General features: G+C 35.1%; 4 protein-coding genes, 2 long non-coding RNA genes and 4 pseudogenes across 9 annotated transcripts; 4 read left to right on the top strand and 6 right to left on the bottom strand.

Annotated features, from left to right (window-relative positions):
• Positions 1-8,606: 8,606 nt before the first annotated feature.
• LOC139813879 (uncharacterized) lies at positions 8,607-34,421 on the bottom strand. 3 transcript variants are annotated; one of them, XM_071779700.1, is made up of 5 exons: positions 32,842-34,407; positions 17,251-17,411; positions 16,614-16,924; positions 8,843-9,666; positions 8,607-8,744 (listed from the first exon to the last, which is right to left on the bottom strand). In XM_071779700.1, exons 3-4 carry the CDS (start codon positions 16,762-16,764, stop codon positions 9,434-9,436), a joined length of 384 nt encoding a protein of 127 aa, XP_071635801.1. In that variant the 5' UTR covers positions 16,765-16,924; positions 17,251-17,411; positions 32,842-34,407; the 3' UTR covers positions 8,607-8,744; positions 8,843-9,433. The 3 variants fall into 3 exon arrangements, 2 of the variants coding, with proteins under 2 accessions (XP_071635801.1, XP_071635810.1); XM_071779709.1 differs by lacking the exons at positions 17,251-17,411; positions 32,842-34,407 and having other exon boundaries at positions 16,614-17,030; XR_011732292.1 differs by lacking the exons at positions 8,607-8,744; positions 8,843-9,666; positions 16,614-16,924; positions 17,251-17,411 and adding an exon at positions 28,510-32,686 and having other exon boundaries at positions 32,842-34,421.
• On the bottom strand, positions 22,291-25,735 carry LOC139813462 (cytochrome P450 9e2-like). The gene is made up of 3 exons (XM_071778992.1): positions 25,370-25,735; positions 25,041-25,325; positions 22,291-22,401 (listed from the first exon to the last, which is right to left on the bottom strand). Exons 1-3 carry the CDS (start codon positions 25,733-25,735, stop codon positions 22,291-22,293), a joined length of 762 nt encoding a protein of 253 aa, XP_071635093.1.
• LOC139813386 (rab proteins geranylgeranyltransferase component A 1-like) lies at positions 25,776-28,376 on the bottom strand (annotated as a pseudogene).
• Positions 34,422-45,948: 11,527 nt separating the features above from the next.
• LOC139810106 (uncharacterized) lies at positions 45,949-50,210 on the top strand. The gene is made up of 3 exons (XR_011731239.1): positions 45,949-48,825; positions 49,874-49,977; positions 50,075-50,210. It is a non-coding gene; the product is annotated as an uncharacterized lncRNA (long non-coding RNA).
• A 2,332-nt stretch (positions 50,211-52,542) lies between these two features.
• LOC139813866 (uncharacterized) lies at positions 52,543-80,712 on the top strand. Of its 2 annotated transcripts, none has more exons than XR_011732283.1 (4): positions 52,543-52,734; positions 53,531-53,685; positions 53,969-54,142; positions 80,220-80,712. It is a non-coding gene; the product is annotated as an uncharacterized lncRNA (long non-coding RNA). The 2 variants fall into 2 exon arrangements; XR_011732282.1 differs by lacking the exon at positions 80,220-80,712 and adding an exon at positions 67,634-68,605.
• On the bottom strand, positions 54,225-56,040 carry LOC139814297 (thyrotropin-releasing hormone receptor-like; annotated as a pseudogene).
• Positions 56,421-66,235, top strand: LOC139814290 (fatty acyl-CoA reductase wat-like; annotated as a pseudogene).
• An 8,630-nt stretch (positions 80,713-89,342) lies between the features above and the next one.
• On the top strand, positions 89,343-91,012 carry LOC139813320 (GTPase-activating protein and VPS9 domain-containing protein 1-like). The gene is made up of 4 exons (XM_071778816.1): positions 89,343-89,442; positions 89,489-89,651; positions 89,752-89,963; positions 90,044-91,012. Exons 1-4 carry the CDS (start codon positions 89,343-89,345, stop codon positions 90,403-90,405), a joined length of 837 nt encoding a protein of 278 aa, XP_071634917.1. The 3' UTR covers positions 90,406-91,012.
• A 3,043-nt stretch (positions 91,013-94,055) lies between these two features.
• Positions 94,056-102,464, bottom strand: LOC139813852 (DNA-directed RNA polymerase II subunit RPB1-like; annotated as a pseudogene).
• A 1,376-nt stretch (positions 102,465-103,840) lies between these two features.
• On the bottom strand, positions 103,841-106,206 carry LOC139813265 (uncharacterized). The gene is made up of 2 exons (XM_071778688.1): positions 105,972-106,206; positions 103,841-105,891 (listed from the first exon to the last, which is right to left on the bottom strand). Exons 1-2 carry the CDS (start codon positions 106,204-106,206, stop codon positions 103,841-103,843), a joined length of 2,286 nt encoding a protein of 761 aa, XP_071634789.1.
• Between the last annotated feature and the right edge of the window lie 21,406 nt (positions 106,207-127,612).

Below are 127,612 nucleotides of genomic sequence, written 5' to 3'. Positions count from 1 at the left end.
TAATAAGCAGCGACCGCCGACTAAAACCTTCTGAAGGTCACTCAGGAGGGTGACCTTGACAACATATGTCAAGGTCAAAATAATCCGAGCTGTGTTAATTATTGTAAACAATTACCATAATTATTTTTAATATTTCAAACAATAGAAACAAAAACATAAAAGTTCTCACAACATTATATATATCTTTCAAGAGACACTATCGTGTGTATATTATATTTACACGAGTATGAGAATTTAGTATGTCCGGTATGTCCTATATATATTATAATAAGATTTTCTTGTCCGGTTGCTATTTCTGACGTAAGAATGCGCTAGCGATCAAGCCTCGCAGATAGGTATATATTGAGAGAGTGAGTGAGCGAGAAAGAATAAAAGAGCGAGCGAGATAGTGAACGAGGGAGCGGTAAGTTAATAGAGCGAGCGAGATTGCGTGCATTTTGTTTCTTTCCCGCGCGTTTGGCCACGTCGACGACGTCGTTGTATATCTCGCGGCTTTGACAGCTGGTGACAGTTTGTTTTAGTGGCATATATGTATTGCTCGTTGGCACAAGGAGCAAGTTGGCATTGCGTTTCGTTTATGTATTTATGGCGAGAGAAACAATGAAAAAGTTATCACAAAATATCTCTTTTGTATTTCATATTGGTACTTTTCCCAAAGTTTTATTTAACTCAAATAACAAGTACTACAATAAAAAAAAAAGAGAAAACTGATTCAAAAGAGGTGGCAAGTAAATTTTCGAGCGTTTTAAAATATCGTATATTAATTTTCTTATCGTTTTCTTATTAATTATTTTTATTTCTTATTAATTAAGTTTCTTATCGTATACATTAATATTCTTCAATTAGAGAAGTAAATCAAAGTGACGTATTATTAGTTAAAAGAAAAGTTTCTGTTACTATACGTTATGTTATTTTGAGTAACAACAGTAATTTTTGTAATAAAATGACTGAAATCAAACGTATGTAAGGATGAGATATGTTGGGTCATATTAAGGCACGCTTAGCTCGACTTGCTATTGCTGCGCGCGTGAGACGTGTATGAACATGTGATTTGCTACCTACAATGCTGATAGAAACATATATATTTATATTTAATAATTTTATATTGAAGAAAACTATATCTATCATATAGTTGACAATTGTTTTTCTGCAATAATATTTTGCTATTTAATCATCACAAAATAACTGTAAAAGATACAATCTTTATCAAAAAGTATATCTGCTATCTGTTTTGTATTTCTATTACGTTTTCATTAATTTAAAATGGACTTTGTCGTATAGCCAACTTACCCTACTATCGAGACAAGCTGGCTACAATGCATGTTCGTATTTCACTTATTACAAAGAAACTATATAGTATATAAAGAATTGTTCCTGGCATGAAAGTGTAGGGAAAGATTCTTTCTATCATATTAGTACTGTTTAATTATAATAATTAGTTGTTTAAAAAATAAAATGCCAAAATTGTGAAAATTGTGCCAACGAGCCCCTACATACAAGTGTTTTGTAAATTTTGTAAATGTGAACAATTATCCTTTTGTGTTTCGCAATTCGTGAATTGAGTGTACATGTTGTGTACAGGAAATATAAGGGTTAGTAAAAATGAGATTAATATAGTAAAAATTAATATAGTATAGTAATAAAGTAGGTTATACCAGTAAACATCAATTAATAGTGACATTAAAAAAAGAATATAATTTATTGGTAGAAAATTATCGTTGCAATTAGTAAATTGTAAATATAAAATAATATAATAAAACTTATATATGTAAGAAAAAATAATAATTCTAACTTATATAAAATAAACGAAATATAGGCTCTCCTGAATAAATCAAATAAAGGGAAGTGAGAGAGGCAATCGGAGCCACGCGCAGTAATTAATGCGCAATCAAATAATAGTCAATAATAAAATATATTAATTAATACAAATTTGGACGTTTTGACACTTTTTTTGTGTCATCTTCAGCGTATAAATAAAAATAATACGTAAAAATTTCAACGATAAAATTTAGTCAATTGCGATAAAATGAGTCAGTCAGTAGAACGGCGCAGTCAAATAAATAAAATAACGGATGTTCGGTAGTCCATCAGGATATGCCGATATGCACATGCTCACAATCGATCGTATCTTCGAAGTTTAACTCCCAGGTTGGAAGACCAGGTAGAAAGGAAAGATTCGATTGTCCTTTCTAAACCGTGAAAACGGAGTCGCAATGTGTTAAAAAACGCAATGTGTCAGTATTAAAATTACAATTACAATCTCTTACTTACGGAGTATTACAGAACGGTAAGTTGCAGTGTTAAAATGTGCCTACTGTCACCTGACATTTCGTGAGTGAGTGAGCGTTGGTAGAAGTCGGAAGGTTAACATAATAAAAGCGGTGTATACAGACGGCATCATTAATGCCTTCCACCTGAAGGCATTAAGTACGGTACGATATAACGAGATAAGTACACGCGCCAAGTACATGCACGCGCAGCGTGAGACACTACCGTGTCTCTTGATATAATATGTAAGATTAATGTTGCGCCGCGTTTGAGTAGACTGTAAAGTATGATTGGTCGCTTGAGATACTGGTATGCGCGGTAGCGCTCTGCGCATGAAGAAGCGCCCGGATTGGCGGAGAGCGAGGAAGACGAGTCAGTCGTTGCACAGACGTCGGACCGAGTAGACGTCTTGCTGCATCTTGCTGTGGAATAAATTACCCTTTCCATATTTAACTGAAATTATTGTTTCTCACCTATCTACATCCATTCCTGACATCTCCCTGTGTAACTCGCGGTCAGTGCCGTTAAAATCGGTGCATCAACAAAACGAATAATATTACAGTTCAGGAGTGGGATATTCATCGTGTGCCGCCATTATCGTGGAACGATTCGGCCTGCTACCGATTTCCCTTTTTCCTTCTGTCCTCATTCCTTTGCTCGGACGAGTAATAAGTACAACGTGCAAGGCTGTAGTCGATATTCGGGTACAGTATTTCCGGCCAGTTATCCCGTGGAAAATATCGGGTCAACGACCGTTATCGTAATCGCGATATTCAAGTGAGAGACATTATCCCGTCGTAACGACGTTAAGGGACATTAAAATTGATATTGTGGATCGGCGACCAGAAATATTGGTCCGCCACGCTACAAATAGACATATTTTCGCGAGTGAGAAATTGTTACGTCTCGAACATTCTCGAACGGTTTCCCCGCCATTTTGGGTGCAGCGTTCTACCGCCATCTTAGTGCGACCGAACGTTCTCAAACAGTCTCCCGCCATTTAGTACGTCTCGAATATTCTCGAGTGGTCTCCCGCCATTTTGTGGTGCTGGGTTGCCGCCATTCTGAGTGTGCTCAAGCATTATCGGATGGTATTGGTGTGTTCAAACATTATCGGACAGTATTGGTGTATTCAGATATTTGTCTTTCGTCACAGAAGATTAATTGTCGGTATTCAAGAAAATTATGGAGCGACAACGACTGCAAGATATGGCCATTGGTGAGCTTCAGGAAGAAGCCCGGAAATATGGGCTAAATCCTCCGAGTGATACATCGCGTTGTATAGACATGATCATGTCTCATTTGGAGAGACAAGCCACGTCTGATCTTTTAGATCAAAAAAGAGAAACGTGTGCAGCCGCTAAAAGTAAGGCGATGCAGTCAACAGTCGCAGCGACGACGCCGACAGGATCATCCGATCTATCTCAAATCTGTGCCTGGATGGCAGAACAAATGCGTATCCAGCAACAGGATAAGCAAGAACAAATGCGTATCCAGCAGGAGGATAAGCAAGAACAAAGGCGTATCCAGCAAGAGAAAATGCGACTTCCAGGAGCAAATGCGTATCCAGCAAGAATTTCAACGAGAACAAGCTCGAAACCAACAGGAACAGCAGCGTCAAAATCAGGCTATGATGCAGCAGATGATCGAGTTAATGAATTTGTCTCGCGAGGACTCTCAAAATAGAATGCGTAATATGTCAAATGAAGACAATGTTGTGCGTGCGGATTCCGGTGTTTTAATTACACGTCGCCAGCCGATCTCCTCGGTGGCAACCGCGCACGCAGTTAAAATGTTGTCCGCCCAAATTCCAGAGTTTGCTGGAATCGACGAAGACAATGTCGAAATTTGGATTCAAACTGGAGAACGTATTGCTCAGATCCATGCCGTCGCGGAAGATGTGTTACTTTTGGCAGCTTCTGGAAGATTAATTAAAAATGCGAAGAGATGGTTTGATCTTAACGTAATAACGACCTTAATTGAATCGTGGCAGATATTTAAGGAAGCCATAATACGCCGTTTTAAACGTGAGATTTTGTTTCATGTTGCGATGCAAAAAGTGGAGGCAAGAAAATGGAATTACTAAAAGGAACAATTTCAAGACTATGCAATGGACAAGTTGGTGCTAATAAAAAATTTAAATTTACCGGAAAAAGATGCCATACATCTATTGATTAGTGGTATCGGGAGCCGGTCATTGAAGGAAACAGCGGCTGCAATTAATAGTAAATCCATTGATGAATTCCTTGAAGAGATGCATCGAATAACGTCGGTGTCAGCCGAGCCTTCTCGCAAGATTTTTCATCAAGATAGCAAACAAGAAAAAACGAAGAATAACAGTGGCTCAGTGTCCAAGGACAATTCAGTGGTGAAATCGGACAAAGATGTGTTTTGTGTTTACTATCGGGCGAAAGGACATGTCCGCGCCGACTGTTTTAAATTAAAGAAGAAGGAGCAGTCGCCTACTGCGACGACTACTAAGTGGTCCAGTGGTGTCTGCTGTAGATGAGGACACTCAGGCCATGGAGATTGCAGCGGTTAATGAAGATTCCGGTAGGAAATTAGAAAATTCCGATTCGCGTATTATTGTAACGTCGATAAATAAAATTACATGTAAAATGATTGCATTGGTGGACACCGGAAGTCCTGTATCTTTTATTAAATCTTCGGTTCTCGCAAGATTTACAGATATTAGTATAAAAAAAGATAAAAAGGTAAAACAATATAAAGCGGTGAATAATATTGGTATTAACGTATTAGGATCTGCCCAAACAGTGATTTCTCTAGAGTTGTTACCGAATTTAAATGCATCAATTTCTTTTTTGGTATTGCATGATGACTCATTTTCTTCGGATTTAATTATTGGTTTAGATTTTCTTAAAGAAAATAATATTTCAATTTTATATAACCCATCTGGTGTTGAATTAAATAATCGAGTTCAATTGTTTAAAGAGATAGCTTCTACAGAAGTTGTTGAAGATGAATCTGAAGACGTGCTGTCATTATTACAAGATATTGATATTGATTTTGATGAATCGTATAAACAAGAATTAATTTCGATGATGCAAGAGGTTGAGTGTTCGGATATACCATTGATTGATGATAATTATTCAATAAAAGTTTCCCTTAAAGATGATTCCGTTTTTGCATATGCACCCAGACGATTTGCTTGGTCTGAAAGAGAGCAACTTAGAAAAATCACTGATGATTTATTGCGTCGTGGTATTATTAAGCGTAGTAATTCCCCGTATTGCGCGCGCGTAGTATTAGTGCGTAAAAAAGACGGATCTTTGCGAATGTGTATTGATTTGCGTCCGCTCAATCAAAGAGTAAATAAGCAATGTTTTCCTTTTCCGGTAATAGAGGGTTGCATAGCGCGTATTGGTAATAGAAAGGTATTTACGACATTAGATTTAAAAGACGCCTTTCACCAAATTAAAGTTCATCCTGAGCATACGAAATACTTTGCTTTTGCGACTCCGGATGGTCAATTTGAGCAATTGTATATGCCGTTCGGGTGGTGTGAATCAGCGGCAGAGTTTCAAAAACGTTTATCGCAAATATTAGAAAGATTAATTAAGCTGAATATGCTTATCGTATATATGGATGATGTAATTATTCCTTCCGATACACCAGAAGAAAATATTAGTGTCCTGAAAGAAGTTCTTATAATTTTTAAGAGTTATGGTTTTAAATTAAATTTAAAAAAATGTAATTTCTTAAAGATATCGGTCGAATATTTAGGATATGTTATATCCCCAAAAGGAATAACTATTAGTTTCCGACATACGGAGGCGGTTAGGAATTTTCCTGAACCTAAAAAAGTTGTTGAAATGCAAAGGTTTTTGGGTTTAACCAATTACTTTAGAAAATTTGTAAAGGATTACGCTGTTAAGGCTAAGCCATTACAAAAGCTTTTGTACAAGAACGTAGAGTTTAAATTCGATAAAGAATGTCGTAATGCTTTCGAGTTATTGAAACAGGATTTAACGTCGTACCCTGTTTTACAAATATATAATCCGAAGGCGGAAACGCAACTTCATACGGATGCGAGTGCCATTGCAATAGCAGCCATTTTATTGCAGAAGCAAGATAATAGTCAATGGGCTCCGGTAGCCTATTTCAGTCAGTCGACTAACAAGGCTGAAGCTAATTATCATAGCTTTGAGTTAGAGATGTTGGCAATGGTAAAGGCAGTGGAACGATGGCATATATATTTGTATGGGATCGAATTTGTTATAATAACTGATTGCAATGCACTAGTGTTCGCAATGAAAAAAGCGAATATTAACCCAAGAATTGCTCGATGGTCTCTCCGTTTACAAGAATACAATTTTGGAATTTTACATCGAGAAGGTAAACGGATGGCTCATGTGGATGCATTAAGTAGGGCTATTGCATATATAGAACCAATGCCTCTTGAAAGAGAGCTAGAATATAAGCAGTTGCGTGATATTAGATTAAAGGATATTGCGGAAAAATTAGAGTTTGAGGATAATGAAAAATTTACGTTGATAGATGGACTTGTCTTTCGTAAAGGAAAGGATAAACCTAGATTCGTAATTCCGGAAGTTATGATAAATAACGTTATTAGGATATATCATGATGATATGGCGCATTGTGGCGTCGAGAAAACCCTCCAGGGTATATACGTAAATTTATTGGTATCCTTCTTTACGAAAGAAAGTAGTGGATTATATAGATAACTGTTTGACTTGTTTGATGACAAATGCGTCTGTTAATACTCGCGAAGGCGAATTACAAATAGTAGATAACCCTGAATCCCCGTGTCAAATTTGGCATACGGACCATTTTGGCCCGATCTCAGAGTCAGTCGAGGGATTCAAACATATTTTGTTAATAATAGATGCGTTTACGCGATTTACTTGGTTGTTTCCCGTCAAGTCTACCAGTTCAAGAGAAACTATCAAACATCTGGAATGGTTGTTTAACACATTTGGAAATCCAAATATTTTAGTATCGGATAGAGGTACAGCATTCACTTCGAATGAATTTTCAGAATTTATGCAAGTTCGTAATATCAAACATCGTCAAGTTGCTGTTGCTGCTCCATGGGCAAATGGTATAGTAGAAAGAGTTAATAGATTTTTAAAAGCGTCTCTTAAAAGAATTGTTGAGGAACAACAATTATGGTGTTCCGCGATTGGGTCTATCCAATATGTGATAAACAATACATTTCATTCCTCAGTGAAGGCTTCTCCTTCAAAATTACTTTTTGGTTATGAGCAACGTAGTCACTCGGATAATGAGTTGGTTAGAATTTTAAATCAGTTGGCTGAGGTTGAATTAAAAGTATCAGATGAACGAGATATCGCTTGTAAGTTGGCTGTAGAAGTAACTGATAAAATAAAGAATTATAATAAGGCTTATTATGATAAACAACATAAAAAACCAACTCAATATAAAGAGGGAGATTACGTTATGATAAGAGATACTGTGGTAAAACCTGGTAAAGATAAGAAATTAATACCGTGTTATAAGGGTCCGTATATGGTTACAAAGGCCTTAAATAATAATAGATATGTGATTCAGGATATTCCAGGTTTCAATGTGACCTCCAGGCCTTATAACTCTATACTTTCCCCGGATAGATTAAAATATTGGATAAAACATCCAGAGTCATAATTTTCTTAGAATAAAGATTTAAAAAGCGTTGTTTCATGCGATAATTCTAAGTTTAAAATAGTTTAAGTTTTGCGTGCAGTTAAATTTAAGATTACAGTATTGTAAAAGTGAAAAGTCTGAATAATTAATAATAAAAATAATATTGTGATTTATGTTAAAGAATAAGTAAGAGTTTATTCGAATATTTTAAGTTGTATTGAAAGTTGTATTATTAGAGTATATATTTTGTTTTTGAGATAAAATTTCCGTTAAAACATTCGGGACGAATGTATGCGCAGAATGGCCGAACTGTAAGATTAATGTTGCGCCGCGTTTGAGTAGACTGTAAGGTATGATTGGTCGCTTGAGATACTGGTTTGCGCGGTAGCGCTCTGCGCATGAAGAAGCGCCCGGATTGGCGGAGAGCGAGGAAGACGAGTCAGTCGTTGCACAGACGTCGGACCGAGTAGACGTCTTGCTGCATCTTGCTGTGGAATAAATTACCCTTTCCATATTTAACTGAAATTATTGTCTCTCACCTATCTACATCCATTCCTGACATCTCCCCGTGTAACTCGCGGTCAGTGCCGTTAAAATCGGTGCATCAACAAAACGAATAATATTACAAATATATAATAATTCGTCATTAGTATACATGCAGTGATACGTCGTCAATATTGCCGTCATTAATAACTACCGGTTTTCTGCGCAATCCAATCATTGAATTTGGATACTTTGGTGTACACGGATGGCGCGCCTGCAGTACCACATGGAATAATACCCCAGGACACTATTCCAGTGAGCACCGGCTTTTGTCCAATGTAGGAGATTAGAGGGCCACCGGAATCACCCTAAAAGTGTATTAAAGATTTTAATCGATTAAATTGCCACGTTAATACGCGATGCTACTGCTACGGTGATTTACTTTTATTGAACGTCTGGAACTTACACCTGCATGCTGCGATTCCATCGTACAATGGCCCAGTGCAGACATTGGTTTCATGAACGGGAGAATGTCCAATCAAATCAAGCGCATGACGGATTTGTGACAAACTTTGCGATCGATGTACTCTTTCTGAATATGCTTAAGGGGATGCTGGAGCCGTAGCCGAACTCGATCGGCGTCGGTAAAGAAGACCGGCGAACTATATCTGTCCTTGTATAGACAAAAATATAGACAAGGATAGCACGCTACATTGCACGCACACATACGCACGATGCACATCGACATTATACTTTTATATTACGCTTCCAAATCTTGATTTGGAGGGTTTATCGATGTTTTTCTTGTTGTGCAATTCGGGGGAACTTGTTTTCGCGTTCGTACCAATAGTATATCTCTTATATGAAATATATCTTGTGACGAGCTGACAGCTTGCCGCAACTCGAGACGCCATATTGGGATAAGAGTAGGATAAGGAAATCTGTACTTCCGTAATTTTTTCTCGTTTTCTATATAAAATCGGAGTTTCTCCAAATCATTAATGTATGTACTGCAATTCTGGAGAAGGATTTTCAATTCTGTCAAATTAATACGACGCTACGTGCCGACAAAAAATGCCGGTAAAACAGACGGCTCCAGCATCCCCTTAAGTTGTGGCAATTTCGGCATTAAATAGGTATTCGGATAGAAGATGGAGCCCCATCCAGCAAGCCATGTTTCTCCCGATGGTTTGCTTTCTGGTGGTGCCAACTCGATGGCTTGTACTCGCTTCGTCAACTTCAATGGGGACGCTAGTTTAAGCAGACCAATGTCATAATGGGCCAACATCACTGAAAATTGGAAAATATATACTTCGATACAAATATAAAATTATATATTTATTAATTACAAACCTTTAAAAAAATAATTGCGTTTAAACTAATATACTAAAAGAATTGTATTAGTAGAAAAATAATAATAATCCACAGAGTTAAGGGGATCCTGCAGTGACTGGCGAACTTCCTCGAGGTCGATAATGTCAACCTTTCTAATTTTGTTTTCCTTATATCTGTCTTTGTCTAACGAAATGACATCTGTCCTTTTTTCGATTGCTCGCCATCTTACGCAAGATCCGGCAACTACTGTTGCTGCTTTTCTTGTCATCCTGCATCTGTATTTGCATTACTAAAATAATTATTAGATGGATCTTTTTTTATACGCATTGAATCTTACTTCTACTTACACGATATTATTCCTACATGTTTTCCCAAGAGTGGATGATAAACATTATGTATGTATAAACTGTAGAATTTTTGTTTTAAGCAAATATTGTCGTCAGGTGACAGCTGTGTATGTGCCCCAATAAGTAATATTTTTAATTTTTTAGTGCTTTTGATATAAAATCGCGTTTTCCACCCTAGATTTTTGTGCGGACTTTAATTCTAGACCAAAAACTTGCAATTCTGTAAAGCCAATTAAAAGATCCATTGATTAACGATAATGTCGGTAAATCATACGGCTGCAGGATCCTCTTAAGGGGATCCTGCAATGACTGGCGAACTTCCTCGATGTCGATAATGTCAACCTTTCTAATTTTGTTTTCCCTATATCTGTCTTTGTCTAACGAAATGACATTGTCCTTTTTTCGACTGCTCGCCATCTTACGCAAGATCCGGCAACTACTGTTGCTGCTCTTCTTGTCATCCTGCATCCGTATTTGCATCACTAAAATAATTATTAGATGGATCTTTTTTTGTACGCATTGAATCTTACTTCTACTTACACGATATTATTCCTACATGTTTTCCCAAGGGTGGATGATAAACATTATGTACGTATAAACTGTAGAATTTTTGTTTTAAGCAAATATTGTCGTCAGGTGACAGCTGTGTATGTGCCCCAATAAGTAATATTTTTAATTTTTTGGTGCTTTTGATATAAAATCGCGTTTTCCACCCTAGATTTTTGTGCGGACTTTAATTCTAGACCAAAAACTTGCAATTCTGTAAAGCCAATTAAAAGATCCATTGATTAACGATAATGTCGGTAAATCATACGGCTGCAGTATCCCCTTAACGGAAATATTTTGTGTATATAAAACATAACAGATCCCTATATAGATTTATTTCGTGCATCATCGCTTATCTGTTATAAAGTTTTTCTAATTGTAAATATTAAGGTGATAACCGTAATACCATTATAGTGCGTCAATATTAGTAATCTCGATTATTGTACCCGAGAAAAAATGATTAGATATAAAAAATGGCCCGATATAATTGTATATAATTATATATAACCACATATAATTATATTACCATATATGGTTATATATAATTGTATGTGGTTATATCTAATTATATCTAATGTTGATTTTATATATAATCATATGTGATTATATCTAACATAATAAATATTTTATATATATTAAAAAAGAATTCTCTGTTAACTTCGATTAAGGAATAAAGCATTGATAAATTAAATGTATATTTTTTTCAAAAACCAGAATCAAAAGTGAAATGATTTACATATAACTTGGCGCTGCTTGGCGTGAGATACTGCCGTGTCTCTTGATACCATTCTTATACCACTGTTTGTCAAATTTTAAATACGAGAAATAAATCCTATCGGATGCCATCTATCGGATAATCCGAATTTAAGTTTATATATGGTTATATATAATCATATATAATTTACATGGATAAATGCTTAATCTATATATATAAAAGAAGATGTCCGGACTCACTGACTCACTCATCAACGCCCAGCCCAAATCCCTGAACCGAATTTTTACCAAAAGTATATGAAATAGGGGTAGAATTTTCCGGGGAGTGCCACTATGTGTATAGTTTTTTGTTACCTATTTTCTGGAAACCGTTTTTTCTAATTTTTCTAATTTTTCGGGAAATAATTGACCGAATCTCAAAGAATTATAGATCAAACAGAGGTAGAATTTTTCGGGGAGTACTATAAAGTGTATAATTTTTCGTTACCGATCTTTTTGGAAGCCGGTACCGAAATTTTTTTAATTTTTCGGGAATTTATTGACCGAATCTTAAAGAAGTAGTGGTAGAATTTTACGGGGAGTGCCATGATGTGTACAGTTTTTGTTACCGATTTTTTTGAAACCCGGTTTTTTTAATTTTTCCAATTTTTAGGGAAATAATTAATTGAATCTCAAAAAATTATACATGAAGAAGGAGTATAATTTCCCGGGGAGTGCTATAAAGTGCACTATTTTTTGTTACCGATCTTTTTGGAAACCGGTTCGGAATAACCAAATCTCAAAGAATTGTACATAAAGTTGGGGTTGAATTTCCCGGGGAGTGCTATAAAGTATATAATTTTTTGTTATCAATCTTTTAAAAACCGGTTTTTTTAATTTTTCTAATTTTTCGGGAAATAATTGATTGAATCTTAAAGAATTATACATGAAGTAGGGGTAGAATTTCCCGGGGAGTGCTATAAAATGTACTATTTTTTGTTACCGATCTTTTTAAAAATCGGTTCCGAATGACCAAATCTCAAAGAATTGTACATAAAGTAGGGGTTGAATTTTTCGGGGAATGCTATAAAATATATAATTTTTCGTTACCGATCTTTTTGGAAAGGGTAATCTTATATATAAAACAAGAGAGAGAGACTATTTGCGTGTCTTAATACACATGTTCTCCGGGGCGAAGCCCGGCGGGGCATGCTAGTTCTTATACAGGGTGTTCTAAAAAAGGGGGGCCAAAATTTAGGGAGATATTCATCACACCTAAAGGATGAAAAAATGTTATATGAACATGGGTGCGGAAACCCATTTTATTTCTGCCTGGCTTCTTTTCTGAGTATGCGACGTTACGGCTAAATGAGGTAGTGACTTTATTTTCCAGGCAACTCAAGGTCACTTTAAAAACAAATGTAAATAAACCTACTGATTAAACGATTGTCGTCCACAATGATTAATCTTAAATTGTTTCTTGTGTAAGTAATACAGTCAACAGTATTTTCAACACAACTCCTGAATAAAGCGTTTCCGCACCCATGTTCATATAACATTTTTTCATTCTTTAGGTGTGAATATCTCTAAATTTTGGCCCCCTTTTTTTAGAACACCCTGTATATATACTTTATATATAAATTAGATGAACTTATATATAATCATGTCAAAATGTATGTGAAATTTTATATATATATATATATATATATATATATATTCAATAAGATTCGTTTCTCGTATTTAAAACTAGCATGCCCCGCGGGCTTCGCCCCGGAGAACATGTGTATTAAGACACGCAAATAGTCTCTCTCTCTCTCTCTCTCTCTCTCTCTCTCTCTCTCTCTCTCTCTCTCTCTCTCTCTCTCTCTCCTCTCTCCTCTCCCTCCCCTCCCTCTCTCTCTCCCCCCTCCCCCCTCTCTCTCTCTCTCTCCCTCTCTCTCTCTCTCTCTCTCTCTCTCTCTTTCTCTCTCTCTCTCTCCCGCTCTGGAAAATTTTGTAACCAATTTCCAAAAAGATACCGGTTCCCAAAAAGATCGGTAACGAAAAATTATACATTCTATAACACTCCCCGGAAAATTCTACTTCTACTTCATATACAATACTTTCAAAACCAGTCGAATAGTTCAAGAGTGTATAAAGGACATACATACATACATACATACATTCATTTATATATATATAGATTTGACGGACAGTGGTATAAAAACGGTATCAAGAGACACGGCACTGTCTCATGTCAAGCAGTGCCAAGTTGTAATATATGCATGGAATAAATTATTTCACTTTTGATTCTATAGCTTTTGAAAAAATATACATCTTAATTTATCAATGCTTTATTATCGAAGTTAACAGTTCTTTTCCAATATATATTCATTATATATGGTCATATATGATTATATATGATTATATATAATTATATATGATCATATAGAGACAAAATTCATATATAATTGCATTATATATAATCATATATGTATATTTATATATAATTATATATAATTTTTTTTCCGGGTACGCACACATGACCTGCAGTATTATTTTATAATACTGAATTATATAATATTATGTAACGAATTTTTGAATTTAATATTTATAATATATATAAAAACGAGTCAAATAAATTTTTAAATTTAGGATTAAATATCTGCAGCATATATGATGAGTTGCGGATCTATATCTATACAGATATAGTGCTATATCTGGTTGTACATAGAACATGATTAGGCATATTAATATATCTGGCTATATATGACTTCATATATAGTTGTACTAGCTGCCCCGGCGAACTTCGTACCGCCTAACAGTAATGTAGTGATAAGACACGCAAATAGTCCCTCTCTCTCCCCCTCTCTTTCTCTCCCTTTCTTTACCCTCTCCCCCTCTCTTCCTCTCTCCCCCTCTCCTCCCCCCCTCTCTCTCTCTATCCCTTTCTCCCTCTCCCCCTCTCTTTCTCCCCCCTCTCTCTCTCCCCCTCTCTCTCCCCCTTCCTCTCTCCCTCTCTCCTCTCTCCCTCTCTCTCTCTCCCCCTATTTCTTTCCCTCTCTCCCTCCCTCTATGTATTTTTTCTATGTATTTGGATATTTTTTAGATTAATTTTTTTTTTTACGTGAATTTTTCCGATATTTTATTAGTTATTTTGCTATTCCGGAAAATTCTACTCCTATTTCATATACTTGTGGTAAAAATTCGGCCCAACCGTTCTTGAATTATAAGTGTTCTAACTAACCCGACTTTGTTTTATATATTAAGATATAATGCTATATCTAGTTATATGTAGGGTGCACTACTCATATATCATTATATCTGGCTTCACATACATTTATATACGATTAGATATAGTGCTATATCTGGTTGTAAATAGCGCCAAATTAGTCACATTAATATATCTGGCTATATATGACTGCATATATAGTTGTATATAATGCTATATCTAGTTATATGTAGGGCGCACCACTCATATATCATTTTATCTGGCTTCACATACATTTATACACAATTAGATATAGTGCTATATCTGGTTGTACATAGGACAAGATTAGTCACATTAATATATCCGGCTATATATGACTGCATGTATATAGTTGTAGGGGAGAGTTGGCAATTACCCTAAGAACCGAAGCGTATATCTAAGCTCAGAAATGCTTCAAAAAAACAAACTGTGCAGTTTTAGATAGGTCATTTATTTGACTATCCATATATCATAGCAATAATCTTGAAAGTTAAACACAAACTGAAATATTAATAATTTTTTAAAAAGTGAGAAAACGCGGTATTATATATATATATATCAAACTAGTCTGATAATATCGTGACCAGGTCTGATAAAATTGTGCCTAGTTTAATAAAATTGTACCTATAAAAATTACTCTAGCTTCAGCCAGTGACATAAAGTAGAACACAATAACAAAATATTTTTTTTTATATTTATGCATTAATATCGTCTAGTAGGTACCTATACATATAAAAATAAGTGAATGCGTTAACAAATAACGATCATTATAAATTCAAATCAAAACTTAAGCAACGATCTTTTCTGTAAGCACCTTACATTGTAAACTAAACAGTCTTGGTAACTCTTAACACACAGTTATCGTTATACCTATGAGTATTATACCTTGGACGCGAAATTATCAAACTCAATCATTTCACTTTATAACATTAAAATATATAGAAAAGAAACGCGTGTTTCTAAAATCACTTTGCAACCTAATTTTATAGTGTTTTAGCCTATCAAATCCGTCAAATTTATTTCTTTAATGAAAATATTATGTTACTCACCTCTTATCGAAACTACTAGCAAAATTGCAACGAGCAAGTAGAGGAAGCTTCCAGAGCGCACTGTGTTTACATGGACGGCCGGAACGCATTGACGGCGCATGCGGGTGGGGTATTTCGTGTTACTCTATGATATTAACATCATTGTAGGCGCGTAATACAAATGGTTATTGAGATAAACAATGGCGCGGAATTGTCAACCGCGCGGTAATTGCCAACTCTCCCCTATATAATACTATATCTAGTTATATGTCGGGTGCAGTACTCACATATCATCATATCTGGCTTCACATACATTTATATACGATTAGATATAGTGCTATATCTGGTTGTATATAGCGCCAGATTAGTCACATTAATATATCTGGCTATATATGACTGCATATATAGTTGTATATAATACTATATCTAGTTATATGTAGAGTGCACTACTCACATATCATTATATCTGGCTTCACATAAAATTATATACATTTATATACAAGTAGATATGGTGCTATATCTGGTTGTATGTGGGACCACTGATTGCACATGTGGCCATGTATAATTAGATATAACCCCATATAAAAAATAAAAACATATATAATTATATATAATTATATATATATACCAGATATAATTATATATGATTATATGTAATTATTTTTTCCCGGGTATATTTATTCTATAAATATAGAGCTGCTAATTATTGATGCAACATTATATTCTAGATTACTAATATACACAATTACAAGTCAATTATAAATACAACCATTAATTACATATTAAACGGATATTAATCCAAATAAAAACTACACTAAAAAAATACTTAGATCCATGAAAATATTTTTTTACATAGTACCAATGGCTTTATTTACTTAATATAATCATAACATAATTTTACTTAAATTAAATAAAAATATCTAATTCTAAATAAATATGTGATTATATTAAGTAAATAAAACCATTGGTACTATGTGAAAAAATATTTTCTTGGATCTAAGTATTTTTTTCAGTGTAATTAAATTGTTCGTGCTTATTGCTTTTCAACGTTTTACTTACCCCTTATAGCTTTCATGTACATAAGCTTGCGAAACTTGGACCGTTTGTTCGTCGGGCTCATTACGTAGAAGATCATGCTTTCCAGCCTTGACGCGAAGATAATTTGAAGAAGGAACTGCTTGAACGCAGTGCTCTGCAGTTTATGATCCATTGTTCGTTCAAAATGGATCCGGCGCAGAAGTGCTTGGAGAATGCTTGAAGGGAAACTATGAACGGGTAAGCACCTTCCGGTGCCGGTTGACCTCCTATTATCTGAGGTGAAAAAGGCGGTAAGATCGGCGCCGGCATCTGGAGACCGACTCGGGGCCTCTCTGAAATTTTAATTAATAATATTTTTAAAAATATATTCGCGCCAGAAGAAGTAGTTGATCGTAACACATCAAAGATATCTCTATGAAATATGTGATTAGAAAAATTTATAATAATATAATAAAAACTAAGTTTAGCTCTTTCTCTTATTTAATGAACTATGAAAGGGTACGATAATTTTATTATTATTTGTAGTATAATAAATTTGAGACTTTTTAATAAGAGCAGTTTCGTATAATGTATTGTTTTAGTGATTATTTTTTAAATGTAACCAAATGGGTTTATACAAATTATATGTGTTGTATAAATCAAAAGAAAATTTACTTACCGGCGACCGCCATTGTTAGAAGAGCGACAGATACGATTGCTTTGCGAAACATGTCACTGATTAATGTCAAACCAACGAATTGACTGCATTTTATACTCGTTTCATGGAATGCATCCATATGATATCCGAACGATGCCGCTGCACTGATAATTCATTGTAATCTACGAAATACGTTCATAATACGTTTACGATAAGAAAGATTTACTTTAGACGCAGTCTTATGACTTAATTGTATTGTTTGACTCAATATCAATATTGAGTCAAATAGTACGTCGTAGCAGCTAATTTTGACGAACATGCTACTAGTCTAACATATTATGTATCGTCCATATAACAAAATCTGTACAAATTCTGCGATAAGAAATGTGGCTTCTATAAAATTAGATACTATGATATAAAATGTACAAATGTATAAGTTTACAGTTTCGTGAAGAAAAAAATATATTATTTAACCACATTTTATATTTAAAGTTTAATTAATTTATTTACTTGCCTTAATCAATCTTTTTTTTTAAAGCGTTCATTAATAAGTCAAACAAAAATATCCGCTAAAACAATAGTGTTAAAAATGCGTGTAAAAATTAATAAAGCATATTTTGATTATTCTGCTAATGGTTGTAACTTTGAAATAAAATAAATTTAGCAAGAAACAACAAATAAAGCAATAAGAAAAAATATTAATTAGAAATTAATATTTCTTCTTTATTTGTTATTTGTTTAAGGCTCCGGGGTAGTCACCGCGGCCATATTGGATTCTTACTATCGAGGCGAGGAAAACACCCAATTTTGTTGTGCATGCCATTTTCAAATAAAAAGACATTTCAATAAAACATCACTATAGATTGTTTCAGAACACTTCCGAAATTGGCCGAAAACTACCCTTTTCCCTCGACAATAAACAAACAGCCATAAAACGAAGCCTAAACATACGGGAAAAACAGCCGTTTAACGACTATCGAAAGGAGGTGAAAACGTTCCTTCCGCATGCAAATCTTACTTTTCGGCCAATTTTACGACTTTCACGAATACGTTAAACGTTAGAGCACAAGCACAAAGCGATTAATAAAGAAATAGCATGCACAACAAAATAGGTTATCAACATGTCACAAAGGACAGAATTCTCCATTGGAGAGAGTTCTGATTTCTGCCGCGACGGTATGTCGCCACCGTCAACGCAGAGTTCTCGGCTCAGGGACCAGGAGCCTTAAATTACATGTTAATCAAATAGAAGTTATTACTTAAATAATAACAATAAGATATTTTTTTAGCTACACTTAATTAAGCTACAATTCAAGTATGCTGAATTATCCAGTAGATAAACTTCTTGTATTACCGTGTATCTGATTATGATCAATCATTTTCTCTCAATAAAAATATAAAAAGCACGCGGAAAAACAGTAATCCGGATTATGATAAAGCGAGTGGATTTATTTATTTTATTTATTTATTTATCAAAATCGTCTGACAAACTGAATTTACAAAAGGTGTTCGAATTGGCGACCTCCACATTCAATGCAGCATTGCATCGTCAAACAGAACTTTGGAGCACTCTCAAATATCCCAGGTATTTCACTTCATTCTTAACTTTTAATCTTAATAAAAGCAAAATAAAGCCAGTGGAAGAGTAGCAAATTGCAATTATTTTATTATAATGCCAGATACCTAACTCCGACAGTCAAACATGGTGGTGGCAATATTATAGTGTGGAGCATTTTCTCTGCTTGGTCCGTTAGTTCAAATTAATGAAAAAATGGACTCACTTAATGTATCGAGAGATATACTGCAAAATAATTTGCTTAATTTTGCTGCAGAAAAAAAGCTTATAAATTGGATTTTTCAACATGACAATGACCCAAAACGTTGTTCCAGGTTTGTAAAAAATTTGCTGCTCAGCAAAAATATTCAAGTTATGAAGTGGCCTGCGCAATCACCGGACTTTGACCCCATTGAAAACTTACGGAAAAAACTAAAACGTCATGCAGGGCAGCAACATTCCTACAAGACTGATTTATATAAGTCACTAAAGAGAGAATGGACTTTATTACTGTACTTGATAAAACATAGAGTCTATGTCTCGTCGGTGTGCGGCAGTGATTTCTTTGAAAGGAATGCCGACAAAGTATTGAAATAAACTTTATTTTTAATGTGTAAAATTTCGTTAATATAAAATTTAGTTGTAATTTTTCAATTATAAAAGAAACCGTCCGGAAACTTTTGACCACTGTGTTTACTAAAAACCTGTTGTTTATATTTTTATTTAATAAAAAATGATATTGTTGTATTATTAATTTGTCATTAATTGTCTTTATCACTTGTATATCTCATGTATGACTGTTGAAGTAATTGTCCTTAAAATAATTAATGCATTTAGATTTCTGTGACTGTCCGGAAACTTTTGGCCACTACTGTATATATATAATGCACTGTATATTTATAAATGTTAACATTGTTTTTCTGCATTAACGATAAGAAAAATATCTTTGATATCAAGAAATAATTATAAACCTGACTTATCAGCGTAAAATACCTAAGGTAAAATAAAAGAAGAGAACTATTAGTCACTTATTTTTCTTATTATACATTTTAATATTTCGATGAACCACGCATGAGTTGATTATATTAAAAATCCAGCGGTCGATGAGTCAGGCTACTATGACTCAGCGAATTAATACACCCTGCTGTACATCTCATTTACCAATACAATAGAGCCTAGTCAGATATACAAATCAGCTGACTTACACAAGCGTTACATCTCTGTGCAGGTCCTAACCAGGCTTCCTTGATAGGGCCTAGACAGAAATGGGGAAAAACTGTCTACAGCCTTTACAGGCCCCCTTTTAAAGTTCTACCAGGGATGTAGAGAGTATACTAGTGCGGACGTAATAACACTACTAGTGCGAATTCCAACAATGCGCGAAATTACTATTGAGTAGTGTGCACTAATAGTTACGAATAGTTGTCATTTCAATAGTTACTACAAGTTTTTTTCCGTGAGGGAAGGTACAGCAACTCCAATGCGCAATAGTTTATAAAATGTTAATGTTTATAATTTTTTTTCAATATCAATGATAAATAAATCATGCATATGTAAAGAAGTTGCATTTATAAAATGCGGTTGCTGCAAATTACTAATGTGCTTTAAACGTTTCTATAATAGAGAGATACCAGCCAAAAACAAAATTAAAAGTTCCGACACCAAAGATTAATTGTCATCTAACATATTTTTGTTAATTGTGATGTACTTCTTTGTTATAATGTCATTATAATGTCATTATTCTATTTTTCTGATTTATAATACATAATTGTAATACATAAATAAACTTTGCTTTGCAGAATTTTAAAACAATTACGCACACGTAAACATTAATATTTTATAATTTATTGTATTGGACAGAGTTAGGGTACCTTTTATATATTATATAGTGAATCAGATGTACTATAACATATTAAAAATTTAGCAAAATTCAAGGGGTCAAGGGTTGTTATAACACGATTTGGTTGCATTGAATGTGAAAGATACAATAAATGTTCGTCAGATCAGCTCTGCAACAAGTGCTGCTGATGCTATTCAATTAAAATTAATTTGTAGTAATTAAAAATGCACTTCGCGTTTAGTGACTATTATGGTGGATTAAGTGCAATTGTGAGATCAGTTTATTTGTGTCCATTGTCATTAAAGTCTCGGAGTTTATTTTGTAAAATCTTACAAAGTAAAAAAGAATTATCTTGTATTTTGATTAATAAGTATTTTGTAATATAATTTTTTTTAAATTATAATCGTATTTGGAGCATTATTTTATTACTCTTTTTAATTCTTAGAATTCGTAACTGTTCAAGAAAAAAATTAGAGATAATGTTTTAAAAAGAATATTTACTCGGAAAAAGTGCGAAAAAGTATCAGAGATCAATAAATCGAAATTTAGAGTGTATTATCAGTTTGCAGTTAATTTTTCAGAGCCATTGTGCCTTAAGAAATTAATTCATAATACGTATTTATATATTAAAAAAAAATTTTTTTACAAAACTATTATCAATTTTTTCAATGTACAAGTTTTTACACCTTCTTTCAGTTTTCCATCTAAAAATATTAATTAAATATTTTATTTATGTAAAAAACTAATTACAATTGCCAAATAGAAAATAAAACATTACAACTACAAAGAAATTTGTACAGCAGCATTGTACAATAAAACAACTGAGTATTTTATATTGCGTAATACCAAACTTTTAAATACAAAATAAAATATAGCAATAATAAATTGCCTGTTAATTAGATTATTAATAATATGAAAAAATACATAAATTGAAAGTAATTTTTTTAGATCTTAATGTTCATTTCTTACAGATTAAAAGTGGCCTAACTTAAATTTATTTTGAATAATATAAATGTTACAAGATCTTCGAGATAAAAAAATATTTATTATGTTGCAACAAAAATAATTTATTGATAAAAATTACTAACAATATTATTCAAATTCAGTAATGCAGAGTTTGAATCAATTACAGTTAATCATAAAAAGGCGTAAATTTATATTTGTGCGTATACCAAAACCAATTGCTTACCTACATATTACAAATTTTATAATTTCAATTTAAAATTTACATGTTTTGTTTATAACACTAATTGTTGTAATCTACGATGTACTGATTAATACAAAAAAAAGTAAAAAAAAAGGACAATTTTGACTTATATAATTTACCATCAATCTTTACTGTAACGTTTTAGCTTGTCATAAATGCGTAAAACATGAAACTCTATCTAAAAACGTTGCACTATGGAAATTAAATTAGAAATAGAGTGACACGGCTTAATAACTACCAAGATTCAAATTAAAATCATACTATTATATATAATACTGTGTATGTACATACACAGGTCGTCATAAGTGCCTTCCCATATGACAGCCGTGTCCGAGTCTAACAATAGATAATTAAGCTGCTATTAGCTATTTGTGTGTACAATATTTACATTTAAGAGAGATTCACGTGTTTCTCTCCAACCTTATAATCAAACGATTTCGAATACTTTACTTGGCGTAGTCAGAACGTCACATTTAGTAAGACATTCTCCGTGACATAATGCGGATATAATGGCAGCTCAACAACGTACAATTGATAACATTTGGAAGGTTTGTAGTAGAGTAAAAGATTCTAAAATAAAATGTCACGAATGTGGTAAAACTTATTCGATCAAAAGATCAAAAGATCAAAAAGTACTATTTGGAAGTACACTTATTCCATAAACATGGTATATTTACCACGCAAGGCGCAACCTTTATTTGGGGAGATGAATCCAGCTCGCCATGGCGATATTTCACATAAAATCACAAGTATATTGCAAATTGCATACTTTGTGAATCAGAGGTTCCTGTATATTCTACGGACTTTTTACGGGTGCATGTGGGACAAGATCTACTAAGGATGGATAACATACGAAAATACGTAACAAATACACCAGACTATCGCAATACTTTACCACAGAAAATTATAAAACAAACTGCAGACGTCGCAATTGGTCTGTTAAAATACATCGTGCAACAGCTCATGCCATAGATATTCATCTGAATAAGTGTCGTAATATAAGCGAACACTTAGAATCTGATGGAGGAACTGGAAATTATAACGTAGATGCAACGATACAACAACTGTAGCAGAAGAAAATCATGCATCTACAAGTTTCCAGAATGATAATAGACATGGGCAAAGTTCTGAAAATCAAGAAGATCAGAAGAGGTAAATGTCAAATAGTATAAGTATCTTTTCTGAGTAATTAATATATTTTATTATGTAAAACAAACGCTAAAAAATTGAATGTTTAACATTTAAAAATATAAAGATTATATAAATTTGAATCTAATATTTAACGTATAGATATTATTATTTATAAATTATTATAATTACTTGAGTTAAATAAAATTATTTAAATAACTTTACACCAATTTATGTTAATTCAGATATGTTGTTATTTATATGTATATTATTGCGGGGATCTTAGATCAAAATTTTTTTCAATACATATTTAGTATGGAGCGCGTACACTTGGCGGGCTTTCTTTTTTTTTTTAAATAGGTAAGTTTTGTATAGATTTGTATTACAAGACATTTTTATATATTTAACAATGTACCAAAATATCTGCAATCTTAATTATATAAACAATATAAACTTAAAAACTTAATGGTAATCACAGAGAGGAATAAAAGGAGAAACCCTAATCTATTAAGAATCCAAAGATCAATATTATTCTTGATATAACATTTTTCTGTTCCGGTAATAAACGTTGCTTGTTGTTACGAATCACTAGTACCTACATAATCTGCGTTTTTCGACTAATGTAACTGATGTAGGGTATGGTGGGGCAGGTAGAAACGGATTTTTTGTTTGGGCTCATATTTCTTGAACTAAGAAAGGTAAATTAAAGATCGGGGTATCTATAGATAGAGAGACCCTTTGTGTACATAAAAATAATTTTTAATTTTGCTTCCTCATAGAGAAAGCTTTGTTTTCGTTAAAAAAATTTTTTTTTGTTTTTTTGAATGTGTTCAGAATGTTCTAAAACGTCGAAAAATTGCAATTTAAAAAAATGTCTGTATGTATGTATGTGTGTACGTGTGTGTGTATGTGTGTGTGTGTGTATGTGCCAAATTTACCGAAATTTCTATAACTCCAGAACTAATCAACCAAATCTTAACGAATTATATATGATATAGAGGTAAAAAAAACTGAAGAATATAATAGAATTAATAAAAATTGCTAATAATCAAGGGGTTCTTTTTTAATAAAATTTTGAATTTTTTTAGAAATGTTTGTTTATGCTTTAACTTCCGCAAATTTGGAGATATCGATCTATTTCTAATTTTATTATATTTTTCAGTCTTTTCTACCCCTATTTTATATATAATGTTTTAAGATTTATTTGATTAGACCCAGTTTTATACGCGATCAAAGGTCCATAACTTTGATTGCATATCAACCAAATTTAAAAGAATTATATATGAAATAGGGGTAGAAAAGACCGAAGTAAAAATTGTTTTTTGAGTTTTTGATGCCAATGTGTTGCTTATGTTTTAGAAATGTCCGTGGTTGCTCTAACTTCCGCAAATTTGGAGATATCGATCTATTTCTAATTTTATTATATTTTTCAGTCTTTTCTACCCTTATTTCATATATAATTCTTCAAGATTTGATTGATTAGATTCAGCTTTATACGCGATCAAAGGTCCCTAATTTTCTCTATTTCTATTTTATATATAATTCTTTAAAGCCGGTATTCATAGTCGGGTCTTATATTCAAGATCGTCTTAAGTATAGTCTTAAGGCGTCATCAGCCAATCAGAGGGCTGTATTAGCATCTTAAGACATCACTTCCTCTATGAGGAAGCCAAAAGTGCAAATTTCTAATTTGCACCATTTTTTATTTTATCGTCTTGACTGCGCTTCCCTGTTTATAATATAGCTGGATACCTTCACAACTTTGGTGACTTTTGAAAGATAGAAGATGTAGTTTCAAAATGGCGAATACAAATTATTTTTATTTATTTAATGTATCTTTTATCCCATTGTTTGATATAGATTATAGCTAAGTTCACAAAAAATCACACAGTGAATAAAAAAAATTAATTATCTACCGGAAATTTAACTCGGAACTGAATCAAAAAATTAATCAGTAAAACTAATTTCTATCGATTTTCATACTACTTACTGTTTATCAGCAAGGCAGTTTTGATTTTTTCCGTGTAGAATGAAAAAATCACGAAAGAAAAGAAATGTTGGAACACGTGGTGAGCACATACTATTGCATACTGTTGCATACTGTTTCTGTGCAGGTCCACTGTCCTTTTTTGTGGTTTGCGCTGATTCGTATTGTTTTCCGTAGTCTTCAGAGTGAACTTTTGTAAAAAATGAACTATCAGAATCTTAGTCTCCATGAGAACAAATCGATTGCCGATACATTTTCTAGGTCCGTAACCAAATGGTAGGTAAGTGTACGGTAAAATTTTGTCTTTATTCTCCTCGCTGAACCTTTCCGGATTGAACTTATCCGGATTCGGAAAGTTAACTCCGGATCGTGATGTAAACTATGAATGGGAAACATCAATACATCGTTGGGTTCGACGATCACATTTTTGCAGCCTGGTCGCGACGGAGGTAGTTCATATCTCTTAGCACAAAGTCTATCGGTGAGAATCGTTGGTGGATACATTCTAAGAGTCTCGGAGATCACCATATCCATGTAAGACATCTTCGACAGCGACTCGTAAGAAATCTCACCGTTTCCTTCGGCAAGATGCTGTTGTACTTCCTTACGCAAACGATCTTGTACACCTTGATTAACTGTCAGCTCGTGAACAGCGAAACACATCAGCGTCGAAGATGTGTCGAAACCAGCGAAGAAAAACATAGCGGCTTGCGAAACTATGTCATCCAAAGTCATTTTATGTACACCGGCACCTTCTTTGTCCCGAGCCTGCATTAATAAATGAATCATGTCCGGTCTGAAATTCAAGGCTATGAGGGAAATTCAAGGCTATGAGAGAAACATTCCTTTTTTATTTTAATATTTATATCAAATCTTAGGCCGGCCGGTATTCATAGTCGATTCTTATATTTAAGACCATCTTAAGTACAATCTTAAGATGTCATAAATCAATTACAGAGCCGTATTAGCATCTTAAGATACAAGTATCTCTGCTAGTATTGTTATACGATGTATACGGTGTTTGTACGGTGATTACGAACGCTACGCCTACCTAAAATGGATTTCAGAATGCATCTGTATTTTCTTTATTCTCGCCGTTTCATTGCACAGAAAAAAATTATTAAATAAAAAAAATACATATATAATATGTGAATCGCAGTATAAGATATCAAAATTGTCTTCAGAAAATAGCGGTACATTTTTCTTCGTTATGCCTGACCTCTTAGACGTCTCAAACACGAATTTGCGTATGGGTTTACGGTTCTTTATGTTACGTTTCGTTACGATTATGGGCTGTCATTGTAGACGATAGGAGGCGATTTCTTACGGTTACGGTCTTACGGTTAGGGTTAGGTTTACGGATCTCCATTGGATCTGCGCCTTTATCCGCTTTTCGACAATAGAGACGCAAAAGCATTATATGATAATTGTTCATTCTTCCTCTTTTTCGGCTTTCTCGACGTCTTGCTTCTCCTCACCCTCCGCGATATCACCACCCTCGAATTTCGGGTGGTGCTTCGTCACCTTCCAGAACAATTTCCTCTGGATCAGGCGCGCGTGGCAAAAAGTCTTCATCAGGATACATAGACTTGAAAATGTTTTTAGTCTGAAAGTAAAGAAACAAAAATTTTAAAGGATTATCTAATGCAATTTAATACTAGTTATTTAATTTAAAGTACCATTTATTATATCAAAGCAATAACTTTGAAAAAACCGACACCGTTTTGCAGCAAGTATATCCATATAAAAATAATGCAAACTATAAGGTATTTGAGAAATTATATTTTACAATTAGTTACATTTTATAGAATTACTACATTATATTATTATCTGATATTATCAATACATACCTGATTTACAGCAAAATCAAAATCAAGCTCAAGATCCGGTCCGGAACATAGATGTATGTTACTCGGCGCAGAATCGCTTAGTTTAATGTCGCTCGCGGGTAAATTCAGATACAAAGACCATAATACTTGGGGTACCGGATACTCAGTTTCTTCCTTCTCTTGTCGGTCATCCTAATATAATTATTTAATTTAAAATATCACGTTTACTTTCACATTGATACAATTTTAATGCCTTCGGTATTTTACCTGGTAAAATATAATTCTAAATTATTGATAATTTTTATCAAGATATTTTACCTGAAGATGTCGTTTATCAGGAAAGACTGTTTGAGTATGAGAATCAGAAGAACTACGTACAGCATTAGATTGAAACGGTTCCGCTCTCAGGAACTTATTCACGACATATGCTAGATCCTTCTTTGCGTTTTTAGTACGTTTGCATGTCATATGAATTATAACTAAAGAAAAAAAAAGAAAGTGTACAATGCAAACCGATTTTTAAGTTAGAACATTCCCATTAATGTTATACATACACAATCCTTGAGGGCAGGCATTAGTAGATGGTCCCAATTCGATTAGAGTAACGGCTTCTTGATCTTGTTCTTCCGGCGGATAGTACAAAAGAGTTAGACTTTCTTCTTCACCTTGCATAATTGACCTGCAGAAGCGAAAAATATGTCTCCAATAAAATATATTGCGCGTACACGTAATGTATTATCTTATCAACTCTAAAAACTAAAGAAAATACCTGTCAGTAATAAAAATTCCGCGCGAAATTTGATTTTCTCCCTCAGAGGCTACAATTTCTGGTGGCAAGTGTCCCTGCCCTACGACTAAATGCTCCAAAGCCAATCTCTGTCTCCCACTGATAATGGCCTTGCATTTATCCTCGTTAACCACTACGCCGTCTAATTGTCTCTTTAAGCAATAAATTCCACCAAAGACTGCACACAGTCTAAAAGTATGGAAAATGTTATTTTTATGTGACTGTAAAACAGAATGAAAGTTTCAGAAACACACACGTTTTTAGAAACACACACCTGCAGAAACATTGAGGCAGTTCTCCGCTTCCGTACATAGGCCATAGAAGAAGGGTATATTTCCATAACGTCCAAGACTATTGAGAAAATGCTTCGTACGATTAACGTCGTCTCTACATGATGTTTTGTCCGTTGCCATTGCAATAGCTTGCATATAAAATAATGCTGTACTATAGGCGTAAGACGTTTCGTATTAAGATATTCTAAGAACGTTTTATCACGGAAACCTAGAGACGTAAACGTTCTTAGAACGTAAACGTACTTATTGTACTACTATGGTTGCAGTTAGTGGTAGCAGTATTATTGACCCAAAACTTCCAAGCTCCCCAAGCTTGACGACCAATTTCAAATTTAATGTCTCCTTCAAAAGATAGCCCAGTTTCTCCGCACGAGCCCCACTCGTGCGGGGGGTGCAGTTTGGAATATAAAAATTCCTGCTGTGATCAGGTGGACTCGAACCCGGTTCCTCGGGATTAAAAGAGTCTGGCACTTTACCACAAGACCACACTGCCACACATAAGCAGGAAAGAATACAAACATTTATAACATATTGTTATAAATGTAAATATGAATGGCGGACATAAGCCCCATATATGCTCGCCATTGCACCGCGGTGTCGACGTCATCATTCCTCGACACCAATACTTCAACGAATGCACCGCGTTTTAAGCAGTAAGCATCCAGCCACACCGAATTATTGTTATTTTAGAGCAACAAAAGCGTACACACACACACACACACACACACACACACACACCCACACACGGACATTTCTGTTACAGAATCCAACAACAGGACCATCCACATCATCCAATTTTCCGAGGGGAAGAAGGTTTCCCTCGGTTTAACTTTTTATTTAACCATATTAGGGATATTTCTATTCCTGATGTGTATTGGAACATGTTATTTTAAACGACATAAGATATCAAAATTGTCTTCAGAAAATAGCGGTACATTTTTCTTCGTTATGCCTGACCTCTTAGACTTGTGACTTTGCCAATACCACGAAAGATATCAGCGATGAGAAAGAGAAATATATACCGTACAGCGACCGACCAGAAACGTACTTTGTACCAATCGTCTTTCTTTTGATCCAGCTAATCGGCCTCACTGGAAATAGCATACTTACTCTTATAATCTGTCGACACAAAAGTATGAGAGAGGACTATAGATGAGGAGGTATGTAATACGTACATCCTCTCGCTGGCGTTAGGAGATTTACTGGTACGTACTCACGCATGGGCACGACATAGCCATTCCGTCCCAATTCAAGCGCTAAATCAAGAGGATGAAGATAATCCAGTTATACTTTACTTAATTCGAGATGTTGGACGACAACCTGATACTTTATTTGTGCATTTCAAGTTGTATAATAATATTGATTCTTATTTTTTTTATCTTGTAGTTATTGTACTACTATGGTTGCAGCTAGTGGTAGCAGTATTATTGACCCAAAACTCCCAAGCTCCCCAAGCTTGACGACCAATTTCAAATTTAATGTCTCCTCCGAAAGATAGCCCAGTTTCTCCGCACGAGCCCCACTCGTACGGGGGGTGCAGTTTGGAATATAAAAATTTCTGTGATCAGGTGGACTCGAACCCGGTTCCTCGGGATTAAAAAAGTCTGGCACTTTACCACAAGACCACACTGCCACACATAAGCAGGAAAAAATACAAACATTTATAACATATTGTTATAAATGTAAATATGAATGGCGGACATAAGCCCCACATATGCCCGCCATTGCACCGCGGTGTCGACGTCATCATTTCTCGACACCAATACTTCAACGAATGTACCGCGTTTTAAGCAGTAAGCATCCAGCCACACCGAATTAGCTATGCTGTTGTATAAAATACGTTACATTTTAGGAGTAACGTATGGATACCTTAGATTTAAGGAATGCGGGTCATCAGTCCACAATTCCCGAGTGTCTTGGAGTTGGAGTGATTGCCTCCTTTAGGCCTAGACACCGGTCCTGCTGATTTTGGTCCGCCCCGGGTATTTTATTTCCCCGGTACCCTCTATTTCTAGCGAGCTTTCCCCTATCCGCCACCTGGGGAGGCGCCCGATGGAGGATCAGCAACCTCACACGGGAGTATGACAATTATGACGTCAGATACTTATCTAAAGATCAACTTTTATGGACGGTTAGTAACTGTCGAAATTCAAAACACAGATAGGTGATCAGATTGGTTTGTTTGAAAAAATCTAAGAAAAATTAGATTGCCTACTAAATAAACGAGATCCCGAAAAGATGTAAAACTTAATTACGGCCCACAGAAGCACGTACCACGAAATTTCCTTTGGAAAAAAAATTCTGAAAGTACGTTTCTTATAAAGTAATCTTTGCGTAAGAGAAAGGGGGGTAAGATGATAGTTTATCGATTTTTCCTAATTTCTGTGATGATTTAAAAATAATGACCTATTTTTTTTTTAGATTCACTAAAGCCTTTTGTATCAACTGTAAAAATTTAAAAACTGTTAAATAAATAATAATTTTTAAAAATTTACATTTTTTAAGAACGTGTCGTTTTTGTCATCTTGCCCCATATGCGAGTAAGATGACTTTAGTAGTAAGCAAGATAACGAAAAGTCAAATATTAAATTAAAAATAACAATAATTTCTCTTCGCCAGTAAATATTAAAAACGATCCAAAATTATTTAACGACACAACTGGCCAAAATTAATTCTTTATTAAATCACAATAACGTTCCGACCCTAATCGGATTCTTATATATCAAGTGAGATATTTTTACACAGCCTCAACAAGTACAAAACCATCATAAGTCGCTAGACGTTGATTCCTGGCACCATCGTGCGTACATAAGATAATTTTGTGCGTTAAATGATAAAATGTAAAAGTGTAAATGTGTATAATAAAACGTAATAATCGGAACCTCTTGTTTGCTATATCCGAAACGTGTCATGGTCAAAGTCACACTAATTACTCATTAGTGCATGTGACTTTGACCATGACACGTTTCGGATATAGCTCACTCGTTACTTTATACATATTGTTATTTGATAGATAATACCGTGTAAAAATACGTGCTTTTGCTTGCCGGTATAAAATGTATATATCGTTTACTCACTGAGGATTTACAAGTAATAAAACTAGATAAAAAGTAAACAGGGAAAAGGTAAGATAATATGTATGGTTAAATAAAAATTGCTGTTGTAAAACAGCCTGCAGCTATTATGAAAAATATCGAATAATTTACCATTCGTAATTTCAAGCTGTACTTGTAAACTATATGAAGGTAAGATCGTATTATAAAACATATATTGCAGTTTTATTGTTTTAAGAATTCTTTTGTCTTGCAATATTAAGTGTAAATTCAATTATGCTAGGCAGTTATTGGTAATTTAAATAAATATTACGTATAGAGTACGTAAAGGCTCAGGAATTGTGAATAACTTTTGTTAGGGAGAGTTTTTTGCTTTTTTTTATCTGTTTGTTGTAATAATCAAGAAAGCTATAATAAAGTAGCCATCAACCAAAACTAATGACTTAATACACAAAGTATTTTAATATTAATAAAAAGTGGCGGCATCACTCTTTATAGGTAAAATATAAAATCGATTTTTTTTTCGCAGAAATTTCGATGGATGTTTCGCAACTTTCTCACAGATCCAATATTCGATATCTGAGTGACATATATATGTATATTAAGCCTCCAATTAAAATTCCATTAAAAACATCGATGAAGTATCTACTTTTTAAAATAATTTTTTATTATCAGCTTTATTATTAGCGCATCAACGTTTATCTTTTAATCAAATTAGTAAAATTTTAAATTAATAAAATTTTCAAACTTTGGAAAATTCCATCCATACTAATAAATGACATTCCACAATGACAAAATTTATAGATATTCTATAAAGTATAAACAAAATATGTGCACAAACATAAAATTGATAGAACCAACAGTTTTTTTCCCAAAAAGATGTATAAAAATTATTTTTTAGCATTCCAAACCAAGTGCTCTCCATTAAACATGGTTCGAAGCCGACAAAAAAATACGTGTTTTCTACGCTTCGCTACTCTACAACATATCAAAATCGATAAGGGACAGTTCTAAATATTCTATTGTTAGAAACTTTACATTATTTTATTATTTGATATCGGTTATATTTAAATCATTTATTTTCTTGATTTGGCTTAATAAATTAATATAACATACTGATAAATGTCATTTATCATTAGTGCTGTTAAGGGAGTGCTCTTAAGCACATTTACAATAAAAACTGAATAAACATTCCTCACTGCTCTCTGTATAACATTGGATGGCGTATGGTATGTGCAGCCATTTTTATTGATACAATAAAATATGCACTGCCTTTCACTGCATGACAGTAAGCACAAACTGATTTGTATATTGTTTGAATACTTCCAATGCGTAGACACAACTCGAAACAGCATAAGTACATCAACAGTAGAACGCCGGATATTAGCATATTTTACTGTATCAAACAAAGATGGCTTCATTTGGCATAAAAATTCCTTTGAATACGCCATCCAGTGTCCAGTGTTATATGGAGGGGTAAAAACCACAGTGGTGTAAGTCAAATTTTTTAAAATATTTTACTTACACCACTGTGGTTTTTACCCCTTTATATAGAGATCAGTAACATTTCTTTATCGATGCTGAAAGAACGAGAAAACTTCAGAACATTTCCATTAGCTTCGCGTAAAAGAAATAATAGGTATCGTCGGTCAAGAACTCGACATTATTTGCACACAAAGATACGGATCCGCTTTATTTCTTACTTGCGTCTTTGCATTCGTCGAAAAATGTGGATGACCTCAATGCATTTTGACGGTCAATTAGGTGCGCGGAAAAGCCTTGCAAAGACCGGGAAAAAGAAGCAATAGTGAAAGAGCAGCGATTAAATATAACTGATATTAAATAATAACATAACGAAAAAGTCAGTACTAAGTATCCTTGAAATTATCACCAAATCTTTAATATTTAATTTTGACGCGTGCGAATTGCTTACCTCAAACAAACGTTGCTACTGAAAGTTCTTGGCGAGACTACCCAAGAGTACTGTAGTTGAGTGAACCTTTAAATTATGAAACTCCGATACGGTATCGGCTAGAAAAACCGTTTGCCTTGAGTAAACTTTCCATTTCTCTTTTCCGTGCTTTGAATTGTATTTTATCCGCCTGAAAGAAGACATTAAAAATGTAAAAAAAAGAGCCGAGCATATCTTTTATTTCAATAGTATTTCTACTATTATATTTCAATAATATTTCTACTAATTAATAGTATTTCTTCTAAAATCTGTTAATATTTCTTTTGTTAAATTTCTAAAAAAATTAAATAATTAAAATTGTATTTCTATGCAAAACATACATATAGAAAAAGCGCAAGAAAGAAGACTATTTTACATAAGTATATGTATATATGTGATGTTATAAAAAAAGAGTGAAATTAAAATGTTATTCACGAATATAGAAAACGGGCTAACTAAGAACCCGTTAGCCCGTTTTCTATATTCGTAGATTTTCATTGGAACCTGTACTTAAAATTTTAAAATGTTATTTTAAGAACAATATATTTATGACAACGACAAATAATATGTCGTAAAATGTATGTAAAAAATGAATTACTTCGACAACAAGCAGCATTACCTATGTTTAAGATAAATTTCAAAACACACCTATATGAATGCGATATATTTCCCATACATAATAAAAATTTTGAAATTTCAGAAAAGAAAAAATAAATAGGGGTGAAAGGAGAGGAGAAAAAGAAGAAAAGGAGATAGAACATGTAGTGAGTGAAGAAGAGGAAGGGAAAGGAAGGAAAGAAGAAGGAATCAGAAGTGTGGCGAGTGTGGCATGTAGGTATGACAGGGAAAAGTAAACCAGAAGGAGGAAGTGAAACAGGGGAAGTGAGAGGAAGAGAAAGGAATTCGAAAGAGGAGAGGCAGAGGAGGAAAAGAGAGGAAGGAAGAAAAGAAAAAACGGTAGTAATGAAGAAGAAAGTAAAGAAGAAAAAGGCTCTAAAAAGGAGGCAAGAAGAGGGTCGGAAAAGAAGTCGAAAAGATGAAGAAGGGGGTAGAGAAGATGAAAGGCGAGAAGGAGGAGAAAGGAAAGGGGAAGGAACGAGGAAGGGAAAATGAGAAGGAGATGGAAAGACAGGAGAGAGAGAGCTGTGGAAGAGGATAGAAGAAAGAGCAGAGGAAGAAAGGAGAAAGAGAAAGTGGAAAGGGAAAAGGAAGAGGAATATAATATGGAAGGAGATCGTTGCAGAGAAACCAAATGAGAGGAGGAAGATAATGAAGATGATAATAAAGAGGGAGCTGAAGAGAAGGGTAAAAATGAGGGGGAAGTAGAAAAGATAGAAAAAGGAAAAAAAGGTGCTACTGTTAAAGCTGAAAAAGGAGAGGAATAAAGAGAAGCTGATAGAAGAGAGACTTATCTGTAGTATCTCTTGAATTCGCTGAAGTTCTTTATCTCGTTTCCGCAGCATCGCCGGGAACTCCACCTTTCTTCGTGTCTGGTCCTCACGTAACTGATGCCAGACCGGCGGCGTCTCCGACCGAGGGTCGATGGCTCACGCTATCCCGGATTTCCGGACGAGCCCCTCAAAATGTTGCGTCTATTGATCGTGGACTGCGCAATGTGTCTAAATGTGTCTCTGCGCATGCTGGATATCCCCTTTCCGAATAGAAACTCCTGGAAATCCAGCTACCATCTCATTCTACCATTCTCATCTCACCTTTTTATCTCATTCTACCATCCCCCACATAGTGGAGGCCTCGATTTATATACATTTGAGAGTATTGACGTCCCTTTCAATGGCCGAGACCATTTTCAATAGAATATCAATAAATGTAAATGCTTGACCAATAAAAAATCAGTAAAAAATCTGTCGTGATCAGATTCCTATTAAAAGGTTTATAATAACATAACAATGGCTGCGTTCAGCCGATACTCCGATAGCCTAGCAATCGTGAGCAGTCGCTCGTTTCTTCTCCTTTTAATCCATTGGGTCAAAGGAGAGGAAACGAGCGAAAACGAGCGACTGCTCACGATTGCTAGGCTAGCGGAGTATCGGCTGAACGCAGCCAATGCCGCCAGATATTAACTTATAAAATGGAATAAGAGTTATGTGAAAAACGCCCAAAAGCGATGTTTCTTGTAATTAACGCCCAATTTGCAATAATTGCAATGGTTTTTGTTTCTTTTTCTTATATATATATGTATATATCTAGGCATATAGGCGGAGAGCTGACGACACTTTTGGCCAAGTGATTTTATAAATCACAATTTTCCGTTATAACCTGCGTGGACGACTCTCCTTCGATAATCCGAACACCTGGCTGGCCGTACTTAGGGGGTTTAGAAGTACGCAGGTGAGAAAAAAAACGGATTTTTAAGTCATAGTATAAGTCTTAATTTTTATCGGATATTGATAATTAATCACTCAGGAACATGCAAATAAATTGCCAGTTCGATTGCTCGGGGGGAATTAGTCGCCAGGCTTAATTAAAAATAATTGAAAATAATTATTTTCAAGTCATACTATAAAAGCTGGGTTTTTTTTTACTAACAAGTATAGTGCTAACACATACCACCCAAAAAAAGCCAAGTGAAAATTTTGGTGGCAACATCTCTAAAAAAATTATTGAAAATGCACAAAGCCGGCGGAGGGGTCTGACGGTTATATCCGGCTATTAAGATATTAACCACTATAACTTTAATTTCGCTATTCTCTTATTATTACTCTTATTATTTCTCTTATTATTATTTAACTTCGCTATTTATTTGATACTACAATACTAATTTTTCTTTAACTGTAAATAGTTAAGTATTACGACAACTAATTATTTCTAAACACTTTTAAATTAAGACGCAGATCGTCAAATACGTGCAGGGTATTCGCTCCGACCTAAAATTCTGGATGGTATATTTTCCATGAAGCTAAAAGTCCCATTTTGCTCAGGTAGCATTTTGACGGAGGCAATGTTACGCGATATTAGAATACTGAAATATCGTGTTATTAAATATAAATTAAAATGCAACGCAAGCCTCTTTATGAAAAAAATTAAATGTATATGTAAAATTAAATAACTGTAAATGTGTTAAAGACTAGAAGTCGGGTCGATCGATGCGTAATTGGTCTCGAAGCAAAAATTAACGTATTTTTCCCATTAACTAACTTTTACCCATGAATACATTTTGATACGGTAAGCTATTGCCCGTGGATGACTCTTACTATTTTCCTTTACTGCAGATGACTTTATGTCGCCGTCAACCACGCTAACGCAAAGTTAAGAATGTAGCCGGCCACCACTATTTTCACAAAAAACGCAACGCTGCGCCAGCAAAGCCATTTTTTTATTTTTACATACTATTTATTATTTATCAATTTTTTCATAAATTGATACGATAATGATAGTTAAAATACACGTTTTTAAAAACTCATGGACGCTAAAAACAATTGAGGCCATCATCAGACCCTTCCGCCGCGCTCTGGCTTTGTGCATTTTCAATAATTTTTTTAGAAATGTTGCCACCAAAATTTTCACTTGGCTTTTTTTTGGGTGGTATGTGTTAGCACTATACTTGTTAGTAAAAAAAACCCAGCTTTTATAGTATGACTTGAAAATAATTATTTTTAATTATTTTTAATTAAGCCTGGCGACTAATTCCCCCCGAACAATTTATTTGCATGTTCCTGAGTGATCAATTATCAATATCCGATAAAAATTAAGACTTATACTATGACTTGAAAATTCGTTTTTTTTCTCACCTACGTACTTCTAAACCCCCCAAGTACGGCCAGCCAGGTGTTCGGATTATCGAAGAAAAGTCATTCACGCAGGTTATAACGGAAAATCGTGATTTATAAAATCACTTGGCCAAAAGTGTCGTCAGCTCTTGGACTATATATCTGCGCGACTCTAACTCATTATGTGTTCTATAACTTTTAAAATACTTCGAATTAGGCTCTGAAACTTTGGGTATATATTCTTGAATTGTTTAACTATCGATTAAGCAAAAAAATTTGAAAATTTTGACTTTATAAACCAGGTTCCCCCCTTAACATTCGCCGTTAAATCTTTGACACTTTCACGAGTCTCATTATATTATTAAATTTATTAAATAACATTTATATTTAATAATTTTCAACTGCTTTGCATAATTATGTGTTGTGAATGTCTACAATTGTAAAATAATAGTAAACAATCGCGGATGTGTGTGAGTGCGTATGTCGCGTTTAGCAAACAATAAGTTTGATTCATGCGAATCTACATAACAATGAATAATTAAGATTTCTTTAGTTTTTTCTAGCACCAATGAACTACTTGTCGGATGGATAGAGAATATGTTTGGGCCACTAGGCCTTATGGTGCCTTTGCTACTTGGAATCACAAGATTTTATCGTTATACTCCCAATTTCGGAACAGATATAGTGCTCGTCGACTTTGCTGTTTGTTTGTAGGAGGAAGAGAAAGGTGAAAAGAGAAGGAAGAACGGACTGAAAGCAGAATCAGGGAACAGAGAGCAGAGAGACGAGACAAGAAGGGTGACGAGGTAATGCAGGAGCGGGGTAGAGAGACAGAGAGGTAACAGGAGGAAAGAAAGGGTGTGAAGGGCGAAGGAAGAGAAAGAAAAAAAGAAATGGGAACTTTAAGAGGAAAGCGGGGATATGGAGTGGGTGGAGGAGTTGGCGAGGGGAATAGCGAAGGTAGGGGAGGAGCTGGAGAAGATTAGGAAGCTTATTGAAGGCAGAGAGGGAAGAGCGGGTACGAGCAAGAGGATAGAGGTGAGACAGGCGAGCGAGGAGGGTAAAAGAGGAAGGAATGGGAGAAAAAGTAGGCTAGGAAGGAGGGGAAGGGAAGAATGTAGAGAAGGAGCTGGGAAATGATAGGGGTCGAGGAAGGGAAGGAGGGAACAAGAATATAAAAGGCCGCTACGGCCAGGTCGCGAGGAGGAGGTTGTGTAAGAGGTTTGGGTACGTTCAAAAAAAAGAAATGCTATCTAGATTGGATAATCCAAATTTAAAGTTTATATATGATTATATATAATTATATATAATCTTTTTTTATATTTGTAACACATCAAATTTAATAAATTCTATTATTTAAACAATAAAATATATGTGTACGTATACATATAAAAATAAAATTACATTATTTTATACTAGAAAAATGGTATTTTTACGCAAATTTATTATTTATTATTTTAATCAAACATTAAAAAAAATTATATAATTATATCTAATTTGGCGCAATTATATATAAGTTTGTATATAATTTAATGTATCTCAACTCGAAAAAAATTTTAATATAACTTTGCATAATTTGATATGGAGTTATAAATATTTTGATATAATTACATATAATTATTTACTCGAAAAAGACTTTTAATATAACTTTACATAATTTGATATGAAGTTATAAATATTTTGATATAATTACATATAATTATTTACTCAAAAAAGAGTTTTAATATACTATTGATGTATAATTCGATGTGATTTAATTCATATCTTGATATAATTACATGTAATTATTTACTCAGAAAAGAATTGTAATATAATGTTGCATAATTTGATATGGAGTTATAAATATTTTGATAAAATTGCATATAAATGAATACATAAATAGATCTTATTATATATGATTATATATAATATGATATAATTAGATAAAATTGTATATAAACATTTTTTCCCGGGCGGTTAAAACTACTCATTGTCAGATATGAACGTTTTTTTTTAATGTAGGTAATTAAAAACACTACAATGTTTATGAGTTAAAAATTGACGCTTTAATTAATTATTATTAAATATAATTATTAAATAAAAATTTATTAAATAAACAATTAGCGTCAATTTTTAACCCATAAGCATTGTAGTGTTTTTAATTACCTACATTAAAAAAAAAACGTTTAAATCCGAGTAGTTTTAACCGGTTCCTAGATAAAAACCTAATTTGCCTCCACTACATTAAGAGGACCGGTTCACCGGTTACAATCGTAGCCAAAAGTTTCGCGCGCGTTCGGCTGTCTTTCCGTACAGCGCGACTTTCTCTCCACTCTACAATTTTTAGCGTAGACTGTACAGTGTTGCCACTTCTCCATGCTGACACACTTCTAAATACTGTCAAAATACCATCAAAATACCGTTAGAACTTCGTGAAGAATTTCGGATTACAATTACACATAAAGTGTACCGCTACGTATCCCCATTTTGTAATATGTCATTCCTAATATAATCATGCATCATATATTAGTTTTTTAGCAAAATACATAATCAATTTCTGAGCTGTGTGAAGTTGACCTCCCTACTACTTAAAATCCAATAATAACTATTACCATTCGTTTGGTGGTCTTTTGGTGGTGTTTGGTAGTCCATTCCCGATGATTGGTAGTCAAAACTGTAATTAATAATACGAAAAAAGACATATGCGCGTGAAGTTAGCCCCCCCTCTTGTAAAACTCGGCTTTCCAGATTGCGTATATTATTATAACTATAAGCATTTGTTTAGTGGTCGCGTGCTGACGTTTGGTAGTCTATTTCCGCTGGTTGTTAGTCAAAGTGTCAAAACTGTAATCAATAATACAAAAAAAAAAACATACGCGTGTGAAATTAATCCGGTTGGACTAATTTAGGATTTGATAGATTTTATAAAAATATCGATTTAATTATAATAATTGCAAATATGCATATGCAAAGAACGTAAAATATTTTACAATAAACCTATTTTTATAAAAATATAAAAATTTAGAATATAATTGTATGTGATCACATTATTATCAGCTATATACATTGATAACAAATTTATATTAGTTGTACCTGAATTTTTTAAATGTTGTTAGCACGCACAAAACAAGGTGTAATCTGTTAAATTTTTGTCTATGTTATTTATTTTTTATTTATTTTATATTTTTGTAACTAAATATTGTTTAATTATATTAAGCAATAATAGTGTGAAATATTCATGAAGTACGATTTAAGTGGTACGCATTCGGCAACTCTTCCTTACTTGTTTATGTTAATAACGAGGTTGTGAAAGTGCTAATAATAAACTTGTCTAAAGAAGCCTTGACTTCTTATGTCTCAGTGGAATTTTTCACGGAAACAGGAATGGTCGCATACCCTATAAAAGAACAAGTTTTCTCCTACAGTCTTCAGTCTTCGAAATGAAGTGAAGTGAAAGACATTCGATCTAGGAAATCAAAACTGTGAGTATTAACCTGAGTAATATATATATATATATATATATATATATATATATATATATATATATATATATATATAATATATATATATATTTTTTTGAAGATATATATTTTATTTGCTTGCCCGCGCATCGCGCGGATGTACTCTCCGCTGACCTACCATTTTTGGCTCACTTTCATTTTTTGGCTTTTACAATGTTTTTTTAATGCTTTTCTCTAATCTATTCTCAGTAATACCGCTCTATTTTGCTTTTCTTCTTAAATAGAATATCTTCTCTCAAATCCTCTTTGTATTTTTCCTACAATTGAATAATAGAAATAATATCACAAATTAAATTGATCGTCAAATTCTAAACGCAATTGATGTTAATAAGTATTCTTTCCCCTTTTTCCCTTGCTTCGACCCTTTTTCCAAAACCCTTTACGGGCTAATTTATTAGACCGTAGACGATGTTTTTTCCTCGAATAGTAATATTTACGGCGAAGAGAGTTGGGATTCAAACTTCACACGAGATAACATCTGATAAGAAATAACGCGCGTAAGTCTCGGTCTACAATAGGTGTTTTGCCAATTGTTGTGCCCCTTTTTTGTGGGACACGGGATTCTTTGATTCCCAGGGGAGAAACAGAACTATGTATACGACTCGTTAAATAAAAGATAGACTTTAATAATTGCTTCTGTTTGACAATCGTTATTTACGTGAAATGAATTATTGCTGAGTTGCTCGATCGGATGTAGGCCGCTCACGCAACTCATCGTTTTGCTAACTCGGTTTTCGCATTCACGATCGCGTTTCTTAATATTGTAATTTAATACATTCTTTTAATAATATATCTTTAAACAATACAATAATAATCTTTAAATACATCTCTTTAAATAATACTTAAATATTTTTTAATAATTAATTGGGGCCGCAACACAATTATTATTTAATTTTGTTAAATATTTTGAAATATCTGTATACATTGCGCACTGTGACGAAAACCACATTAAAGGTCAATACGTTTGTTTTTTATTACTAATTTATAATACATATCTTAAGTACTAAAATCCAATTTTGTTAGCTAGCCCTGTCCTCTCAATTTGTTTATAATAATGCAAACGTGATCATATTTACTTTTACATATTTACTTATAAATTTCTGTTTAATGTTCTTCATCAATATATGCACCTTCTTTGTCTCGATTACTGCTTTATAAATTTTTGGTATTTATCGAACTAATTTCGTTAATGTTTGTGCTAATATTTTATTCCACTTCATGTTTTACTTGTATTTTTTCACATGTTTTCTTTGTCTGTAATGCATAAATTTTAATAAATAAAATAATAGTATAATATATAATATAATATAATCGACTCAAACATAATTAGTGATAGTTTGACAAATATTGTCTCAATAATTTAAATTAAAAACATAAATAATTAGATCCAACATACAATAAAAATAGCGTCATTATTCTAATAAAATGTTATCTGTGTGCTAACTACAATATGACAATTACTCAAGTTTAAAAATCAAGAAAAAAGTATCTATCCTTCTCAAACAATTACAGGCGCTGAGCGTATATATAGGACAAGCTTCCTTTTATAACAGTCAGTCTTCGAAACAACGTCGAGTCAAACGGACATTCGATCTAGAAAATTAGAAAATTGAGTGGTATTTATTTCTTAATCTCTATAACTTCACATATAAACATTGAATAAAACATGGAAATTAGAAAACACAGAACACCGATACAAAGCTTTTACGCCGGACAGTCAATATTTATTACAGGTATTTATTATAGAAGTGCAAATGTATGCAATAAAGTAAAATAATATTTTTAATGTATTTAAGGCTATTAATGTCTCACAATATTCTTAAAATGCCTTTGAAGCTAGTATTTCGCTATTATTTGTTCTTCATCAGAACAACTAAAAAATATCCTAGGATTAAGTCCACAAAATTTAAATTATATTTATTTTGAATATTCCTTGAATTTTCAAACAACATTTTGTGCTATCTCGTATATATACAGGGTGCGATGCGGCATATTAATGTTTAAACCAATGTTCGTGAGCAGGTATTATAAAGCGGATAAAACTGATTCGCGAAAAGTCCTTTACGTTTTGTAAGTTTCTTAATAATTAATGAAAAATTAATTAATAAAATACGCGAATCAAAATGCGTCCGTGCTATTCGGAGGACCGCCACGCAACGCACCGAGGCCATTCTATAACTTGGAAGGAGTTCGTCGATCTGTCGTTTAAATATTGCTGGCTACACCCGATGGACAATGTGCTCTGATATCCGACACGGTGGTGCGAACTCTTGGCCGACCGAGAAGCTTCCGCGCGTACGAATTTTCCTTGCGGCGTGTTATTGAGAAATAAATTTTAAACTAAACGCAATTACGCGATATATATCCACCGTGTCGTGAGAACGGTGATTACTCGCGAGGGTTTTTACCATACCGAAAACCGACTAGTTTGACTAAGAAACGAGCGATAGTAATGATCGAGCGCGTGCCGATGTAACTTGGCTCCTTTTATTTATTAGAAATTGACGTGCAAAGTATATCGATGTACGATGATGCTAACAGAACAATCGTGACAATGCGCGTTTATTTTTATTCTAGCGTAATGGAACACGCAATGACGATTACATCGCTATATCGGAATTCGAAAAACGGCCAATTTTCGTGACGATCGCGACGGTTCACACGAGGGGCAACAAGGAATAACATCGGTAATGTAATAATAATTATTGTAATATATGCAAAGTGGTGGAGCGTACTTATATATTCGCGGGGAGACAGTTCTATCATGGAATTCTTGTCTGATCGAATCAGTAACCGGCACTCTTTCGGGAATCAAGTATCTGTAACCGGCGTTGTTTTACTCGGCGACGGTTATCAACATCGTATATATATATATATAATATTATACGATAATATATATATATAATATATATACAATATTATTGTTGTGAACCGAATATATATATATATTCGGTTCACAACGATAATATTGTACAAGCAATAGATTTTGTAAAATAACCAGTTAAAGGCATTATATATAAGTTCATAAATACAGAAGTTATATTATTTACGTACATATTGTTAAATTAAAACTTTGTATCTGCATTATATTAATTGAAACTTTATATATGTACCAAAAAAAATATTATAAATCCTAACTCTTGCATTCTTTTAACGATAAAACTTATTTAGAAATGAGTTGTCGTATCCTTAGCGCGCTGTTTGAATTGATTCTCAGATATACCAACCTATATAAATAGCGATGTCTAATGGCATTATATTGCCTTGAAGATGATTGCCTTGATAGATATACACATAAAGCGAATAAGAGTGTATAAATATAGCGTATCTGAATAATTTATTGGTAATAGCTTTGCTCGTAAAAAAGAGGTTTTGCGTCATGGCGATTGTATCTATAATAATTACCTGAATTGAATAAAAACATCCCACGCGATTGCAATTAAAGCGTTTTCGGTGAGATCAACGGGAATAAAATTTGCAGCGATATAAAGATTGCATACGACTAGCGGTTCATTAGCGATAGATGTTCAGACTTTACTGGATACACCAAACCTTTAAAACTCTATTTATCTTTGCTATTGTTTGAATTATCTGGATTATATGTATACAAGTATTTACATAATTTTTACACATTTTTTTACACATATTATTTTTCTTCTATTAAATATTCATTTTAAGAAGATATACCACCCTTCTTAGAGCGTGGCATATCTTATCAAGTTTACGATCTTAAATGATCTTCAAACGGGTTTAATCGTCGCTAACATTAAAAAGTTAATAATAAACAGAATAAAATAAATAGACAAATGTCGAACGTGTAATATAATCTTAATTTTACTAAACATAAATTTTATTACATGTATCTATATCTATTGCAAAATAAATACGTAGGTAGTTGAAAGACTTTTCTTAAATAAACATGATAAGATTATTGTACAATTCATATAATATACACTCTACCGCTCATTGATTTCAATACATCCCCAGATTCGTTGATTTCTCTGTAAAGGATGAACATGATACGTGTGTTTCGCACAGAAATGAATGCACTTGCTGTTATAAACACTTTACTTGAATGCATCGTATTTTTATATATTACTATATAGCTTTTTAGTATAGACCCCTACCTAAACCCTCTTATTTTTTTGATCGTAGACGTTTTTTTGCACTTTAAGTTATATTTTTAACATACATACGTACACATACATTAATTTTTATATATATAGATATATTTATATAAATCCTTGAAAACTGTGGTTCTCGAAAAAACCGGGCTCTAACAATCGGATAATCTAACTTCTAACTTCTAACAATAGTATACGTGACGTAAACTATAGATTTTCAGTACCGAAAGTGAATATGGGAACACTATACGGTGAAGCTATACGGTGAAGAGAGTCGGGATTCAAGCTTCACACGAGATAACATCTGACAGGAAGTAACGCGCGTAATACATCGAAATAATCAATTAGCATTGCGGAAAACAGGCAACAATGAATTCGATTATCGACTTAACGCGGTCTTTTTAAGAGTGGAGCTGTACCAAAAAAAATATATAAATCCTAACTCTTGCATTCTTCTAACGATAAAACTTACATATATATATATGCTTTTTCTACATATTTTTACATTTGCTCATTTATAATGTAGAACATATTTTCTACGATTTAGAAATGTCAGACTCGAAAGTCGCACATTCATATTGGCATGTTAAAACATTGCTCAAGACATTACAGCCTTGAAATAAGATCCGATTATAAAGACGGGTTTATGAAATATCTTAGACATGATCAGCGTAGGTATCGTTTACTCGACCTAACTGGCCACATTTATTTAAAACACGCTACGTTTCGACTGTAGATTTCGGTCCCGGATTCCTTTTCAAGCGTATGGATACAAATTATTAGGGGTATTCAAATAAGTTAAAGTTTAACGGTTTGACAGGTTATGTCGGGTTAAAGTCGAGTAAAAAGTTAATTAATTAACTTTAGGCGCGCTACTCTTTAAGGTTATGCAAAATACATAAGTGACTCATTAACCTATCACATTAATCTTTGGGTTCCCTTACAGAAAAGAAGTACTAAAAGTACACAGTAATAAATTACTGTAAATACTGGCAGTAATATTTTGGCGAGTAGTTTAGAAATACTGGGCAGTACTGGATTACTGGTAGTAATTTATTACACAGAACTACTGGTGCTTAGTATTGAATTACTTACCCAAAAATTTCCAATTTTTGATATTCACCCGGCATAAAAAAAATTATTTTTTTTGGAAATTTTATTATTATTTTATAATTAAATTTGTTTCTTAAGATGCAGTCTATAATTATAAATATTTTCTCGTACTTTAAAAAACACTTACCTTGGTGGGATTCAAACTCGGGACCTCTGGATCGTGAGCCAACTACCTTACGTGGTAGACTACTTCTTAATTTGATGTAAGTGTTATATATAGTCTACATATATCATAACCAGCGCAAATATATAATTTTTCAAAAATTATCTTAAGAAACAAATTTAGTTTAAAAAGAGTAATAAAATTTTGAATTGGATACATGATACAATATTTCTTAATGTCGGGTGAATGTCAGAAACCAGTGCCGACTCATTATGAAATTTTGTGTTCGTAAATATATTTATAAAAAAAAGTATATTTATAAAGTTAAAACATTCTTATCAAATCCTTACAAGGGCCTTGTTTATCCTTTAACCTTTGACCATAGTTGCAAAACATATAGTTGATGGATCAGCTTGATTAATTATATTTAATTACTTATTTTGTATATTAGGTCCCTTTACTCTAGATATAAAACATATGCATTTATTATTTTATAATTATACTAAAATACTCTACAGGTAGGTTGTGAAATTTTTAAGGTTTAATTAGAACAATGAGAATTTTACATATATAAATTCAGTACTTTAGGTGTTTGCCGCCCCAGTAGTTGAATCTCATCTATACCAGTACTTAAGTACTAGACCAAGTAATGAATTACTAGGAAAACTACTTACTCATTCTATCAGTACTTCACGTCTAAGCTCAACTACTAGATTCTCCAATACTTCAGTACTTTTTTACTATATAAGCAAATACTGAAGCAAATACTATCAGTACTTTGAATCCCGGAAGAAACACTAATACTACTAGATATTACTCATTTGCCAGTAGTTGAACTACTGAAGTACAGAAATAAAATACTGATCGCCAGTAAAAAATTACTAGACTCAGTAATAAATTACTGACCAGCCAGTAATACTTTTCTGTAAAGGTTAAAAGTTTAAAAATTAACTTTTTACTCGACTTTAACAGGACATAACCTGTCAAACCGTTAAACTTTAACTTATTTGAATACCCCTATTGATTAGTTAAGCATAATGCCCAAACTACGCTGTTTATTAAGAAATTCGACGACACCATAAATTTACAAAAAGACACAGAGAATCTCAACGCTCTTTACGAACGTATTATAAAAGAAACATAATTCCCCACTTTCTACTCTGTCCTCCCTTTTTCTGCCTTAATCACCACAAGCGATCGTGTTTTGTCTTTCTTTGTGTTCGCTCACATTATCAGTCGAATACTGCCACGGCTCTGACAAGTTCTTTGACAGCCTACTGAACGACTAATTGAATATGTCGTCTATATTTTAATTCTTTGGATCTCAACGCACAAATTATGTAAGCGCTTGAATTTTATATATTTATGGATTTATACTCGCGTTGCACTTTGTAACTCTTGATGTTTAGTTTTTAGTTTTTAGATGTGGCGTTGTTTGGGCATTATGCTTAACTAATCAATCATTTGTATCTATACCCTTGAAAATGACCGAAATCTACGGTCGAAACGTATGTTTTAAATAAATGTGGCCAGTTGGGTCGAGTAAACGATACCTAGGGCTGATTTTTTCATTGTTCACTGGCGATATTTAAATTCTCATTTGGCTCTATCTTAGACAGAATCTGAATAATTAGAAATAAGTTGTCGTATCCTGTTTGAATTGATTCTCAGCTATACCAACCTATAAATAATGATGTCTATAATGACATTATTATTGCCTTGAAGATGTTTGCGTATTTACGATGATTATTATTCACGACGATAGGATCGCGCCGTACACATTACCGCTAATTAAACAAAAACATTTTACAATAACAATATACGCCGCTAATTCTACGTTTTTATGTATAAATTTTATATGTGCAATCGTTTCTTTCCGTAAGAAACATATAATAGAAAAATCATAATTACTATAAGACATATATTTGTATAAGACAAAAGTCAGATTTTTCAGATTTTATTCGTTCTGATATTATCAAACAAAAATGATCCGTGAAAGCGGTTTATAGCCTAATTGTTTATAAATCAGGAATGAAAACAAATGCAAAGTTGTATGATAAAAACGACAATATTCTCTCAAAGAACATTTAACAATTTATTTAACATTACTAAATTTATCATTACAAGACTAATTATAAAAAGACTTAATGGTGCTTAAATAATAATCGAATGATAAATTTGGTAAATCTAAGTAATAATATTTTAGGAAAGAAAGGGAGAGAGAGAAAGAGAGACAGAATTTATTTTTATAATATTATTTTAATATAGAAATATAAGTCCTCATACACACATATACATGCAATTATAATTTTTCGTAAACTGTAATTTTCGTAAACTGAAATATTTAAAGCAATAATATTCTGGAGATCATTTATTCAACTAGAATTAAATATTACAAAATAAAAATATCGAGGAATTTATCATTGCATTGATCTCACCGGAAACGCCGCGTGGGATGTTTTTATTCAATCAGCTAATTATTATATATACCTACAGTCGCCATGACGCAAAACCTCTTTTTTACGAGCAAAGCTATTATAAATAAATTATTCAGATATCCTATATTAATACACACTTATCCGCGCTCAACGTGTGCATCTGATAACGATGAAAATAATTATTTTTAAATTATAGTTGCAATTATTATATGGGAACACAGCTATACAGTGAAGAGAGTCGGGATTCAAGCTTCACACGAGATAACATCTCATAAGAAGTAACGCGCGTAATACATCGAAATAATCAATTAGCATCGCGGAAAACAGGCAACAATGAATTCGATTATCGACTTAAGGCGGTCTTTTTAAGAGTGGAGGTGGAAGAAAAGAAAAAGTGGAAAACATTACATATAATCCGGGAGTCAGGGCTATTAAAAAATGAGAATATTGAAGTTCACGGCGCAAAGCTGGAATTTTTTTTAATCGATTCTTATGATATCCCGTAACAAGCGTGTAAAGTCTCTAGAATCAACTCGGCCCGCTTCGCCTTTTTTTATTGCAAAATATATTAAAAAACGCGTTTCTGTATAGTTTTCTTTAAATAACTCCTTCTGTGTTGGTCAAACGACAAAACTTGAAGAGAGGAAAATTGTTCGGAAGGAAATTTCCTATAAGAATAAGCCTTAAAAAAATTTAAAAAATTTTTTTAATTGCAAAATTGCAAAAAATACGCGAAAAAAGGGCCATTTTTACAGGTTCTCGAAAACTGGGTTAAAAATTATCATATTTAAGCGGACATTCACTCAATGATACCTTTCAGTATGCTGAACAAGTGTGCACAAGGCTCGCCTCCAATTTTTATATGGCTGCCTATTAACAAATTATTTATGCAAATCGGACGCTTGGCTCTCACGTCTGAACGGGTGAACTTATTTTGATGCACTTTATCGGAAATGAAAGGTAACGATGTCTACTTTATGAATTTAAAATAAAAAATTTTTTTTTTCTAAAATTTGACTATTATTTTAAACAATTTAAATTTCGCATATTAAATATCGGCGTTATTTATTGGCGTACAGTAATGCAAATAGCACCATTGGTTTGCGCTTAAAAAATTATGAATTTCAAAAAAAAAAACGTCCCGATACGACCAATAGAAGCCGAGATAATTGACTTTTACATAATTAATGATTACAACTAAATTATTTCATATTTTTACTTGAAATTTGGTGTGAAGGTACTAGAGTGAGTGCTTTAACGGCGGAATTTTTTTCGCTGCAATTCGACTGCCAGGTTCGGCGAAAAAAAATGTCGAATACAACGGTTTTAGAGCGAGAGCGCCGGAGCGGACGCAGCGGCGGGTCGACTACGTGGCGCGCAGGCGCGCGAGCCGCCGCTGCGTCCGCCAAGCTCGCTTAATTAACAATTACTTTTCTCTGCAACAAAAGCACGTATCCAAACGATTTTTTTTTTAAATCTGCTTGAAATTTTCCGAATTTTATGATTATCACATTATAAATGTCATATTCTCAGTATTAACGGAGATAAACAAGATATATTAGGAAAAATACGTATTAATTAATAACAAATTATTTTTGTGATATTTTATACTGTATTGTATATTGTATATTGTCAATACAAAGAGAAAATAGGTTTTCTACACACTTATTTTACTTTATTTTACGTGAATTTTTCCGAGTCTTTTTTTGCTTAAAATAATTTAATTTGTTTTTCTAGTTGCAAATAAAACAGAATAACGCATGGTGAACTTCTTGAATCTTTGAAAGATTCAAACGACTTTTCTTTAATATATAATAGTTTATCACTATTAGTTACGAAAGTATATCCTTTTTTTAATGAAATAATCATAAAGATCAGGAAAATTCACGAAAATGAAATAAAATAAGTGTATAGACAACCTATTTTCTATCTGTATTGACCATGGTGTAAAGAAAGTAAGGTGTGCTATTACGCAGGTTTTTGAACAACCAATCAAATTTTGTTCCAGCGGCCGCCATTTTGTAGTGGCAAATTAAATTGACATATCACACTCATTTTTATACAATTTGCATAAAATTAATAAAAGGATAAAATAAAGGAAGAAAATAAAATGTACGTTCAATATGCATATATTATATAAAATTGTAATAAAAAAATTAAACATTTACATAAAGAAAATAATAATAAATTTAAAAAAATTTTTTTTCAGATGAACAAGTAACGAACGGAACATTTTATTACGAACGTATATATATTAAATATACATATACAATATGAATGGTCAAGTATAATAAAATAAATGAAACAATGAAAAACCAATAAACACAGTTATTTACTAATAATATAAAACGTGAATAAATATTAATATTTTTTGTGTTTGTCACTTTTTTCATTTTTTTCTGAGTGTCCTGCTCCCAGAACAGATTGCATCCATAAAGCCTCTTTGTATGCATTTGCATGAAAATGAAGCGAACAGATACGAGCTACACATATATGTACAAAATATTTATTATTTTTATTTATTTATTTATTATAGTATTAACAAATACATCAAAATAGAAAGTGTTTTTGTTTAACATACCATTTTTTACATTAATATTTTCATTTCCGCAGATAACTTTCCATTGCTCACTCATTACTGGATCTGCAGGAAATCTAAAAAATCTGAGATATTCAGATCCCTTTTTCCCCGTATAACTTCGGCAACTTTTTACTGCACATGAAGGCATGTTAATATACTTTTTACTCGCGTAATTGCCGGGTACTGCAGCACAGACGTCTAAAATTAAGGTTAAGTGTCTTTCAACGTAAACATACGAATTTAAAAATGGAGGCGGTTGGTACAATGCGCAGAACGATACGAAAACGCGTCCTCGGTATGAGCACACCTTACTTTCTTTACACCATGGTATTGACAATATATAATATACAATACAGTATAAAATATCACAAAAATAATTTGTTAATAATTAATACGTATTTTTCCTAATATATCTTGTTTATCTCCGTTAATACTGAGAATATGACATTTATAATGTGATAATCATAAAATTCGGAAAATTTCAAGCAGATTTAAAAAAAAAATCGTTTGGATACGTGCTTTTGTTGCAGAGAAAAGTAATTGTTAATTAAGCGAGCTTGGCGGACGCAGCGGCGGCTCGCGCGCCTGCGCGCCACGTAGTCGACCCGCCGCTGCGTCCGCTCCGGCGCTCTCGCTCTAAAACCGTTGTATTCGACATTTTTTTTCGCCGAACCTGGCAGTCGAATTGCAGCGAAAAAAATTCCGCCGTTAAAGCACTCACTCTAGTACCTTCACACCAAATTTCAAGTAAAAATATGAAATAATTTAGTTGTAATCATTAATTATGTAAAAGTCAATTATCTCGGCTTCTATTGGTCGTATCGGGACGTTTTTTTTTTTTGAAATTCATAATTTTTTAAGCGCAAACCAATGGTGCTATTTGCATTACTGTACGCCAATAAATAACGCCGATATTTAATATGCGAAATTTAAATTGTTTAAAATAATAGTCAAATTTTAGAAAAAAAAATTTTTTATTTTAAATTCATAAAGTAGACATCGTTACCTTTCATTTCCGATAAAGTGCATCAAAATAAGTTCACCCGTTCAGACGTGAGAGCCAAGCGTCCGATTTGCATAAATAATTTGTTAATAGGCAGCCATATAAAAATTGGAGGCGAGCCTTGTGCACACTTGTTCAGCATACTGAAAGGTATCATTGAGTGAATGTCCGCTTAAATATGATAATTTTTAACCCAGTTTTCGAGAACCTGTAAAAATGGCCCTTTTTTCGCGTATTTTTTGCAATTTTGCAATTAAAAAAATTTTTTAAATTTTTTTAAGGCTTATTCTTATAGGAAATTTCCTTCCGAACAATTTTCCTCTCTTCAAGTTTTGTCGTTTGACCAACACAGAAGGAGTTATTTAAAGAAAACTATACAGAAACGCGTTTTTTAATATATTTTGCAATAAAAAAAGGCGAAGCGGGCCGAGTTGATTCTAGAGACTTTACACGCTTGTTACGGGATATCATAAGAATCGATTAAAAAAAATTCCAGCTTTGCGCCGTGAACTTCAATATCTAATCCCCTGACTCCCGGATTAATAAGCAAAAAAACTTCTTAATCGCAATAAATCACTTACATATAGTATTCTTAAAAACGGAAACAACATGTTATCTTATTGTCAATCGCTGAATATTTTCATAATTAAAGGCCTTGAAACTGAATTGAAAAAAATTGTAATCAGACGCGTGAAGATTAAAGTCCATTGCTACATAAATAAATGAAGCGATTCCATTAATGTAAATCTTGATCCACTTTATATGTTTTACTTGTATTTTTTCACATGTTTTCTTTGTCTGTAATGCATAAATTTTAATAAATAAAATAATAGTATAATGTATAATATAATATAATCAACTCAAAAATAATTAGAGATAATTTGACAAATATTGTCTCAATAATTTAAATTAAAAATATGAATAATTACAACCAACATGCAATAAAAATAGCGTCAATTATTCTAATAAAATGTTATCTGTGTGCTAACTACAATATTACAATTACTCGATCAAGTTTCTAAATCAAGAAAAAAATATCTATCCTTCTCACACAATTACAGGCGCTAAGCGTATATATAAGACAAGCTTCCTTTTATAACAGTCAGTCTTCGAAGCAACGTCGAGTCAAACGGACATACGATTTAGAAAATTAGGAAATTGAGTGGTATTTATTTCTTAATCTCTATAATAACTTCACATATAAACATTGAATAAAACATGGAAATTGGAAAACACAGAACACCGATACATAGCTTTTACGCCGGACAGTCAATATTTATTACAGGTATTTATTATAGAAGTGCAATGTATGCAATAAAGTAAAATAATATTTTCAAGGTAATATGCTATTAATGTCTCACAATATTCTTAAAATGCCTTTGAAGCTAGTATTTCGCTATTATTTGTTCTTCATCAGAACAACCAAAAAATATCCTTATAGGATTAAGATGTCCACAAAATTTAAATTATATTTATTTTGAATATTCCTTGAATTTTCAAACAACATTTTGTGCTATCGCGTACATATACAAGGTGCCATGCGGCATATTAATGCGGACCATTGTTCGTGAGCAGGTAGAGCGGATAAAACTGATTCGCGAAAAGTCGTTTACGTTTTGTAAGTTTCTTAATAATTAATGAAAAATTAATTAATAAAATACGCGAATCAGGATGCGTCCGTGCTATTCGATGAGAAGCTGCAGCCCAACGTTCACGTAGTTAAACGCGTGGCGAGACATTGGGAGGAACGTTAAGTAAATAACAATGGCTGTACATGAGCGACATTCGTGCACAGCCATTGTTATTTATAAAGCGCTTCTTCTAATATTTCGCTACACATACACAACGTGACACCCTGTACATACACGTACATAATGTATTTCACTTTGTTATATTGTCTTATATCTATGGATATATTGTCTTATATCCATATAGATGTATGATCTATACTATGTGACGTATAACACGCCGTACTCATATAACACGGATTCATCTAACTCGCAACGCATCCCCCGTGTTATACGGGGTTCTATTGTATTTGATTTTACATATTTCTATTTATATCATATCTCTTGTTTCAGATTTATACGCTTGCACGTGAAACCGTCGTGTTATTGCTCGAGGGAAATCCCGATATTGGTACACTTTTGGATTGGGTGGTGGATCGATATTACACTGGCGCACTGCAAGTGGCCGATGGTTGTTTTTTCGCATTGGCAACAATTTTTAGCGCCAGGTACGCACGAATCAAAAGTAAATATAATAAATATTTTATACAAAAACGTTTGAAGTAGTGAAGTATCGCGTAAAAGGGTCACGGTGCGATCTCGCTCCGCGTGTACTTAGCGCGAGACACTACCGTGTCTCTTGATATTAGAAGAAAATACGATATATACATAGCGAGTAAAGACTGCGAGACAAATATTTCTCGACAGAGTCGCGGATATAATTCGCAGATAGAATAACAAAACTAATAAACAGTATGACAATCGTGAGTTTATGATTTTTTTTTTCTTTAGGGAGTATCCTTGCGACCATTACACGAGTGTCATCAACGTAAAACATTAATGAATACAGGATGTCCTCGCGCTCCAGTTCACGATGCAGCGCTTCAACTTTTTCAACTACTCTGGAACTTTTTCAACGCTTCTTCGGAAATGTAGGTCCGCTTCCAGCTACAGAACTCGAAGCTGGTAAGCTTATAATCCATGTTTTCATATATGTGCACTGTAATACTATATGTCGGTACATTACACATAATTCTCTGATTGTCTTCTAACATGCATTTACTCAGTTGTTTGAAACTGATGTTTTATTGTATCATAATTTTTTATTCACTGGTAGCTTTTGCGTCTCCTGAGAGTTTTTCTGTTGCGCATTGTCGGCAAAGTGCGGCCGTTTTGTTGAGCTGTATCTGCGCGTGAATTCTGAAACTGTAAAAAAACGCAAGATTTTATTAAATTGAACAAACTTGATCATATATATATTTTTTTACTTATTAATTTAATTTGGGATAGAAAATCAAACAAATTTCTCAATCAATACAATATCTGCGCATATATATATTTTCCCATTATGTTATCTTATTATAATTGGATAATAAGTGCTTACCACACTGTTTTCCATGACTCGCCATCTGCATGAGAGTTCCACTTCTTCTAATACTTGAACGCTTTGTACACATGTGAACCATCTCTCTGCGAAAATTCTGTCCGCTCGCGCAGTAAAGAATGAAATTTATTCCGAAACTCGTGTCGAATAATAATTGGCACATTTGTTGCGCCAAAATAAGCCATATATTACCGATTATATATTATATTACCGATTATATATTACCGATTTGCTGTTATCCTGAGTTTAGATATATGTATAGTAATTATTAACATTAGACATTAACGTAAAATTTTTTTAGCAGTACATTAAAATTTATCTAGATATAAGTAGTAACATCATGAGTCAATAAAGTATTAACAATGGGGAATAATATATATTGTGGTATATAGCTGTTTAATCATGCAAAACATCTGATTTTGCAAAAGTACTGTACATACGTGAGAGTGTATTAAATTAGATTCGATTAAACATCGAAAATTATAAAAAAATGTATGAAATTCAGAAAAAGTTTAATTAATGATATTACTTTATTATTCAAAATTCGCTTTTTAGAGCAAAAGTATACGTATACGTAGAGGAAAGCGACCATCCTGAGAATGAATGCAGGCATATTGAGGCAGAAGAACGCAGTCGAAACGAGCAGAAGCATTTTCGTGACTTTAGTCTGCGGCATTCTGTCCCGTGTAGTATGAGCCTTCTTGTTGGACATATTGGATTCTATAGTCAAAGTTCTTCGGACGTGGTCGAGCTTGTAGATGTTGCGCGCTATCAGAGTATTGAAGATCACTATCATGGTCAGAGGCACGGCAAATGTCATGACAATATCAAAAGTGTTGTAAGCGATTGCCCAGGACTCCCAGTCCTTGTCCAAGCCACAGGTCGAGTTTTCATCGATTTTGGAGAACCAAATCACTGGGCTGCTCAGCAGAATCGCTAATGCCGTTAGTCCCATCACTGTCATCTTCGCTCGGGCTACTGTACACAAAATTTGGCGATAAAGCGGCCACCTGACTGCCATGTATCGATCAATGGTGAAGGCTACTACGAGCCACACGCTGAGGAAGCTATATAGAGAGTGGCAAGATAGACGAAGAACTGGCAGAAGCCGTGCCGATTGAATAGATTCACGTGCACCATTTTTAGCCAGGTCACGAAAACTGCTACCAGGAAGCCGCTATCAGGAACCGCTTATTGCTAGCGCTCCCAAGTAAATGCTGGATGAGAAATAACGTAGTTTCGTGCCGAAGAATACGCACATGGACAGACAATTGCCCAGCAGGCCCAGGAGTACGAGAATCGGCGTATAATACTGTTGGATTGCTGTAAGAAATGGTCGGCTTCCTGATAGGGTCTGTATACCGTTGTAATATTGCTACTATTCTCAGTCATCATCTTCACGTGTTGATCTCAAGCTGCCATCAATGAGAAGAAAAGCAAAAAGCAGTATAACCGCGCCGAGCATAACAGCTTGCGTCATGCATGATAATCTGAAAGAGCATTAGTGTCTCATACAGAAGAAGATAGAAAGACAGAGAAGAGAGAGAGAGAGAGAGAGAGAGAGAGAGAGAGAGAGAGAGAGAAAGATTATAAATATCTCGCGTTTTCTCTGGATCATCCACATGGGGACTGAATTGTAGAAACTAAAGCAATATCAGAGATGGTTGTTTGATGTTCGGAAAGCTAAACAGTTATTTAACGTTAAAAATCAGAAATTATTCAACGTTAAAAATTAGAATTTTTCCAGCGAATTAAATATTCATATTTGAAAAACTGTTACGAAGTTGCCCCGGTATTTCGACGATATATCTGCTGATACGTTCGAAAAAAGACAAATGTCCCAAAAGCCGACTGGACGAGATGTTTGAGAAACCTGTGAGGATCTCGAAAACAATATCGAAACATGATGTATATTTGTAAATGATCGTTATTCAAATCTGTAATCCATAGCTTTTTGACCGAATAAAAGAAGAGGTACCCAATTTCCAAAAAAGAAATTGTACCGATCATAGGCGATCTCGATAAAGAAGACTTCGGATTGTCAAAAAGTGACGGAAACAGACTGATAAATCAGGTGATTAATTCAGATTATTTATATTATTATATCGTCTATCCTACTTATATTTTAATATACAATAAAAATGTATTGGATACCTAAAAAAGCATTACATTTTACATTTATCTAATTATAATTTATCGATGCAATTAAAAATAAATTATGTACCTTATTCTACTTAAAGCATATATATATTTATTATAGGTATCCATAATTTTTCATATACCAGGAAAAGTACGGTTCAAAATGGATCAACATTTCTACGATAATAAACGTTAATGCCATCGCCACCATATCTTAAAACTTGCAAAACGCATGCCAAATTTAAAAGTAATTCCTTTATAGTTTATCTAATATGTGTTCCAGTAATAATAATTGTCAAAAAATTATTTATATTTTGCAATTTTTTTACTAATTTTAAGAAAGAAACATAAATTACGCTTAACATTTACTTTGCAGTCACTTATTCATACGTCAACAATTTATGCAAACTGCTATGTGGAACATATGGAAGAGCGATTCTACTCGTATCCCATTCATCACAAAGATCTTATCATGTTCACACGTAACTTAACGAAAAATATAATTGAGGAAAAAATGTCTAGGTAATTCTTTGAAGCTCAATGTAATAAAGTAATTAAATATATTAATAAAGAATAATAATTTATCGTTTGGCTAGAATCATTTCACGATGGCCGAATATATATACGTTTACGAAAGCGATTGCGGAAGGACTTCTCAGAGACGAAATGGAGGATTTGCCAGTAGGAATATTACGACCTGCAATAGGTAATAGAATAATATAAAAAACTAGCATGCAGTTTTTTTGCTAAAGAATTTATTAAATAACATTTATATGTAATTATTTTTAACTGCTTTGCATAATTATGTGCTATGAAATTCTATAATTGTAAAATAATAATAATAAACCGTCGCGGATATGTGTGTGTGTGTGTGTGTGTGTGTGTGTGTGTGTGTGTGTGTATGTCGCGTTTAGCTTACAATAAGTTTGATTCTTGCGAATCATCTACATAACGAGGAATAATTAAGATTTTTTTCTTAAGTTTTATCTACCGCCCATAAACCATGCACTTGTCGGATGGATGGACAATATGTATTATATGGTCATGGGCGTCATGATTTCTTCGCTACTTGGTATCACAAGATTTCATCGTTATAATCCCGATTTTAAGGCAAATATAGTACCCGTCGACTTCACAATAAATGCTTTAATCACTAGTGCAATAAATTCAGGTATGATCAGGTATTTTTGACTAACATCTAAGTAGCTAATTTACATAAAATTTTATTTCTACTATTTTGAACATTGTCATCAGATAACGGCATAATAATGCTTCAACCACGTAAATTGTTTAGATTATTTTTTAGACATGGTTTTTAATGACTTATTATACATATTTATATTATTTCTTAATGCTTGTAACAAACTAACATATGAAAGATATAACAATTAAATATGAAAGTTAACAGATCAAAAAAGTAGAAGAATTAGAATTCAATTGTTTTTATTCTTTACCTATATAGAATATCGCAAGTATTCTTTTATTTATCTATATGTATCTGATAGGCCAACTACTTTTTACATAATTATAAATATTAATTACAATTAAATAAAACTATTTTAAAATACTGTAATTTGTGGGGGAAAGGGGCATATTTTTGAAAAGCATGGAACACACTCGGACAAATATGTGGTATTTAACCCGTAGTGGTCACACTGGGTATACTGGTGGTATACTATTTTGAAAGTAAAACGCAGGAAGTTTTTTTACTCTATCTCAAAAAATTTTGATGAATATTTTTGTGAAAAAAGTCAAATTTCTCGCAAAAAAATTTTTTTTCTCGCGTTTTTTCAACATAAAGAAATTTTAAAAAGGAAAAAAAAAATTATTGGATTATAAAGAGGAAGTCTAGTTCAAGGTTTGAGTCGATACATCAAAAAGAATGCAAATGGCAACTGTTGTGAGGTCCATTGGACTCAGTGTGACCACTACGGGTTAAATACGTTAATTACTTACAATTAGGTATTACCGTAATCACATACATATATGAACATTAGTATATGATTATAAATGACTTTGATGTATAAAAAGGTATAATGTATAACATAATTATGTTTAAATGGATTTACCTTATTGCAGGAGAAACAAGGATACATTAATTCATAATTTCGTGTCACCAGTCGACGGCTTACTACGAATAAATACGTTTATACACTACTGAGAGAAATAAAATGTACCCCTTGTATGATGCTATATATTTTTCCTTTATGGTTTACGTCCAACATAAAATACTATATAAAATTTGCGTTTGGCTGGGTCATTTATCCCGGCTGTACTTATAGACGCTGTAAACATCTATATAAATCGTAGCTCAAGGTATCACGTAAATTAAAGTGTTGTTTCTATTACTTGATATATACAAATAAAATTTTATCTATAATATGAAAAATTATAATAGTTTTATATGTATTTTAGAATATGGAAGTTATGTAAGAAGATCGACATATTTTCCGACGCGATCCAACTTTTCACCAACATCAATGAATGGACTTATTCCACTGACAATGTTCAAGCGATGTGGAGTCATCTCACAATCAGTGTTGTGCCCGTAGCCGTGAATTGTCGGGATGCAGGCGCCCAAAGGATTAGGATCCACGCACTTAATATATAGATATTATCGCTATTGCTATAATTATGAGTACAGTTCTCATAATCTCGTAAAACTTGAAAGTATCGGGTATGTAGTGTATTTATGTATATCTATATCGCTTTTATCTAAATCGCTGTCGATTTCTGTCAGTTGTTTGCTTAATTCCATAAGTCCTGAGGAATTTTGTATAATTTTCCGGAATTTTGACATTTTGACAATGTCCAGTTGTTGGTTCGTCTGTTGTGTATGTTTGAACGTTACACTGTTGGAAAATTTTTGTGTAAAATAATCAACACATACGTGTGTATATTTAACATATGCTTTCTATGTTAATTGAACTTCACCAATTTAAAATGTAAAATTATTATTATAATTTAAAAAATATGTTAAAGTAACACATTTTTAAACGTATTTATTAAATGTGTTAAAATTTACAGAAAAAGAGTGTTGATTTTGCTTTATAACTTTATAACAGAAGTAAGAATAAAAATTTACAGAAGAAAAATGTTGATTTTATCTTACAATCTTAACTTTAACATAAAAATTATGTTAATTGTACACATAATTAACCTCAAATTACGATCAGAGTAACATTTTCTTTTTGTTAAAATATTTTAACATAGTATCGATGTTACCATTTAACACATCCATATTATGTTAAACTGACACAAAAATTTCAGTGGACCGTTTTGGACATGTGATTTATGTTATATTTAACACAAATTTTTTAACAGTGTACGTACGTTATAATTGGGCAGGTGTATTTGTATGTACGTCGTTCTTTCGCGTGTGTTTGTTTTTCCCGTCTCTTAAGCGTTATTTGACCTGTCCGTTCGATTTCTATCTTCTGCATCGGTTCGTTTCTACACGTTATTTCTATGGCTTGTTTCGTTTGAGTGGAATATAGCCATGAGTTCGGATTACTTAATGCTATCCATATCGTTGTGTTGACGTGATGCTTCGAATACTGCAATGATTTAAATGTGTATCTGTAGCTACATACGCTTGTACTTCGCATAACGCATTATTATATACGTGGTGAACGGGGTGGTTTCGCTCGCACACATATGAATTGTCATCAATACATTTATTTAATTCGTTTTCCGCAATTGTACAATATGTTTGGCTATCGATATCTATCGCTATAATTTGTTAATTTACTTCTACAAATACAAATATATTATCTTCGGTTTTATGTATAGGTAAAGATATCGCTTTTATTATTTCGTACGTTGAGTATAACGTGATCAGTGGGGATTGTATAATAGTGTATATATTTGTGCCGTCACAGTAGGCGCTAATTTTCGCCATTTTTCTATCGTTCCCCAGTTTTCTGGTGCTATTTGAAACGGAAAGTGTGTTCCCTGAGATATCTGCGAAGCTATTTCCCGTAAATTATTTATTATATTCTCAATGGAAACTAACCTTATGTTTAGTATTTCATTTTCGCATAGTTAAATGTTCGTTAATGTCTGTCATATCACTTGTTAAATCATTCACAATAATTGCATTTAGTATTAGAAAGTGTTCGTCAAGTTCTTCTTGATGTTCATACCCGGCTTTTTCGCGTAACCAGGTTTCTCTCATCCTTTCTGTAATATTTAAAAAAGGTTGGATCGCGTCGGAAAATATGTCGATCTTCTTACATAACACTTCCATATTCTAAAATACATATAAAACTATTATAATTTTTCATATTATAGATGAAATTTTATTTGTATATATCAAGTAATAGAAACAACACTTTAATTTACGTGATACCTTGGGCTACGATTTATATAGATGTTTACAGCATCTATAAGTAAAAGCCGGAAGGAAATGACCCAGCCAAACGCAAATTCCATATAGTATTTTATTTTGGACGTAAATCATAAAGGGAAAATATTTTGCATCATACAAGGGATATATCTTATTTCTCTCGAGTAGTGTATAAACGTATTTATTCATAATAGGTTATCGACTGGTGACACGAAATTATAAATTAATGTACCCTTGTCCTTCTCCGGGTATCTCCACCTTGACGAAGGCGTTTCTGCCGGGTGAGGAGGCTTGTGTGGCACAATGAACCGGAGAGCTATGTCGGTAGTAGCCTAGCTACTGGTAAGGACTCCCTTGCCGAACAGGTCGACGGGGAGTGCCCAGACTAAGAGAGATACCCTGGTCCTCCAGGTTGGGGGTTGTAGCGATGGATTAGCTCTCCATCATACATAAAACGTAAGTCTTGCTAAAAAATCCTAATCAATGGCCTCGGAAAAGGACAGATGGTAACCAAAAACGACATAAGCTTATGATAAACGGATTATGAATATCGGGACTTGGAATGTGCAGGGAATATCTAACAAACTTACGGAGGTCATTCACGAAATAAAGAAACTTGACATGGATATCGTCGCACTTTCGGAAACGAAGAAGAAAGAGAGCGGTAATACAGCTATAGATGACTACATGTTTATATGGTCGGGGATCCCCAAATCGGAACGGGCCAAAGCGGGCGTTGCACTATTAGTTAAGAAGAAATGGGTGAAATATATCAAAAATATTCAATACGTGAACGAACAATGTCTAGTTGTTAAAATTGAACTCTATGGAAGAGTCACCAGCATACTGGCAGTATACGAACCGACGGAAGACAGCCCGGAGCAAGTAAAAACAGAATTCTATGAGAGATTGACATCGCTAATCCAGAATATTCCCAATAAGCAACAAATCGTTGTGGCAGAGGAGACATGAACGTTAGAGTTGGTAGTCGAGTTGGCAATGGGGTGGTGGGTAGGTATGGTGAAGTGGTGGTTAACTCCAATGGAAGAAAATTGATAGAGTTTTGTAAACAGCACGACCTACAAATAACCAACTTTTACTTTAATCACAAAAGATTCATAGATTTACGTGGGAAAAAGCGTCGTTAGAGCAGAAGTCAATTATCGATCACATAAGACAGGACTCTTAGTTCAGGATTAACGACACTAGAGTTAAAAGGGGACCTAATTGTGGCTCAGACCATTACCTTGTGGTTAGTAAGTGCTTTTTCCCCATTGTTAGTCAGAAAGATAAGAGCAGATGAAGATGACGGTGCGATGGGGAAAATCGAATTACCGAAATATAAGACGTATCTACTCCAACAGGACAGCATCAGAAGAATGTATGATGAGCGAAGGCTGAACGGGTACTTACAGACCAACCACGGGAGCGCACAGGACGAGGAAATGGATATAGAAAATGAACACAAGCACATTCTGGAAGCGTTTTACCAAGCTGCGCGGGAAGTGCTGGGAGCTGTGGAACAACAAAGGAAACCCAGTCAAGGATGGTGGTCCGAAGAAATGGCTGATGCAGTAAAGAAAAAGGAGAGGGCATATAACAGTTGGCTAAGTCACACAACAGCAGAGAGTAGGCGCAACTATAACAGAAGCAAGGCAGCGTTAAAAAACAAAATAAAAAAAGCAAAGAACAACTTCTGGAAGAATAAGTGTAAAGAAATCGACTGTATGATAGATGGAACCCAGTCCACAGAGGTCTGGCGATTTCTAAGGAACTTAAAAACAAATACCAAAAACAAATTAAACCTAATAATAACACTAAACGAACAAGCAAATTATTATGAGAAGCTTCTAACAGAAACTAGACCACAGTTCACCAGTGGAGTAGTCAAAACTGAGGCGACAAATAGAGTAAGTAAATCTATAGGTGTTTTGCCCCAGCAAGTACGCAGAGCCATTCACTCTATGAAAAACGGGAAAGCACCGGGTCCGGGAGGTAGATAGCTGAGTTGATCAAGTACGGAGGAACTTTTCTAGTAGAAAGAATCACGAATTTGTTTAACGGCTGTATTGCAAATAAAAGAATTCCAGAACAATAGAAGACATCGTTTATAACCTTACTGTACAAAAAAGGGGACAGGAAAGACATGTCGAATTATAGAAGCCTGAGCGTGAACAGCACACTTAGTAGGTTTTTTGGCAAAGTAATTAAGGCACTGCTGGAGAACCAAGTAGGAAGCATCGTGAGCGAAGAACAGAGTGGTTTTACTGCGGGGCGGTCGTGTGTAGATAATCTGTTTGTGGTACAGCAACTGTTGGAAAAAAGAATAGCCAGAGATCTAGAAACGCATATAACCTTTATAGATCTGGAGAAGGCATACGACTCAGTGCCTAGAAATAGGTTATGGCAAGTGTTGTACGATGTCGGAATAAATTCCAACATAAACCAAGTGCTACAGGAGATGTATGCAAATAACAAAGCTTACATTAAAGAAGGGACAAGGCTCTCCAGATCACTAATACCCACTAAAGGATTACAACAGGGATGTAGCTTATCGCCCACATTGTTTAATATCTATCTTGAAGCAGTCCTAAAGAAATGGAAGGCAAACTGCTGCGGGATGGACATTCCTGTAGGTTCGACTACACTTTTCACGCTGAGCTTTGCGGACGACCAGGCGGTCTTTCTCACAGGATAGCTATGATATGGAATTCATGCTCAAAAGGCTATATCAACACTACGAGCAATGGGGATTATGTGTGAACACCAAGAAAACCGAGTATATGGTGGTTAACTCTGTGGCGAGATTCTCTATCTACATTACGGAGGCTCATGAGGTCGGTCAAGTTGATGCTTTCAAGTACCTGGGCACGATGATAACTAAGGATGAAGGGATTGGCGCAACAAACATCAAAAGTCGTATTGAGCAGAGCAGGAAAGTGTTGGGATGCTTGAATTCGATCTGGTGGGATAAGAATATTTCTGCCCGGGCTAAAAAACATATAGGAAGGTCAATGGTGGAGGCGGTCTTGTGTTATGGGTGTGAGGTATAATGGTCCCTAAATGCAGATACCATGAGGCGCATAAATGCGGTGGAGATGGACTATCTCAGACGTGGTGCGGGTGTGTCAAGGCTTAACAGGGTAAAGAACGAAAAGGTCCGGAAGAGGATGGGGGCGGAGGAGACCATAATGGAAAGAATTGAAAAACGACAACTGTATTGGTTCGGACACCGTATGCGTATGTCGGAGAACCGCTGGCCCCAAAGGCTATACAAAAGGACACCTCCCGGGACTAGAAAGCGTGGAAGACCTCGAAGATCATGGAATGAGGGAATGGGCGATGCTATAAGAGCCCGAAGATTATCGGAAGAGAATACTCAGGATAGGAGAAGATGGCGATTAGGAACGGGAAAACGGCCACAGGCTGTATAAGACCCCGTTATATATATATATATATCCTTGTTTCTCCTGCAAGATAAATCCATTTAAACATAATTATGTTATACATTATACCTTCTTATACATCAGAGTCATTTATAATCATATACTAATGTTCATATGTGTATATGATTACGGTAATACCTAATTGTAAGTAATTAACGTATTTAAATACCACATATTTGTCCGAGTGTGTTCCATGCTTTTCAAAAATATGCCCCTTTCCCCCACAAATTACAGTATTTTGAAATAGTTTCCATTTTTCGCACTAGTTAAATGTTCTATAATGTCTGTCATATCACTTGTTAAATCATTCACAATTGCATTCAGTATTAGAAAGTGTTTGTCGAGTTCTTCTCGATGTCTATATCCGGTTTTTTCGCGTAACTAGGTTTCTCTCATCCTTTCTGTAATATTTAGAAATCAATCTTTATTTTCTTGTAGAACCTTTTCCATATCATCCACGTGCGCAATAGTTGCATTTAATATCTTTATTTGATTTTTCACAGCGTGTTGTAATGTTTGCTGGTTTCCTTGCATCATCTTTAATTGTTTCTTTATGATTACTTCATCATTAGCAGCCATTGTTCCAAATAATGTTTTAGCTATCATTCTTAAACCATTGATTAATCCTCTTCGTGTTTTTCTTGGGTTTTGGTACGTGATTTTCAATCGTCTTAATACCATTGTTACTTGCTCATTATCTTTTTCTATTATTTGAAGCAAAGTTTGGCAAGTTTGCCTCATGTCTTTTTCTAACGGTTTATCATAGCACAGCGCTTCGGTTTGTGCCATGTAATTTTGCTTCCTCATAGAGGAAGCTTTGTCTTCGTAAAAAAAAAAATTTTTTTTGTTTTTCTGAATGTGTTCAGAATGTTCTAAAATGTCGAAAAATTGCAATTTTAAAAAATGTCTGTATGTATGTATGTGTGTGTGTATGTGTGTGTGTGTGTATGTGTGTGTGTATGTGCCAAATTTACCAAAATTTCTATAAGTCCAGAACTAATCAACCAAATCTTAACGAATTATATATGAAATAGGGGTAGAAAAAACTAAAAAATATAATAGAATTAATAAAAATTGCTAATAATCAAGGGGTTCTTTTTTAATAAAATTTTGATTTTTTCAGAAATGTTTGTTTATGCTTTAATTTCCGCAAATTTGGAGATATCGATCTATTTCTAATTTTATTATATTTTTCAGTTTTTTCTACCTCTATTTCATATATAATTCTTTAAGATTTGGTTGATTAGACTCAGCTTTATACGCGATCAAAGGTCCCTAATTTTTAGAAAAATGTCTGTAATAGCTTTAACTTCTGTAAATTTTAAGATATCGGTCTATTTTTAATTTTGTTATATTCTTCAGTCTTCTTTATTTCTATTTTATATAATTCTTTAAAGCCGGTATTCATAGTCGGGTCTTATATTCAAGATCGTCTTAAGTATAGTCTTGAGGCGTCATCAGCCAATCAGAGGGCTGTATTAGCATCTTATGACGTCACTTCCTCTATGAGGAAGCCAAGTGAAAATTTCTAATTTGCACCATTTTTATCTTTTCGGTCATAAAAGATTTGAGAATTTTCACAGTAACATCCAAAAATGCCGGGGCATTGAATAGTTTAATTTTGTGGTATCTCATAGGGTAGCAGCTTTGCCACATGTGGACTATATTCATTAATACATAAGGTCGGGCTTGAAAAATTTGTTGTATGGTTGGACTGGTCACGTCTATTAATAATATGCAACCGTACATTGATGCTGCGGGATAATACTTCATTGCTACTTCTATCGCTATCATACAAATCTAAAAGATCGCCCATGAAGAAATAAATAATTAATGATTGATAATTGGAAATACTTCATCGCGACGACAATTGCCCATAAATTGTTCGAACATTATAATATTTCAATATTTTACCTTAAATATATCCGACACTTGGTGTCTTCTCGGATCATGCAAAGTGATGCGCATAATAAATATCAACCTTTCTTGACTATCTGGCTTCCGCAGGGGCAAACATATTCTAAAAATGAACAAAATATTTCAGAAATCTTCGAAAAAATCGAAATTTATTTTATAGTTGTTGGTATCGGTGGTCCATAGCTATGATGTCTAGTTTGATTACCATTTTCCATGCTGACTCGACCTGGTTCATTACTTCGACTTTTTCGAAGTATATACCCGGCTCGTGTGTGAATTTTTTCACTTCAAACAATTCACGGATATCAGGTTTGGTCTTCGTACAGGTGCTCCATGCCGTTAGCATCCTGTAATAAAAAGCATTTCTTAGTATTTTATTTTGGCTTCTTTTGTGTTGCTATAATTCATATTTTTCGATGAATGCAACTAAGCTCTCAGCGATTTCTTTTCGCTGTCTCGTACTTTTCTACCTGGCGGCTTTGTCCACTACAGTTCTTTTCAGTCCGTCACTAAGTGCGGTTTATTTCAGATTTTGGTTTCGAAATCCGTTTTTGTGGTTTATTTCGGATTTTTGTTTTGAAATCCGTTTACGTGTGTGGTGTGCCATCTTCTATGGCTCCAAACGTCGGGCTAGATCTAAGTGAGTGGCAAGATCCGCAATCCCGTTTGTTGTTAGTCACCGAGGCGTTAGAGCTGGTCGGGAGCAGGCTCCTCTGAATCCTCTGGCCCGGGGGGTGGTCAGCGAGAGGACGCTCCGTTTCGCGCTACTGCTCGATGACGAGGTGTGAATCAGTTGGCGCAACTTCTATGGGATTTTCAACAGAAAATTCTTGCGCGAGTCCGCGCGGGTCGCGGTCGCGGTCGCGGTCGTAGTCGCTATAATTTCCGTCGTTCTTCAGTATAAGGTAAAAAAAATGTTTTTCTATTTCCTCCTATGTTTCTCTACTTTTCTTTCCTTTTGTGGTTTAATTTTCGCACATATCGACTACCATGTACGGCTTCACCTCCGTGATGTATATCGATTCTTCAATCTCTCGTCGGTCGGCATTACTGTAGGCCGTGCTGACGTGAATGACGCTAATAAGGTTTACACAATTCCAATATACGATCGGTGCTCATCGTGTTCAGATTAACGGCTATCTTCAGCGACTCGTTAAAGCGCACGGTGGCCGCGCTATGGAACACGATATTAACTCTCTGTATCAACATATATCTGTCTTTAGGCGGGAGCCCTAGCTCCGGCAGGCCTACGTCACCTTTCACAGGGAAGATTTTGTTCAAGGTGCCCGGAAACTCCGATCGTATCCTGTCGAAAACGGGATTGTTCAGTAGTTCTTGAAAACGTTGCTCGACGGACTGGTCCTTTTTTGGACGGATCAAACAATAGATTTACCTTACCTTGTTTAGCTTCTTTCATTGGTAGGGTAACGAGATCTAACCCTGTATGCGATCGCTGCGTATCTTCAAGTGTGAAACTTGGTATTCGATTGCTAGTCGTCGCTGTTTTGCTTTGTCTTTTTCATCGCTGTTTTGCGTGAAGTTTTCTTTTTTGGATCCATGGCTATATGATTGCCTTTTTGTGGTCCTCGTTATTGCTTGGCTTGATTTATCTGTTCTTTGCCAGGTCGCTTATGTAATAACCAGCATTCCTCGCGTACGTGTCCTGCCTTTTTGCAATGTTTACAATATTTTTCAATTGCATTTACGCGGGAGTATTTGTCTGGTTTTGGTAACGAAAATCGGTTCGCGTATCGACTTGTTCTGCAATCGCGACCGTAATGTCCGTTCTTTCCGCATTTCTGGCACTGTACCATTGGTTTATTATCTTGTGCCTGTCGGGAATGCGTGTAATTATTTTTTGGATGCGGGAAATTTCAATTTAATTGTCTCATCTTATATTAATATCTTTCTTTTCTACTTTGATCACGTATTGATTATTAAACGTGTTCTTATTCCCAAAAGATGGTCGGGCTACGACAATCCACTGGATATCTATTAAATATTATGCTCTGTATGGGCAAATGTTGCAAATAATTGAAGAATCTTTCTTTAATACTAATTCTGATTTCCGAACAGACACCAGGAAAGAGTTCTACAAAGAACTACCACGCTGTAACAAAACAATTGCTGAAAAGCAAAAAATATGTCTATATGGTAATTAGACCGTCGTGAGACAGGTTAGTTTTACCCTACTGATGACCAGTCATTGCGATAGTAATCCTGCTCAGTACGAGAGGAACCGCAGGTTCGGACATTTGGTTCACGCACTCGGTCGAGCGGCCGGCGGTGCGAAGCTACCATCCGTGGGATTATGCCTGAACGCCTCTAAGGCCATATCCTCTCTAGTCAAAGGTGGCAATAATATCTCTAGGAGTCTCGTGAGTCGAAAGGCTCAAAACAATGTGACACACTTACTAGGCGGCCGGTCCCCTCGCGGGCCGGTCGTCGCACGAGCCCGGTTTGCCGTACGGCGCCTCTGCCCGTCGTCGGGATCTCACCGCTTACGACGGCACGGCATCTAACGGTCGAACATGAGTTTCGCGAGTTCGATGTCGAGACTCGGAATCGTCTGTAGACAACTTACGTAATGGATTATTAATCCATTATAGGCCGCGAGCCCTTGAGCCGTGCGAGAGTGTCTAAGATGTACGCTGGTATATTGTGCTGAAGTGTCACGCACAATGTGTTTATCTTGGCGGAGCTATGGCAACGAACGTCTGGATACCAGAGCATATTGTCCATCGGGTGTAGCCGGCAATATTTAAAGATCGACAGATCGATGAACTGCTTCCAAGTTATAGGATTTTGTAAGCCGGTGCAACAGTTGTAGATTGGAATGGTGTCAGTGCGTTGTGTGGCGGTCCTTCATGCCGCGCAAATCATTAGGTTGATCACAATGTCGACGGGCACCAGATCTGCCACTTTGTCCTCGTGCATGGCATAGTATAGTTCTGCAATGGCTCCATTTTTCTTCGATTGATTTCTAATTTTGTGAGCCTTTATTATTATATTGCTTCCTCATAGAGAAAGCTTTGTTTTCGTGAAAAATTAGATTTACCTTACCTTGTTATCTTCTTTCATTGGTAAGGTAACGAGATCTAACCCTATATGCGATCGCTGCGTATCGTTCAAGTGTGAAACTTGGTATTCGATCGCTAGTCGTCGCTGTTTTGTTTTGTCTTCTTCATCGCTATTTTGCGTGAAGTTAGAATTTTTCTTTTTTGGATCCATGGCATGATTGCCTTTTTGTGGTCCTCTGTATTGCTTGGCTTGATTTATCCGTCCTTTGCCAGGTTGCTTATGTAATAACCAGCATTCCTTGCGTACGTGTCCTGCCTTTTTGCAATGTTTACAATATTTTTCAATTGTATTTACGCGGGAGTATCTGTCTGATTTTGGTAACAAAAATCGGTTCGCGTATCGACTTGTTCTGCAATCGCGACCGTAATGTTTGTTCTTTCCGCATTTCTGGCACTGTACCATTGGTTTATTATCTCGTGCCTGTGGGGAATGCGTGTAATTATTTTTCTGCGTTTGCCCCTGCAATTGTTTCTTGCAGTGTAGCGTAATGTTGGGATTGTACGAGTATTTTGATATCTTCTCGTAGCCCTAATTGAAAGTTTTGCAATGCTTGTTGCTGTATGATTTCTAGTGATCCGTTTTTCTTCGGGAGCATGGTTTCTTCCTTCTATCATTGATTCGTGCAATTCCATGGCTAACTTATCTGTTCTGAGTCCGAATGATCGCGCGCTCTCCCCTTGTTTTTGTTTCAACGTGTGAAATTCTAACTGGAGATGCACTTTTTCTACTCAGATAAGAAATTTCTAGAATTAAAGAAATTCTTTCTTTAATTGCTGGAAATCCTAAATTTCTCGCGTTTGGAAGTCTGTCATAGCCCTTTCTTTAAGTTTCGTGCATAAAATCGATTCGCTAATAATGTTCCTTCTTCTGAAGAGGTTAATTTTTTATCGCGTATGATAGTGCGCTTGAATTTTTGGAGTTTGTTTGAATTTTCGTTAAATTCTGGGATCATGTCTCGAGCTTCTTTTAATCTTAAGTATCCTATCGCATGTTCGGCTTGGTTGCGGATATCATTTGAAGTGCGCCCGTACTCAATATTGTGTCTATTGTACCCGTAATCGTGTCGGTTTATTGTATATTAGAATATAAGTAAAATAGATGATATAATAATATAAATAATCTGCATTAATCACCTGATTTCGTCTGTTCGATTCAGTCTGTTTTCGTCACTTTCTGACAATCCGAAGTCTTCTTTATCGAGATCGCCTATGATCGGTACGATTTCTTTTTTGGAAATTGAGTACCTCTTCTTTTATTCGGTCAAAAAGCTATGGATTACAGATTTGAATAACGATCATTTACAAATATACATCATGTTTCGATATTGTTTTCGAGATACTCACAGGTTTCCCAAACATCTCGTCCAGTCGGCTTTTGGGACATTTGTCTTTTTTTGAACGTATCAGCAGATATATCGTCGAAATATCGGGGCAACTTCGTAACAGTTTTTCAGTCAAAATTTTTCCAACAAAACCAGTCCCTCCTATAAGACAATATAACAAAGTAAAATACATTATGTACGTGTATGTATATACATATACAGGGTGTCACGTTGCTATACGTGTAGCGAAATATTAGGAAAAGCGCTTTACAAATAACAATGGCTGTGCACGAATGTCGCTCATGTACAGCCATTGTTATTTACTTAGCGTTCCTCCCAATGTCTCGCCACGCGTCTAACTACGTGAATGTTGGGTTGCAGCTTCTCATCGAATAGCACGGACGCATCCTGATTCGCGTATTTTATTAATTAATTTTTTATTAATTATTAAGAAACTTACAAAACGTAAAAAACTTTTTGCGAATCAGTTTTATCCGCTCTACCTGCTCATGAACATTGGTCCGCATTAATATGCCGCATGGCACCCTGTATATGTACGAGATAGCACAAAATATTGTTTGAAAATTCAAGAAATATTCAAAATAAATATAATTTAAATTTTGTGGGGCTAGCAAACAGAGCTACATTTTAGTGCTTAAGAGATATGTATTATAAATTAGTAATAAAAACAAACGTTTTGACCTTTAATATAGTCATCATCAGTGCCCAATGTACAATTATTTTAAATTATTTAACCAAAAAACGCAAAATTTAAATTGATTAATTGCAACAAAAAAAGAATTTAGGCAAAATGTTTTGCCAATTGTTGTGCCCCTTTTTTGTGGGACACGGAATTTTTTGATTCCAGGGAAGAAACGGAACTATGTATACGACTCGTTAAATAAAAGATAGACTTTAATAATTGCTTCTGTTTGATCGTTATTTATGTGAAATGAATTATTGCTGAGTTGCTCGATCGAATGTGGGCCGCTCGCGCAACTCATCGTTTTGCTGACTCGGCTCGCATTCACGATCGCGTTTCTTATTATCTTGATTTAATACATTTTTTTAATAATATATCTTTAAATAATACAATAATAATCTTTAAATACATCTCTTTAAATAATACTTAAATATTTCTTAATCATTAATTGGGGCCGCAACACAATTATTATTTAATTTTGTTAAATAATTCGAAATATCTGTAAATTGCGCACTGTGACGGAAACCACATTAAAGGTCAATACGTTTGTTTTTTATTACTAATTTATAATACACATCTTAAGTACTAAAATCCAGTTTTGTTTGCTAGCCCTGTCCGTTCAATTTGTTTATAATAATGCAAACGTGCTAATATTTACTTTTACATATTTACCAACCTTTGACTGCGTGCCGACTAAATTTGTCAGACTTGAAACACACACAGCCGCTCCGGTTAAATATTATATCCGAATAACTCCATCGCGCCTTGTAATAAAGGGTGCCATTTCGTAGGATTTACTATGAATCTTTCTATATAATTTCCACATTCTAAAAGACATATGAATTTATTATAATCTTTTGTTTTAAGCACCCATTTATATTTCTGCAGTACCTCGGACAATGATTCATGCAAATGCTTATTATGTCCACTGGTAAAGCCGGAAGCAAGTGACTGAGCCAAGTGCAAATTCTATATAGTATTTTTCGTTGTAATATTATTACAAAGGGCCACCATTGAGCTTTGGGCAAAGGATATGTCTTTTTTATGTCGGCGATTTTATAGAACCATTCACCTATAGTCGGTGCGTCAGCCGACGGTACAAAATTATAAATTAGTCTTTGCCTCTCCTACAAGATAAAGCTATTTAAGGATATTTAAGCCGTGATGTTTCTTATGTAATGTAATGTTATGTAATGTTTCTTCATGCATTAAAATGATAAATAATTATGCGCTGATGTACACAATGTGTAATTATGTCAATATTTTTATTTTAATATTCACTCTGATACTATGTATTTTAAAGTCAGCCCTATATATTGTGCTATATTGAAATAGGTTTGTTGTATATCTAATACAGCAAATAATTGCGACTATAATTTAAAAATAATTATTTTTATTGTTATCAGATCCACACGTGCACGGATAAGTGTGTATTAATATAGGGTATCTGAATAATTCATTAGTAATAACTTTGCTCGTAAAAAAGAGGTTTTGCGTCATGGCGATTGTATCTATAATAATTACCTGAATTGAATAAAAACATCCCACGCGCTTGCAATTAAAGCGTTTCCGGTAAGATCAACGGGAACAAAATTTGTAGGGATATAAGGATTGCATAGCATAAATCTTATTGAAAACCACTCGATATAGACACAGTTATCCCTATTTCCCCTAAAAAGTTGTTATTCCATCCGACGAGCGGTTCATTAGCGGTAGATGTAACTAAAAAATATGTTTATTATTTCTTTTTACTAATCCGCAGAAATTTGCGCACAAATATAACTATTATCACGATTTTTTGTTACTATCACAAAATATTATTTCTACGAATTATTCTTACATTAATTTATTTAATGTAAGCGTAATGATAGTTACACTTATGTAATAGAAATATATCCTTTGAAGTTCGTAATGTCTATTAGAAATACGTATATTATGATAATATACATCTTATTCAGATTTAATCTTGATACTTAACATTTTATGGAAGACAGCGTTTAAAATACTAAAAATAATATTGTTGTGATAATAATGAAAAAAAAAGTTTACATTGCATTTATTAATTTCATCGATGCTGTAATCTAAAGCGAATATAATTGTATAAGCATAAGCGATTAAAGGTAATAAACTCTCGAATAAAAAGAAAACTGTTACATTAAAGTCTTATATCCATATCTAATATTATAAATTATAAATGGTATAATTAATTTACTTGTGGCAGGCTGAAATATTCCAATTGGTCCGCTTTTATCTCTGAGAAGCCCTTCCGCAATCGCTTTTGTGAATGTATACGTATTCGGCCATTGTAAGGTAAATCTGCCAAAATGATTATTTAACTTTCTACATTGATGTATTTAATTAATTTATTATATCGAGGACGAAAGAAATACACACTTGGCTGTCTTTTCTTCCATTATGTTTTCGGATAAGATATGTGTAATAAGATCTTTGTAATTAATAGGATATGTGTAAACATGTTCTTCGATATGTTTCATGCAGAAATTCGCATATATGGTTGATACATAGATAAATGACTGCAAGATAAATGTCAATGAATAAAGATTGCGGAATAAAATGTCGATTAAATTTATTCCATCAACCTTGCGATGGATATTTGTGTGAAAATTAATAACATTTGAATTATTTTTTACTATTTGCAAGTTTACTCTTAAAAGGAAGAATTACTTTTAAGTTTGGCATAAGTTTGGCGATGCACAAAATGGTATCGGTAGCGTAAATATTTGTTTGTATTTGAGATTTGATTTTCTCCTGAAAGCGTACATTAGCTGCAAGGTGAAAAATTATGGATACCTAAAATAAATATTCCGTTTCACTATAACATTTGAAATATTTAGAAAGAGAATAATAAAGAGAAAGCTTATTTAATGTGGCTGCTTTAATGGTTGTAATTAAATTTACATAAAATATAAAATATGTAGCCTTTGAGTATATGTGTACGTATATACGTATACGTGTATATGGTGTGTGTGTGTACAAGATAAATTTTTATGCATTGAGATATATAATATAGGCGAGAAAGTATAACAAGAATAATTAGAATTATTTACCTTATATATTATATATAATGTTTTTATCATTTTCCGACAACCCTGTCCTCAAAATCGAGATTGCCTACGATTGTCACGACTTTTTTACGGAAATTAGGTATTTCCTTTTTCATACGATCATAAAGCTACAGATTATATATTTATATGTATAGCAAATTGTTTTACGAATGCATCATGGTTATTCGATATCGCTTTCTTTGCTCTCATCAAACTCTCAAACATTTCGTCCAGTTGACTTTCGGGACTCTTGTTTTTTTTTCGACCGTATTAATAAGTACATCGTGGAAATGTCAGGGCAATTTCGTAATAGTTTCTTGATTAAGATCTATCCGAGAAATCCGATACTTCCTAACAAAATAAAGCTGTATGCATTCTACTTTGCGTAAAAAGATATCTTGAAAATTATATTTCTACAATATGTATTAAAGAATTATTATTAATTAAAAAATTAATGTTTAGTAAGTTTATGAACAATAACTTAAAAAATAATCTGCTATTAAATTACGCATGACTTACAAATATTATATTTTTATATACACTTTCTGCCCCCTACAAAGTATATGCATATTTTTAAAAAAGGTAATTTTGTACGGATATCGCGCCTTTTTGTAGTATTACGCATTTTATAAACAGTATGTACAGGGTAAAGCTATTTGGAGGTATAATACTACTACTTTGTTTTTTTCGAGGTAACAACATAACAGGGTAACAACATAATACATATACACTACTATGCGTGTACTTGGCGCCTTCTTTTACCTTTTTTTGAAAAGGTAATTTTGTACGGATATCACGCCTTTTTGTAGTGTTATGCATCTTAATCTTATAAACAATATATCTTATAATCTTATAAACAGTATATACAAGGTATGAAGCTAAAAGTGTACGGGCTATTATTTCTAAAGAAACCAACAATTTAATATTTTGCTTAGTTTTTAAAAATAATAATCTGTAACCCTTTTAGTTGTACACCTTGTATATATTTTTTAATTTTAACATAAAACATAATCGCAATATAGCATGATTAATGTTAATAAGTCGTTAACTGTAAAATTTTTTATTTATTTTTATTCGCGTGTCTTACTGAATGTTGTTCGCAACTGTATATGTTCAGGTATCGATATTTTTGATAATTACAGATGGACACCTGCAACACGTGTCTGAAATTTACCTGATTTGTTTATTCTTTTGTTCCCTTCAACTAATCGCAAATTAATTCTATTTGATAAAAGCAATTCTGTTAAATTTCTCATACATAACGCATCGTTTATAATTTTCTATTAATTATAAATATTAAATAGTACGATATATATATATATATATATTCGTACTCACATCCTTGAAAATTATTTCGGGAATTCGAACGAATGTCACAACTAGATAAAATTATCTTTCATATTTTAACAGTTGAATAAGAACATATTTGAGTTGGCGATAAATGATTCTCTGAAACCGCACGTGTGTGTAAATAATTCAGTAAAAAATATATAATCTTTATTTCAAAATACATTTGCACACTACGTACTAAAAATATATAATATGACAACGTAGTTTTTGCTATTCAATTGATTGAATTTTAGAAAAGAAAAAGATTTAAAAGTAAATAATTATGTCAGTCAATAAAGAAACATAGACGCAAATTGAATCATATATATTTAATTGCTTGCTCATTAAATATAAAGTGCAAACACAGAGAAATTGTATATTTTTTTATACTTAAATGCAATAGAAAGAAATAATTAAACAAGTATCCTTGCATAGGAATATTATGCATAATTTTTACAAAACATATTTGAGATTCGCGCAATTGAGATATATAATAAAATTAATAACGATTCTATAAATCTTAGGTATATGTTAATAATACGACATGATCTTTTTAATCATGAAACTTACAAACTAACGGAAAAAGATTTGTATCCTAAATGCCAATAATTTTTCTAATGTAACAATAATACTGAAAATATATGGATAGAAATATATATAATAAATAATAACATAATTAATGATATACAAGAGCTTTTGTCGCGCATATCGATTTTCAATAATGGATATTATAACAAATACGTTTTACGTTCATTCGAAAACAAATTATGTGTACACATAATAAAAATTGTATGAATTAAAATTATGTGTATACACATAATAAAAATGCGGAATTATTTTTGTCAGACATAATTTTAATTCATCCAATTTTTATTATGTCAAGACATAATTTTAATTCGTCCAATTTTTATTATGTCTAGACATAATTTTAATTCAGTGAATTTTTATTATGTCATAATTATTTATTTTTATTATGACATAATTTTAATTCTGCCGCTAGGGAATTTTTAAGTCGATTCTTATGAATCAAGTTTGAATTCGATGTCTAGGTGTCCCAGGTTGCCGATGACGAGGTCCACATAGTGCGTTCCATAGTTTTCGGTATCCAGGTGTATTAATACCTTGAATTCGATGTCCACGTGTTCCAGGTTGCCGATGACGGGTTCCAGATAGTGCGCTCTATAGTTTTCGGTGTCCAGGTGTAATAATACGTTGAATTCGATGTCTAGGTGTCCCACGCTGCCGATGACGAGATCCACATAGTGCGCTCTGTAGTTTTCGGTGTCTACGTGTATTAATACCTCAAATTCGATATCTACGTGTCCTACATTCAGATTTAAAGTTATTAATACACCTAGACACCAAAAACTACGAAGCGCACTATGTGGATCTCGTCATCGGCAACCTGAAACACGTAGACATCGAATTCAAGGTATTATTACATCTAGACACCAAAAACTACGGAGCGCGCTATCTGGACCTTGTCATCAGCAACCTGGGACACCTAGACATCAATTTCAAAATATTAATACACGTAGACACCGAAAACTATGGAGCGCACTATGTGGACCTCGTCATCGGCAACCTGGGACACCTAGACATCGAATTCAAGGTATTAATACACGTAGACACCGAAAACTACGGAGCTCACTATCTATAGACATTGTCATCGGCAACCTGGGACACCTAGACTTTGCATTCAACGTATTATTACACCTGGACACCGAAAACTATGAAGCGCACTATGTGGACCTCGTCATCGCCAACCTGGGACACCTAGACATCGAATTCAACGTACGATTACACCTGGACACCAAAAACTATGAAGCGCACTATCTGGATCCCGTCATCGGCAACCTGGGACACGTGGACATCGAGTTCAAGGTATTAATACACGTAGACACCGAAAACTACGGAGCGCACTATGTGGACCTCGTCATCGGCAACCTGGGACACGTAGACATCGAATTCAACGTATTATTACACCTGGACACCAAAAACTATGAAGCGCACTATCTGGATCCCGTCATCGGCAACCTGGGACACGTGGACATCGAGTTCAAGGTATTAATACACGTAGACACCGAAAACTACGGAGCGCACTATGTGGACCTCGTCATCGGCAATCTGGGACACGTAGACATCGAATTCAACGTATTATTACACCTGGACACCGAAAACTATGAAGCGCACTATCTGGATCTCGTCATCGGCAACCTGGGATACCTAGACATCGAATTCAAGCTTGATTCATAAGAATCGACTTAAAAATTCCCTAGCGGCACTTTCTGCCAAGCGTAGAGAACCTTCTTTTCCGGCAGCGGTGGTAATACGATGTAAGGATACGAAATCTCTCCAGATAAACATGAAGCAATTGACAGAGGCTACGGTCAACGTGACGCTACAAATGCTTTGGAGCGTTCTTCTTCTCTTTCTTTCTTCATTGAAAGAAAAGAGAAGAGGAATGCTTCGAAGCATTTGTAGCGTCACGTTGACCGTAGCCTCAATATATATTATATAAGTATATACCTAATTTACCTAAATAGAAATCTTCCTCCTGACCGATAAGTCTATCGACCTAATTTCGAAATACGCGCGCGATATCGAAACGGGTGATACCTGCGCAGCCAGCGTCGAAAAAGTGAAAGTGACGTTTCTCTGATAATCATAATAATATTGAGATGAGAGACGGTTGACGTAGAAGTATTCGTATTCGTATTCGTATCTTAAAAATAAATTTTCACATTTGGACTTTGCGTCGCAATATCTCCGCTCGTAGGGCACGTAGCGGAATATATTATAAGAGAAACCCCCCCCCCCCTAATTGGACCCCAAGCTATCGATCAAGCCTACTTAGAACTTGATCCGTTCACTCGTTATCGAGATCTCAACATTTCGAGTACTCGCAACCCGTCGCGTCGCGTAAAAGAGTCACGGTCGGTCTCGCTCCGCGTGTACTTGGCGCGAGACACTACCGTGTCTCTTGATTATTACAATGAATTGTAGTAATAGTTTAATATTCAAATTATTCTTTTATAAACCATAAATCATTATGATAATAAACAATTAATAATGATAATAAATGATAATGATAATTAATTCATTGGACCAATTTTAATGAATTTTTTATTACTATAATGAATGTTTTTATTACATTCATGTACATTTTTGGTTCAGTGTAGATGCCAAAGATTCTGTGATGTCCTAGTTGCAAAATGATCCCTGGCGGAAGCAAGAGAAAGGGTCCGACAGTGGGAAAAGAAAGAGCGTTCTTGCAAAAAAACTATTTATCGACTGGGCCGGATTTGCTCGCTCCGAAAGCGATTATTGACGTCACTTCAGCAAATCGAGCAATAACATTAGTCGATTTGCCGAAGTGACGTCATTAATCGCTTTTGGAGGGAGCAAATCTGGCCCAGTCGATTACGCTATTAAGAAAACAAAACGATAAATTTTTTCCAGTGCATGTTACCTGTATAACATATAATATTTTTTGCCGGTTGTGATATAGAGTTATGATATAAGTTGACTATTAGTGATCAAACTAATTGTGATTTTTTTTTTATAAGCTTTAGTCGTAGTAATTAATAGACTATATAACAGATTATCTTACCTATAATACCTGGAGGGGGGGGGAACAGTTTGATCCCATTTATATATATAAGTACCTGACGTCTGTATGTATGTATGTATGTCTGACCGCGAACTACTCATTCGTTAGTGGACCGAATTTTTACCAAAAGTATATAGTAGGGGAGCTAGCTCCATTTTTTCGTGATTATTTCGGTACTTATGAAACTTTTTGTGGTGATTCAGAATGTTATTAAATGATCAAAGCTCTGGGGACTGACAAAAAAGTGGGGGTGGTATAACCATCCACTTGTGCAAAAAAAAATTTTTTTTCAAGTCATTTCGGTATGTCAGTCATTTTGCACCATAATTCTTTGATATATTCTATGACTATTTGCAAATTGACTGACAAAAAAGTGGGTCGCTTGTGGGTGTAGGGCCGCCCAAAAATGTCATTTTTTTAAAAGTTATTTTGGTATGTCAGTCATTTTGCACCATAATTCTTTGATATATTCTATGACTATTAGCATAATTGACTGACAAAAAAGTGGGTCTCAAAACTCTCATAAAATGTAAATTCCACAGTTTGCGATGACTTATGAATCTTTTCCTTCTACCATTGATGGTCATCAGGACTCATTTTAATTCTTATTGTCTTTTCATTATTATACTCAAATAAATAATTAAAAGTACATGATTTTTATCATATGATTTAATCATATGATTTTTAAATGTTACAGAATCGAGTGACGACCTTTCTGAGGATGAAGATGACCTAAATGATTGTGATGAAGAAGAAAAAAGAGATTCCTAGTTTTATTATTTATTTTTTATGATGATGATTCAATGCTATTTTTCATTACTTTTTTGTTTCAATTATATAATAAATAACCATAAAAAAAGATATTGGCTTCAGTTTACGATGTACTTTTAATTATTTATTTGAGTAATGAAAAGACAATAAGAATTAAAATGAGTTCTGATGACCATCAATGGTAGAAGGAAAAGATTCACAAGTCGCAAACTGTGGAATTTACAATATTTTATGAGGGTTTTGAGACCCACTTTTTTGTCAGTCAATTATGCTAATAGTCATAGAATATATCAAAGAATTATGGTGCAAAATGACTGACATACCGAAATGACTTGAAAAAAATGACATTTTTGGGCGGCCCTACACCCACAAGCGACCCACTTTTTTGTCAGTCAATTTGCAAATAGTCATAGAATATATCAAAGAATTATAGTTCAAAATGACTGACATACCGAAATGACTTGAAAAAAAAAAATTTTTTTTGCACAAGTGGGTGGCTATTCCACCCAAAGCCCTCCACTTTTTTGTCAGTCCCCGGAGCTTTAATCATTAAATAACATTCTGAATCACCACAAAAAGCTTCATAAGTACCGAAATAATCACGAAAAAATTGAGCTAGCTCCCCTACATATGAAGCAGTAGAGGTAGAATTTCCTGGAAAGTGCCATAAAGTGTATAATTTTTTGTTACCGATTTTTTAGAAGCCGGTACTGATATTTTTTCAATTTTTCGGGAATTAATAATTGACCGAATCTTAAAGAATTGTATATGAAGTAGGGATAAAATTTCCCGGGGATTGTCATAAAGCGTATAATTTTTCGTTACCGATTTCTGTTTAAAAAAATGTTTTATTATTATAAGTACCTGACGTCTGTATATGTATGTCTGTCTGTCTGACCGCGAACTACTCATTCGTTAATGGACCGAATTTCAAAGAATTATATATGGAGTAGGGGTAGAATTTCCCGGGGAGTGCTATAAAGTATATAATTTTTCGTTATCGATCTTTTTGGATTTTTCCGGAAATAATTGACCGAATCTTAAAGAATTGCATATGAAGTAAGAGTAGAATTTTCCGGGAAGTGCGGGGAGAGAGAAAAAGAAGAAGCAAATATTTTTCATTGCCGCGAATAAAAGCATCCACCCGTTGAGTGATTTGGGGATGGTGTAATTTAATCTAGCGTGGAATATTCAAAACCATTTTTTATTACCGATTTTTTGGAAGCGAGTTACAAAATTTTTTAAAATTTTCAGGAAATAATTGACCGAATCTCAAAGAATTGTATATGAAGTAGTGGTAGAATTTCCTGGGGATTGCCATAAAGTGTATAATTTTTTGTTACCGATATTTTTGGAAACCAGTTACGAAATTTTTCCAATTTCTCGGGAAATAACAAGTAGTTCACGGTCAGACAGACAGACATACAGACGTCAGGTAGTTATATATATAGATAGGGGTAGAAAAAACTAAAGAATGTAATAGAATTAGAAAAATTGCTAATAATAAATGGGTTTCCAATTTCTCTTTAAAAAAAAATGTACGTAATTGCTCCAATTTCCGCAAACTTTCTTTGATATTAAATATTGAATATAATTTTTTATTCAGCTCTTACCCAATTCTTTACCAGTCTTGCCAGTGACTATATAATTTTTTTTGCTCATAAAATGTCACGTTGTAAGCACCTACTATAGTATATTGTGCACCAAGGAGAGAAAGCAGCGTTTTTCAGACGAGTGTGAAGTTTGCCACCCGAGCCAAAGGCGAGAGCGGCAAATCACACGAGTCTGAAAAAGCTTTCGATCCAAGGTGCACACGATATTTTTCACAACACTGAAAAATTATTAATTATATGTATTGCATTAAACATATATAACGGATTGCGGATATTATTTGTTTACAAAAGAACGTTAAAGAGGACCCGAACGAAAGGTCGAAACGTTTGTTGTAATGTATGCGAATAGTAAATAAATATTTTTAATTTAAAAAAAAGATCCTTAAATAATATAACAACACCAACTGGCCAGACTTACATGTTCTATATTAATAATTAAATTATATTATTTTTACAGTTCAAAAGTTATTTTTGCATTGCAAGAACAACAGCTTACAAAATAATAGAATGAATATTCCGGATTCTATCCATTTGATCAGAGTCACGGTAGTGAACCTACCACCGCAGAATTGGATATTTTATCATTTTTGTAGTAAGTTGATATTTATTTGTATTGAACTACTACTCATAATTTCTGTGTTAATAGTAATTGAACACTCCATAGGTTTGCTGAGAATAAAGTCTGCCTTAGAGATGTGTCGTAAAGATTTGGAGTATGTCATGCAATAACTTTTAGGCAGAACAATCGAGTGCTTAATTTTTTAATTGATATAACGCTAAAGATCATAAAATTTGGAAACAACAAAGTTTCTGCAAAGATTATTAATATTGTAATATGTATATATATAATTCTCTCTCCCTCTCCCTCTCCCTCTCCCACCCCCTCCCCCTCCTCCTTTCCCTCCCCCTCCCCTCCCCCTATAATAGTCGATAATTGGTACTGCAATGTCTATTGCAATCAACTAAAGATTAACTACAGTTTACATTTTTTTAAAGTTAATCACAGATAATAATTCATCACAGATGTCGATAGAGAAAAAAAACTAGTGTAGAAATGTATTCGGTTTGGTGAACTTACGTATCAGGTTTAACTTTTCCCGATGTCGCTCTTTTGCGGCTTCCCTTTTTTCAAAGTTATCATACAAATCAAATACAGAGGCACAATGCGCCATAAAACTGCACTGAGGGCCACTTCGACCAACGCCGATTAACTTCAATCGATGATTAACTCAATCACCAGTGTCGCCAACAACAAGATATTTGTCGCTGTGTATGTCGTGTTCTTAACCAATCTTTTCAAATATTATACTACTTCTCTTTAATTTGAATAAAGGTGTTTCGATTTTTATTTAAAATATCTACGAAAACGTGTTTATGTAACATATGGATAGAATTATTAATTTTTTATTATTTGATGAATACGATTAGTTTTATGTTGTAATTCAACATAAATTTTTTCTAATATCATGTTAAAGTTTTCCTTTGATATTGCAAATCTTCTTTTAAAATGACAAAAATTTCTAAATAATTTATTGTTACGTCCAACCCCGGGATTAGGATGTGAAAATCTGGGAAGCAAGGAAAAGGCTAGCCAGAGGGGTCGGGGGAAGGGAGGACGCAGCTAGATACTTACAAATGTCGCTCGCAGGTACGCGCTCGGAGACGCGTGGCGCGAGCCGAACGCACTTTTATGACTCAGAAAGGGTCAACGTCTGTAAAGTCGTTAGGACGCCTTTCGTGAGCGGTGCGATCGTCGGTCCTTTTTCGAGTCAGAGAATTTAATCCCTTTAACTCAGGATCGGACCTTGTGCAATTTCGAGAGGTGGATGGTAGTGGGTCTTAAGTTATAAATGAATGCAAATTGAAATTAATATTTAACATAAGATAAACATTTATTACAATAATATAAGCTAGGTGAACAATAAATGAGAATTAGGCAAAATAAAATTGAATACATTTATAAGTGTGAGTGTCGGATGTATGTGTAACGTGTGTGTGTATTTCTCGCGGGTGTTACATAGGTGCGGAGGTGATCGGGCAAGATCTTTAAGAAAAAACTTATTTGACAATGAACATCTTACCCGCTATTATTATAATCGGAATCAGTAGTGAGATTACATGAATTTAGTGAAGTGTTGTGTATGTGTGTAAATTAATTTAAATCGGGCTTAAAATTAAAGTATATGTAAATTATGAAGTTAAAACATATGAAAATTAAAAAAAAAATTAAAATTTATTCTAAGATTACGATCTCTGGGTCGGCCAGTTTCTCGAGATCGAGGGTCGAGGCGGTCGAAGAGGTTGGGGACGGACTTCGGGAAGAGGAGGGAGAATCGGGAGGTTCTAGGAAGCGGGCTGGATCGGGGTTGACGGGGACCACGCGAGGAGGGACCACGCGAAACGGAGCCACGCGGCAAATAGGGCGATGTTCGACAATTGGGCGAAAAGGCAGGACGACTGGGCGATAGGGCAGGATGTTAGCGGGACGATTCTGGTTAGAACAACCGGGTTCTTCTGTAAACGCTGGTAGGGGCGGTGGGATGGCGAGTCGCGAAGGACCGGCGTTGAGCTGCTCCCGGGGGAGTTCGACCTCCCGTCGCGTCCGCTTGTTCTGGCGATTTCTTTGTCGCCTGATCGTACGGAGATTCGGTCCTTGAGGGGCTAGGACTTTCGGGTCCACTAAAATTATTTACTTATTTAGTCGATCTCTCTCGGACCCGGTCGGAAGCGAACAAAAGGAAATCGTCGAGCTTAAAAAAGGGGGGGAAGAGGTCAGTGGACAGGCTGGGTCCACGACAACGACGAGACGCCGGGAGCCAAGTCAGGCCTACCACAACGCCAACGACCGCTGGGAACTCGATGCCTACACTAACCGACCCACGAGCATAAGCTCAGGGAGGTCAGTGGACCAGCTGAGTCCACGACAGCGACGAGACGCCGGGAGGTAAGTCAGGCCCACGACAACGCCAACGACCGCTGGGAACCTGATGCCCACACTGACCGACCCCCAAATATATAATAAGCTTCCGGGGGTCCGACAATCGATAGACGGTTTAAGAAGGGGGGCAATAACGCGGAAAAAGAAGGATCAAGAAAATTACGGGACTTACTACTTGATGACTTGAATTCGAACTAGTGGGCCTTCTCTCAGAATGGACGTTGGACTCGTCGGTGGGTGAGTCGGAGGCGACTGGTGGTCCGTCGGATCTGCTGCACTGACTCTAACGTGAGACTCGAACGAATGAGGTTTAGATTATAACCGAGCAATGCAGGGTTGAACTGAGAAAATTTCTCTGAGGCCTAGTCCTGCGACGTCGCGATTTAAATAGGAAGGTTCGAAGGATGGAAGGGGTGGATTTCGTGTGGGATGTGTCTGGTTTTCGTTTAAAGGATTTCTGGTTGGCGGGATGTTTCTAATTATTATTTAAGGGAATTCTTATTGGGCGAGATGTTTCTTGCCCAAGAGGTAGATTTGAGTTTACGCCTATCCTAGAAAGCTAGAGACGGTTATCGATTTTTCCGGTTTTCCATTGGTGAGCCCCCTCTTAAGGCCCCACTGTCTTATTGGGAGTGTAACCCATCGGTTCTTTTCAGTGACGGATTTGTTTTTCGGCTATCGCCGATTTCTCTTTTATTAGGGTTTCTTACTTATCTCGCGACCCTGTTTCTACGTTGACAGACGATCCATACTTCTCAATTTTAAGTGCAGTTTTATTGCAAACAGAAACTTCCGCCACGTGCTCTTAAGATTTCTAAAAGCACGTATTAGGTTTCGTTTCTGTTTGTCGGAACATCGCACGGCCAGTTTTGAGTGAGTCGCGCGATATAATACAGATCCCCATCATCCCTTGTCTGAAGTTAACCCTCCTTTCTGCGCGTCGTGTCGCCGGATTTATAGTTATGGGCCAGACGAGGTTGACGAGAATCTGGTCACCATATCCCCCGTCTGTTAGTAATTTATCATCTGAGAGGTTGCTTTTAGTTGCCCATGCAAATGGGTAGTTTGATCATAAAAAGGAATGCGAGGAGATCTAACCTCATCCCGATCGATAACCGTTCGTACTCGGCTTGTTTATTCTAATCTTAGGGCTATCTTAGGCGCATAAGAATTCCCGCGAAAAAGGGATATCGTGGAGCCCGCAGGACGTAACATTATACGTGGCCTGATTATACGTGGTTTTCGTCGATTCCTTCTTATTGGAAGATCATAACCCTTGTATTCATCAAATAATAAAAAATTAATAATTCTATCCATGTTACATAAACACGTTTTCGTAGATATTTTAAAATAAAATCGAAACACCTTTATTCAAATTAAAGAGAAGTAGTATAATGTTTGAAAAGATTGGTTAAGAACGACATACACAACGACAAATATCTTGTTGTTGGCGACACTGCTGATTGAGTTAATCGTCGATTAAAGTTAATCGGCGTTGGTCGAAGTGGCCCTGAAATGGCACTATGGACGTGTTTAGTTGGGAGTGCAAAAAACTTACGCTTTCGGTGCACTCCGGCAGTGTCGCCTGAACTCGACGAGTTCCAGTGCGCACTCACAAGAGAACCTCGCGAAGTGGAAAATTCTGATTTTAATGAAACTTTCCACACATGTAAGGGGAGTAAAAAGATAAATTTAGATATTTTTTGTAGCGGCCCAAAAACGGTTTTAAGGGGTAAAACCACTGCTCATATGTAGAGCGGCTTTTTGCTTTTCTCGATATATTTCGAAAAGTATTCGAGACATAAAAAAATGTTTCAAATAAAAGTTTTATGGTAAAAACATTTCTATTTAACCACATTAATAAAATTTTGAAAAAAAAAATTTTTTAAACAAAAATTATTTTTAAAAAATATTATATTAATGTTGTTGAATAGAGGAGATTTTACCATAAAACTTTTATTTAAAACATTTTTTGATATCTCGAATACTTTTCGAAATATATCGAGAAAAGCAAAAAGCCGCTCTACATATGAGGGGTGGTTTCACCCCTTAAAACCGTTTTTGGGCCGCTACAAAAAATATCTAAATTTATTTTTTTACTCCCCCTACATGTGTAGAAAGTTTCATTAAAATCAGAATTTTCCACTTAGCGAGGTTCCCTTGTCAGTGAAAAACGCTATTAGTGAATCGCGCGGGAAAACGCTTCATCGCTAAATAGCGTGAATTTCTCATTAAGGTTGTATGACCCCTTAGAAGAAAAAATGCCAAATTCTTCAAACTTTGTCAGGTGATGAGTATTATAATAATAAAGCATTGTGCCAAGTTTAAACAAGTTTGCGAGGCCCGTTCAAAAGTTATAACAATTTGAATTTAACATGGGCTTTTATGGGAATTCATCAAGTTTCACTGTTTTTTCAACTTCATTTAAGAAATTAATATTGAAGAAAATATGGCATCCTTTTAAAACTTTGCAGAAATATTAATAAACATCTTACAAACAAATTAGAACCAAAAAAATTATGACTTCGAGGATATTTTCTAAAATATTGAATAAAAACCAAACAGAGAACAGTCTCGCTTAGTCTCACTGAACTCGTAAGTACAGAGATCCGGCAACAGCGCACTATGACGTCACATTAGAACCTCTCTCTCCGTCACTCTCCGTAAAGGATAACAAATACTACAGAGGTCCGTTACTTTTTACAATAGAGCCTCCTGTGTATCGAAAGTGTGCTCTGAGCACGTGTAATATACAGACGCATCGTTTGAGGTTAGTTTTCGCTTGCGCTACGAAAATGCCGAAAGTAAAACGTTACATGTGGAAAGGAAAAGTTATCACTGAAAAAGTGTACAATCAACGGTTAGCACAGACAAATACTGGGAAACGTAATTTGAAGACACGAGTCGAAAACCACACCAGATGATTGTAACAATTCCATGGCACATGTAACGTTTTACTTTTGGCATTTTCGTAGCGCAAGCGAAAACTAACCTCAAACGTTGCGTCTGTATATTACACGTGCTCAGAGCACACACTTCGCGTTCACGCAGCTGATATCGAGTGAGATCAATGCTACCAACTTACAGAAAATGCGACGTTGTCGCGATCAAAATACTTTTTTATGAGAGTTATTGTATTTAATTTATTAATAAATGACGTAAATAAATAACGTAATATAATTTCATTAGTATTTTTAAACAGTAATTACTATGTTTTGTTACTTTTTAAAGATTTTCACACTTTCAGATTTTCGTTTGTGTCAGTTGCAAGTCAGGTACAGTCTTTCTAAAAATCATTAAAAGTGAAAGTTTGCATACGAGAAAATATACATAAAAATGTCTCTATAGCTCTTAAAAACACAGGCAACCATTATTTTAATAAAATATTAATATAAATATTACTTTCCAGTAAAGAATATCGTCTTAAATATGTTAATTAGCTTTATGTTACGTTTCTTAAACTTTTGGCAGAGATCTTACGGGTCATACAACCTTAATTGCGTCGCAAATATCTCCGGCGCTCGTATAGATTCGTATGTATTTGACCGGAAATGAATGTCCGGGAAAGAATCTACCATATGAAATCGTTTGTATTTCGTATGAAGACTTTTGAAGTGCAATTGAAAAGGTTTGTGAGTCATTCGTTTAATTGTAATTAATTAATTATTTTTACACCATGCATTTAGCCGAAATAGATAAATTAATAAAAGTTTTTATACGGAATTATTTGTATTTTGTATGAAGAGTTATGAAGTGTGATTAAAAAGGTTTGCGAGTCACTCAGATAATTTTAATTAAATATTTATAAACTCGGTAATTAGCCGAAATATAGATTTTTAGTTATTCATGTTAAAAGAAGAAGGCGCTAGTGTTCCCGAAGGTCCGTCTGCAATCAGAATTAATATGAACGTTTTAAAAATTATTTTATACTGAAATAAATAAATATACAGGCTAATAAGACTGTAGCTATAAGCGATAGTTACTAATTAAGTTTGTCACTCATATTTCCATCTTGCAGAGGACCTCCGTAACTAGATCAAAGATGTACACCAGCTGTGCAGGGTGAAGAGGTTATCTCAAACGTTCTTAATTGGGCCACAGCCCAATTAAGAGCGACTTAAATGTCATTACCGCTAAGTACTTCTTGCCATTTGAGTCAGCATGTCAGAGCTAGTCACTACGGATTGTGGTGACACAGCACTGGACTGCCTGCAGAAGTTAATCGCATATAGTCATCTCACTAGCAATGTGCCTGATTCAACGAAGCCTAACAAGCTGCTGATTGTGCGCATTGTCGAGACAATTTGCAGTTGCTTCACCGGTCCACAGACCGATGAGAGTGTGCAACTGCAGATTATTAAAGCTCTGCTGACTGTAATGACAAGCCAGCATGTGGAGGTATACGAGGGTACTGTTAATAATTCGTACTGTTTACAACATTTACTTGGTGTCGCGCAACCTGATAAATCAAACAACAGCCTATGCGACTCTCACGCAGATGATCAACGTGATCTTTGCGCGAATGGAGACTCAGGCGGAGGAAGAGAACGTGAGGCTTGATGGGGAACATCAGCAGGAGGGTTCTGTCATAGCAAACGGCAAAACTGAAGCTGAGCTAAGTCTTAGTTAGCTAAGTCTAACTAGCTCATCTTCATGAAATTTTACGTTGCGTGAGTCTATTTAATGACGATGGATGTAGAAAGCTCTTCAAATCACTTCGAGAGGATTATCAAAAGCGATCTCCTTATATCGTATATTTAATCAGATGTCGTCAGGGATTGCTGTCGACATTAGCTCACTTAGATAGGTACTGTTTATATATAAATATCATCTTTGTATGTAATGTATAAGTAAATGTAAGATGCTTAAATGTAAGATGTTAACCGTTTAATAATAATATTTTTCAGATTATGCGTGCGAGTTAAGTGCGATCGGGATGCTATCAATAATCATCTTGTATCCGTTTGTGTGAGGGTATTTTTGGAAAAAAAGAAGGCTTTCCTCCTGCGTTTCTGCAAAGAGTTTAAAAAGCTTACGCTAGCTGACGAGAAACAGGATCTCGTGGATAATTTTCTAGGGAAGGTTCATGTGGAAATGGACAACGATCCGATTTGGCAATGTACATGAATATAATTATTTATCTCGCAATTGATTTTAGCGGAGTGCTCAGAGACGTCTGAACTTACTTCTTACTTTCAGCGGCAAGCGCCAACCAGTTAGATTTGGCGAGAATCGTGGTGGAAAGAACCGTCATGGCACGGATATACCACAATGCGCTCTATCTAAATGAAGATGGAGATGTATATAGGGACCAGCTTTTTCACGGTCACATCAATAAGTTGGCAAAGGTCGTAACTCCAAATCACAGGGACCTACGCATTTCAAAAGTTTATCATTACGAATGCCCCTGGTCATGGGCCCAGGCTGAATTGGCTGTGATATCGGCGTATAAGACTCCTAGGGATAAGTTGCAGTGTGTATTTCGTTGCGCGACTACCATCATGACTACCATCTCTTCTCCATGGCGTCGGAAAGAGGCATACCTGCTGCCGACGATCTGACTCCCGTGCTGGTCTATGTCAATCAAGGTATGCGATTGAAAAGAGAATTGTGATTTTATCAAAAAAAGTGATTGTTAACGTGTGCTTAATTTCAGACTAATCCGCCGTCGTTGTATCGACTGTTCAATATGTAGACAGCTTTTACGGGAATCGATTGGAGGGAGAGGAACAATATTGGTGGACGCAGTTCTGCGCCGCGATCGAGTTAAGACAATGGATTAACAGTTTCTCAAGAGTATCACGATAAATAAGATTAGATTCGATGCTGGTGATAATGTAGAAATGTATCATAATCATAATTTGACGATTTCATAAAGAAGAAGACCAATATCTTGTGTAAAGCTAGCTGAACAGTTTTATGCTGCCAGTATCAATTAAAATTCTTAAATAGCCTTTTAAATAGTCTAACTGTTAGTTCTTTCGCACGTTATTATGTAACATTAGCAAAGACTGAATCAAATTATACGTAAAGTGTGGCTTTATCTTTATTTGTAACTCTATTGTATAATTTCACAGGACATCGAAAAAAAAAGAAACGTTTAGATATTCTATAATTTATGTACAATACAGAACTTATAGAGAATTGATAACCATTTAGCAGGATAAACTGTGTTGGCGTACTTTTTCTACATGCGCACCTTCCTCAAGAGCCGAGACTCAAACCAGATCCGTGAAAAATATCGCCAATTTCGTAGAGCTTTTGTACAGTTTTACTTTAGGAATATCGCGAGAGAGAAAGACTTCGGAGATTTTTATCTGAATCGATCGACATAAAGAGAGAGCTTAGTAAAGAAGCTATTAGCTTTCGAGAATTTGAACGCATAATACTTTGTTATAATACTATGAGCGAATTAGTTTACGTCACTCTGTCAAGTTTTAATATCGATATCGGTAGTTTAATAATAATACATTTAAAAGCGCTCAATTTAAAAGTAGGGCAATCCTAATAAACGACTGTAAAAAAAATTCAAGGTGGAACGCAATAGACAATCCGGTTGCTCTGACATGCTAACTTAAATGGCAAAAAGTACTTCTCAGCGGTAATGACATTTGAGTCTCTTTTAATTGGGTTGTGGCAGGGCGTTTGAGATAACCTGCTCTTCACCCTGCACAGCTGGTACATCTTTACAAACTTAATTAGCAACTATCGCTTATAGTTACAGGCTTATTAGCCTGTATATTTATTTATTTTAGTATAAAATAATTTTTAAAACGTTTTAATTCTGATTGCAGACGGACCTTCGGGAACACTAACGCCTTTTTCTTTTAACATGAATAACTAAAAATCTATATTTCGGCTAATTACCAAGTTTATAAATATTTAATTAAAATTATCTGGGTGACTCACAAACCTTTTTAATCACACTTCATAACTCTTCATACAAAATACAAACAATTCCGTATAAAAACTTTTATTAATTTATCTATTTCGGCTAAATGCATGGTGTAAAAATAATTAATTAATTACAATTAAACGAATGACTCACAAACCTTTTCAATTGCACTTCAAAAGTCTTCATACGAAATACAAACGATTTCATATGGTAGATTCTTTCCCGGACATTCATTTCCGGTCAAATACATACAAATCTCGTACAGTCTAAGAGCTGGCTACATAAAAATGCAAGGTATAAGGTACATGAAATATTTATAGCTAGAGAGGTTCCATTAGCACTCCCGAACACTGAGTGACCAGTCTGCCTGCGCGCTTAGGAAGATTAAGGCGGGGGTGGACGGTCAAAAATGACAAATTTTACAAGGAAAAAAATGATAAAACTCAGGGATAAAAATTATAGGAATGTTAAGTATTTGTTGCTACAAAACGCGGAAAAATTATTGACAGACGATTTCGTGGAAGAGAAAGGGCCGGCAGACTGCAACAAAGCGGCGTTAACTTTTGTGAAAAAAAAATGATAAGGTACATGATTAAAAATTATTGATAATAATTACTAAACTGTTAACGAAGCTATGTGCTAAATGGCAGACGAAAAAACTGAAGACAACATCGAGGCAGATTGTAATGAAGAGCGCGGTTTCGATCGCGCTTAATGAGGTAGTTTCGTACGATGCGTTACTACGATGTTATTTTGTTTATATATATATATATATATATATATATATATATATATATATATATATATATATATATATATATCATGTCGACAATAAGATAACAATTTCTATATTATATATATAATAAGTGCTAAAAGATATGTTTAACATTAGAATAACTTTTTTATTAACAAAAAAATACTATTAAAAATTGTAGAGTTATTCTATTTCGCTGTTTGCATTGGATTCATCGTACTGCATATCTTCTTCGCTTTCGCAATCGATATCATTCTCAGATTCGATTTCGTTGATATCTGCTGAAAAACGACATTAGATGAGGCAATCGATTCGTTATTAGCTACATAAAATAAACAATAAATTAGTTTTATTATTTATCAACAATGTATTGAAAAAGTCATATAAAGAATTTATGTACTTACTAGGATCAAACTCCGGTATTTTATTTCCAACAATTTAGATTTAATATAATAAATAAATATTAATTATTTTATTTTTAACAATAAAAGAATGAATACAAACTGAATCCATTAATGGAAAAAAGAAACACGTAATATATTCATATAAATAACAAAATAACATATCATAGTAACGAAGGGCGGCGGTGTGGTCTAGTGCATGATGTAATAGATACATCATGGTCTAGTGGTAGAGCGCCAGACTCGTAATTTGAGGAACCAGGTTCGAGTCCACTAGAGCCATGAATCATGGAAAAGTTTTTTTTCCGAAAAAACCGCGCCCCTCCGTGCAAGACGCGGAGAAAACTGGGCTCCGTCTTTCGGAAGAGACGTTAAACCGTTGGTCCAAAGAAGGAAACAGTAAGGTAGTGGATGAATTTGGAGGTTAGGGTTGGGTACGTCCCTTCAAAACGCCCTTTAAGGCCTCTTGGGGTATATAAAGTAAAATTCTTTATCCATATCATAGTAGCGCATCGTACGAAACTACCTCATTAAGCGCGATCGAAACCGCGCTCTTCATTACAATCTGCCTCGATGTTGTCTTCAGTTTTTTCGTCTGCCATTTAGCACATAGCTTCGTTAACAGTTTAGTAATTATTATCAATAATTTTTAATCATGTACCTTATCATTTTTTTTTCACAAAAGTTAACGCCGCTTTGTTGCAGTCTGCCGGCCCTTTCTCTTCCACGAAATCGTCTGTCAATAATTTTTCCGCGTTTCGTAGCAACAAATACTTAACATTCCTATAATTTTTATCCCTGAGCTTTATCATTTTTTTCCTTGTAAAATTTGTCATTTTTGACCGTCCACCCCCGCCTTTATCTTCCTAAGCGCGCAGGCAGACTGGTCACTCAGTGTTCGGGAGTGCTAATGGACCTCTCTAGGGCCGCAGGGGAAAGTGATCCGCGCAGTTCCTTGGGCTTAACGCACCTACGGCAATACCGAGTTCCCGACACCGCGGACATACACGAACAAATATACATACATTCATACACTTACACAGTTTTGAGTTCAAAGTTCTACGAGTTTACGAGTTTTTATTACGCAGTTAACTTCTGTTTGGGACGCTTTTATTGAGGCGTTCATGTTAATCTAGTCGAAGTCTCTTTTGTTTTGATGTGATGCAATTAGATTCGGTTTTGCTACTATGACCACATGGGCTACCCCCACGGTCTTTCCTTTATTTGAATATAAAAAAAAAAAAAAAAAACAACCCTCTCTGGCTATAAATATTTCATGTACCTTATATACCTTGCATTTTTATGTAGCCAGCTCTCCGTCTATAAGAATCTGGATCGGTTTTCTCCGCGATACGCACCGTACCGCAGCACTGAGGTAACCCGATACCGTATCGAACACGAGTGACTTAGCCCGGACGGGAGAGCCACGAGGAAGACCTACAATGGCTGGATTCGGGGAGCGCGCTATTAGCGCTATTTGCTTATTCTATCCTTGTTTTACACCTGATGAGCGATAAAGACAGAATGATGCAATAGCGCTAATAGCGCGCTCTTCGAATGCAGCCAATGTATATGACTTTCGTATTTAGCAAGCTGTCGTAGACTAGACGATAGAATGTACTCGAAATGCTGTGCTCTACTTCGAATAATATAGTGGTTGTCGTTCTTGATGTCATAACTATTTATTTTAAAAGCGAGTTAGTTAAAATTATACCAAGTGAATATACACTTTTTCTTCTATTATATGCTTCATATTTCCGCATTTATTTGATCCATATCTATATTTGTATATGTATATTTGTATTTCAAGATATTGTCAGTGATTTCATCAATTACTTTCTTTACTATCTTTGGATTTATTTGTAACGAATATTGAAGCTTGTGACTGATATACTCCAAGTCATAAGAATGATCGTTGTTGCATAAAAGAAACAAAAACGTTTACAATGCTTGCATAATACATTTATATAACTGAGATAATACAAAATAGTTTCACTTCAACGCAGATTTTCACTTTTGCGTTCTTCTAATAAAATCACAGATATCAATACCTAATAGAATAAACATCAATGAAATACAGAGTTTTGAACGTACAACGTCGTGCAGCTTGCTAGATGTAGAAGATAAATTGTATCTTTACAAGAATAGTAGTCGTAATAACAGTATAGTTGTAATAAAGGCGCATATACAAATGATCTCCCTGAATTTTTAGACATTTCTTGCATCAATAATCTCCCTGAATTTTTGCGTATTTTTTTGGTATCAGTATAGTCTTCCAGTAGCTCGTTTATTTTATCGATTGCTGATTTACAAAATTCTGTGGTCCCTAAGATACTCTCATATACAACTCGCTTATAACACACGATTCAACACGCTCGCTTATAGCACACTCAAATTTTTCCCCCAGATATGTATGTACCTCACTCTTGTCATTATGTTTATCACAACCTTCCTGGTACGAGTGGCGAAAGCGCATCATAATCTGCACTAATAATATAATTAACAGCCGAAATTCACGCGGCTACATATTTCTATTTAATAGATAGTAATTTTTTTTCATGTTTCTAATTTTCTCTTAACTGCCCTCGACTTTCTAACGTGACTGAACATGATCATGTTATGCCCAACTTATTAAGTACCAAAAAGTTCATATACGAAACATCTTAACAAACATATACGTCAAGTTTATTTGCAGTTATGTGCAACCACGATAATTGCAATCGGATTTATAATTAACTTATCTAAAATAAAGTATCTAAATAATTTATGAAAATAACTTAAAAACAAATTACTCGACTGTCTCGTAAGCGGGTGACGCTGGTGAGTACGTGGGACTCGTGGGCGAGTATCCCGGTACGGGCGACGAGTACGTTGGACTCGTCGGAGAATAACTCGGGCTTGTGGGTGTGTACGTGGGACTCGTGGGCGAATATTTGGTGCTTGACGGCGAGTACTGCGGACTTGTGGGCGAGTACGTCGGGCTGGTAGGTGAATAATTCGGACTGCTGGGTGAATACCGGGTGGTGCCAGATGCAGTGTGCTGCGGCGAGCTCGGCGAGTACGATGGGCTTGTAGGCGAATATGTCGGGCTAGTCGGCGAGTACGTGGGACTTGCAGGCGTGTATTGCGGCGATGTACCGGCGAATGACGGCGAGGTAGGAGAATAACTTGGGCTCGTCGGTGAATATTTGGGACTGCTGGGAGAGTAGCTTGGACTCGCAGGCGAATATTGCGGCGAGCTTGGCGAATAACTGGGCGAAGTCGGCGAATATGAGGTTGAAGCAGGTGTGTAGTTAGGCGAGCTTGGTGAATAGCTTGGTGAAGTTGGTGAGTAACTCGGGCTCGTGGGTGAATAGCTTGGACTTGTGGGCGAGTAACTTGGACTGGTCGGGGAATTACTCGGCGAGGTTGGCGAGTAACTCGGACTTGTCGGTGAATAACTCGGCGAAGTTGGCGAGTAGCTCGGCGATGTGGGCGAATAGCTCGGGCTAGTTGGCGAATAGCTCGGTGAGGTAGGCGAGTAACTTGGACTCGTCGGTGAATAACTCGGAGAAGTGGGCGAGTAACTTGGACTCGTCGGCGAATAACTCGGCGAAGTGGGCGAATAGCTCGGACTTGTCGGCGAATAGCTTGGTGATGTCGGTGAATAATTCGGACTGGTTGGCGAATACGTAGGACTTGTGGGCGAATAATTTGGACTCGAGGGTGTCATGCTGGGCGATGTGGGCAGATACGCCGGTGATGTCGGCGAGTAACTAGGTGACGCTGCACCAGCTGGTGACATCGGGAATGGACTCATACTCGGACCCGGACTACCGGGACTTCCCGGTTGCGGTGAATAAGCCGAGTATGCTGGCGACAAGCCCGATGCATCTGATGCTCCCGACGGTGAAAAGCATGCACCACCTGGCGTCATACCGCTGCTCAATGCTATAAAACAAAAAGAGAATAATTGTTAATATTGTTCGAAACGCATTTAGAAGCTAAAAAACATTTTTATTATTTTGTTTTGAAATTATATACTATACGAGACTTACCTGGCGACATACTTGATGCACCATAACCAGGAGTAGCTTCCATCCAAGGAGTCATCTGAGGACTCATGCTGGACATGCCAGTTACGCTGCCAAAGAACATTCCCACCGTTCCCATCATTCCTGCGCCAACTGCCATAGGAATCTCGATACCAGATTTACATTTCTCAGCATCCAATAATAGATCAAAGCATCCTAAACATACGTATGAAACCATTGACATCGTATCACTATTATATATAGCAAACAACAGTCATTTGATAAAATGCTGATCATAATCAAAGAGTCCTAATGTCTTTCTTACATTTCTTTACAAGACAAATTTGCGAATAGAAGTTAGAAGTTATGCAAATCGCATGTTTCTTATACTATAAAAGAATTATTGTACACGCGCATTACCTGTTCCAATCCGAGGAAGTTGTCCCATTATAATATTCTCGGATACTCCTCTCATTGGATCTACTTCTGCGTGAGATGCGGCATCCAGTAGTACATCAACCGTTTCTTCGAAGGAACACCTAAAGAAATTCGATGTCTTACTAACTTTCGATCTATTATATGTATCTGTACCTTAGAGGTAAAAAATCGTATCTCCAAGTTTTGTCATAATTCAAGTTAATACTTTTTTTTTTAATATACCAGGAGTTTAAATTGTATAAAGGTAAAAGGTCTTACATCCATTATATTACTAGTTTACAATGTTTAGAAAATGTCGCGTTGGAATAAATTTTCTAAAAATTAATAAACTTTAAATCCTATTTTCTTTAAATTTCTAAAAATAGAGAAACAATTCATTATTTTTAAGATATATAGATATACACCTTTTAAAGATCCTGATAAAAAGCGAAACTCGTTTACTGACCTCATCAAAGCGCCGGTATCTTGTCTATTGATTCCGTGACGCGTTATCGCCATGAGATGACCTTTCGCTGTCATGACGTCGCAAAGTAAAGCGAGATGTCGGTAGTTCACGTAAAGACCATAGAACTGCAACACTGCGTTCATCTCCTTCTCTACCGACTTTCGCACGGCTTCGATGCCGAGCACTTGGAATATCTCGCAAATATCATTACTGAACGTTCGCACCGGATCCACGTCTCTCTCGCTCAACACCTTCATCAAGCTCGTCCCGTCGGTTTCCAAAAGCCATTCCGCAATGGCCTTGAATTCGCCGGTTTCCGTGATAACGATGCGTTTCTTGGAATCCGTTTGCGGCAGATGCATGTAAACTTTGCCGATAGCTTCAATACCCTGAAATATTCAATAGAAAACGTAAAAACAATTTTCTCTATAATTACATTAAACTAATTAACAACAGTGACTGAACAAAGATGCGAAAGACTAATTAGCGTTTACTTCAGTATACCTGCAGAGTCATGTCGCTGAGCATGTTGGCTTCGATACACCGAAGGAACATATCGTCTTCCATCTTATCTACAGTCTCCTCATCCGTGTCCTGGAACTTATCATCGTCGCTGTTCATTATTCTAATACGTAGCACCAACTTCTCGGCATTGTCATCATTGAATATGCAGTTCAGATCGTCGCCGAAGCCGGCGTTGATCTTCTCCGCGATCTGCTCCATCGTCAGCTTCTTGTCAGTCATCCGCTTTCTATCCAGTTCAATTCGCAGCAACCACGGCGATATTTTCGTGGGGTCAAAGTCGGGCATCTCGTAGTAAACGTTGACGAACTCCTGGTCCTCCGCGATTACAGTGTTCTGCGGATCAGGATCGTAGTATATCGCCGTGTTCGCCGTCACTTTTTTCAACGTCGTGTGCTCCAGCCGGCAGAGAACGTTCTTTGCCTTTTCAGCGTCACGCGCAACCGCGCCCGTCAAGAACACAGTGAGTGACGGCGCTTTCGGTTTCTTGCTGATGTTAATGATTTCCTTCAATCTGGGCACACCGAGGGTCACGTTCTTCGATGATACACCGGCAAAGTGGAAGGTGTTCAGGGTCATCTGAGTGGCAGGCTCGCCGAGAGATTGTGCCGCCAATGCGCCGACCATCTCACCGGGTGACACCTGAGCTTGCTGGAATCTCGTTTCGATTTCTCCAATTAGCCACTCGAAGGCTTCACTCGACAGCCTGAACTCCTCGGAGACGCGCTTGGTACATAAAGTCGACCTTACTAAACACTGGAACAGTAATGTCGCGTTCTCGTTCGCCTGTTTGCTCAGTCTATCGTCCCCGGCGACAATGATACACTTTTCCAAAAGATTTTTTACTCCTTGAATCACCCTCATAGGACTGAGGTCGGTCGGCGCTCGCTTATTGATGTGGAATATCTTCTGTACGTTCCAAATCATCCTTTGCAGATTGCAGGGCAGTACAACTTTGGATTCGCCGCTTGGAAAGATCTCTCGAAGTACAGCGCGATCTCTTTTCAACTGTTCCCACTCTCTTTCCAGCCTTACCTCTCCGAAACCCGGCGCTATCACCTCTCGGACGATGGATTCATTATATATAGGCTGTAGACATCGCACGTTGGTCGAATCAAACTTGAACATCTTCTCGAAGGCCTTGTTGCTCACCTTGATCGTTGGTAGATTCTGGAACTCGACGGTCTCACCGCAGAGACCGTCCTCTCCGTAACGCAGTTGAATCAGCTGACCGACGGAATTACGCACGGTGCCATCGTAATGCACCATGACCGACTCCATAGCCTTTATCAAACGACGCTGAATGTAACCGGTCTCAGCTGTTTTTACGGCGGTATCGATAAGACCCTCACGACCACCCATTGCGTGGAAATAGTACTCCGACGGCGTGAGACCGGCTAGATACGAATTCTCAACAAAGCCACGGGACTCTGGCCCATAGTCGTCCTTGATGAAATGCGGCAGCGTTCTCTTACGGAAGCCGAAGGGTATTCGTTTACCCTCAACGTTTTGCTGACCTACACAGGCGATGACTTGAGAAATGTTGATGTTGGAGCCCTTTGAGCCCGACACCACCATGGCCTTTAAATTATTGTATTCTGTCAAAGACTTCTTGGCGGAGCTTCCGGTCTTGTCTCGAGCATCGTTCAGGATCCTGTTCACCTGATTCTCGAAAGTCTGACGAAGCGTGTTGCCAGGCGTAGGTTCGAGTTCCATGTTGTGTGCTTTTTGGATCACCTCTATCACGTCTTCTTTGGCCTTCTTGATCGCCATCTGGATTTCCAAATATGTCTGCGGATCGGCATCAATAGTGTCGCCAATACCAATCGAGTGACCCTCCAGTAATAGCCAATTGTTGATGACGGTCTGGATGTTGCCGTAGAAACGTCCGCATACCTCGTGACCCAGCTCGAGCATACAGATGTGAAGCAAAGAACCCGCGGAGGTACCCAAAGTTTTTTTGCAGAGAATACCCATCACGAGTTCCCCATGTTCCACCATTACCTTCGTGTCACCCGGCGAGATCCATTTGTATGGACCATCGTCCTCGTCATCGGGATGCGTGCTATGCGTCCGTATCATGTTCACGTTACCTGGGATGATGAGGGAGAACAGCTGCTTTCCGGTCCATAGCGGTTTTGGCTTCAGAATACACGGTTGCGGCATCTTGCCGTCCCAACTGGGCAGAAACATAAGTAAATTCATCATTTGCTCCTTCTCGATGAACACATCGCGCTTGGTCATCTTCCTCACAGCGGTTAGAGTGTCCTGTACAATTCCCATAACTGGCTTGTTCGCCTGTGGGGTGATAATCTGTCGTGGGGTCGTGAATGTTCTCTACCTCCGCGCGGGTCTCCATTGACTGCGGGACGTGTAGATTCATTTCGTCGCCGTCGAAATCCGCGTTATACGGTGATGTACAGCTTAGATTCATGCGGAATGTGCTCCAGGGAAGCACCTTAACGCGATGGCCCATCATACTCATTTTGTGAAGAGTGGGCTGACGATTGAAGATCACAAGATCACCGTCGCGGATATGTCGTTCCACTCGGTAACCACATTGCAAATGCAGATCCGAGGGCTTGGGATGGAAACGCAGATCGATTCTCTCGCCGTTGTCGCGAACTATATATTTCGCACCGGGATATTGCGAATTGCCGCGCCTGACTAGCACCTGCATCTTGTCGATGTTGAAGGGCGTCACGATTTCGGGGAATGTCAAATTTTGCGCTATACTACGCGGCACACCTACTTGATCAATGCGCAAGTTGGGATCCGGAGTGATAACAGTGCGCGCAGAAAAGTCCACGCGTTTACCCATCAGGTTTCCACGAATCCTACCCTCCTTTCCCTTCAGCCGAGCTTTGATCGCTTTGAGTGGTTTGCCCGACTTCTGCATCGCCCGGGGCATGCCGGGCATGTCGTTGTCAACGAGCGTCGCCACGTGAAACTGTAGCATCTTCATATTCTCAGAGATCACGTGTGCCGCCGCGCCGGATTGTTCATTTCGTAGTAACTCGTTGTTCGATTTAATGATGTCCGCTAGTTTATGCGTCAGATCGTCTTGATTCTTGGCGGAACCGTACATAATAACCGCAGGTCTGACGGACAATGGCGGTACCGGTAACACCGTGACTATCATCCAATCCGGACGGGCAAATTTCGGGTCCATGCCCAAGATAAAAGATTCCTCATTTTTAATGTGCTTCAAGATTTCCCAGGCCCTCTCGGCTGAGAGAGTTATCTTCTTTTCTTGCGAGTCTTCGTTCACGTGCTTCCACTCTGCAGTGACGTCCAAGCCGGATCGTCTGAGATTAGGTTGATATCTACCGCAACCGCCATGACCCGGTTTTCTGTCCATCAGTGGCTGGTTCTCTGCGTTCTCCTTGTTAATATCCATTTCATCTCCACCTTCACAGATATTTTTACTTTTGCACAAATCATAAACGAATGCAAGTCGCTTCCGCGGTTGCCCCTTCGTCTTCATGACGATTTCTTTAATCTTTGGATTATGCTGAAAATTACAAAAGAGAAAATAGCATTAGTGTTCTGAGAAATTCTTTTATCTCTCTTTGATGTCAGTTAAAGATAACGTGCTTAAGATAATATAATTCAGTCATTAATTTTTCGGGGGACTCTAAAAAACTTAGATTATATTTATTTTTTTTATAATCTATATATAATTATGTGTGATTTATTTATTTATAATCCATGTACTATTTTAAAATTATTTTTTTAAATTACTTTTAAATCTATATAATCAATTATAAATTTTTGGAAAAATGTAGAATGTGAACAAATCAATTTAATGAAATTAAAATGTAAAAATTTCTGGATTTAATAAAGAGATAATATTTCTTCAATATATCTTGAATAATAACTACTTACAGGGTTGACGAGCAGTTTGGAACAATAAAAACACACGCATCTCAATATCTTTATAGTTTTTGTAATGAATCCCACATGGAATACTGGTTTTGCTAGGTCTATATGACCAAAATGGCCAGGACATTCTGTCATATTCCCAGCACAAGTTTGACACCTGGAATTCCTGTCGATAACACCTTGCCTCGGGTCCATGAGGCCACCCAGTTTAGGGCGGCCCCCTTCCATTGTTTCCGGAAATCGTATGCCTCCATCAGTGACTGACATACGACGCTGCACAAAAGCATAACATCATGTAAGAAATCTTATAAAAAATATAAATTTAACATAGAACATTTTATTTTTAAAATTTTATAGAACATTTTATAAGAAAGTGAATCTAAATATATATAATTTTATAATTATAATTTATCAAACAGATTGACACTTTGACTATTCTTGGCTCAATTCGAAAACTTCACTCAGGTCTACAACAGCGTCGCGCGCGCGCGTTCTGTCCTTGTTCAATTTTTAGTAAGTAACAAAGATAGAACGAGACGCAGTATGCACCCAAGTAATGTTTTCAAACGCAAGCTCATTACCATATATTTTATACACAAGAAATATGATTAATTCTTCTTCGTGTATATTACTTTCTGTTCATAAATCATATTTTGCATACATATTTACGTTAAAAATTGCAATATTAGAGCAATGAGTACTTTAAAAAGTCCTCATATAAAAAATATACTTTGAGAATCTTTATTGATATCATATAGCTTTCTCATAATTAAATGCAAATATGTAGTGGTTGAATATACATTTTAAATATAAATAAAGTTGTATTTTTACTATTTACAGTCACATTGCCTTTCCTGATATTTTCCCATAACTTATTCATAATTCTCAATAATACTTTTCAATAATCAACTTGACAAAAGTATGATAGCCAATATATGGGCACTAATACACCAATATTTTTGTTCGAGATCGAACTGCCTTGGTATTAGAGCATAATTTCTCTCGAGACGCACTCGGATTATCGCGAAGAACATTCGCGTTTCGGAGAATAGTCGATGTGTTTCCGTCGTGACGCGACGCGCGACGCGTATAGTGGGAACGCAGCATTAACTCTTATGAACCCTGCTTCCGAGGTGGGTTAGGAGAGTAAACTCTACTAAATTTAAATATAAACGCGGGATCTTAGAACATAATAAGCGCAATTGTCTCTATACACCGCAAAAACGTTGGCCGTTGCTGTGATAAGTAAGTATAATATTAAAAAACATATTAGATAAGGTATTTTATATTAGAATTAGAAATGATACTTTATTACCCGGGTCTGAAAGGGCGTTTTGTAGGGACGTACCGTACCCTGTACATTTATACATACGTATAAAATAATATTATTTCCCGGCCTGGCCATTGAGCGACCTCACAGGATAAAGTATTTTATATATCACACACAATAAATAAGCATATTAATTTCTTTTTTAATGGTTTTTTAGTCTGTTTTAGGATTGAGAGTTACTTTAAAAAGAAGTTTTTTTTTTTTGGGTTAGTTCTCTCGGCTGAGAGAAACTTAGTGCCTTCGGTCCCACCCCGGAACCATACGACACAACGAACCATACGATGCTTGACCCAGATTGTGATTATCTTCTTAACTAGATGATCTTTCCTATCCTTTTTATATAATTATATATGCTCCTAATAGTGATCCATTCCTTTCTCTTAAGCGTCCTTGTGATATCTATTTCTTCATTTATTCCTCTCCGTCTAAGTTCCCTGTCCAGTGTCTCCCTCTCGTCGTCATACATGCTACATCTCCACAGCACATGATCGATACTCTCGCATTCCTTGCCGCAATCGCACCTGGCGTCCTCTATATACCCCTTTCTTGCCTCGTTTACGTTATAGTGATTACTCCTCAGTCGGTTAATAAGTGTTATGAAATATCTTTCTTCATTCATCCCATGAAACCATGGTTTTTTCCTTTTCCTTTTATAGAAATTTTGAAAATAATAGATGCCTTTATAACTTGCATCTTTAGTTATGGAGTCTTGAGTTTTGTTCCAAATTTCTTGTCTAAATCCTTGTCGAAGATCCATAAATGGGACTTCTATAAATTCATCTTCTTCCTCTTCTGTCGCTTCCTTCGCCAATTTATCTGCTGCCTCGTTGCCTGATATTCCCACATGTGATGGTATCCACACGTAAAATATCCTCTTCTTTTTTTCTTTACAAAGTCTATAATGTCTTTCTCTAATTTCACTAATATATCTGTTTTTGTATACACTAAGATGGTTATTGTTGATTGCTAGTAATACTGCTTTGGCATCTGATAAAATTGCTATATCCCTTGGTCTGTTGTCTGCTTCATTTTCCATAATTTCTAAAGCAGCCTTGATTGCTATTGCTTCTGCGGTAAACGTTGAGCAATTCTTCGATATACTAATGTTGTACGCCTCCTCCTGTTCTTCTATCACTACACTCGCTCCCAATGATTTGCCTCCTTTCTTCTTCGATCCATCCGTGTATATTATAGTAAATCCCTCTTCCAGACCATGAGTATTTTTAATTTTTTCTATTAGTTGAGCATCTGCTGTCACTTCCTTTCTCTTACGACAATATCCAGTACTTAAATCTATGTTTACTTTTTGTGTAACCATATCATATTCCATGTCGAATATTTCGAATTTTCTTCTCGGTCCCATCTTCTTTCTACACCATTTAATTCTTCTCCATGCCTCTCCTATAATACTTCTTTGGTGTAACGGTTGCCTATATCTAGCATAGTCTTCGTTTTGTACTAACTCTTCGATTTTTGTACATAAGTCTTCCTCTCCGTATATACTAATTTTACTTAGAAAACTAGCTAATAATTCTGCTCTGTCCCTGAGTAAAGTTACCTTGGCTTCCGCTATGATAACATTATTTGGTGTACTATTTTTATACCCTAACGCTGTACAAATTCCTAAATATTGAGTTCTTTCCATTTTTAGTTTTTGGTCTGCTCTTTTTGGAAAATACACAAAGTTTCCATAATTGGTTATTGATCTAATCAAACTTTTATACAACATTAAAGCTGTATTAACTTCCATGCCTTTATATTTTTTATTCAAATACACCATTAGTGAATTTGCTTTACTAACTTTACCTTTTACTTCTTGAACCTGTTTCATAAATTCTAATTTACTGTCTAACCAGATTCCTAAAAATTTTGCTTCTGTCTGTGCATTAATCCTAGTATTGTCTAATTCTATATATGTGTTATTACAGCCACCATGTTTTGAGAATTGTATCAATACTGTTTTCTTTGGTTCTAGTTGGAGTCCTAACTCTATTAATTGTTCATTAATACTATTCACAGCCTTCTCTAATATACGTTTATTATTGTCTCTATTATGTCCTTTGACATATGCTGCTATATCATCTGCAAATTGTACTGATTCATATTCTACCTGTTCTTTATTCGTTACATTATATGTATATAACGCGTATAACAATGGGCTAAGTACTTCTCCCTGCGGTAAGCCTCTATAAACTCTTCTATGTTCGGATTCTTGTCCGTTAATGATAAATTCTGTATCTCTATAATATAACCATTTACCTATAAACTTTCTAATATTAACTGGACATTTAAGTTTCTTTAATATTGCCATTAGTATACTATAAATTACATTATCATATGCTGAGGAAACATCTAAAAAGGCTGCTAGAACATATTGATTTGTATAAATATACCGTTCCTTATATCTGTTGTTAACCTGACCAAATTTTCTGCACACGACCTACCTCTCCTAAATCCATTTTGGTCCCTAGCCAGCTTGTTGTTTCGTTCCGCCCACCAAACCATTCTTTCATTCACCATTCTTTCCATGACTTTTCCTACGCAAGATGATAGTGCGATTGGTCTGACTTTGTCTTTTCCAGCCTTGTCTATGAACATCGTTTGATATTTCCTCCAGTCTTCCGGGAACCAGTCTGTAGTCCATACTTCATTGCATATGTCCAACAGTACTTCCTCCATTTCTTCCGTTAAGTCCTTCAGCATACAATATTCTACTCCGTCTCTTCCTAGTGCCGAATTTTTTTTATCATTTGTAGTGCTCTTTTTAATTCTTCCCTTGTGAACTTATCATCCAATCTATCTTCTGTATTTTGATTTCCTTCTTGGTCTATCATTTCTACTTGGACACTTGGGGGTGCTAATTTGTTTATTTCTTTTCTTATTTCTTCTTCTCTATTTTTATCTTTCCTGCTAGTCCAGTTTATCTTTTTTCTTACATTTTTAAAATTCCTCATTTTGTTCCAAACATACGTCTGACTAGTAAATCTATTTATTGATGCACAGAAATTATCAAAACTCTCTCTTTTCTTTTTATTTATGATTTTTTTTGCTTCTGCTTTAATCTTATTATATTCTGCCAATGAATGAAGGTCTTTCTTCTTTTTAAAGTTTTTTAATGCTCTTTGTCTTCTTGTTATTGCCTCATCACAGTCTGCATCCCACCATTGTACTTTTCTGCCTCTTGGTTTTTCTTCTGTTCTTCTTTTTTTCTGATCTTCTGTTGTAGTCCTTCTGTCTTCCGTGATGCTTTTAATAGTTGATTTAATAATCTTGATAAAATTTGAATATTTTTCTTCTCTGTTAATCTTGTTACCGAATAGTGTTTCTTTGTATTCTTCCATGTTGTCCTGAATTATTTTGTTCATTGTATAATTATATTCAATCCATCTGGTTTTTTTAGTCGAGAATTTATTTGTTTTCTTCTTGTAACTTTCAATTTCTGTTGTTAATCGTAATAATACTGGGTGATGGTCTGAGTCCCAAGTATCATTAATTTGTTCATAATCAATATTGTCATATATCTTGGTTGAGGCGAAAAACAAATCCAAATTATTTGAGCGTTGTCCTATTGCTCCCATTCTTGTTAGTGTATTTAAATTGACACAAATGTAATCATTATCATACATATTTTCATATAAGAATTCTCTTTGCTTGTCTATATCTTGACAGTTCCATAGAGTATGATGGGCATTAAAATCACCTGCAAATATTGTCTCTAGGTTTTTAGTCTCAAATTTGAATATATCCTTCCAAATCCTATCTGTTATTTCTCCCGGTCTTTTATATATAACAATAACATTAAATTTTTCTTTTGTGTTTATAGTTCTTATACCTATAATATCAAAGATTTCATTTATTCTTTGCCAACCATTTATTATTTCAAACTCTATATTTTCTTTAATACTGATGGTAACTCCTCCACTATTACCTCTACTTGGTTTATTATATGATTTAAAACCTGGTATATAAATATTATTTTTGTTACACTTTGTTTCTGTGAAGATAATTATATCATATTCTTGTGCTCTTTTTATTATCTCATTTTTCTTACCATGAAATCCTCTGCAGTTCCAATTAATAATTCTTAAATTGAATTTTTTGATATTTTAATAGCGCTGTGCAGAATCCACGCGGGATTCCACACGCTCTATCTGTTGCTCTTGTTCTCTTTTAAATTTCTTCTTTATGTCGCTAATCATTGTTCTTTGATTATACACCTTTTCCTCTAGTTCTGCTTTCTTTTTTTTTCGTGTTGTCTGTTTTCTTATTTCTTGTTCCTTTGAATCTAGTTCTTGAATCATCTCCAATATAATTCTTCTAAATTCCGAGTTTTGTTGGGCGTACTGGATTAATTTCGTTGCCATACTTGTGGCGGTTTCGTCATTTAATCCTGCTTCTTCCGAGATGTTCTCCGATTCTTCCTCTGATGTTTCTTTGTCCCAGCCTTCCGGTTGTTTTTCCGCTTTTTTAAGGGCTATACCTCTCTTGTCTTTTGTGATTTCTTCTCTTCTATTGTCGAATTGTTTGTAGTAGTCCTCTTGTTTATTTTTCTGCATCATTACTTTGTCCTTATATGATCCTTGTTTTCTTTCTATCCTCTTCGTATGTTATTACTCTTCTGGCTGTAGATGGATGTTCCCATCTTCCCTCCATTTCTCGTCTGGGTTGATTAAATTTTGGTCATTGATTCGGCGATTCGTATTTGTTGTATGCTTGCTCTTGTATTTTATCTTGTTCCTTTCCTAACAATATCCTCTCTGCTTCTATTCGTGATACGTTATTCAAACCCATAGCTAGGTTTATATTTTTGTTCTTTTCGTATTCAAGACATTTTCTCCATGTAAATCTATGGTTACCTCCACAGTTTCTACATCTTGTTTTTTTTGTACAGTTTCCATGAGCCAGATCTCCACATATTATACATCTTTCTTCGCTCTTACATAGAGCTTTGATATGACCGTATCTGAAACATTTGAAACACTGCTTGACCGATGTTATGAACGGTCTAATTTTTATCGCCGTTCTTCTTCCGAACATGTCCATGCTCTTGCGAACTTTATCTCGCATGAATGTAATTATCAAATTGCCTGTGTCTTCTTCCGTCAAAATCTTCTTTTCTTTATCCCATTTCTTCCTATACATCCTTGATATTCGGATGACGTCGTCATGGTCGTCCATCGATTCCCATAACTCTGGGATACTATCTCCACAGTCCGAGATTACCCCGACGAATTTCGATCCTCTTTGGTCAATTTCTGCCGATATTCCAGTTTCTTTGGTTAATTTGTTAATTCCCTCTAAACAAAGATTAGCATTAGTACAATCATCAAATTTGCAGATCGCTGTTGAGTGAGATAACATTATGATATCCTTCGGGGAAATTTGTTCCCTTGTCGCTATTTTCAAGATCTTAAACCTATTCTTACCTCTTTTGGTTTGTATATTGTCTTTATTCAGTCTTAGGACTAATCTGTATGTAATATTGGTCCCTTCTTTAAATTTAACCTGTTTTTTATTTGCCAATTCCGATGAATCCAGCTCATTAATCCTTTCCAGGACGCCTGCACGATTCTCAAATTTCTCCCGTGCCGGTCTATTCGTTGCTCTACTACTGTCCGACATACTCGTATTTCGTTTATCATTCACGTTAGAATTTACTTCTACAATACACGAGGTACTTGCGTGTTGCGTCGCATCCGAGTCTAACGGATCTATTTCCATCTCACTCGCCGTTTCGTATCTAGTATCTTCCGTGGTGATATTACCTAATTCGTGGATCATTCCTTCCTCGTTGCCTGATTGGTCGTCTTTATTGTCGTCTATCTTCGTTGCGGTCTGTATTTTGGCGCGCTTTTCTTTCGCCATCTTGTTCTTCGGCACGACCAGATGCCAATCTCCCTCCTCCCTCGAGAATCCCGAAGTGTCTGCACAATCCTTCTCGTCATCAGCCATCCTCTTCTTCTCGTTAATCACCCTCGCTGCTGCATTTTCCATTGCTGTTTTCTTTGCAGCACTCATCGGTATCCTTGATTGCACATTCGCCTTCTGTTTGGCTTTCATTTTCCCCGATCCCGTGAAAAACCTATTCCCCCCTTCACGGGGGGAAATTGACCTTTTCCCCTTTTCTTTTCCTATCCTTACTACCGGTGATACCCCTCGTGAATCCCCAACCTACTTCCCTTAGCCTAAAATCGAGTATTACTATTCGCGGATCTCGTCTAGGTTAAAACGCGTGTGTTCGCTACGGCGGCCATCACGCAACTCCCCTTTAAAAAGAAGTAAGATTTATTAGGTTAGGTTAAGGTTAACTTTCAATCCTAAAACATTGTTGAAGTATCAGTATCATACATATATACAAATAATATTATAAATTTATATTATCGTTTACAGAGTATAAAATAGACAAAATGGATCTCACAGAACAGCAGTACATAATCGAAGGTGTAATATACAACATTACGACAACACCCGAGATGCATAAAAGAATACGAAATGGTAAGTTAAGTAGTAGAGTATTTCATTAAACTAATTTCATTAAACAGCTCGTTGACGTCGTTGAGTTTCCATTTTATTCGTCGCTAATACTACTTTTTCAACGTTCCAAATCGTTCAACCAGAGTAACTTACTCTGGGCTTACTCTATCCCCACAACCTTGGGTTCTTTTAAGAGTTGACGGAGTAGAGTTTTGGAACGTACCCCAGGACAGTGCTTCCCGGGAAAATTTTGTTTCGCGAGTTATCGTACAGTTTACTTACGATCTCGTCGGGCGAGAAGATGCCGAATTGGACGCGTTTCACCGCCCTCAGAGGTGCTTTGGAGTCGGACGTTGCCATTTTGCTTCGATTCACAGAAGCTCGCTCGAACACTGTCCAACCATTTTGGTCTGACCCACACGTGCTCCACACCAGGGTGCTACTCTCCCGTACAATGGAAGGGAGACAGATATGCTGCTCCCTACACAATTTCATCGTTTCGCGTTTCAGCGCCATCTAATAAATTTCTTTCGTGAAAATGGAACTACGTAGCCAAAATTCAATATGGCGTCAGTTGAACTCAGTCACGTGAGCCGAGTCACGATGACCATGAAGCTAGCCGACAGAAATTACTAAATTTGATAATTTTTTATTTTTCTAAGTGTATTTCGTTTGTAAATCGTTTGTAATTGATTGTGAGTCAGTTTTTAACGTTTGTGACCAATTAGTTTGTTTGTAATTAACAATTTTATTTTGGCCATGATGTCAGCCGACACCCTAAAGGTGAAATTTTATGGGCAGTGAAAAGTAGCAGCAGATCGTACTGATTGGCTACAAAATAGAGAAGTTCTAGGAACTCGAGAACTTCTCTATTTTATAGCCAATCAGTACAATCTGCTGCTGCTTTTCACTACCCATGAAATTTCACCTTAAAGCTGGATTTTCACGAGTCGCTGAAACCGACCGTTCGAGATTCGTATGTATTTGACCGGAAATGAATGTCCGGGAAAGAATCTACCATATGAAATCGTTTGTATTTCGTATGAAGACTTTTGAAGTGCAATTGAAAAGGTTTGTGAGTCATTCGTTTAATTGTAATTAATTAATTATTTTTACACCATGCATTTAGCCGAAATAGATAAATTAATAAAAGTTTTTATACGGAATTGTTTGTATTTTGTATAAAGAGTTATGAAGTGTGATTAAAAAGGTTTGTGAGTCACCCATATAATTTTAATTAAATATTTATAAACTCGGTAATTAGCCGAAACAGAGAGAAACCTGAGAGCGGCCACCGGGATCATTCCGTTCCAGCGGACGTATACTGACGCGCCGCCTGAGAAAGTGGACGTCAACTACGTCGTTACGCTCGGTAACGGTACACACATGGTTCGTGTCCGTGCTATGGTTTGTGTCCGAACTACTCAGATGGAGGGGATATGCCAGTCGGCTGACTCGGCACTCGGCAAGCTTCGAGCGGGGAGAGAAAGGCAGACATACGATCTGCTGTCTTTTTCTCGCTTGAGCTGGCTTGAGCTGTGACGTAGCTGCTTAGCACACGCTCACGCTGGCTATGCCACGATGCCATGCATTTCGGGTATCGCTCCTCGCGTCTCGCCGAGCCTCGAGTTGGCAAATCGACGATGCGCTATACGTTACATTTACGTTTATATTTACAAATTTCAATTTTTATATTTATAAATAAATAAATAAATAAATATTTTATATTTATATATATAAAATTAAAATATATATATATATATATTTGAAATTTATAAATACAAAGATTGCAAATATAATTAATTAAAAAAATATTTATAAACATAAAAACTAAAATTAGTAAATGTAATGTATAGAAATCCCCGTTCTGGCCAATATGCTCTTATATAAAAAAAAGTCTTACTTTAAAAACCTTTACTTTAGCATAATAGTATTTAAATTTAATATTTAAATGCATAACAATAATTACATATTAACTATATCGAAAAAAAGTAGTTTATAATGTTCTTTTTACTCTTATTAAATTTATATTAGCTATTAATGTTTATAAGCGGCCACGAGCAACAACAGAGAGATATTGGATTAAAATAAAAACAATTTCTTAAATAAACAATACACATGGTTAACGTTTCGACTGTACTTAGTCTTCTTCGGAACGGATTACTACGATAGAAGAAGATAAATATAAAAAAACATGATAATTAATGTTCAAGTTTACATACTAAAACATTAAATATTAGTTTAGACTAAAACATTAAACAATCACCTAATATAATATAAACAAAGTAAACAATAATCTAATTAAATCACAAATATAAAAACGCCGGAATAATCGAATGAAACCATAACAAGAGATAAATTTATATTTATATTGAGAAGTGGTAAAATCTCTTCCGTCAGGAAAAGAATGTAAAGAATTATTTATTAACGGAGGTATTCTGATTTAAAAGATCTTTAAAATATATATTTTTCAGGAACTTTTTATAGGGAAACGAAGAAAGTGAATAACGTTAAACTTTGCATGTTTTCTTCATTTTATTTTAAAAATTTATTTTTATTTTTTAAGTAACAAAAATGCTCTTCTTTTTTGTTATATCCTGGTTACCATAAATGACAGTAAATAATTCTAGCTGTTCTAGGTATCTGAAACGCAAAAAGCTAAAATTTTCTTATTCAGAAGAAGTATATGTGGCTATCGTCTGAACTAGAACTAAACCAATATTTCCATTTTAGGTTCTAGGCGGCCTTTTTATCAAAAATATTATTAATCAATATTAAATAAACCATTTACGATCTGAGCTTAGATTTTATAGTAGCCTAATGTTTTTTATATACTATATATTTACATATTTTTCCAACTTTAATCAACTACGCGCCGACTAACTTGTCAGACTTACAACACAGCTCCTATTGGATTAATAAAATCCCCTCACACCCCTCTAATTAAATCGATTTAAATAATAGTAAAGAATTTTTACTACTCCAACAGGAGCTATGTTGTAAGTTTGACAAGTTAGTCGGCGCGCAATTTATTAAGATTGAAAAAAATATACGTGTAATTCACAAAAAATATTATTAGGCTATTAAGATCCAAACTCGGATCGTACACGGCTTATTTAATATTGATTGATTGTATAACGGTCACATAAAACGGTCTTATTTCTCTTATATTATTAAAAATATTATAATTTTTTTCAAAATTTTGTTAATATTTTATTAAAAGAAAAAACTAATAAACGTATAATATATGTTTATTCTAGTTCAGACAATGGCCACACTTATTCTGAATAAGAAAATTTTTTGTTTTTGGGTTTCTGATACCTATAGAACAGCTAGAATCATTTACTCTGTCTGTCATTTACACCTTCTAGTGATCAGGATATAACATAGAAAAGAAGAGCATTTTCTTACTTGAAAAATAAAAATATATTTTTAAAATAAGGTTAAAAAACATGCAAAGTTTAACGTTATTCGTTTTCTTTGTTTCCCTATAAAAAATTCCTATGTATGAAAACTACTTATTTTTAAGACCTTTCAAACCAGAATACGCCCTTAATTTATTATTTGTTATTAATATATTGTTATTAATTATATACATATAAGTATTAGAAAGCATATGGTATAAAATAATTTCAATATTCAAATTATTGTAATTATAATAAAGAAATCAATTATCTACATTTTCTTCTGTCTACATTTTCTTCTTCATACGTATTTTTTGAATGCAAGATTTTAATAATCAAACGTTTTTAATAATCAAACATTTTCAAACTGCAAGCGAGGGACAAGCAATATCATCTACAGCATGTAGTCTTAAAATACTACTATCTTTTCTAGCAGCACTAACCACTAGCGTGTAATTTGTCCGCCGACATTACGAATTTCTTCTGCTGCAACACATAAAATGTTGAACAGTTTTCTCGAATGGTTGTAATAACGTCTGTATGTCCTTGCATTATTAATTCGTATTGCTCACATTCTCATTCTAAAATAATAATCTTATTAAAAAATGTTTATTCTTCTTTAAAGAAAATACTGTCTCAAATGTTCTTCTTTCAAGAAATTTTGACAGACTTGGAAGAAAGAGTTTATATATAGAGACAGAGAAACTTATCTTAATTTTTAAAATATATTTTAAATTTCTTTAATGCATTTAATGCGCCTGTGAGTATGAAAATGCAATTTGTCTTTCTAAATATGATAAATATTATTTTTTTTAAGACGATAATAATCAACAGCAAGACGTTTGAGTGTGATAAAAAATTTACAACGTAAAAATCCATTACAAATATATATAATTATATGTAAAATATGTCTGTTTTATTAATAATATTCACGATGTTTAGAAAGATAAATTGAATTTTCATATTCACACGCGTGTGGCCGGGGCGTATTAAAAAAGAGGTGTGGCCTCGGAGGGTTAATGATGCAAGGGCATGCAGACATTGTTACAATCGTTCAAGAAAACTGTTCAACATTTTATGTGTTGTTGCAGAAGAAATTCGTAATGTCGGCGGACAAATTATACGCTAGTGGCTAGTGCTGCTAGAAAAGATCGTAGTATTTTAAGGATACATGCTGTAGATGATATTGCTTGTCCCTCGCTTGTAGTTTGAAAATGTTTGATTATTAAAAACGTTTGATTATTAAAATCTTACATTTAAAATTAAACAAAAATCTTGTCTGTATTTGACATTACACTCGTGAAAATTAAGCGTGTAAAAAATCTGCAAAAGAAATGTAAACGTGCAAAGAAACTATTGTCAATAACATCACACATACACACACAGAAGAAAATGTAAATAATTGATTTCTTTATTATTACAATAATTTGAATATTGAAATTATTTTGTACCATATGCTTTCTCACACTTATATGTATGTGATTAATAATAAAACATGTTAATGACAAATAATAAATTACAAGAGCGTATTCTAGTTTGAAAGATCTTAAGGATGTTCTCCGGAAAATCGATTTTCTCTAGATTTTCTTGAAACTGTGAATATACATTAATTTATAGGTGTGTTTTATGTGTAGTATAAATTTTAGTACTTTTTGCGGTATTAAAAATCGAGCTTCTGACAAGTAACACTACCCAAGTGTAAATCGCCGATTTGGATAATGTTTTAATATGTTTTAGTAGACGTAAAAATAAGACATACGTATTTATTTTTATCTGCGGAAAACCATATTTAGGGTGTGAAACACCCCTTTGAATTTATGGGTATCGATTTAATTGTTTTGTATATAAGGATTCAGTATTTTCGGCCCGAACCAAATAAAATAGTTGCATTATCAAGAGATATGAAAAATGAAAAATTTTTGACTCGGTTCGATCATTTTTAAGGGGTAAACCACCCCCTGTATTTGAAACAAAAATTTAAAAAATGCCCAGATAATTGCAAATTTTATTCAAAAATTTTGAAAAAAATATATGTTACACTCGCATCCAAAACAAAAGTGAGACTGTTTGAGGATTTAAGGGTGACCACCCTTTTATCGAATTTCTTACGTAACATCCCTTATGGAAAGAAACTACAGCCAGTAAATATTACACTTGTGTAGTTACTACAGGACCCCCTGTAGTTATCACAGAAAGGAACACAATAATCTGTAGTTATTACACGCTGTAATTTTTTTAGTGCGTGAAATTCCTGTAATATGGAATACATGTCTAATCATGAAGTGTGAAATCCACTACACGTGTAATCCACTATATGTGTAATATACTACACGTGTGGTAAGTGATTTGTGTAGTAGACTACACGTGTAATCCATTATATGTGTAATATACTACACGTATGGTAAGTGACTTGTGTAGTAGACTACACATGTAATCTACAAAATGTGTAATACACTACTACACGCGTGTATTAAACGTAATGCTACCAGTAATCCATGAAATTTGAAATAGCGAGTCTCATCATATATGGAGGGGTAAAAACAACAGTGGTGTAAGTCAAATTTTTAAAAATATTTTCTCGTGTGCATAGATGCAATTTATATATTGTACAGATTGCATCTATGCACACGAGAAAAGATTTTTAAAAATTTGAGTTACACCACTATGGTTTTTACCCCTCCATATATAGTATATTTTTACTTTAATGCAGCTGTATATAAATTATTTCTATAAATATTGTTTGAAATTTATTAGATTTAATGTATCACTTTTTAACCACATTTTATTATTTTTTATTTTTATATTTTATAAGTAAATAAATATAAAAAAATATAAAGTATCAGTGTGTATACAGGGTATTCGCCATTTTGACATCATATAAACATATATTTTTCTTATATATATTATAATTATACACTACAGATTATTTTCCTATAATTCCACAGTGATATTACAGGCTATTATTATCCTGTAATATCGGCAAGATATTCACAAAAAAAAATATTTTACTGATAAGTGGGGAAATTTGTTTCTTAAGATAATTTTTGAAAAATTATATATTTGCGCTGGTTATGACATATGTAGACTATATATAACACTTACATCAAATTAAGAAGTAGTCTACCACGTAAGGCAGTTGGCTCACGATCCAGAGGTCCCGAGTTCGAATCCCACCAAGGTAAGTGTGTTTTTCAAATACAAGAAAATATTTATAATCATAGACTGCATCTTAAGAAACAAATTTAGTTATAAAATAGTAATAAAATTTCGAAAAAAATAATTTTTTTTTATGCCGGGGGAATATCGGAAATCAGTGTTCTCTAGTATTAAGAGGACTGCAATCTTAAGTCTAGTGTCTCATGGTTAGAGGATATTCCTCTAGATTTTAAAATATCTTCTTGAGACCGTATTTCAAAGGAAAATCCTCTAAAATCAAGCAGAGCCACTAAATGACAGAATACAGGCTATTTTCCTGTAATATTTTTCTGTAATCCGAGCGTATAGTACGAAAATATTACAGTATATTACAATACTTCAGCCTGTAATTTCGTGTAATACTTTTATGTAGTTCCTGTAATATAATTTTCTGTAATCCGCTGTAGTTTCTTTCCGTAAGGGATTTAAATTTATCCCGAAATAATGGTAAACAGTTTCATTTATCGTCAAATTAATTAATATTTACAAATTAGTCTGATCAACCCTTCAATTTTATAAGGGGGTGAGGAAAAACCTACTTTTAAATATTATATATTTATAAATTTTAAATGTATATACATATATATATATATATATATATATATATATATATATATATTATATATATATTTTTTAAACTTATTTAGTTATAAATATAAAAGTTAAAATTTGTAAATATACAAGCAAATGTGTGTAACGTATAGCGGGTATAGCGTATCGTCGATTTGTCAACTCGAGACTCATCGGCACTCGGCGAGACACGAGACGCGATACCCGAAATGCGTGGCATTGTGGTATAGCCGGCCCGTGCAAAACGGCAACGTCACAGCTCAAGAGAGACAGCAGATCGTATGTCTGTCCTTCTCTCCCCGCTCGAAGCTTGCCGAGTGCCTAGCGTACACGGACAGAGGAGGGGCTTGCGCGACCAACATATCCCCTCCATCTGAGTAGTTCGGACACGAACCATAGCATGGATACGAACCCATGTATCGTTACCCGAGTCCTCTCTGATCGTTACTGAGCGTAACGCCGTAGTTGACGTCTACTTTCTCAGAGGGCAGATTAGGACAGACGTCCCCCGAAGCCGGATGGCCGCTCTCAGGTTTCTCTCTGGTTATACAAAGAAGTGTCCACCCCCTGAATCCTCGTTGGTAGCCGCCGCTACCGGATAGTACGTCATATTCTACTCGCTTGGAGGGGGTCAGCCAATCACCACGCAGGGCGTCGCTGGGGTTGTCTGTTAGGGCGCTAGTGTAGTGTGTTAGAGGCGCTGGTGTCTTACGGCGCGAGGCGCGCATGCGCGGAGCGCCGCGGTGGTAACGCTTGTAGCGCGGGAAATTCAAACGCTGAATACTACCTTAGAGTACCTTTACAGCTTTGGCCATTCCTGACAGAGCGTTCGTCCTCGGACGTTACATAGGCATAAAAATTAAATTGCAAAATTATATAAACCAAAATTAAAGTGTTATATATTATAAGCGAAAATACAAAATTTCGAGCTGTAATAAATACAATAAGAAAAGAAAATATTAGTATTATAAAATAACTTAAATTATAATGATTTGAGTAATATCTCAAAATAGAATAAATAATGTTTAGATTCTATCTGGAATTCAATTACTGTTTTCATCATCACTTTCAATATATTACTTCTTGGCTCTGGGACTGGTAGCCATTTCTTCATTCTATCTGGAGACAATATAGAATTATACGGTTTTTGTGTATAAGTATAACCTGGTATATCAGTAATGACGTATCTATTTTTATTAAGCGCTTTGGCAACTAAATATGGACCTCTATATGAAGGCTTAATCTTTTTCTCATCGCCTGGCTTTGGTCTATCTCTAATAAATACATAATCGCCTTGTTTGTATTTTGTTGGCTTTTTGTGTTTTTCGTCGTAATACATTTTATTATAACTTTTAATATTATCAGTGGCTTGTATTGCTAATTCACGACTTTTATCCCGCTCGGCAATGTAATTGAGATCGTAATCTGACAAATTTTTAAGAAAATCTATCAACTTAGTGTCGGGATGTTGATTTAATTCGTAACCTAATAATATTTTAGATGGTGTTGCTTTTAGCGACGAGTGATAGGTATTATTTATAGTGTATTGAACTGCTAATAAATTATCGCTCCACTCTAACAATTCTTCGTCTATTTTTGTCAATGATGACTTAACAAATCTATTTATTCGTTCTACTAAACCATTCGCTTGTGGCTGCGCAACAGCAACTAAACGGTGAAAAATATTTTTATCTTTTATAAAATCGCTAAATTCACGTGAGGTGAAAGCTGTACCTCTATCTGAAACAATAGATCATGGCCGGTAACCTACGGTATCAAAAATACTAATTAAATGTCTGATTGCTTCTTTGGAACTCGTAGTTTTGGTAGCGCGTAACCATGTGTATCTGGAAAAAGCGTCTACAATGACAAAAGTATGTTTAAAACCTTTTTGAGAAGTTGTAAAAGGACCACAATGATCGATATGAACGATCTGCATCGGTTGAGTAGGAGTATCAGTAATTTGCATTTCTCCTTCTCTGGCGTTTGACGAAACGTTTGAAATAATACATTGTAAACAATTGCCGATATATTTTCGAACTTTTTTACGAATAGACGGAAACCAATATTGAGATAAAATTCCCTGAATCGTTTTATCGAAACCGGAATGTGACATATTATCGTGGTAAATTCTAATTATGTTTGATATCATAGCATCAGGAACAACGAAAAGAGATTTATCTTGACGTTTTCTAAAAAGTAAACCATCGATAAAAGTATAATAATTATCGTCTTGAGATTCAAGCTTATCCATGATTGGTTTGAGCTTTTCATCTTGCAATTGTCTGAATGTTAACTCTTTTGATAATGAGATGGGCTCTACATGGACTATTATTCTGCTTAAGGCATCTACATGTTGCATCTTTTTACCTTCTCGATGAATAATAGTGTAATCGTAATCTTGTAATCTTAAAGTCCAACGTGCAATACGCGGGTTAAGTTGAGACTTTTTCATCGTGTAGACTAGTGCATTGCAATCAGTAACAATTGTGAAATGAATGCCTGTTAAATAGATTTTAAATCTTTTGATTTTAAATCTGATTCAATAATAGCAAGTGTTTCTAATTCGAAACTGTGGTAGTTAGCTTCTGCTTTATTAGTTGCTCTACTGAAATATGCGACTGGGGCAAATTTCTTATCATGTTCTTGTAGTAAGATTCCTGCTATAGCGATAGTGCTAGCATCGGTATGTAATTGTGTAGGTAAATTTGAATTGTATATTTTCAAAACTGCAGGTGAAATGAGTTTCTCTTTCAACGTGTTAAAGGCAATAAGGCATTTATCATCAAATTTAAAAACTGTATCTTTTCTAAGCCAATTGTGCAAAGGTTTAGCAATAGATGCATAATTTTCAATGAATTTTCTAAAGTAGCTGGTAAGGCCAATAAATTCTTGAACTTTTTCTCTTTTATGAGGAATAAGAAAATCTTTGACTTTTTGTATGTGTTGGGGACTTAGCTCGATACCTTTTTCTGAGACTATGTATTCTAAGTATTCAATAGATTTTTTGAGAAATTTACATTTCTTTCAATTTAAAGTGAATTGATAACTTTTGAGAACTAATATAAAATCTCTTTTAAAACTTTTAAATTTTCTTCTACTGAACCTGTAGCAATAAGTATATCGTCTATATATACAAAGACTACTCCTAACAAAATCCATTTCTTTAATAATTTAATTACTCTCTTTTGAAACTTTCTCGCCCGAAAAAAAATGAAGGAGATCTGACCATGTCCGATTTGATAAAATAAGATACAACGAGATCTGAAATTCCAGTAAAGTCAGATCTGATTGGATACAATTTTATCTCGTCAGATCTGCATGGCCATATTTAATCACATGCAGCCAGATATGCTGAACTATAATCCGATCTCACCAGATCTGACCATTGCTGCCGTTCGATATTGAATCGCAGATCCAATCGGATCTCTTCCGATCTAATCGGACATTATCTGATTGCTTCAGATCTCCTAAAGTACGAGCAGACATTATGCCTCAGATCTTGTCGGATCTGAGCAGACCTAGCCAGACATATCTTGATCTTACCAGATAAGACCAAACTTGGCTTACAAAGTTGTGTTGCTGATCCAATCAGATCTCTTTCGATCTTGCTGGATCTGAGCAGACCTAGTTAGACATATCTTGATCTCACCAGATAAGACCAATCTTGGCTTACAAAGTTGTGTTGCTGATTCAATCAGATCTCTTCCGATCTTGCCGGATCTGAGCAGACCTAGTCAGACATATCTTGATCTTACCAGATAAGTCCAATCTTGGCTTACAAAGTTGTGTTGCTGATCCAATCAGATCCCGATCTTGCCGGATCTGAGCAGATCTCACCAGTATATATGTCTTTATTTCAGCTATGCGCCAAGAAAGGACTTGGTTTACAATTCTACTTAACTCACACATCCATCCACACATCAAACAACATTCTTCTTTACAAAACAAGCCGCAATACATTATTATTTACATTATTTACATCGTTATCTTTTTTTGTAGCATTCCTCTTTCCTTTCCCATAATCTATTTAGCACCTTTCCTTTTTCCATTCTAAATTTGTCATCGCATATGTTCACTAATCGTTCTCTATTATTCCTACCTAAATTCTCAAACCACATACTTGTGATCTTGCACTCGCTTATATAATGCTCTAAATTGTCCCTACCTGACTTACAGAATCTACACTTCGTATCTTCTTCGCCAAGCCAGTATTTATTTGCATCCTCAAAATTACCGCACCTTAATTTTACCATTGCTCTAATCTCGTCTCCTGTTTTCACTTTATCCAAGTTCGCTTTTAATAAATAACTCGGCGTTTTGTTTGTCACCTCTATATCTTTGTACCTTATATTATACCTCGCCTCTACTATTTTACTGTTTATTATTTGTCCTTGAATATCCTGTTCCCTTATTCTTACTAAGCCTTCAGTATTTTTACCTTCATTATTTAATTCTTTTATTACTTCAGAGCTCCAGCCATTGCTATTATAAAACCTTTCCCGTTTCAAATTATATAAATCTTTTTTCTTTTTATCCCTTGTGTCCTTTTCATCCCAACATGCCTTTACTAAACTTCCATCTTTTTTCCCTCTGCTTCTTTTCTCGAACCTCATGGCTCTTATACCCCAACAAATTTTAAGTTTCTCTAATCCTAGTTCCCTTAGTATTACATACCTCCGTGTGCAAAAATCTAGTCTAAATATCCATCTTACATAATCTAACATGACTTTTTCCAACTCCTTTTTTTCACTCCACCCCCATATCTCTGCTCCGTATTCCATCACACTTTTCACTAGGTATTTAAAAAGCGTCCCTCTCCTACTAAAATCATCTTTACATAATCTTTCTCCTAAGCCCCATACCCTATTTGCAGCGATCCTTCCTTTTCTTTTCATCTCTTTTATATGATCGACATAATTACCTTTCTTATTAAACGTGAAACCCAGATATTTAAACCTATCTACTTCCTCTATTATTTTTTTCGTCCCATTTCCATGTCATTCTGCCTTTTTTACTTTTACTATTAAATACTAGCACTTTGGTTTTTTCTGTATTTAATTCTAGCTTCCTATCTTTTAAGAATCTTTTTAACATGCTCATCATATCTAGTAAAGCCTCTCTATTTTTCGCTACCAAAACCATATCATCCGCGTATGCTAATGACCATACTCTCACTCCTCCAAGCTCCACTCCTCCTATACCACGCTTTTCTAAAACTTTATCTATGTCCGCGTTGTATAAATTGAACAGGGCGGGACTCATCACACAGCCCTGCCTTACACCTCTCTTCGTCTTGAAGCACTTTGTGAATCCATCCCTCGTCCTTATTGTCACCTCCGTCTCTTTGTAAATTTCTTTTATCCTGTTTATTAAACTGCGATCCATCCCTTTCTCTTCCATTATCTTCCATAAAATTTCTCTGTCCACGTTGTCAAATGCTGCCCTTAGATCCACAAACATTGCGAAAATCTTGTCTTTCCCAGTTGCCGTATTTTTTTCCTTCTCCCTTTGCACTATATGGTTCAAGATAAATATATTATCCATCGTGGACCTCCCTTTCCTAAAGCCGGCTTGGCTGTCAGGTATCATCCCTTTCCTCTCCATTATTTCCTCCAATCTGTTCTTTAGAATTTCGGCATAAACCTTGTATGCAGTGCACAGCAGCGAGATCCCTCTGTAGTTCTCTGTTCGCTCTTTATCCCCTCTTTTATAAAGGGGGACAACTATGCTTGTTCTCCATTCGGTCGGAATTTTGCTTTCCTTCCAAATGAACTTCAGCAGATCAATTAGACCTCCTCTTACCGCTGCGCCACCATACAGCCATGCTTCCATTGGGATTCCATCGACACCTGCAGCTTTGCCTAGCTTCATGTTCTTGACTGCCCTCACTATTTCCTCTTCTTGCAGCTCTCTATCTGTATCTTGAACCTACTCTTCATTTCTTTCTTCTGTTTCCATGGCACGCATCTCCAACGCCTCTTCTCTCCCTACCATCTCGGTCCCACCTAACAGCTCCATGAAATAACTTCTCCAGTTCTCTTTCGGAATATTATTCTCTTTCCATTCTTTTTTCTTTCTTCGACTGTTCCAAATTCTTTATATAGTTCCAAATTTTCTTTTCGTCTTTCAGTTTTCTTAATTCCTCTTCTTCCCTCATTCTTTTCTCCATCCTTTTGCTCTCTAACCACCCCTTCAGGCATTTCTTTTCTTCCAAATAGTCTTCCTTACTTCCCTTTCCACATCTCCACCTTCTGTACTTTCTTTTCACCTCCCTCTTCTTTCTGGTACAACTCCTATCCCACCAATCTTTGTGCCCTATTTTCCTTCTCTTCTTTACCTTAATATCCTTATACACTAAGGCTCCAAGGATTCCGTTTTTTAATTTCTCCCATTTCCTATCCACCGACTCCATTTCCTGGTTCTCGGTTTCATTCCATTCCTCCGTCCTCTCTCTGTATAATTGCCTTGCCTCTTCGTTCCAAACTATGATCTTCTTTGACATATTCCGTTCCTCTTCTTCCTCTTCAGCACACCCCTCCGTTTGTCTCGTATTCTCCTCTTCCTCTAGTAACAAGGTCAGAGGCAAATGATCCGAGTCCACCCTGTCCCCTATTCTAAATTCCAACACTCGCTCTTGCGCACTATCGTTTCCGATCTAATCGGACATTATCTGATTGCTTCAGATCTCCTAAAGTACGAGCAGACATTATGCCTCAGATCTTGTCGGATCTGAGCAGACCTAGCCAGACATATCTTGATCTTACCAGATAAGACCAAACTTGGCTTACAAAGTTGTGTTGCTGATCCAATCAGATCTCTTCCGATCTTGCCGGATCTGAGCAGACCTAGTCAGACATATCTTGATCTTACCAGATAAGTCCAATCTTGGCTTACAAAGTTGTGTTGCTGATCCAATCAGATCCCGATCTTGCCGAATCTGAGCAGATCTCACCAGTATAGAATTTATAAAAATTTCGTTCTCAAATCGTCCATTATTAATTTTTACATCCAATGTTGGACATTATATTAAGGAGGCTCTTACCTCGATCATAAAACGACAGATTTTTATGAAATTAAATTATGTTGTAAAGTGAACCACAACGAACCGATGCCCAAAACTTTAGCATAGGTTGACGATAAAAATTTTAAAAATATCAGTATTGAAATTCGCATTTTTAACACAGGGCATATGGTAAACACTAAAATTTTTACCGGAAGTGATGTATTTTCTTGGCAAGTTTGCGAGCCAGGTAAACAAAAAACTAAGGAACTGTAGTTAAAATAATAATCTTTCTAATGATAAGAAGAAAACTTGGTGTTGACGATGAGTTATAAAAGATATTGTAGTTTTAATATGACGTACGACAGGTTAGGCGAATGATCTTCCGAGTGTCAAAATCGCGCAAAGTTTCAAATGTTGTATTACACGTAAATAAGTAAAATGTGTTTTTTAAATATCTTTTATTCATTTTATTAATTAAGTAAACAAATAAATATTATATATATATATATATATATATATATATATATATATATATATATATATATATATATAACAATGTTAATTATTCTTTCTAACCTCACTTGCACATTGCACATGTCTTTTCTCTGCGCTGTATGGTAGCGGCATAATTATTCTCTCGCGCATTGACAACCTTTATTTTCGAGAATTTTCCTTTCATTTTCCCTCTCAGCATTCTCACGTTATATCTTTCTTTTGGCTCCATGTCTTCATCGCATCAATCGCTACAACGCTACACGGCTACACCTCACTTAACTGCAGACTGCTACAGACGACGTTGTAACACGCGCATGTTATTATTCTGCTCTTTAGCACTGACGTAGTCAACTGACTTATTGTATAAATTTTAATATTTACACTAATAGAACATATAACTTACTCTTACACTATGTAAAAATCATTATTTATTTTTTTATTTAATTTTTCGATAATTTTATAACCAATTATTGATGATAATTTTTCGGTTGCTACATTGATTAATTTAAATTGATAAAATAATATAATCACATATAAACTTATATAGTCATATAAGATTATATATGATCAGATCATAATGTTGCATCTCAAAGTATCCGATAGATGGCATCCGACGGAATCTGATTCTCGTATTTAAAATTTGATGAACAGTGGTATAAGAACGGTATCAGACACGACAGTGTCGTGCTAAGTTGCGCCAAGTTATGTAAATCGTGAAACGGCACAACTTTTGTATCGTGGAGTCCACTTTTATAATAAAGTGGCACATTTAAAAAATAACATTTGAAAACAACAATTTTCTGCAGCGGATAGATACCGGATCGGATCAGATCTACTCATGTCTGATTGGATCTGAGCAGATATAATAGATTATTCTTGTTACATATCTGACTCTATCCTCTAGGATCGGATCAGATCTACTCATGTCTGATTGGATCTGATCAGATAGGGCCAATATTTTGATCAAACCAGATCTGAGTGGATTGGATCTGATGAGATCTGCTCAAATCTGTTCAGATCTCTTCCATTTTTTTCTGGGCGGAGCTTCACAATATCCAAAAGGTAATTTTACAAATTCGTATTGACCATCTGGCGTGGCAAACGCAAAATATTTCGTTGAATCTGGATGAACTGATATTAGATAAAAACTGTTTTTTAAATCTAACACTGTGAAAACTTTTTTACCGTGTAATCTAGATAAATGATCCTCAATCACTGGAAAAGGAGAATGTTCTCTAAGAACTCTTTCGTTTAAAGGTCTTAAATCAATGCATAAACAAATCAAACCATCTTTCTTTTTAACTGGGACAATTCTAGCGCAATAGGGAGATTCGCTTTCTTGGATAATACCTCTCTCAAGAAAATTTTCTATAATTTTTCGGATTTGTTCGCGCTCTGACCAGGCTAAACGTCGTGGCGCAAAGGCGTAAACAGAATCGTCTTTCAATTTGACCTGAACAAAATAATCGTCTTCCACTAAGGGGACATCTGTGTTTTCAACTTCTTGAATAAGATCTAATAATTCTTTTTTAACAGAATCACTAAAATCAATTTTAACGTCTTCTAAGACCGGTTTGTTTTCTTTAATGTTATCTTCTACTACTTGCACGGATGCAATTTCGGAAAATAGTTTAACTCTTTCTTCGTTTTCTTCGCACGAAGGGTCGATTGTTACAATAATCTTATGTTCTTCTAAAAAATCGCAACCTATAACGATATCTACGTTTAACGGTTTATCTTTCAATACGTGTAATTTAATGGAACTTGCGAAATTTGGTAATTCTTTGAGTTCAATAGTAGAATTTATGCTATATACCTTTAATATTGATAGGTATATCGTTTATCGCTTTGCAAGAAGTGACTGAATCTAAAACTGAATCGTTTGAAAAAAAATTTTTGAACACGGGCGAAGTGATAAATGAGATCGGACTACTCGTATCTAACAATGCAACTAAATCACATAACTTGTCATTAATATTTGTTACCTTAAGTCGATTATTTTTTGTGACAATTTTCTTATTTTCCTTTACAAACGCTATACAATCGGATGTTGTAGAGTCAGCTTCTGTTGACGGTGTGTCAGCAATTGCAGCAACTGTAGGGCTTGGCTGCTGGGGTTTCGGAACTGGTTCCTTCCTTTTCAGCTTACGGCACTCTTCCTTGAGGTGTCCTTTATTGCGACAATATGTGCAAAAGATTTCTGAGGGATTTTCTTTGGTCTTCGCGTGAAGATCCTTGGTTGACGAGTCACCACTTTGAGACTTGTCCGATTTTGATTTATCGGGTTTCTCAAACTTGGATTTGAAAGTCGGTGATTTCTTGGCTGTGACACCACATGTCGTTGTGATATGATGCATTTTTTCGAGGAAGTCGTCCACTGTTTCAACTCCCAGTGAGGCTAATGACGCTGCTGTACCTTTGATGGCTGTATTATTGATCCCATCAATGAGGCAATGAATGATACATGGCTATTTTTTCCATTGCGTAATCTTGAAAACTTTCTTTGGGGAAAAGCCATTTACGTTCTTTTACCTTCTTCATGACGCTTCCGAAGACAATTCTTCTCTTAAAGCGACGGATTATAGCTGCTTTAAAGTCCGGCCAGGACCTGATAATAGTACCTGAACTCAGGTCGAACCATCTGCGAGCTGTTTTACTCAATTTTGACGTAGCTGCTGACATCATTGCAGCAGGTGGCAATCCATGGATGTCTGCAATACTTTCAATCTTCTCTATCCAGAGCTCTATGTTTTCCTGTTCAGTACCTCCAAACTGGGGTATCTGTGAGACCAAAAATTTGGATGCGTTCGTTGTTACAGACGAAAATTCTGATGTCTGCGAACTATTAAAAATTCCTGGAGAATCAGTTAGTCTCTGTCTTCCATTCATAGCATTGTGACTAGTACTGGTCATTACACGTTCGAACATCTTTTGTTGAGAC

The sequence above is a fragment of the Temnothorax longispinosus genome, chromosome 1 (genome assembly GCF_030848805.1).
Source record: "Temnothorax longispinosus isolate EJ_2023e chromosome 1, Tlon_JGU_v1, whole genome shotgun sequence".
NCBI lineage: Eukaryota > Metazoa > Arthropoda > Insecta > Hymenoptera > Formicidae > Temnothorax > Temnothorax longispinosus.
The sequence above is the reverse complement of the archived record's forward strand: the minus strand, read 5'-3'. Positions and strand labels throughout refer to the sequence as shown.

Coding starts and splice junctions, on each gene's coding strand:
- LOC139813265 (XM_071778688.1), bottom strand. CDS start 106,206: ATGGAGGAAGTACTGTTGGACATATGCAATGAAGTATGGACTACAGAC. Junction 105,892..105,971: donor CCAAAATGGATTTAGGAGAG/GTAGGTCGTGTG, acceptor AATATGTTCTAG/CAGCCTTTTTAGATGTTTCC.
- LOC139813320 (XM_071778816.1), top strand. CDS start 89,343: ATGATCAACGTGATCTTTGCGCGAATGGAGACTCAGGCGGAGGAAGAG. Junction 89,443..89,488: donor GGGTTCTGTCATAGCAAACG/GCAAAACTGAAG, acceptor AAGTCTAACTAG/CTCATCTTCATGAAATTTTA. Junction 89,964..90,043: donor CAACGATCCGATTTGGCAAT/GTACATGAATAT, acceptor TCTTACTTTCAG/CGGCAAGCGCCAACCAGTTA.
- LOC139813462 (XM_071778992.1), bottom strand. CDS start 25,735: ATGATTCATTTATTAATGCAGGCTCGGGACAAAGAAGGTGCCGGTGTA. Junction 25,326..25,369: donor CGCGACCAGGCTGCAAAAAT/GTGATCGTCGAA, acceptor TCCCATTCATAG/TTTACATCACGATCCGGAGT. Junction 22,402..25,040: donor GTATGCAACAGTATGCAATA/GTATGTGCTCAC, acceptor ATTTTATTTTAG/AATCTTTTACTCTACTACAA.
- LOC139813879 (XM_071779700.1), bottom strand. CDS start 16,764: ATGGATCATAAACTGCAGAGCACTGCGTTCAAGCAGTTCCTTCTTCAA. Junction 9,667..16,613: donor GTACATGAAAGCTATAAGGG/GTAAGTAAAACG, acceptor TCCAATTTTCAG/TGATGTTGGCCCATTATGAC.